This window comes from Delphinus delphis, chromosome 18, assembly GCF_949987515.2.
Source record: "Delphinus delphis chromosome 18, mDelDel1.2, whole genome shotgun sequence".
NCBI lineage: Eukaryota > Metazoa > Chordata > Mammalia > Artiodactyla > Delphinidae > Delphinus > Delphinus delphis.
Window position 1 is genome coordinate 34,357,613 of NC_082700.1, and position 138,494 is coordinate 34,496,106.

At 39.2% G+C, this 138,494-nt stretch overlaps 1 protein-coding gene and 1 pseudogene across 5 annotated transcripts; one reads left to right on the forward strand and one right to left on the reverse strand.

Moving 5' to 3' along the window:
* Positions 1-46,378: 46,378 nt before the first annotated feature.
* Positions 46,379-108,581, reverse strand: LOC132413540 (UDP-N-acetylglucosamine--peptide N-acetylglucosaminyltransferase 110 kDa subunit pseudogene; annotated as a pseudogene).
* Positions 108,582-108,743: 162 nt separating this feature from the next.
* On the forward strand, positions 108,744-121,487 carry LOC132413603 (centrosomal protein of 78 kDa-like). 5 transcript variants are annotated; one of them, XM_069540037.1, is made up of 7 exons: positions 108,744-109,202; positions 111,150-111,211; positions 112,322-112,493; positions 115,873-116,081; positions 120,147-120,318; positions 120,641-120,688; positions 121,220-121,487. In XM_069540037.1, exons 5-7 carry the CDS (start codon positions 120,166-120,168, stop codon positions 121,469-121,471), a joined length of 453 nt encoding a protein of 150 aa, XP_069396138.1. In that variant the 5' UTR covers positions 108,744-109,202; positions 111,150-111,211; positions 112,322-112,493; positions 115,873-116,081; positions 120,147-120,165; the 3' UTR covers positions 121,472-121,487. The 5 variants fall into 5 exon arrangements, 4 of the variants coding, with proteins under 4 accessions (XP_069396138.1, XP_069396137.1, XP_069396139.1 ...); XM_069540036.1 differs by lacking the exon at positions 111,150-111,211; XR_011246256.1 differs by lacking the exons at positions 111,150-111,211; positions 120,641-120,688.
* The last annotated feature ends 17,007 nt before the right edge of the window (positions 121,488-138,494 follow it).

Consider the following 138,494-nt stretch of genomic DNA (forward strand, 5'->3'; position numbering starts at 1 on the left):
AAAGACATGACACCATATTCAGTTTAAAGTCAGTGACTTGTAAGAAAGGCAAAGCAAAGACAGTCTGATTAAGGCCGTTGCATTGTTCTGGCAATTTTTAGGTCTCACCCATTTCTGTGGCCTTTTTAGAACCTAAGCTTATAGGGCACAGAGAACTTCATCTTGACGTAGGACTGAGCAAATGCACGGAGCGTTTCTCAATAAGTAGGCATTAAATTCTAAGTCCAGAAGGGGCCTTGAGATGCCCTGTCTTTACTCCTTGGTAGAACTGTTTTAACCAGCCCCTGAAAACAGATTTTTTTCTTTAAATCTCAAAATTCAGAGATTCCACAATCAGAACTTACTTCTCATATTCCCTTGTGGTCTGCTGTGGGCATCTGTCGAATGGTGTGAACTCTGCGTGGGGAGCCTGGCCTACCCTCCAGGCCCACGGTTTGGGCTGCTGTGGTGCCATGCTGTGCTCAGGGGCCTTCTTCTTTGGAGGTCTGAGCTCCAGTGAGCCTTGGTCATGTTCTTTTATGGACCCTTGGGTGCTTGACCACTCTGACCCTCAGTCTCATTTGCAGGTTCTGGGGAGGATTAAATGAGCTCATGTGACATCCAGGTGACTGAGGCAGTGTAGGCTCAGGATGAATCTTTGCTTCGTATTCATTAGCTGCGGAAAAGACGATGACCCTAGGGATGAGCAACGTGGACTCCAGCTTGGTGCCTCTCCAACGTTAATGTGGGTATGCCTCTCTTGTGGATCTTGTTAAATGCAGGCTGGTATTCAGTAGTTCTGGGTGGGGCCTGGATTCTGTGCTTCTAACAAGTTCCTAGGTGACGGTGACGCTGAGGGCAAGGGTCCAGCACCTGCGTTTTTCCCTTTCCGGAAGAGCAGGACGTCTGCCCCCCCCCCCCCCACCGCCCTGGGAGGAGAAAACATCCACAACGTGACTACTAGGAGCCAGCTTCCCTCACAGGCAAGGGACCTGTACCTCTGCTCCCAACCATTTTGTCTGAGGCGCAGCAAGCCAAAACACTGAAATGCTGAGGTTTGCAGCAAAGAGGAGGTTTATTCACAGGGCAGCCAAGCGAGGACGTTACGTGAGAATAGGTCTCAAATCCGCCTCCCCAAAGGCAAGGGGCTTGGGGTATCTGTGGGATAAAGGATAAAGAAGCAGGGCAGTATGAGCCATGGGGAGCATGAGGAAAGGTGATTGGAAAAAGGTGTGCTCATCATTGTTCTGAGATGGCGTAACTAGGCTACAGGGCTCAGCACATTCTCAGGCTGGAGTTTTCGGCCCTCTGACGGCAGGAGGTCAAAAGGCACTTGCCCAGGTGGAAGATCGGTGGTCCTGTCCACTCTAAACCAGCTCAGCCTAACTAGGCACAGCTGATTCCAAGTTCCTGGACAATCCCGGGGCAAACATCTTATTTCTTATGCTACATGCTACTTAGAGGACGTGCAAGCGTTCAAGCTACCTTGATGAGTGAAGACAGAATGTGACTAATCATGACACATGGTTTCACCTCCAGGCGAGCAGAAGACAGCTGTAGGCTGAGTCTGGCTCCTGGCACCTGGAATTGGAGGCAGGTGGTTTAAAAACGGGCTCTCCCACCCTCTGTGTGATCTTAGGTAGGTAGACTATTGAACCTTCCTGTGCCTGTTTCTCCACCAGCAGCATGGGGACACTCAGAGTCCCTCTCTTGGGGGCTGTTATGGGGGTTCAGTGAGATATAGATGCATGCACAGACACATGGGAAACACCCAGTGTGTGTTACCTTGGTGCTTATTTTTATTAAGACACCAGTATTGTTAGAAGATTTCTGGTTTGGACAACAAATTAGATAGGTGGTCATTGCTATAGATTATGCAACAGCAATTCACATTACCATTTGCAAAAAAGTAGTTGGTTGTCCAATGGGGATTATAAACATCCATTTACCATGAGCTACTGAACAGATAGTTTACACAGTAACTACTTCAAGTACTATTTAGAATCAATTCTCTTTGTTTTCTTAAGCAATGGTTAACCCCCAATTTCGTGAATCCTACCAAGTAAGTCACTTGAAAATCATCTAGAGCAATCTATTTCACTTAGCAAGCCTAAAGCTATAGTTCAACAATTTTATTTACTGTTCTATGACAAAAATTACTCTGAACAGCTATCCCCTGGATAAGTAATCAGCTAAAGCTAGTTTGACTGACTAAATCGATTTACTGAGTTAATAAGCCAGTTGTTTTACAATAGGTCTAATGCATATTTCTCATCCATTCTGCATTAAACTATTTCCCATGCCTAAAATGTCTTTTTCCCCATTCATAGATATCCAAATTCCTACTTCTGTGCTGTGGGGCTTGGCTGAACTACACCTGCCTTTAGTGAAACTTTTCTCCCCTGCACAATTGGAGATAATTTTAGTCTCCTCATGACTCCCATGGGGTTACCTCTGTTGTGACACTTGACTGTTTGGTGGCATATTTTATTTTATTTTATTTTATTTTATTTTAAAAAGCCTTCCGTTACTCCATGCATGTCAAACGGTCAATGCTTTCTCTTCATAAACCTGCATAACAATTTTCTGAACTCTTCTGCTCTGGGCAAGATTCATCAATACACCAGGCAAACATAGTGAAAGAGGAGACAGTACTTGTGTTGTATTCAATTGGGCCTTGATACCTAAGTGTGACTCTTAACCAAGGATTATGCAGTAGTTAAGGACACAAATTAAAGTTGTTTAGGGTGTGTCCTAAAGTCTCAGTGGCAGAATTTAAATCTCTACTCTGGAAATTGTAAACCTGAGACAAACTACTTCCCTAAACGTCATTTCCTACATCTGAGAAAGATAATAGTATCTACCTTGTAGTAGACTGAATAATACCATTGCCCCCAAATATCCACATTCTACTCTCCAGAACCTGTGAATGTCACCTTAACTGGCAGAAGGGACTTTGCCAATGGGATGAAAGTAAAGGTTCTGAGATGGGGAGATTCTCCTGGACTACCTGGACGGGCCCAAATATAACCACTGGTGTTCTTGTAAGAGAGAGGCAGAGGGAAGTTTTACTCCAAAGAGAATGTGATGATGAAGTTGGGGTTAGATTGATGTGGCCAGAAGTCAAGGAATGCTAGCAAGGAAACAGATTCTTGCTTAGAGCCTCTAGAAGGAGGATGGATGGCCCTGTCAACTCCTGGTTTCAGCCCAGGGAAACTGGTTTTGGACGTCTGTCTTCCAGAACCATAAGAAAATAAGTGTGTTTTGTTTGAAGCAAGCACATTTGTAGTAATTTGTTACAGCAGCCATAGGGAACTAATGCGTACCTCATAGGAACTATTTCTCCAATTAAAATGTGTGACTGGAAACACACTTAGTGGCATGTGTGACACACAGTAGTTATGCTACCATAGGTCGTTCTTGGAAACTGAAGCCTTGGTTTTGAGAGATCATCAAAACCAGTTCAATGGTTGCCATGTTTCTCCTTGTTCATCCTGGTGACAAACCTGGTAGAGAGAGCTCCATCCTTTCCCACAGGACCCCACCCCTAGTACTTAGAGGGAAGCGGTTATGTCTCACTTAAGGCATCTTTTTCTTTTCCTTTCTACTTTTTTCTTCATTAATCTTCATCCAACTGGCCTTTCTAAATTTTACAGAAAACAAAACCATTTCTCAGTGGATTCAGATACTACCCGCAAGTTAATATTCCAACCAAGTTCTTGTTCTTCCGAGTCTCATCACCAGAAATTTGTGAGCCTAACTCTTCTCTAGTTTCTAGGATCACTCATTTTCTCATTTCTCCCTTCTCCTTTTAGTTCAGAGTCTTGTCAATTTAGTCCCTTCCCTAACCACAACTTATAATAAGGTGACACAGCAAAGTGATGAAAGTCTAGATGGTCTGGTTTTAATCCTGGGTTTTTGCCACCTACTTACTGTGTGGCATTAGGCAAGCTATTCAACGTCTCTGGACCTCAGTTTCCCCCAAAAAAGTGACTATTGTGAATATTCCCTACCTATAGGGTTGCCATTATGAGGAATAAGTGAGTTAATATTTGGTAAGCCCTTAGAATAGTACTAGTTATAGTCTAAGCACTACAGTTGTGCTTGTTAATAATAATAAATGAAATTCCAAGCGTATAACTTACCCAACTTTTTGTCATAACTTTGAAGTGTCGGTCTATCTGTTGGCCAACGTTGCAGGTAAATGAGTCAAGGCATGGCCTGAGGCATTGCTACCACTGGGTGGTGTGTTCCCAGAACTTGGAACAGTGGTGTGAAATGGATAGTGGTTCTACCTGGAGACAGGGCAGACTGGAAAATGACAGCCTGGGAAGGAGGTGTGATGTCCATAGCTTTGTTGTCAGAGCTGCTGCCTGCTGAAGCACCGATACCGACCTAAGCTGTAAATGGGGGGCTGGGGAAAACAGGAACAGGATGGAAGATGACAGCTTGGGAAGGAGGTGTGGTGTCCATAGGTTCGGGGTCAGACGTGCTGCCTGCTGAAGCAGCGATGACACCCGAAGCTGTAAATGGGAGGCTGGGGACAAGAGGAGCAGAATGGAAAGGGAAAATGGGCAGAATGGAAAAAGATAGCCTGGGAAGGATGTGTGGTGTCCATAGCTTCGGGGTGAGATGTGCTGCCTGCCTGATCTGAGAAAAGAGAGTGAAAGTGAGAGAGCTTCTCTCTAGCTTCTAACTCTTCTCGAGGTCTAGCATGAACTGGACACTGGACGGCTCAGCCTGGGTCTTGACATTCCATTGTACGTGTCACAGAGCAAGGGCGGGCGGGTCAAGGGATGGGCTGGGGGCCCCACGCAAGCCCAGCCCCTGGAGAAACCCGGCCCAAGGGCAAAGAGCCTGACTCCTTCTGGACTTTCTATCGGCTGGGACTTCTCGCTGTGGGTGGCAGGTGTTTGGCACCGGATGGGCCACCATGCGGAGACTGTTGGTGACTGTGGAAGCCTTCTCCTCCAGAGCTCACCCTGCCTGGGCACCGGCTCTGCAGGCCCCTCAGCCCTGGATATGTATCGGCCAGCCCTTCCCCACAACGGGTCCCAGAGGCCAGAGCCTACTCAGAGGTGAGTGCAGAAGGCACCCAGAGCTTGCCAGGCTGTGGCCCGCCTCCTCCGTGGACCTCTCCAGCTTGTGTGCGAGCCGTGGAGACAGGAGCACCTTCTCCTTGGCTGCTGAGCTGCCAACATCACCATGAGCCAGGCAGTGAAGGTTTCTGAGCAGGAGATGCAGAGCCCTGACCCGACTGGATGCTGCACCCCACGAGGTCCCTTCCTGGCAGATAGGTTCTTTCTTCACTTCTTTTTTGAAATTTGGTAAAACAACATTTAAACCTTGGCCTGTCCTTCAGGATATACAGATGGTAGTGGCTTAGCCGGGATTTGAACCAAGCCTATGTGATTCCAGAGCTCGTGCTCTGGACTGTGGTGCCTCCTTATCATATATGCTTCATGTGATACTTTTTCTTTTTTTCTTGAAGTCCTTATGATACTTAGCCCTAAGTGCCATACCTGTAATGAACACATACACTGTCCTGCAGGAGGTGTTCATTTGTTCAACGCGTGAATTGGTCATCCACCACACTGGGTTTTAATCTCAGAAGATAGGTCAGGGACCACCAGTTGTCAGCATAGCACCATCCCACATTTCTAACTGAGGCTTGCAGCCTAGATTTTTCCCTTTGGTCTAGTTTGAAGGATCCAGGTATGTAAAGCTTATATTCTAGATAAATCATGGGCTGTCCTGAAAGGAATTCATCAATGAATTATTCTGTATGGATTAGAAGCCAGTTTCTCTGGCCTTCGTGGAGTATATCCAGTAAGGCATCTCATTCATGTCTAGAAAGCAAGTATATCATTTATTGCAACTTCAGCATGGAGCGATGTATTGGTTTAAAATAAAGTACGATCAACAGAATTTGGTCATTGTGAGTATGCCTGCTGGGTCCACTCTTTACTACACACACATGTGTAACTCTAAAGCTTATTAGGCCCCAGAGAGGAGACATACTCTTGTGTGTCTAGGACAAGGGAAACATGTGTTGCTATTCAGGAGCTGGAAGCTATATCATGACAGGAAAGAATTGAAAAATCCTGGTTTTGGTCTACACATCACTTGACCTTGTTCAAATCTTGTTTCTTTGGCTTGCTTCATTGGTGTGTTTTCTCTCTCCTGGGACTGACATTGTGTGTTATATATCAGGCATGTAACATGTAGAAGTTTCAGAACCCAGAATCATATAGATCAGTTAAAATTTATATATTTAAAATAACACTGGGCATAATTCATATATTCCAAAATTAGTTTGACCCTCTGCTCATGAGATTCTTTTTATGGTATCTCAAAGCAAATTTGGACTTCCATCCCCAATAAACTTTGAGGTTGGAGGACACAAAAGCTATTGCTCAGACCTAAATTCTGTCTGAAAAAAAAGGGTAAATATTATAAGCCCTTTCTAACCTCTCCAAGAGCAGAAATGATTTACAGCTATGGCATTGAACCATAATTTCTTGATCTCATTTGAGAAGAGTTCAGTAAGAAACAGTATCTTGATTTTTGTTTGTTTGTTCCCTGTTTTCTTGTCTTGCTTACCAACAATCCACTGTAATACATGAGTGAGTATCACAGCAGGCTGAGTGTTCCCTGGATCTCATTAAATGAACTTTTTTCCTAAAATGAATTTTGTCTCCTTGTTTTCAGCCCCTCTTCTTTCCTCTGCCCTTTTCTATAACTAGAGCTCAGCAAAAGCTGACTGGCTTTATGCAGACCCTACTTAGGGTAATCTTTTCTTCATTATTTTATTCATGGCCCCTCCATTTCATTGTTTGCCTTGTCGAAATGTGTTGAAATCTTTCTGTGGTTGATGACTTCCAAAATGTCTTGGCTTTTATTGGTTGATAGCTTTTCGTATTTCTACAGTTTTATTTAAATATGGTTTCAGGAGGACCAGAAAGTAAATATATTTCCTAGTCTGCCATCTTGAGAAGAAAATCCCTGTTGATTTTAGCATCCAGTGTTCCCATGGGAAAAAACACAACCTTGGCATTAATAGAGGTAACACTCAAGATTTCAGCTTTTCTTGAGCAATCACTAAGCATTTAATATGTGCTCATTTCTAATGGGAAAATAATAACTATCTCATGGCGTTGATTTGAGGATTAAATTAGATAATGGACATGAAAATACTTTGTAAGTTTTAAAAATCTATAAAAATGTTTTTGTTATTATTTGATTTGTTGCTATTTCAACTTTAGCTGACAGTTGTTTATGACCTTGCTTATGTGAGAAAATGCCTTCTGGTTTATTGTTTTGAAAGCCAGATTATACTTTTCAGTAGCTCAATGGAAATGACATCATTTGTGAGGATTAAGGGTGAAGGCATAAATGTTTCTTGACACCTATCACTTTACAATGTTTTCAGGAACTAACTGACTCATGTATTCCTCTTCCAAATTTTGCTGAGGACCTCCTACCAGCCAGATGCCTTCCATCAGGTGTTGGAAAGCATTTTCTGGATTTTAGATATCTTAGGCTCTGTGGGCCATATACGGTTTCTGTAACTTCTCCTCCTCTTTCTTCTTCAACAAACTTTCTGAACGTGAGAACCATTATTAGCTCTCAGTCACACAGTTCCAGGCTGAGAGCCTGATTTGATTTGTGGCCAGTATTTGCCGATCCCTACTCTGCGTCCTCACTGAGGAGGGGGACGATGTTTGAGTAATCACTTATTTGAATCAACTGTTAATCTTCTGGGGCTTATCCTTATTCTCCTGCAGTCCCTAATGAACATGGCATCCAGAGAGATCCTGTTAAAACATAAGTCAGATCATATCACTGAAGTCTCTTCAATGGCTTCTTCACAGGAAAAGCAAAGTCCTCAAAGTGCCTCCACAGCCCTAGAAATCTGGCCCTCTGTTTCCTTTCTGACTGTTTCCTTCTCCTCTCTGCTTTGCTCCCTCTGTTTCCCACACACTGACATCCTTTCTGCTCCTTGGATACTCCAAACCCACTCTTGCCTCATTGCCTTTCCATCTGACTGTTCCCTCTGCCTGTACTATTTACTTCCCAGATATGCACCTTGCTCCCTCTCACAACCTTAGGTTCCCTCTTAAATTTTATCTTCCCCAGAAAGCCTTCAGTGATCACTTAGTTTCAGATCGCAGCCTCCTCCTACCAGGTAACAATCTCCATCTCCCTTCCTTGCTTGCTGTTTTTCTCCAGCACTTACCTGATATACTAGTTATTCTACCCATTTATTCAATTTTTATTTATGTATTTATACCTATGATTTTATATTTGCTTCTTTACTTTTGTCTCTCCCCTCAGCTCGAGAGAGGCTATATTCATCTGTGTTAATCACTGCTGTGTTTCTTGAACATGCCTATAAAACATACTGAAGAAGGGTGCCTGAAATTTGGTAAGGGATCAATCAATTTTCTTGGCTGAATGAAGAAATATGTTCATAAATTAATGAACAAATCTCTGGGGTTTCTGAATTAAGGACTAATGGGAAGAGGAAGGCAAATGGTTGGGACAGGGTACTGCAAGAAATAGTATTTGGAGTACTCTGATAGCTATCCTAATAGATAACATTTTGTTCATATAAATAGTTTTAATGAGAGAGCTGGGAACTAGGGACACACAGCATCAAGGTTTTTATAATGCATTCTGTAGAGTTCTTTTTAAGTGTATACAAATATCATTGAAAATATATGCATGCATGTAAACCTCTGTTACTTTATTTAGTGCTTTACAAGAGCCCCTCAAGGAAGGGGTAGTAGCAACTATCAGTGTCCTTCCTTTATGATGAGCTTAATTTATTCAAAGTTACATCGTAATTTATTTGTAACTGTGAAACTAGACTTAGTTATTTAGTAGACCCTCCCTAGAAACCTATGACATTAATAAAACCAACAGAAATGTGTTCAGTTTCCAATGATACACACACTACAGACTCAGTTATGTGTCACCCATTTTAATGAAGGGAAGAAGTGATTTAACAAATACAGAGCAAACAGAATATGAAGTTTTGTCCTCCATTAATATTAGTAATGGATAAAGTGGGCTCCAACGCCTTCAAGGTAGCTTGAGAATATCACCTCTGTGTCATGGGCAGGGGGATCCTCTGCCAGGATGTCTTTCTCTGTCACTGAGAAAAATTTCCATAATATATAATGATACTTACTGAAACAGATATGGGGCATTTGGGTAATTCGGAATCCGTTAGCATATTTTTCCGGAAGCCTTGACTACAAAATGAAGATAGTAGATTTGGACACTTTCAGCTATGAGGAAGTTGTTTGGGTATTCATCTTTATGCCAAATGAAGTAAGCTTATTTCATCTCTGCAGCTTCCCATATACCATTTTCCCACCTCTGTTTGTGTTTGGAAAGACATTTAGAAATTAAAACTCAAGTTGAAAAGTGAGTGACGTGCTTCCCTGGTGGCCCAGTGGTTGACAGTCCGCCTGCCGATGCAGGGGACATGGGTTCGAGCCCCGGTCCGGGAAGATCCCACATGCCGCGGAGCGGCTAGGCCCGTGAGGTATGGCCACTGAGCCTGTGCGTCCAGAGCCTGTGCTCCGCAACGGGAGAGGCCCCAACAGTGAGAGGCCCACATACCGCAAAAAAAAAAAAAGAAAAAAAAGTGTGTGACAACTTAAATGATATATGGAATATTTTGCTGACCTACAAGTACATGCAGAATTAAATATGACCCTGTTGAAATGTTAATTTTATTTTAATGTGTATATTGAGGTGGAGTCTTAAAGGTGCCAGAAAACAAGCATTCACCCATCCTGTTTGGAACTGCAGCACACAGGCACCTTCAGTTACCAATTCTGTTCATTCCACAGAATCATCTTGAGAAAACATACTGTTTTTTTTATGTACCTGGTATATATCTTAATTAGTTTGAAGAATTTCCCAAATATCTGTTAATATGTAGTTCTCCAATTCCAATCTTGTCACGTCCTGTACCGGTGACACAGTACATAGGAGTTTTATTTCTCTTTCTTTCTCTGGGTTGTTCAGAACCCAACGAAAGAACAATGGAATGGCATCAAAGAAATCAGGGTTCTTGACTGAGATTTACCATAAAATAGTAGTGTCCTCTTGGGAAAATTATAGTTATTCTAGGCCCCTTTCCTTTTCTTTACTTTGACAGAGCTGCACTAGATGACCCCAAGTAACATTGCACTCTTTGCAGTAGTAGCTTAGATGTTATTGGTTTTCTGAAACAAATGAAGACAATGACACAGGAAACTGTGCAACATCTCTGTAACTATGTTTTCTTAGAGTTGCCTCCATTTTGCAGATGATAAGATGGCTGAGCACAGAAGTAGATGTTTTGACCAGAGGTCCCAGAGTAGATGGAACTGAACCACAAGTTTCCTTCTTTCCTGAAGCTCACTTAGCCAAAACATAGGCTTCTGAATATTAAGCTGTAAAGCATATTATCAGTATGCTTTAAAAGAAGCGGTTCTTCTAGGATTTCTAATTAATAGCAGGAAGTTTTGAAATTCTTAAAAGATCATCTAATTTTGTGAGATTTACAGCTCTATTTTCCTGTCAAGCAAGTTCTATTAGTGCCAGATAATCATCTGAGCTTCTGGATGCTTCTCTGGACCTCTTGAATTTTTCTTCTTGCTATCTGAAATTCATGCCAGATAAGCCTTTTTGTAGAGAGTATGTACAGACTTGTCCATTTTCATATAAGAAAGTGATGCAGTGAGTCAGGTCGGGGGTTAAGCCCTCATTCTCAGAGTGGTATTGAGCTCCTGGTGAAATATAATCATCATTTCCTCAGAATAGAAAAACAGTTATCTCAAGTTTTTAATGCCATTAACTATTTATACATTTATGTATAATACATATATTTATTGTACCTACGAGGTGTGTTCTCTTTGGGAAGTACAAAGCTATTTGAGACATAGGTTGTTCATTTTATTGTTTTCCCACAAATACCGTGACCCTTTGAGCAGGAAGGTCTATATTTTACTAACATCTAGAACAAGCAGCTAACACGGTGTCTAAGATGTAGTCAATGAATATGAAATAGATAAATGAACACATTTTTAAGGAAGGGCCAGGACATGAACAAATAGAAAATTTTCATTTTCAGTCACAAAGCCACAACAGATATAAAAATGATACAGACAACAAGTGCTACAGTCATTCAGAGAAAGCATAGAATTGATACAACAAGGATCTCCTCTATGGCACAGGGAACTATACTCAATATTTTGTAATAACTTATAAGGGAAAAGAATCTGAAAACGGAATCACTGTGCTATACACCTGAAACTGACACGACATTGTAAATCAACTATACTTCAATTAAAAAACAAACAAACAGACAACAACAACCAAAAAAAACCAAAGAGGTCATAGAAGTTCTTACGGGATTCCAGAAGAGAAGAGAAGCCAAATGAGGATGGGAGAGAAGGCTTTTGAATCAGTTCAGAGGAAAAGTCACAGAGGAACTAGTGTTTGATCTGAATTTGAGATTAAGATTAAGATGAATTAATCTTAATTAATTAAGATTGCAACACAGGGATATTACAGATGAACGTAATCACATAAACTTACTATACTGAAACTTGCAGAGGTTATGAGTGTTGTTCAAGATCCCAAAGCAAGTGCATTGTGGAATCAGAATTTTAAGTGAGGCCTAATGAACTAAAAACAAACAAACGCAGAAACAAGCCCTTCCTGTGACACCACGTTGCCTTTGAAGTCGTTTTTCTGGTGGGTTGGTAGAAACTGGTTCCAGGGTTTCTTGCAGGAATGACTAGTTCTGTCCCCCCATGGCCCATGAGCCCCGGGTTGATCCTCAGAGTCTCCTTTAGAATGGACTTGCTAAAATGCAGACATGCAAGTATTCATGACGCCTGTGTCCGATCATTTCTCCTGCCATTGCCTACTTCACTTCTGGATTATATGAACAATTCACTGTCTTCATTTATGTTTTTCTCTCCTCCAAGAATTCCTTTCTCCCTATGGGGCACCTGGGAAACCCACTTCATTTTTCAAAACTCAATTTACATATTATGTCTTTTGTGCAGTCTTCTTTTTAGTGCTGTGATCACACGCTCCTTTTTGCTACCTTGCACTTCTGCATGCCTGATTGTTGCACTCACTACACTGTATTGGGTTTTTTTGTTATTTTCTTGCGGTACGCGAGACCTTTAAACCTTTATCAAGCCTTTAAACTTCCTTGAACCCATAGATATATAAATAATTGCATAACTATCCTCCCTCTATACAATTCTAAGATGATCATATCAAAGTATGGTCGTTAATTGTTTATTTTGATTTTTTGTTTTTGCGGTACGCAGGCCTCTCACTGTTGTGGCCTCTCCCGTTGCGGAGCACAGGCTCCGGACGCGCAGGCCCAGCGGCCATGGCTCACAGGCCCACCCGCTCCGCGGCATGTGGGATCTTCCCGGACCGGGGCACGAACCCGTGTTCCCTGCATCGGCAGGCGGACTCTCAACCACTGCGCCACCAGGGAAGCCCGCTACACTGTATTGTGATTGTATTTTTAACATATCTCTGTGTTCTCCTGGGCAACATTCCTTGGGGCCAGGGACTACTTTTTTTCATCTATTGATGTTGGTTAGCATGTTACTTGTTGTGAAGTAGTTAGTTATAAAAATGAGATTTGAATAAATTAAAAATTGTCATGTACATATTACTTATTAGCACTTTACAGATATAACAGGAAAAAGTATTAATGTTGGTGCTGAAAGTTCACTTTTAGTAAATGGTGGTGGTACTTGACTCTACTTATAATATTTTTCCCACTATTTTATATCTTTTTACCTGATAGCTCTTCTTTATTTCCACCTATGTTTCTTTATTACGAAACCAAGAAAAACAGGTATGAGGGTAGGGCTAGGCCATACATGGCTGAAATAGTAAAGAAATTGTGTGGGGTTTTCGTGAGAAAATCCAGAAGCACACAGGTCTGCATGTTCCCTTTGAGGCATGTGGAAGGGTCTGTTTCTGATTTCTTTTACATTGTCAATGTGGATGATCATTTTTTACTGCTGGGGTGGTGGTGGTGGGGAGTGACAGAATGTTCCTTTCCTGCTCCTGATGTTTCAGTCCTGTCAAGAGAGCTCTTAGGTTCTTTTCAGCCCTGCTTCTTTACTGACTCTGCCCTAGGGTGATCAAGTGACTTATATAGAAAGCTTGAAAAGAATTAAGTGAGCATTCTTGCCTTGACTAATTCTGTCCTCTTCCTTGAGAGTGTGAGTGAGTGTCTTCTGTTTCTCTCATTCTGTGTATTACTAGTTAGTAAATCTGCCCAATTCTGGGGTTCCGTTATGTGATCATCTTATTGAAACTGGATTCTCAAGCCAGGGCTATCAACAGTAACAGGAATATTCGGCCCTCCATCTTTTCGCTTTTATCTTATTTCCTAATTTATTCCAAACCAAATGGAATTAAGGCATTGTACTTCCTGGAAGGTAATTAAAAGACCCTAACACTTGGTGCATTACCTGGGAACACTGAGAAATAAAAAGAAAAGAACGGACATTTTAGAGAGCAAAATGTCCATGTGGAAGATACTTTGTTACTGCCAAGGAAGTTAGTCTAGTGCCTTGGTTTTTAATGTATGGTGGGATGTTGAGACCTTTGACTGTTTGAAAATATTTAGGTTTGTGCAGTAAACTGCTGAAGCCTAGAAAAGGTTTAAGGCATGCTGTATAAGTGTCCCGTGCTTGCTGGGTGACTAATAAACTTGGAGGCTTAACACAATAGAAATGTACTATCTCACAGTTGTAGAGGCCAGAAGTGTGATATCAAGGTGTCAGCAAGGCTGCCCTCCCTACAGATGCTCTAGGGGAGATTCTATCCCTTGCCTCTTTCAACTTCTGGTGGTTGCCATCTTACTTGGCTTCAGGCCACATCACTCAGTTCTTGTCTCTGTCTTCACATCACCCCCTTTCTGTGTCTGTATCTTCTCTTTTGTCTGTCTCAAATGTCCCTCTGCCCTTCTTGTATAATAAGGACAATTGTCATTCTATTTAGGACCCATCCAGATAATATAGGATGGAAATCCCATCTCAAGATCCTTAATGACATTTGCAAAACTTTTTTTTTCAAATGAGGTAACAGTCAAGGATTAGGACATGGATATATCCTTTTGGGGGCCACCATCCAACCCACTATACCAGCCGTAAGATACTTTGATTTTGGCTGATGGCTGCAGCTTATGGTGTGGGAGACTGGCTGTTTCTTTCGAGCCACTTAAGTAAAGGTCTGACATAAAGAAAAAGGGCATTAGGGAGTTCCAGGTGACTGAGCAATACCTGGAGCAGAATGAATAAAGCACGTGGAGGGTCTTCAGTATACAGAGACCATTACCTGGCACTTGACTTGAAAGTGTGCAAGAGTTTACAGGGCAGGAAAGTCTCAGGCAGCCGTCCACCTTGCCTTACTCTTCAGGTACAATTTTTCCCAAGCAGGCTTGACTGAGACAAAGACTCAATTGTAAGGAAAACATGTTTCGTAGAACTTGTTGGCATTGACACATATGGTCTGCCATAGGCTGAAGTGACTCCCTTTATATGTGGACCCAAGCTGACACTGGTTTTGTCAATTATGTTGGGGAAAGAAATGTTCTCTTAAAGGCAGCCGCCTTTGGTCTATGCAGTTCCATAGCAGGAGGCAGTGAAATTGGCCATGGCTGCCTAGGACTGTCAAATCTATGCATCACAACTGGAGGTATAATGTCACTTCACAGAACCCGTAATCAGTTCAGTACTGCAGTGTGAACCACAAGGTCATCAAAGAGGAAGGATAACTCAAGAGTCCATGTGTGACAGATGCTCAGGGCTGTGCACTGCACATGGCAAATTAATAGTGACAAATCAACGTCAGTCTTCAAAGATTCCTCCTGGTTCGAAGTTCGCAGGTCAGAAATTTCAAATAAATGGCATAGACTAATGGACATCCTAGTGAGGCTAAAACGAAAGAGACTTTATCTTTCTCTCAAATGCCATTGAGTTTCTGCTTTGTTCTTTGGTCAAATTCTGTACTGGATTCTGGGAACAAAAATGTGCCTAGTTTCTCTCTTCTAGGAGTGGGGGATTGATTGGCTTGCTTTTGAGATTGTTTTTAAATTTTGGGGATAGTGCTGTAAAATCAAATTGTATCTTAGTAACTCTTTGGACTCTTTAAAAGCATGGCTCATGAGAGACTTGATAAACTGATAAAACAGCCAAGGCCCTGAGAGACCCACACCTGTGTCAGTGACAGAAGTCCAAGCTACAGATACTGAAGGAGGCCTCATCCCATTCAGGCAATGAAAGCCCTGACACTGAGAATGAACCAAATGTACATTTGGGAGGATGGTTTATGGACATTTAGGACTTTGGATTTTTAACCCACAGTAACAAGGAAACTTGATTTCAAAATTGGGCTTTAATACTTTGGGACCTTAATTCATAAGAGCATTTAATGTGTGCCCTTTTAATTTCTCTGTGAAGAATTTGATACTGGCACAGGTGTACTTTCACGTTTGCAACATTTCTATGATTTCTGAATTGTATTACTGGATGCTTTTATGTATTTAATCTTAGTTCTCACTTAACCTCATGAACTTTCTATGGTTAGCTGTGCTGTGGATGGCTGATAGAATAAAAAGTTGTTTCTGATCGTTGGATATGAGTAGCCCTGGAGTTATTTTAAGTTAAGGCAATTTCTCACCCATATCAGAGACTTCTGGGATGAAACTCTAAGTTGTCCACCAGCAGTTCCCAGAGGCCACTCAAATGAGTAGCCCCATAACAGTGTGAGCAGGACTGTCCTGATAAAGGTTTTTTCTTTTTCCTGAAGGGAGAGCCACATTCCGTTAATTACAGGCTTAAAGGCATATTTGAGTGGGTTAAGAGATTGAAAAAAAACAGGGAAGCATTAGTGACAATTTCCCTTCTCATTCCTAATGGTACCAGCATGTGAAGGGAATTTGAGTAGTATAACTTTTAACCTCCCTGCTCTTATATTCACTGACACTGGCTAGGTGAGGTGACCTACTTGACTGGCAAAGTTGGGAAGAATAACTGGCTATGCTTTGCTAAGCTCTTCTTTCCTTCATCTTGGGAGTGACTCTGGTGATAGAGAGACAAAAGTTCTCTGCTCCACTGTGGACATGCCCCTTTCACATGGGTTTGCCTGGCACCAACTTGCTGCAATAAAGTGGGTAAGTCTGGATAATTCTAGAATTCAGTTGACAGACTCACTTGGCTGTCTCCTGAAGCCCCACTTTCCAACATGGGCTCTAACAGTAAAAAGTGACATAATGTGTGGGCTCCAGTGCAAAATGAAAATATAGTGCCTCTTTTTCAAACTGCAAAGAAAAGGTGTTGTTGAAAGTATTTGCACCGGGGTGCATAGTGTCCTCCCCAAATTCATGTTTACCTGGAACCTGTGAATGTGCACACGTAAATTCTTTTTTCAGATAGAATCGAGATAAGATGACATCATACTAGATTAGGGTGAGCCCTAAATGGGTTCTATGTGTTGTTCTCTCTTCTCTTTTTCTTATATGTCATCTTTTTCAGCAGAAGTGTTTGGCTAATATTGGGAAGTAACACGAGTAAGAAAGGATATGATAAGATTCCTTGGACATTCTTCTTTCTTAAAAAACAAACTGCTTTCTTTCTGTGTTAGAAGTAAGTTCAGATTCAAATGGAAAACATGGCCTCCCGGAGCTCTTAACACCTTCACTTAGTCTTGGATGTGACCAGTAGCACAGAATTCTGGTGGAACTCAGTAAGACTCCAAATGGGTACCAAATAAGCATGTCATGGAAAGCACACCATAAGCAGGGTGAAAACTAGATGTGAATGGGGCAGCAGGAATGGTGGCAGACACACATATTGCACATGCCTCCTCTGCTCATGCGTATATTTTATTGTCCCATAAAGTTTACTTACAAACGTAAGTTCAAAGATAAAATCATTAAGAATTTCAAGACAGCAATAGCAGAGCATGAAACCAAGCAAGCGTGGGGCCCTTCTGAGCATGGTTCATGCGGGACTTGATCAACTGGTAAAAGAGCCAAGGCTCTGAGATACCCACACCATGTCAGTGACAGAAGTCCAAGCTACAGATATTGAAGCAGCCCTCAATGCCACTCAGGCACTGAAAGGCCTGTCACTGAAAATGAACCAAAATGTACATTTAGGAGGATAATTTATGGACTTTTAGGACTTTGGGTTTTTAACCCACAATAACAAGAAAACTTCATTTCAAAAGAAAGTGTGAGGTCTTCAAGTTTGCTTTGGTTGTTGAGGGTCCTTTGTGGTTACATATCAATTTTGAAGTCGTTTCTTCTATTTGTGCCAAAATAGGGGATTTTGATAGGCATTGCATTAAATCTGTAGGTAGCTTTGTGTAATATGGACATTTTAACAATAGTTCATGAATGTGGGATGTCTTTCCATTTATTTATGTTTTCCTTAATTTCTTTCAATAATGCTGTAGTTTTCAGTGTACAAGTCTTTCATGTCTTTGGTTAAGTTTATTCCTAAGTATTTTATTCTTTTTGATGCTATTGTAAATGGAATTGTTCTCCTAATTTCTTTTTGGGATTGTTCATTGTTAATGTGCGGAAATGCAAGTGATGCATATATGTTGATTTCATATTCTGCAAACAAACTTTGCTAAGTTGTTTTATTAGTTCTAATAAATTTTTTGTGAAATGTTTAGCATTTTCTACATCTTTTTCAATAGTTTCCCTTTCAGCCTAAGTGTATCCTTAAATCTAGGGGACATTTTGACCTCCATCTTAGGCTTTCATCTTAATTCTCAACTTCTTCAGAGTCTTAGCTGGTTAGTGCTTAGTGTTCTCCTTATTGTTTGCCACTTTGGAGAATCCAACAAAATGTTGTACTCAAGGTGAGACCTATTTTCTCTTCCACCTCTGAACCTGAATATCACTTATTACTTACTTCATTCTCTTAGAACTTAGCATTCGAAGTTTAAATGGTGATCTTTCTTAAAGGAGGTCAATATGCTCACCGAATTCAAGACCTCTGGTGAGTTGTGTCAAGTGTGTAGGAATCATATTAACTTTTTGGCTGTTAGCCCCCCTGGAAACATTTCTAAAGTGGGGTTTGAACTTGATATTCAGGTTTATTGGACACCGCATTAAAGAGTTTAACAGAGTAAGAGTAGGCTGGTCATTCCTAAAGCAGACTTTATCCAAGGGTGACCTTGTAGCCACCTGCATCAGGCTCATCCTCGTTGAGTCATTGAGTGCCCTCAACCCCCCTAAACTGTAAACTCCTTATAGACAAGAATTATGTTTTATAGCTCTTGTTCCCCTTCCCTATACCTAAACATGCCTGGAATAGAAGGTGCCTCTATGAACAGGTGTTGCTTTATTTTAAACTACATTTAGTACATGTATATGTTCATTTCCCTCTGGGAAAGGAGGCTACATTCCACAGGATTCAAATATCAAGCCTTTAAACTTCCTTGAACCCATAGATATATAAATAATTGCATAACTATCCTCCCTCTATACAATTCTAAGATGATCATATCAAAGTATGGTCATTAATTTTTTTTGTTGTTTTTTTGTTTTTGCGGTACGCGGGCCTCTCACTGTTGTGGCCTCTCCCATTGCGGAGCACAGGCTCCGGACGTGCAGGCTCAGCGGCCATGGCTCACGGGCCCAGCTGCTCCACGGCATGTGGGATCTTCCCGGACCGGGGCACAAACCCGTGTCCCCTGCATCGGCAGGCGGACTCTCAACTACAGCGCCACCAGGGAAGCCCCCATTAATTGTTTTCAATTGCAAACAGATAATAAGCAAAGTGAAAGGAAGTTTTTCCACCAAAGTAAAGGCCAAAGTTCAAAAAGTCAAATTAATATTGGATTTGTTACTATTCTAAATAGTAAAGAACACTGACAAGAAATATCACAGTACTGGTTGCTATTATCATCTTTTCATTTTCCATTACAGTTGTTTATATTATCTTCATGGGATATCACTGAAGTTATCAAGGTTTCTTAATTGTCAAATTAAAAAACAAAATCCCTTGAAATACCAATACAAAGAAAAATGAGTCAGAACATGAAAAAATGTTTTAGACAAGTTGACAACATATATTCGTTGCTCATTTCCCTTTCAGAGAGAAGTTCCATCTTATTCACACCCACATGTACAATAGACTGAATAAAATACAACCCCATCACTCAATGGTGATAAAAAAAGGAAAGACAAGCTGGTTCCAGAAAATTCCCCTATTTATTCCTAGTATCTGGTTGCATCTGGCAAAAAAGAGCATTTTGAAATATTCTCTAAATTTTTGTATTTTATTTTATAATAATTTGCTTATTTATCTCAATGTAAATATTAAAAACACATGAGAAATATTTTAACATTTGGCATTTGACTATTTCTATCTATTTCCTTAATGTTTTCTTTGTGTCCTATGATGATCTTTTGGAATAGACAGCACATACCACTCTCATACTCCCCAGAGTCTACAGCACCATACACATGCAAAATAGCTTGTGGGGATGTGTTAACATACACTTGGTTGAGGCAGGAAGGCTGTAGAGTACATAGTTTTTACACCTCAACATTTTAAGTGTTTTTGGAAAGTAACCCTAGTTTGAGTGCAAGTTCCATCGATTTATCAAATGCATTTCAGGTATACCTAGGTATGTCCAGTAAAATGGTAAGGCTATATTACTGGGAGACTATTTACATGAGCAAGTGAAAAGACATCGTGAAAAAATATATTATAACCAAGAGTCAGATATAATATGTCAATCAAATAGAATGTAGATCCCAGAAACATATCCACACATATAAGGACAATTGATTATTCAGCAGAGTTGCAAAGCCAATTTCGAGGAGAAAGGATAGTCTTCTTGACAAATGGTGCCGGAAGCATATAGCACACGGATATCGTGCATAGATAGCCATATGCAAAAGTATGACCTTTGATCCCTACTTCACACCATATAAAGAATTAACTAAATGTAGATCAAAACATAACTCTAAAACGTGGACAAAATCTTTTTGACCTTGGGTTAAGCAAAGATTTCCTAGAGATGACACCAAAAACAAGATCCATAAAAGAAAAAAAAGTGAAAAATTGGGTTTCATCTTTGGAAGCCATTATTAATAAAAGAAAAGCCACAGCTTGGAAGAAAATATTTACAAATTATATACCTGAAAAGACTTGTGTCTCTAACATGTATAGAACTCTCAAAACTCAGTAATTAGAAAAAATTTTTTAAATTAAGAATATGGGTAAAAATATTTTAAAAGAGAATCCTGCCAAGGAGGTGTACGGATGCAGATAAGCACATGAAGTTGCTCAATGTAATCAATTATTAGCTAAATGAAAATGAAAGCCCCAGGAGATATCACTACACACGTATTGAATGGCTAAAATTAGAAAAGTCCAACCACACCAAGTATTGGTGAGGCAGTGTAGGAACTGCAAGTCTTTTACACTGCTAGTGGGAAGGAAAATGGTGCAGTCACTTCAGTCAACAGTTTGGCTGTTTCCTTATAAGTTGAACATACACCTACCATATGATCCAGCATTTCTGCACCTAGATATTTATGCAAGAAAAATGAAAGCATATGTTCATACAAAGACTTGTACATGGATCATCACAGCATCTTTATTTTTAATAGACAGAATTGTAACAACCTCGAGCACCCATCAACAGACAAATGAATAAACCTACTGTGGTATACTCATACAGTGAAACACTACTCAGCAAAGCAAAGTGATAAACTATTGATACCCACAAAAATATGAATTACTCTCAAAATAATTACATTGTGTGAAAGAAGCCAGATAAAAGAGTCCTCACTGTGTGAATCCATTTATATAAATTTCTAGAAAGATGCAAACACATGTCTAACGATAGAAAGCCTATCAGTGGTCACTTGGAGATGTGGAGGGGTGGAATTTGAGGGAAAAAAGGGGCTTTATGAATGAGGCATAGAAACACTTGCAAGTGAGGATATGTTCCTTTTCTTGATTGTGTTGGCAGGTCCATGGGTATATGCATATTTCAGAACTTAAATTGTGTTCTTTAAGGATGTGCAGTGTACTGTGTGTCCATTCTGTTTAACAGAGCCATTAAAAAAAGCCTAAGAACAGATGGTTGTCTCAACAAATAAATGTAGCAAAGAACAGAAAAGTCAAGTACAGTATGATCTCTGTCAGTTGAATTTTCCTATAGTTTATTTCCCTCAAAAAATATATCTGAGTCCTTAAAAGAGATGGGACTCTTAATAAAAGGTAAAAAAAAAACCTGGCAAAGCCATCAGCAGGGTGAGCTCCAGCTACTTTTCAATTGTGGGACACTAGGTGCACGGTGCAGACATGCTAGGATGTTTGTTCTTCCTGCCCAATATTTTAGAGAGGATATTAAACACCCCCGTTAAATGCCTGCAAGTGATGGCCAGAGTGGAGTTTGGAGAATGATGTCTGTGATCTTTAATATGGTTGTGCCTTTGTAAAGAGTCTCACTCAGAATTTCCAGGGTAATTTTGGAGTCAACTTTTTTTTGTTTTTTGGATGATATATATTGTTTAACTCACCTCAAGAATATATCCACGTAGACTTGAAGTTAGGGACCAGCTGGTGTAAATTTGTGTGGTTATCTCCTGACCTAACCTTTTAGCTTCTTTTTGTTCCTTGATTGTAGTTAAGCTTCATCTTGCCTCAGGGCCTTTGTATTTGCTGTTCCCATGTTCTGGAAATATTATTTCCAGAAAAATTGTCCATAAATTATTCCTTTCTATTCTTTGACACTCATCTCTTAAAGATATTTTTTTCCTTGATTGTCCTACCAGCCTAACTTAGTCCCAATTTATCAGATTACCTTACTTCTTTCACAGAATAATAATAAAAACAAATATTATCTTTGGTGTCTCTTTGTATTTAGATCAACTTTTTCCCAAAGAACACAAGCCCCACAGTGACAGAGGTTGTTACCTTTCTTATCCCTTATTCTGGGTCTTAGAACTGTGTCTGGCATGTAGTAATAACTCAAGGTCTGTTGACTATGTAAAGAATATGTGAGTAGATGAACAGATTTGGAGTTATTTGAGGTCGCTGTTAATGATGGCTGGTGTTGGTGATTAAATTAAAATTGTAGGTTTTCGAGTTGGAAGTGATCTTACTGAGTCTCACAGCTACGGCAAATCTCTCCCTACTGTAGCATCCCTGACAGATGATCAAGTCTGAGCTTGAATAACTGTATATGAAAGACCCTAACCAGGGCAACCTCGTAGCTTTCTTCAAGCAGATCAGAACCTTCCTTGGGAGTTTGCTCCCTACTATTCAGCTGTAGTTAGGAGGAAACGGTTTGATTTACCCAGAAGCATCTTCTCTCAGTCTCCTTGTTCTAGTTTCTAGAGAATAGACAGGACAGAGTTTCCTCTAAATTACATCCTTTTGGGTTTGCATTCCTGCTTGTAACAAAATAAGCACCATGCTATGGCAAAATTCCCCTTGTCTGCCACTTGTTAATACATTCCTGCTTGTAACAAAATAAGCACCATGCTATGGCAAAATTCCCCTTGTCTGCCACTTGTTACTACATTCCTTGTTAGTGTTTAGAAATAATTTGTCTTAATGTTCCACATTATAATTGATGGAGTACAGAAATCAAAGCGATCTGAGGGTTATGTCAGAAGCAATCAGACAGATATATTTTTTTTAACATCTTCATTGGGGTATAATTGCTTTACAATGGTGTGTTAGTTTCTGCTTTATAACAAAGTGAATCAGTCATACATATACATATGTTGCCATATGTCTTCCCTCTTGCGTCTCCCTCCCTCCCACCCTCCCTATCCCACCCCTCCAGGCTGTCACAAAGCACCGAGCCAATATCCCTGTGCCATGCGGCTGCTTCCCACTAGCTATCTACCCTACTACGTTTGTTAGTGTGTATATGCCCATGACTCTCCCTCGCCCTGTCACAGCTCACCCTTCCCCCTCCCCATAACCTCAAGTCCGTTCTCTAGGAGGTTTGTGTCTTTATTCCTGCCTTACCCCTAGGTTCTTCATGACATTTTTTTTCCCTTAAATTCCATATATATGTGTTAGCATACAGTATTTGTCTTTTTCTTTCTGACTTACTTCACTCTGTATGACAGACTCTAGGTCTATCCACCTCATTACAAATAGCTCAATTTCATTTCTTTTTATGGCTGAGTAATATTCCATTGTATATATGTGCCACATCTTCTTTATCCATTCATCCAAAACAACTTAGGTTGTTTCCATCTCCGGGCTATTGTAAATAGAGCTGCAATGAACATTTTGGTACATGACTCTTTTTGAATTTTGGTTTTCTCAGGGCATATGCCCAGTAGTGGGATTGCTGGGTCATATGGTAGTTCTATTTGTAGTTTTTTAAGGAACCTCCATACTGTTCTCCATAGTGGCTGAACCAATTCACATTCCCACCAGCAGTGCAAGAGTGTTCCCTTTTTTCCACACCCTCTCCAGCATTTATTGTTTCTAGATTTTTTGATGATGGCCATTCTGACTGGTGTGAGATGATATCTCATTGTAGTTTTGATTTGCATTTCTCTAATGATTAATGATGTTGAGCATTCTTTCATGTGTTTGTTGGCAGTCTGTATATCTTCTTTGGAGAAATGTCTATTTAGGTCTTCTGCCCATTTTTGGATTGGGTTGTTTGTTTTTTTGTTATTGAGCTGCATGAGCTGCTTGTAAATTTTGGAGATTAATCCTTTGTCGGTTGCTTCATTTGCAAATATTTTCTCCCATTCCAGACAGATATTTTAACTTACCCTTTTAATGTATTTAATGCTGACAGTGTGAAGAATTGAGCAGTATAGTCACCGCATTATTGCCATTGCTGAAAAAAATGTATTTATGGTGAAATTTATGGTAATTTTGAAAGCATTAGCTGATGGGGGAATTGTCAGCTACATCTTAGAGCTCTGAGCATTTCTCAAAAAGTTGTGATACGAAACACCTCTGACTTTTCTTGTATTTCTGTTATGTTCAACTACTTCACAAAAAGCATTCTTCATATTCCTGAAATAATGATGGGCTTAGTTGAGATTCTTTTGGGTCCTAACGGACCAACATGTGTGCATAATAGTGTCGAGTTACACAGAGCCTGGATGTTTGGCTCCAGACTGAAAGCCTCATGGAGTCGTTTTCTCACATCTGTTCACCAATGTGTATGAATGGAGAAAGCCAAAGTTCTGGTTTGTTTGATCAAGGGGAGCCACACTCCTTTTACTTATGCTGAGACAAACAAGTAAAGAGGTGTAAAATATCTGAAAAGTGTCTCTTAAGGCTTGGTAGAACGCTTAAGTAGGATGTAGAGAATATACAACAGAAAGAAAAGCAAGTGAGTTCTGCTGGCAAACTTTTTCAAGGACAGCTAACAAAATAATAATAGTAGTAACAACAATAGTAAGATTGATTTTAAAAGACTTAAGAGTGGCGTGGATTCCTAACCACTCTACATGCATTAACTCCACGCCACAGCTCTGTAAAATGGGTGAGGTTATTAAGCCCTTGTTTTTCAAAGAGGAAGTGAAACACAAAGAAGTACCACTCCTGAAATCCCACCACTAATATGTAGTGGAGCTGGGGAAAAAAGATCCAGGCAAATTAATTTCACAGTTAGTGCTCTTAACCAGTAGGTTATGTCCCACAGGTAATATTTGCACATTTTGAAATCACTTTACAAATACTATTTTTACCCCTAAAGTACACAGGGAATACCCAGGGAAATTGGCATTATATTTATTTTTATTTCTTTGCCAATAATCTGTTAACTTTGGCAGTTCAGTATTCTTCCGCAACTTCTTAAAAATTCAGCCTACAATCCAAGAAAATAAGAGCTAGTGAAAATAAATGCCTTGTAAATCCAGTTCAAGAGAGCAACTAAAAACTAAGGTCCCCTGGATGTAAAAGAGAATGCAAAAGAAAAGGAGACAAGAAGCCCAAACCTTATGATTAAGCTCCACGTTGTTAGGTAAAGGGGAATTTAATTAATGCTTCTTTAATACCTTGTGCATGGAGGCATGGCTCTACAGAAGCCAAGGAGTCTCCCTTTCATCACTGACTCATGGTATGCTTCTGGCAGGGTCACTTCCTTCTTTGAGCCTCAAAGCTTTTCATCAAGACAGTGAGGGAAATGGAACAAGGTTAGCTCTCACAAGCCAGCTCTCATGTTCTCTCATGTTACCTGTGAGTCTAGGTAAGTGCCGAATGTCTTTAACATGACAGATTATATTTTTTCTTAACCATTTCTCTTCTCCTGATTTTTACGTGATTTGAACTTTATTTAAACAGTAAAACGAGCCCTGACTCTACTGGCTGGAGCTAGACAAGGGATATGGATTTAGTGGGATGAGAAGATAAAGAACACCAGGGAGTAAATCAAATGTTTTACACCTGTGCTTAGCTAATTGTTACTCAGATAATTCAGACAATCTTACAGCACCTGAACCCTGAAATGCCTTAGTTCTGTTTAAGAAAAAGTAACTCTTCAAGTAACTGAACTCTGAGAATCATGTAAATCATAAAGAAAAAGAAGAAATCTTATTTTTTGAATTAGTTGATTTCATATATACTGTTTCACTTTCATGATATTAACTAGCTATCTTTCCATTTTATGTTTGAGGAAAGTAAGGCTTTAAAAATCTCAGTAATTTTCTCAAGGTCACTTGTTAAGGATGTGGTAGGCAGCATAATGGCTCCTAAAAATGCCCTCACCCTAATCCCTAGAACCTATTAATATGTTACCTTACATGGTAAAGAGGACTTTGCAGATATGACTGAAGTTACAGACCCTGAGATAGAAAGATTATCCTGGATTACCTCATGGAACAAATCTAATTGCATGAGTCCTTAAAAGCAGAAAACCATTTCCAACTGTAGAAAGAGAAAGAGAGAGATGTCCTAATAGAAGCAGAATCAGAGAGATGAACATTTTGGGTTTTTTAGGTGGAGAAAGGGGACTCTGAGTCAAGGACTACAAGTGACCACTGGAAGCAGATAAAGTCCAGGGAACAGAAACATCCCTAAGAGCCTCCAGAAAAGAATGTAGCTCTGCCAATACTTTTTTTTTTCTTTTTTAACCATCTTTATAGGAGTATAATTGCTTTACAGTGGTGTGTTAGTTTCTGCTTCATAACAAAGTGAATCAGCTATACATATACATATATCTCCATATCCCCTCCCTCTTGCGTCTCCCTACCACCCTTCCTTCCCTATCCCACCCCTCTAGGTGGACACAAAGCAGAGCTGATCTCCCTGTGCTTTGCGGCTGCCTCCCACTAGTTATCTGTTTTACATTTGGTAGTGTATATATGTCCATGCCACTCTCTCACTTCATCCCAGATTACCCTTCCCCTTCCCTGTGTCCTCAAGTCCACTCTCTATGGCTGCGTCTTTATTCCTGCCCTGCCCCTAGGTTCTTCATAACCATTTTTTCTTTTCTTTTTTTTAGATTCCATATATATGTGTTAGCATATTGTATTTGTTTTTCCCTTTCTGACTTACTTCACTCTGTATGACAGTCTCTAGGTCAATCCACCTCACTACAAATAACTCAATTTCATTTCTTTTTATGGCTGAGTAATATTTCATTGTATATACGTGCCACATTTTTTTTTTTCCTGCAGTACACGGGCTACTCACTGTTGTGGCCTCTCCCGTTGCGGAGCACAGGCTCCGGACGCGCAGGCTCAGCAGCCATGGCTTACAGGCCCAGCCGCTCTGCGGCATGTGGGACCTTCCCGGACCGGGGCACGACTCGTGTCCCTTGCATCAGCAGGCAGACTCCCAACCACTGCACCACCAGGGAAGCCCTGTGCCACATCTTTATCCATTCATCTGTCGATCCTGCCAACACTTTTACTTTACTCAATTGAGACCAATGTCAGACTTGTAAGGTAATAACATTACATTGTTTTGAGTCACTAATTTTTTTGTAATTTGTATGAAAGCAATAAAAAACAAATACAGAGGTCCTACAACAGCCAGGCTATATATTTATACTTAAGTATTTCTGAAATGAATTTACCTTGTGATTGACAGCAGCAGCAGCTTCCGAGGGATCCCACCACACACCTGAGGCAAAAGCAGCCTAATACAAAGCAGTGACAGCATCAGGTCACTGCCCCACACTTGGGGTAGAGGGGGACTTGATCTACTGTAGCAGCAGCATAGCCTGAATGGGAACCCATCCTCCTGTGGCACTAGTCCCATCAACATTAGTCTAATCTGCTAGCATCTGCTGTGCCAACAGGCCCAACATATACAAACCCTCCAACTCAGTAGCATTAAGTGAGCCAGGCTCAGTGTTTCCTGAAACTCATATCCAATGGCACTGGAAAGCCCAGATATCACCTACTGTTATGAAAACATAAAAAAACAATAACAGAAGACTGGGAACTTCAGAAAGAAAAGGGGAACAATGGAATGGGTGAAAACAAATGGGGTAAATGTCAGAGACTATCATTAGCCTCATGAGTTTCTTGATGGTCAAAGCAAAAATGATGACACCATCTGATGTGGTTCTCAATGCAGAGAAAGGAAATACTACAGAAAATCATACTTTAAAACTGGGGAATATTAAGAGACCTAAATGGAAGTAAAATTTTGAAACTTCACTTGAAGTAATAAAACACTGATTCCAGTAGGCTATGATAAGTTACATATGTATACTGTAATGCCAAAAACAACCACTAAGAAAACTATACAAACAGTATACACAAATGATTATAAATAAATTAAATTAAAATGGACTTATTAAAAAATGTTTAAGTAACCTACATGAAGGCAAAATAAGAGAAACACAGGATTGAGAAACTAAGGTAAAAGACAAAACAAAAAATAAAATGGTAGACCTAATCTAACATAGCAATAATTACATTAACTGTAAATGATCTAAATAACCAAGTCAAAGACAGAGATTGGAAGAGTAGATGAAAAATCAGAAGCATGATCCAACTATATACTGTCTATAAGAAGCTTACTTTAAACATCATGATATAGGTAGTTCAGAATAAAAGGATGAAAATGATATATCCTGTGAACGTTTATCAGAAAAAGCAGGAATGGCTATATTAATATCAGATAAAGTAGATTTCAGAGCAAAGGAAATTATTAGGGGCAAAGAGGATCATTACATAAAGATAACAGGAATAATCCACCTAGATGACCTAGTGATACTAAATGTGTGTGCACCAAACAACAGAACTTCAAAATACATGAAGCAAACACTGAAAAAGGTAAAAGGAGAAAATTTTAAATCCACAATTATTATTTGAGACTTCAACACAGCAATTTATAGAACTACCAGAGAGAAAAATCAGCAAGGATGTGGAAGAACTGAAAACATCATCAATCAACAGGATATAACTGACATTTAAAGAACACACTCAATAAGAGCAGAATACATATTCAAGTGTCCATGGAACATTCACTCATATACCATATACTGGGTGATAAAAAAACATTAGCAGATTTAAAAGAATTAAAATCATAGAGAGTATGTTCTCTAGCCATAATGGAATCAGACTAGAAATCAATAACAAAGACAACAGGAAAATCTTCAATCACATGAAAACTAAACATCACAATTCCAAATAACTCATGGGTAAAAAAGACAGCATCAAGGAAAAAATTTTAAATTCAGAGAATAAAAGAATGCAGATATAACAGATCAAAGTTTGTGGAATGAAGTGAAAGCAATGTTGAAAGGGAAGTTTATAGCACTAAATTGGGAAAGAAAATATTTCAAAGCAATAATCTAATTTTCTATATTAAAATAGTAAAAAAGGAAGAGGAAAAAACACTAAACAAGCAGAAAGAAGGAAATAATAAAGATGAAACAGAAATCCATGAAACTGAAAATGGAGGGGGAATCAATGAAACAAAAGGCTGGTTCTTTGAAATAAACAATCTAATCAATAAAGATCTAGCAAGACTGATAAAGATAAAAAGAGAGATGGCACAAATCACAGATATCAGAAATGCAACCAGGGATACCATGACATATCCTGCAGGTTAATAAGGAACAAGTTATTATGAAAAAGTCTACACTATAAATTCAAAAATGTAGATGAAATGGACCAATGCTTCTACACCCAAAACTACCAAAACTCAGCCAAGATGAAATAGATAATCTCAATTTTCCTGTAACCATTAGAAACATTGATTTTTCATTTAAAAACTCCCAAAAGAAATATTCAGGCTTAGATGTTTCACTTTTACCCAAGACTTAAAGAATTAACACCAATTTTACATGACTTGATAAGAAATAGAAGTAGAGGGAACAGTTCCTAATTAATTTTATGAAGCCAGTATTACCTTGATACCAAAACCAGACAGGGATAGTATAGAAAGAAGAAAACTACAGACCAATATGTTTTATGAAATTGGCTGTAAAAATCCTCAGTCATATATTAGCAAATTAAATCCAGAAATATATAAAAAGAATAATATACCATGACCAAGTGGTATTTATTCCAGTTATGCAAAGTTGGTTAAATATTTGAAAATCAAACAATGTAATCCACAATATCCAATAGATTAAGGGGGAAAAGTCATGTGATCCTATCCATTAATTCAGAGAAAGCATTTGACAAAATCCAATCCCATTCATGATTTTAAAAAAAGAAGGAAAAAAAAACTTCAAGCAAACTAGGAATAGAAAAGGAACATACTGAAACTCATAAAGAGGATCTACAAACAACCTATACCGACATTATATTTAACTGTGAAAGACTGAATGCTTTCTCTGTAAGATCAGAAACAAGGCACTGATATCTTCTCTCACCACTTTTATTAAATATATTACTGGAGGTTCTAGTAAGAAAATAAAGCAAAAATAAATAAATACATAAATTTAAAAGTTAAATTTTTAAAAAGTTTATTTAAAAGATAAAAGGACTATTCCTACTATGTTGAATAGGAAGGAACATATCCTACTGAATGTTGAATAGTAATATATCCTATTATATTGACTAAGGAAAAGTAAAACTGTCTGTATCTGAAGATGAGATGATAATCTAAATGGAGAAAATACCAAGGAATCCACAAAAAGCTTGAGAAATAATATTAGTTTGTAAATGTTTTAGAGTACAAGGTCAACACAATTTTATCAAATTATATATTAATAACAAATGTGTAGAAGCTTAAATAAAAATATGTGATGCCATTTACAACTGACCTAAATAAATACTTAAATATAAGCCCAATAAGACATTTATAGGACCTCTATACTGAAAATTACAAAATGCTGATGAAGAAAAATTTAAAAGTCCCAAACAAATAGGGAGACATACTTTGTTCATGTATTAGAAAACACAACATAATAAAGATGTCAATTCTCCCCAAGAGGCTTAACACAATTACTCTTAAAATGTCCTTAAGGTTTTTGTGGATATAGACAAGCTTATTCTAAGATTTATATGGTAAGAAGAGGCTGAAGAATAGCTAAAACAATTTGTAAAGGAAGATTAAAATGGGAGGAATTAATCTACCCAATTTCAAGATTTTGCAGTAATGATGGAGGGTAGATACATAGATCAATGGAATAGAATAGACAACCCAGAAATAGACTGACATAAATACATTTAACTTGCTTTTGACAGCAGTGCAAAAGCTATCAAGGAAAAATAGACTTTTCAAAAAATGGTACTGAAACAGTTGGACATCCCTCGACAAAAACAAACAAAAAATGAACCTTAACCTAAACCTCCACACCTTACACAAAAATTAAATCAAAGTGGATCATAATCTTAAATGTAAAAGCAGGACATTTTTAGAAAAAAAAATAGGAGAAAATCTTTGACATCTAGAACTAGGTGAATAATTCTTAGACTTGACACCAAAAGTATGATCAATAAAAGCAAAAACTGATAAATTGGATCTCATCAAAATGAGTTAAAAATGCTTCATAGAAGATCCTTTTAAGTGGGTGAAAACTCAAATTACACAGTGGGAAAACATATTTGAAAATCCCATATAAGACAAATGACTTGTATCTATAATATACAAAGAACTCTCCAAACAACTTAAAAAAATCCAACTAGAAAATAGGCAGAAGACAGGAACAAACATTTCATGGAAGAGAATATACACATGGCAAAGAAGCACATGAAAACATGCTCAACATCATTAGCCATTAGGGAAATGCAAATTAAGACCATAATGAGATATCAGAGAATAACTAAAATTAAAGTATAGTGACAACATCAAATGCTCGCGAGTACGTAGAAAAATTATATCACGTAACTGGTGGGAAAATAAAATGGTTTATCCACTCTGAGAAACAGCTTGACAGTCTCTTTTAATCCTAAAAGTAGATTCACCCTACAACGCAGTAATTGTACTCTTGAGCATTTATCCAAAAGAAACAAAAACTTAATTAAGTTCCCACAGAAACTTACACACAAATGTTCATAGCAGTTTTATTTATAATAGCCAAAAACTGGCAACTACCCAAATGTCTTTCAATGGATGAATGTTGAAACAAGTTGTGATAAAATCTTATGATAGAATACTACCGAGCAACAAAAAGGAACAAATTATTAATATATGCAAAAATTGAAATGAACTTCAAGGGAATGATGCCGAGGGAAAAATTTTAAAAAGCCAATCTCCGAAGATTAAGTAATTCATGATTATGTTTACATATTATTCTTAAAATAACAAAACGGTGGAAATGGAGAACAGATTAGAAGTTGCCAAGGGTTAGAGATGGGGGTAGAAGGTACAGCAGGGGAACTTTGTGAGGTTTTTGTGGTCCCAGTACAAATAATACAGCAATCTTGGTTTTAATCCCTAAAGATTTTTAAAAGCAATTCCTAATAAGAGATGTCCAGATATTTAGCAATGGCAGCAGATTAGAGGTATAGCTCCCCAACATGACAACTTCAAAACAGATGGTACTAATTCAATGCATATGTTAATTTTTAAAAGGCCAGTCACAATACTTAAATGGTATATATCTTAATGATATTATTCTAAGGATCCAGCTATACCAGATGGACTAGCAGGATTTCTGTACATTCAATCTTATTTAAGACAGTAAATCTTATAAGACAGTTAAAAAAAGAAAAAGAAAAAAACAAACCAACTACAGGTGGATATTCTCATAGGAAGATGAGGTGAAAATATGTAGCAGTGGTTCAAAAGCTTAAGCAGTGGCACCTAAATTTGGCTGCACATTAGAATCATCTGAGGCACTTTTTAAAAACCCTCACACTGACGGTTGGTCATCCTAGACTGATAAAATCATTTTAAATCTCCTCAGACGATGCCAATGTCTAGCCAGAACTGAGAACCAGCCGACTAAGCAGAAGGGGATGTTTCTACGAAGATTTCTTAACATTAAGTCCTTTCACCCAATCAGATTCACCTCCCCGCAACTGGGTAAAGAACGCTAGATGTTGTCCATACTTGCTTAGCTTTAATTAGCACTTGTGACTTGCCCAAAACCTAGATCATGTTTCCCCTAAATTTCATGTTATTCCCTACGTTTTTCAAACCCAGGGCTAAGGGGTTTGCCAGGATGAGATTTTAAGTGCTCACAGAGGGGAAGTCCCTGGCAAACCAGGACAGCCGTCACTCTACATCGAAATGTAAAGCATCCTAAATAACCCTGCCACTGCTCCCAGATCCTAGTCTGTGCCAACCAGTGGAGAAAAGGCATTCTCCATTACTACCACGGCAAATGCTGCTGTACTTGCCTTGGCTGGTCCCTATCTTTTCCAGGCGCCACTCCCCTTCACCTGCTGGTGGACGCTTTGGCCAGCTGACAATGCAGATATTTTCAAACTTTAACGTGAATAAAAATCACCTGGAGGGCCTGTTACAACAGAGATCACTGAGCCCCACCAGAGTTGCTGATTCCATAGGGCTGGGACAGGGCCCTAAAACTTGAATATCTGACACATTATCAGGGGACGCTGGTAAAGCTGGTCAGGTTGTTACCGAATGCAGGTTCCTGTGTCTGAAGCACAGTGAGGCCAAACAAACTTAAAGGTTGGAGTCTGGAGCAGAGAAAGGTTTATTGCAGGATCAAGCAAGGAGAGGGATGGCCCGTGTTCCAAAAAACCCTGAAATCTCCAAAGGATTTCAGCAAAGCATTTTTAAAGGCCAGGTGAGGGAGGGACATCCCAGGGAATGTGATCAGCTTGTGCACAATCCTATGATTGGTTGATGTTGAGGCCACAGGGCAGGTAACATTATCCATCCTTAGGTGCCAGAAGGTCTGGGAGCTACATGCTCATGATCATCAAGGAGTTAATTTCCTCCATTGGGGGGTGGTTTTTAGCATCTGAAAACTCAAGAAATATGCCTGAGATACTATTATCTGAGTACTTCAGAGAGGAACTACAGCAGAGGATATGGAGGATGGGTCTGTCCTAGGAAGGCCCCATAAGGTACTGCTTGGTTACAAGGTGACCATACTTTGAGAACCACTGCTCTAGTGGCTTGGAATGTTAAGAAAGTAATGGAAGAATCCCTTCCCAAATCTAGATTCTAGTATCGCCAGCTATTTTGGTGGGGGGAAGGGTAAGTTTTTTCCTTTCTTGGACTTCTTGTTCATTTATATCAAAGCCTATTTGAGGCAGTGCGCTCGGCGGTCCTGCAGATCTGTCTTTTGCTTCAACAGTGTTTGGAATGAACAGACCCAGGGACGCTCCTTGCTCCAGCCCCCGACCACCCTCCAACATTTTTCCTATCGCAACCTTTGGAATCATCCACTCAGCGATCCTCAGCCTCCAGGACAGGCCAACACCATTTTTTTGAGCTTAGCTCCTTATCACTGATCAACCACGAGTTCCCAGGTTCGTCAGAATTATTCCATCGAGGTGGAGGCGGCCGTCCACCGCCTATTCAACATGAACCTGTGGACACTTACCTCTCTCTGAACTTCTATTTCGACAGCAACAATGGGACTCTGGACAGTGTGGGCCACATTTTTCGCCAACTGGCTGAGGAGAAGTGTGAGGGTGCCCAGCTTCTTTTGAAGATGCAAAACCAGTGCTGCGGCCGTGCCCTCTTCCAGGATGTGCGGAAGCCTTCTCAAGATGAGTGGGATAAAACCCAGGATGCTGTGGAAGCCACCATTCTTAGGGAGAAGAACCTGAACCAGGCACTATCGGACCTGCGCGCCCTGGGCTCTGCCTGCGCAGGCTCCCACCTCTGTGACTTCCTGGAGAGCCGCTTCATGGAGGAGCAGGTGAAACTCATCAAGAAGATGGGCGACCACATAACCAACCTCCGCAGGCTGGTGGGTCCACAGGCTGTGCTGGGCGAGTATCTCTCTGAAAGGCTAACCCTCGAGCACAAACAGGAGTCTCTGAAGTCCAGCGGCCTCTGAGAAGCCCCTCTGGCGTCAGAGCTTCTGCCTGAAGCACCGCTCTGCAGCCACTAGGCAGCTTTGTAACTGCCCTGGAGCCCTCTACCAAGCCTTGGACCAAATGGAAACAATAACGCTTTTTGCAGAAGAAAAACGAAAAGCCTATTTGAAACACCAACAGAATAAAGAGAAAAGATATATATATATATATATATATATTCATCATGTTCTTTTAACATATGAATTGCCCCACTTTATCTGTGTGAAATAAGTTTGTTTCCGTTATTGGGCTTGTTCTCAAGCTTTGCTGCTCGTTTGAATTACCTGAAGAGCTTTTAAGAAAAACATTGGCGTCTGGATCCCAGCCCCAGAAATTTTGATTCAGTAGGTCTAGGGAGGAGCCTGGGCACGGGGAGGTCTCAGAGTTCCCCAGGTGATTCTAATGTGCAGCAACTTTGTGAACCACCTCTTGGCTTCAATCCAGCTAATGATCAGATATTAAATCTCAGACACATGGGCTAGTGCGTGAGCTCTGTTGCTAGGTGTATTCCATTTTCTTCCTCCTGGAAGATTCGTGCCAGGGAAAATGATTGATAGTTGTGTTACTTCTCTGAAATTGATTGAAATTTCCAATTAGCGTGAACAGGGGAGGGTGAATGGGTGAATGCAATAAGGTGTATCATTTACGTATTGCCCTATATGTATGGCTAGAAGCTTTTGCAACTGAGGTCTGCCCTACTTTTCATGCTAATGGTAATGCTTGTCCTCCTAATGCAGCTGTAAACTTTATAAGCCCATAGGTAGACAGCATCACAAAATATTTACCCCTCCCCACTAGCCCACTCTCAAGCTTCACTCTGCTTCCCCAATACACAAATGTACATCAATCCACTTGAGACCAATATCAACATATTGACCTTCAATTCTTCTACTTTGCAGCTTCCCTCTTATCAGGAGATGTCAGCATTTAGTGCAAGGACAAATGCTTACCTCTTGGTGAGTAACGTAGACAATGCCTCCAAGAGACAAATAGCCCTTAGGGAGTGGGAAAAAGTCTTTCAAAAAGGTTGATGCCCAGAGGAGGCATTTTCAGTCATCTCAGCTTAGAGGTCAAATATCCAAAATAAAAAAGGTTAAAAAGAAGAAGAAGAAGAAGAAAGCAAGGAAGAAAAGAAACAATTTTCTTATCTCATAGTAATAAGGCAGTTTTCCTTAAAAAAAAAAAAAGACTTAAGCCTTAAATTCTCTTTCCTAATCAAAATGTGCTTTTCCATCTTTAGACTATTCCTCTTATATCCTGTATTATTCATGATGTTTAATTCTTGAAATAGCACATGGCTGAAAACAGAAGCTAACCTCTTGTCCACTATGAATTAAATCTTCTTTTCCTAGGACCCGTCTACAATGTACAATTTGGGGTTTGCCAACATAATCATTTTCTCTGAAATAAGTTACAGCATTTTGCCTTTTCACTACATATAGTTATGCAATATATTGTTAACACAACATAGTTAATATAGTAAATACAACTATAACACACATGATATGATGCCACTTTGGTGATTTTCTTCATCCATGTAACTCTGAAATTTGACAGTATAGTTTTCATATTCTAATGAGCTGAGTATTACCTTTGCAAGGATAGAAAAATAAAATAAATTCATAATATTCTTGTGTGGTTTGCCCCTGGGGTGGATTACCATAATGGGGGGATATTTGAGCCTTTCCCCAAGTCATTAAAAAACCTCCAGCGAGCAGTCCCTTGTCCTCTCCAGGGAGTGGGGGGAAAGGATCTTTAATCATAATAATCCTGGGAGATTTCCTGAGAAATCTTGGAAATAAGACATCTGCTTCTGTGCCTTGTTGTTTTGCAGAATAGCAATGGTTGCTTTAGCAGCTTCTATTGCCATATGTGTACAATAAGTAAATGAACATAAAATTGAATGAACGCATAAAAGAAGGATAAACCCACCCAGCTTAACAAATCCACTCTCTCACCTGCTGTGCCCTGAAACATGAAAGAAAGAATCACGGGATCATAAGGATTAATAAAATAACAGTCTCTGTTAACAATATTGACAGGAGGTATAAGGATAATTTGTCTGATGTGGGACAAACAGCTTAACTGCTTAATTTTTTTTTTTTAAGGGCAAATCATTCATTTATTGTTTAAAGATTGCAAGACAACATCTGAATTTCTGTAGCACAATTTAAATGTTTTACTTTTTTGATAAAGCAGAGTATAATAGAAAAAACAATTAGTTTCCAGTAATATCTATATCTCTATTCAGAATTAAGTCTTCCACAGACATGTAACCTGGAAACAAAAGACTGTTACAATAAGCAAAGCTTCAACAGAGCAGCTACTTTTTGGGCCAGGGAAAGGTTCATCCCTATAGGAGGATGATGTGCTATGTAAAATGGCTGCAAGGTCACAGCCTTGAGGGCATTGGAAGTCTATTATCCTATTCCACATTAAGTAGTTTGGTGAACTTCAAACGTCCGTTCATCTGCAACCAAGCTGGCAACTTTTAACTGATATTTCAAGCAGGTAAAAAATAAATTAAAAGAAATCCCTACACTGATGTTCCTTGATTTACACTGTAAAATGGTTCATTAACATGTAATTCTGGCTAAGAATTACATTTGAGACTCCTTGCTCAGATTTTGGTTAACAGTACAAATCTTTCAGAAATTCAAGTTCTTATTAATCAATAATTTTCAGCTAGGATACATTCAGGCATCAGCTGCAACTACAGAATAGGTGCACTGCCTCAGCGCTTTGGAAAGACATAACCTAGAACACTACTAGCAGACAAAATACCTGTTACTAGACAGCATATGTGCAGTAGAGCAAGACAAAAACATATATTCATATGTGCTGCGGAACAGCCGGAGAAAGAGGATTTCACCGCCCAGGACCAGAAGGGAAGGGGTAAGGAACTGAAGTAGCACCGACGATTGGGGTCAGAAGGACGAAGACAACTGATGGTTGCAAGGCAAATTTTATTGCGCTGCAGTTGCAGATTATATAGACTAGAAAAGGGAAGGTTGCCAGACGGTGGTTTACATTATGTACAGACTGTCTCGGCTCAGGGTTAACTTCCCTGGGAGAAAACCCATAAAGCCAGAATCATCAAAAATAACCTACACGTGCAGGGGGGAGACAGCTTTGCTTATCTCAGTTTACGTTCTTTCTGATCTCTGGGCCCTGGTGATTTATTTCCCATGGAATGGAACAAGAAGGGGAACAAGTAGGGACAGTCCCTTCGAGCAGGCAGTGAGCGGCAGCATGCCTGGCACGTCCATAGCCTGCTCTCATGGCTGACTGCTTCCCACAGGTCCCCCTTTTTTATTTTTTAATTTTTGCTGCAAAATTATTCCATGAAGCTTAGTGCCGAGAGTAGTATATTGTTGCATGAGGATACGAAACAGACATGAGAAGATTATTATCAATAATAGGCAAATTATGGCCAGGGTAATAAATCCTGACAACCTTCCAGTAATCCAAGACTGAGGGTTTAACCACTTTAAATGATCCAGTAAAGTTTGAATTACATATTCTGGTGAAATATCATGAAGATGTGCATTTTGTATAACCTGAATTTCAGCATTTAACTTCTTAAGATCAAGACTAATATTATTATCTGACCAAACACTCAGCAGATGCATTTTTACTTTTTCCCATTCCCAAATACAGTCATTGTACTTTTTAGGAGTAACACAAATCCATGTATACTTTGCATGACAAGCTAAACGCATCCTCAATTTTAATGCTGCCATCTGATCTCCAATCCCCATAACTGCATTTTTAAATTCATCTAACTTGTTATTAATCTGTAAATCTATGTGACTTTGTAAAGATAAAGCAAGACTGGTATTCTGAGATAATTGATTAGCAAAGTGAGCATGATTAATACTCTGTGAAAGAGCAAGACCGGCAGTAGCTGCGGTAGCAGACAGAGCAGCCAAGGCAAGTAAACTTACTATTAGCCACCCAATAAAGCATCTCCTTCTCTGCAAGGCTTTAGAGAGTTCCATCCATGCCTGTACTCCAGTATCTTCATACCAAGGTTCTCTCAGATGTACAGGCACCATAACATATATGGGTTGCTTTAGTATAAGCACAGATTGCGTTCCTGCAGAAGGGAACACACAACTACTAAAAATACAATTAACACAGCTAGTATTATATCCTCCTTTGGAAGAACTACCAATGTTAATAGAACCAATCAAAAGTGTATATGGAGGAGCAACACAAGTTATAACAGGTGTATTGGAATAAATTAGAGCTAGTTTCCTTATATCCCAGTTCTTTTGAAATATGATTGATAAACCTATCTATGAAGGGAATAGAAGAGATAAGAATTGACCCCTTGGTATAATCTATAGTACACCATATTTGGTTATTATTCCAAGATGCATTGCAACGTTCAAAACTGGATCCAGGAAAATTAATGGTCATAAAAGGAGGAAATTGATTTTTTGATTTTCTGTTAAGAATAGTAACCTTATGTCCAGCTATAAGTATCCCTTGTCCTCCAAGTAAACACTTCATACAGAAATAATTTCCTGAATCTTCACCTGTAACCTTGGCTATAGTAATAGTGGAATCCCTAAGTGGTGAGGCGTATGAGATTCGACCTCTAATATTAATAGGTTGCCCATTTTATACCAAATGATGATATCGTTAAGATCCTCTCGTCGGTTGGTAGCCGGGCATGTAAGAGTAATGTTGGTTCCTGTAAAACGAAGGATGCCTGGAGAGTCTGACAAACTAATTGATTGATCCGTTCCCTCATAAACATCTGTATGCTCATAACTAATAGCCTTTACACATCCAGTTTCCAGATTCAATGGGCTAAGACAGACAGGATGGGTACTAAACCAGTTAGTATAATTTACAGACATATTGATTTGTTTTATATTCCCAATAAGAGGCCCATAAACAGTATCATTGTAAAATACAGGAAACTCTGCTTCAGACCAAGATATGGGTTGTAATAGTGGAGGATCAGGTACATAGGCCCAGTAAGTTGCTGCATTAACAGAGGGAACACATGAAATGGTTGCCAACATAGCCAAAAATAAAGTTACAGGTGTAACAGGATTATTCTGTTGTTTCACTAACTCTTGAGCTCGTGAAACCAATTGTTTAATTTGTCCCCAAGTTGGAACATCACTCCTTTGAGTCGTCCTGGCAAGTGGTCTCCTCTTCTTCTTTTTCTGAATCAACAGTGTCAAATTTTCGGGAGACATGCAGAGCTTCTTCATCTTCTGAACTAGTTGTGGGCTGTGGCGAGCCATCTATTTGCTTGACTAAGCACTCAGAAAGCCAGCGACGTCCAGGCGCTGATCTGGGAAAGATACACACGTGACCACGGCCCCAAATCAACACAGGATCAGGACCATGCCAAGTGCTGGTTAACGGATCTTTCCAGAGGAGCTCCGGAGATTGAGAGGCCAATCTTGGCTCAGCCATCAACCTCTCCCCTGCAGACCGGCCAAATTTATCAACAGTGTGAAAATTTAAAATAAACAAAGCATGATTTATAAGGTTATGTGGTGTTGTTCTGTATAATTCGCCCTTTTTTATTTTTTCAATAGTTAGCTTTCAAGATCTATTTGCACGTTCTATAATACCTTGTCCTTGAGGGTTATATGGAATGCCTGTAATATGGGTAATTTGTAATGAATTACAAAATGTTGCAAAAGCAGCACTAGTGTAAGTGGGCCCGTTATCTGTTTTAATAATTTTGGGAAGGTTCGTGAAAGCAAAACAGTGTAATAAATGAGTGATAACATGTTTAGTAGCTTCTCCGGTCTGTGCTGTAGCACAGAGGAAACCAGGATAAGTATCAATAGTGACATGAACAAACTGTAATTTCCCAAAAGACGGGATATGAGTAACATCCATTTGCCATAAATGACTAGGTAATAATCCACGAGGATTAACACCATAATGTGGAACAGGAAGGTGACGTAAGCATTGCTTAACAATTTGTCGGGCAGCTTCACGAGTAAGGGAAAATTGTTTGCGTAATGTAGCCGCCGACTGATGGTGTAAAGCATGCGATTGTTGTGCTGCTTGTGAAGCAGTTTGATCATAACTTACCATAATATGAGGGTGTCCAGGACATGCACCATGAGTATCAACAGTATGAAGATAATGAATGCAATACATTAGCCATTCTTGACAGCATGACGAACAGAAAGTAGGAGTACGGTAAATTGGGATATGTCCTGCTTTAGGGAAAAGAGATTGAGGAGGAGGAGTAACTTCAACTCTATTCTTGGGAGGAAAGTGCACAGGATAAAGGTCACGTTTAGATGGAGTTAAAACATCTGCTGTCACATTAAGTTTAGTCAATGGACCAGGCAAGTTAGAATGAGCACGGATATACAGACCTGCAACAGGACCATCGTGGGAACGAATAAGCTGTTGAAGCAAACAAAAAGAGGATGATAATTCAGGGTCATTAGTATGTCCTATGGTCGCAGTCTCCAGAAGAAATAATAAGCTAATAAGATATTTACTATCAGAAAACAAATTAAAAGATATAGAAGGCAAATGTTTAAAAGCCATAATGACAGCATACAGTTCAACACGTTGAGCTGAAGTCAAGGAAGTTTGTCTAATGAGTTTTGTTCCGTCGTCAATGATTACAGTATCCACTCCTGAAGAACAACCGTCTGTAAAAACCAAAGGTACATGAGGAATAGGCTGTTGCCTAATTATAGAAGGAAAGATATGAGTTAAGTTTGCTGAATTGGATCAATTTATCAGCAGGGTAATGGCATTCCAAGGTATCTGAAAATCCTGCAAGAGCAAGACCCCATTAATTACTATGTTGAAAAAGCCAATTTTGTTGACTAACTGAATAAGGGATAATAATTTGAGAAGGTTCTGTATTTATAAGTTGTAAGCATCTAGTTCTACCTTGCATTATTAAATTACTAATAAGTTCATAATAAGGGTTAATAACTTTAGAGGGTGTAGATTTCATATGAATCTATTCAATAATTCCAACAGTTTGCCATAAGACGGCAGTAGGCACATAAGGAGTTGGACAAATTATTAAGAAAATTGGAAGGTGAGTATGAACTCTAGTTAATTGTGTAGAACTGACAGATCTATTGACTATTTGTAAAGCTTGAAATCCTTCTGGAGTCATAGAGCGTGAAGAAGAAGGATCTGAGTCACCTTTAAGAATATCCAACAAAGGCTGTAATTGAGCAGTAGTAAGTTTTAAGGAAGCCCTTAGCCAATTAATATCTCCAAGTAATTTTTGAAAATCATTTCATGTTTTCAAATTATCAACTCAAATTTGCAGTTTTTGAGGCCTAATAGTAGTGTTATCAATATATTTTCCCAAATATAAAAATGGAGATTGTCTTTGACTTTTGAGGCAATGACCAAGCCAAATGATCGTAAGGATTGTTGTAAAAATTGAAAAGCAGTCTCTAATAAAGAAATATTATTAGTGGCTAAAAGTATATCATCCATATAATGTATGAGCTATAACGTTGGCAACCTTTTTCTCACAGGAGTCAAGGCCTGAGCCACATATTTTTGGCATAATGTAGGACTATTTGCCATGCCCTGAGGCTATATTTTCCATTGACATCTCCTCATGGGTTCCTTAAAATATAAGGAAGGCAAGCTAAAAGCAAAATGTTTTCTATCTTCAGGAAACAAAGGAATAGTGAAAAAACAATCTTTTAAATCTATAACTAAAACATGATAATTGTGTAGTATGGCTGTTGGAGAGGGTAGGCCTGGTTGCAGAGCTCCCATTATTAGCATAGTTTTATTAACAGCTCTTAGATCCTGTAATAACCTATATTTTCCAGATTTTTTCTTGATAATAGAAATAGGAGTATTCCAAGGACTATTGGAAATTTCTAAATGCCCTAATTGTTCCAGTACTAATTGTTCTGCAGCTTCTAATTTCTCCGTTGTGAGGGGCCATTGGTCCACCCACACAGGGTCATCAGTCAGCCAAGTAATTGGATCAGCAGTGAGTGGAGGAGAATCCAAGGCCCCTAAGAAAAACCTAAAGCTTGTCTATCATTTTTTATTTTCACATCAGTAGGATAGACAGTTCCTTGTTGATTTGTTCCCAGCCCTTTTGTGGGAAGAAATCCTTGATTCAACATCATATTAGAGACTTGAGAATTTGGACTATAAAGTAATACTCCCATTTCTTTTAATATATCTCGGCCCCAGAGGTTTAAAGTCAGCTCAGGCAAAACATAAGGCTGGAAGTATCCTGAATGGCCCTCACTATCTTGCCATAATAATAACTGACTACTTTGCACAGGAGAAGAACTTTGTCCTATTCCTTGAAGTTATGTAATAGTAGGACTAATGGGCCAATGTTTAGGCCAGTGTATCTGTGCATAACAGAGACATCAGCTCCAGTGTCTAACAAACCTGAAAAAACCTTTCCATTAATGGTTAATTTCATTTCTGGACGTTCTTTCCCTATCTTCTGAATCCAGTAGGCAGCATTAGATGATCCAAAAGCCTCTGTTTCTCTCTTTTGATGTTGTAAAATTTGTCCACGAGGTACAAAGGGCAAAAGTAGCAATTGTGCAATTTTATCGTCAGGAGAAATAGTTATTATATTTTTAATAGTTTGTGCCATGATTTTTATTTCTCCTTCGTAGCCAGAATCTATGACTCCTGGCATAATAGTTAAACCTTTCATGGTGACACTACTTGTTCCCAATAACAGTCCCATCAAACCCTTGGGTAAAGGTCCATAGATGCCCGTAGAGAGGGCCTCAGGACCCATTTCAGGAGTTAATACATATCGGGTGGAGGTACTGAGGTCCAGTCCTGCGCTTCCTGGTGTTACTCTGGAGAGCGAGGATATTGTATGTTTTTGTTTCTGGTTAATGTCTGATTTATAATTTGAGAAGGATACACAGACATTGGCCCTATTGTTTGTTGGGGCCGGGGAAGGCCCCGGCAGGAGTTTTCCGACAGTGGTGTCCCATCCTTGTTGGCCACTGAGCGACAATCTCGTGCCCAATGTTTTCCCCTATTGCATCTAGGGCATAAACCAGGGATTTTCTGACCATCTGGAGATTTTTGAGTAGGGAAGGAAGGACTAGGTTTAGAACTAAAAGATCTACATTCTCTAGCAAAATGACCTGCCTTTCTGCATTTAAAACAAGTCTTTGTTTTCTTTTGATTGTTTTTAAACCCCACTTTAGTTAATGCTGCAGCCATAGCAGCACCCTGTATATAAGCAGGCCCAATGTCTGCACAAAGGCGAATATAATCCTCCAATGTTCCCCGTTTTCTCCAAGGTCGAATCGCAGCCTGACATGCATTATTAGCGTTTGCAAAAGTTAGTTGCTTAACTACAATTGTACCAGTGAGTCCATCCACAATGAGTCTCCCCACCGCCTGTAACAATCTATCTACAAAATCAGCATATGGTTCATTAGGTCCCTAATTTTTGAAAGATCCTCAGTTGTGTGTGTATAAGGTAATTTCCTCCAGGCTTCTAATGCTAAATGATGTATTTGAGGATAAGCAACAAAGGGATAAGTTAATTGATCTTGTAAAGAAATACATTGTCCTTCCCCAATCAGCATATTATAATCAACTGGAAAATTATGGGCCACATTCTTTTCTGCTTGTTCAACAGCCCGTTCATAAAAATCAAACTTCCATATTAAATAATCTCCACCATTTAAACAAACTCGTGCTATAGATTTCCAATCAGCGGGGGGAAGAGCTTCTCCTGCAATAGCTTCTCCTGTCAACCATAGCAGTAGTAAAAGGAGCAGTGGGCCCATATTGAGCACAGGCAGATTTTAAATCTTTCAAAACTTTAAAAGGAAGAGCCCGATGCTCCCTAATAGCTTGTTGAGGATTATTAGGATCAGGTCTTTCTATGACAGGACAACAGAAAATAGGATCTTCTCCTCGTTTTATTGCTCCTTGTACAGCACGCTGCAAGGGACTGAGCATTTTTACAGATGTAGATTTTTGAGGAAGACAGTCCTTACTAATTTGAAGCTTTTTCACTGACTTATTTATCATAGCCATTAGAAAATGTTCCTCTTCGGGCTTCCCTGGTGGTGTAGTGGTTGAGAGTCCGCCTGCCGATGCAGGGGACACGGGTTCGTGCCCCGGTCTGGGAAGATCCCACATGCCGCTCATCTGAAATATTTAAATTAATTAGCTCTTTCAGTTTATGAAGTGGCAACGCAGTAGCTGATAATAGTCTTTTCTTCTGTCAGAGGCTTATGTTTTTCTGACTTTACATTCAAATCAACACTATCATGAGAAGAATCTAAACATTCTTTTATCAGATTCCACACACTAAATGTAACAACAGGAGTATGAGTAGGCCCTCGAGACTCATAATAATTTTTTAAATCTCCAACTTTCTGCCAGATTTCTATGTCAACAGAGCCGCCATCGGGAAACCAGGGAGATACATCACGGATATGCTGCAAAAACTCAGTCAGCTGTGAGGTAGAAACTTTATTACCCCGAGCTTTAAGCATCGAAAGTAAAACCTGAGCAAATAATTCACACTCCTTTGAGCCCTTTTGCCCCATCTTATTTTACTTCTGACTATTGCCTTATGCCTCTATTAGTTTCACTTTTATTCGTGGCCACACATATTTTGCATAAGGGTTCTCTTACTTGCATTTTCTTTTTCTTTTAATTGCCTTCACGCTTCAGGTCCCTGTTCGGGCGCCACTTGCCGCGGACTAGCCGGAGAAAGAGGATTTCACCGCCCAGGGCCAGAAGGGATGGGGTAAGGAACTGAAGTAGCACCGACGATTGGGGTCAGAAGGACCAAGACAACTGATGGCTGCAAGGCAAATTTTATTGCGCTACAGTTGCAGATTATATAGACTAGAAAAGGGAAGGTTGCCAGACGGTGGTTTACATTATGTAAAGACTGTCTCGGCTCAGGGTTAACTTCCCTGGGAGAAAACCCATAAAGCCAGAATCATCAAAAATAACCTGCACGTGCAGGGGGGAAACAGCTTTGCTTGTCTCATTTTACATTCTTTCTGATTTCTGGGCCCTGGTGATTTATCTCCCATGGAATGGAACAAGGAGGAGAACAAGTAGGGACAGTCCCTTCGAGCAGGGAGCGGCGGCATGCCTGGCATGTCTGTAGCCTGCTCTCAAGGCTGACTGCTTCCCACACATATGTTGGCTTGTTTAAGCCTCAAGCCCTCGATCCTTTGTGGAAATACAATAATTTCTTTCCTATGGTTTTCAATACCAAAAACTCAACTTCCAGAAGGGCTAAAGTCTAATTTGTACTCTAAACCAAGTAGCAGTGCAGTTCACTACTACTGAGGCTGAATCCATAAAGACTTCAAGACCACGTCCAGAAGACAAGTTTTAATATATAATACCCTAGAATATCTGAAACATAATTATCATATACATAGCTGGTCCTTCAGAGCTTTTTACCTATAACGTTTTTTGATGAAAGTTATTTAATGTACTGGAGATAACTGTGACTTACTGATCAAATATTTGAATACTTATACTTACCTGGGATTTCATTTCTGCTGAAAGAAAAAGGAAGAACAGGACTCAAAAAAAAAAGCAAACTTTAGAAATGAAAGTAAAAATCTTATCACACACTATCACTTTTGGAAGCAGCATAGAGGGGCAGTCAATGGTAAAACACTGGTGAAATAGGTCAAAACTCTAGGCCAAAAATCCATTATTATTATCATCAGTGACAGTACCACAACTGTGCCCTTCATAATTAATAATCACTCCTAAGAATCTTCATTTGGCACCAGATGATGCGGTTAAGAGAAACACTCTGGGAGGTTTTGAATCAGACTTGGTTTTTTGTTAGCCAAGTTACAGGAGAATTTTTAAAGTGGGGGGAAGGGAAGAAGGAAACGGACCAGAAAAAGAATTTAAGCCATCATCTATAAACCAACAAAGCACTGATAGTTCCAAACATTATATCAGACACTAAAATGAGTGATATAGGCTCAAGTGGTTTATAAAACCTATAAAAAGACTACACCAGCAAAGTCCCCATTTATCTGTAGGGTTCAGAAACTAAAACAAGGAATATTTTAGCTTAAAACCTTATCTCAAGAGAATCATATACACTTCACATGAACAAAAATACCTGAAACCAAACATTTTTAAAAGCTCCAATACCTAAAATATAAAGAAAAAAAATTATTCAGAAGACTCAATCAATCCATGATAATCACAAAACGGCTGGGCAATCTCTATCTCGCTTCCACACTAACTATCCATCCCATGGAAGACCAAGGGAGATCAGACCTTCCAGACTTACCTTCCAGACCTTCCAGACACCTGGCTGCTGCAAAATTCTATGGAGACTCCTTGTGGAACAGCAGTTTCCCATCTCTTGTGTCTCTCCCTATCATGATCATGCAGGAAGCAAGTCTGGCTGTGCTATTTCTTATCATTGTCATCCATCTTCAACATGGTATTGTACAGATAAGGAGAAAGTAATTCCCTTTCCCCCAGAAGGTTGAGGCTCAGGTACAGGGGTAATTCTCTTGTACATACAGTCATTATTTAGGCCGACTCAGTGACTTCAACAGGCTTAATCATGTGATCAGGTTTGTTGCCAACTGCATAATGTTCCCACATCTGTAGATAGAGCCTCTCTAGTTCCATTGTGTATTGTTTGGTGTTGAACAGAGGGCTAGATGTTCTCTGCTTCCAGACTTTGCCACGAATTTTCTTCAGGTATTCTAGATCAGTTCGCAGTTTCACAGCTATGTCTTCGTATTCTTGTCTATTTTTAGCAATAAGCTCAAGACAACCTAAACAAGTAAGCTGGGAAGCTGCAACTCAGGAAGCAAGAGTCTCTCCTGGCATAGTCACCATGGGTGTCCCTGCCCAAAGGACATCCATCCCTGTGGTGTGTCCATTACAGAGTGGAGTGTCCAAGCAGACATCAGCCAGCTGACCTCTCCGAACATGTTCCTCTTTAAGAGCAACAGGTGAAAAAATGATACGGTTCTGGGGGAAGGCCCATATTTTGTGCATACTGTTGAATATTAGGTTCTCCTACTGCTGGAAAACGCAACAGCCACAGTACACTATTGGGAACACCCTTCAGAATATTTGCCCACATCTGCAAAGTAGATGGGTCAATTTTATATAACTGATTAGTTACAGTACACAATGGCATCTTCCGGTAACCCATACTGAGAACGTGTGGTTACAATAATGGTATGGGGAACCTCCTCTCCAGTGGCAGCCTTATTGTTGATCAAGGTAGTTGCCAGCCCATTGCTAATACTGAATCCATTAATTGCTATCTGAATTTGTCCTCTGTTAATCATTTCAATAACTGCTTCTGCAATAGTATTCATTGGAATGACAGGCATATTAAGAGCTGTATTACTGCTATCGGTGTTGTGTCCTCCATCAGGACATTTCATCTTGACAATTTTCACATCTGGTAGACTATCAAGAAATGCTTTGAGGTCGATGTCATTCAGCACAATCCGATTGTCATAAATGTGCCCATTGGACTTAAAATCGATGACTGCTTTCTTCTTCAGGTGAGGGAACATATTAGCATGATCACCAATAAAGAAAGTATGGGGCATATAAGCCAGTTTCTCAGAATACTCCTCAGCAACTTCAGCAGGTGAAGTTTCCTGATCAGTGATGATATAATCCATGAAAAGCATGCCACTAGTCCCAGGGTACCCCAGCCACATTGCCTGAATAGGAGCTAGCCTGAGAGCAAAGAGTTCATTTCGAGCACCCTTGGTATAACCATTCATATTTACAAGGATGTGTATACCATATTGATGGATGCGATCAGCTGCTTTTCCATTGCATGGAATCTGAGAAAGATCAATGAAATGATTGGCTTCTGCCATCACTTTCACTCGGAAGTTTGTGCCATCATCTGGGCTCAGGGCATAACAGAATACCTCAAATTTATCAGGATTGTGCATGCCTGGAATAGACTGCATAAGATGAGAAGTAGGATGATTCCCAAAGTCAGAACTCACGTATCCTACACGCAGTCGACCATCACTGAGCTTCAAGTCTTTTGCATGTTCGTACGGTGGTTTATGAAGGACATTTATGTTATCCAAGCAGAGGTTCCCATGCCTCTCAGCAATAGCCTTCCTGACGCCATGAGAAAGAGGATACAGCATACTATGATGAGGCTGCACAGAAGGCAACCTATTCTTCTCTAACTGGTCAGCCACAATGCTGACCAACTTCTTCATTCGCTCATCATAGTCTGTCCAATCAGAGACAATCTGCAGGCAATGAGCCAAATGACAATAAGTGTCAGGAAAATCAGGTTTAAGCTTCAGAGCAGTGCGATAAGAAGCAATTGCTTCTGGAATATTCCCTGAATCCTTGTGAATGGAAGCCAGATTGCTGTGGGCATCCGCAAATGCAGGGTTAATCTGAATGGCACGAGTATAACACTGCAAGGCTCCCTGAACATCCTGCATTCTCCTTCAGAGTGTTTCCCATATTAGAGTAGGCATCAGCAAAGGTAGGACTGATTCGAATAGCCTCCTTATAATGCATCAGAGTTTCCTGCAGTTTTCCCTGATGCTGCAATACACTTGCTAAATTTGAATGGGCAGCAGCAAACTCTGGGAAGACTTCTAATGCTTTACAATACAAGCGAACTGCCTCTTCAATGTTTCCCTGTTCTCGTTTGAAATTGGCTAGGTTATTCAGAGAGTCTGCATGGGTGGGACACAGCCGGAGAGCTGTATTATAACAACCTTCTGCTTCGGCAACACTGCCCCTCTCTTTGAGAGCGTTAGCTAGGTTGCAGTAAGCATCAGGGAAATGTGGTTGCAATTCAATAGCTCGCCTGTAGGTGTCTATTGCCAGATCTATCAGGCCTTGCTCATAGTATACACAAGCCAGGTTGGCATGTACCATTGCATGATTTGGACTCAAGCTTAGGGCACAAAGGTAAGCTGCCACAGCTCTGTCACAAATCCATGCCTCTTTCAAGACATTTCCTAAATTGATATAAGCATCCAGAAAATTGGGGTCAAGGGTGACAGCCTTTTCAAAGTAATGAATTGCAAGCCAAATCTCCCCTTGTGCATTGAAAACACAGCCAAGATTACTCCAAGCTACCACAAAGTTCGGTTGCATCTCAATTGCTTTCAAATAATATGCCTTGGCTTCTTCCAAGCCACCCAGGGCTTTAAGCAGGTTCCCCAAGTCACTGTGAACACGGTACAAATCAGGATTGTACTGAAGGGCAGAGACGTAAGCTTGTACTGCCCCTTCCATGTCACCTGCTGCCACCAAAGCAGCTGCCAGGTTAATATAACCATCGATGAAATCTGGTCTGAGATGCAATGCATACCGGTAATGCTCAATTGCTTCCTGCAACTGCCCTGTTTCCTTGTACACATTCCCCAAATTCGAATAGGCTTCTGCCAGAATAGGGTTCTGTTTAATTGCCAGAGTACTAAAGTGGGCAGATCTGTCCAGCCTTCGACACTGGAAGTGTATAGATTAAAGTAATAAAAGTACACCAGTGTTGTCTGGCTCTTGTCTCCAGAGCTGCATGCAGTGTCTCTCAGCTGCCTCAAAATCTCCTGCCTGATATTCTCGATGTGCCAACTCAGCTAACCCTTGGAAGGAAAGCATACGTTTCGTTGGTTCTGTGCTGTCGGCCACGTTGCCCACGGAAGACGCCATCTGGAGCTTCTGGAGAGAGAGCGAAAAGGGGGTAATTGAGTCCCGCTGCCGCCACTACTGGCAAGAATGTTTCTAGAAGTAGCAAATACGAGGGCAGCAGCCATACCACTGCTTTGGCAGGCTTAAGCGACGGCAACAGTTACAGGCACCGAACCTTAGGAACTCTGGTTGGCCATCTACCTCTCACGGTCTTGAAATCTTAATTCTTAACCCTGCCCTCTTCCACCACTTTTCTCCTACTCAGGGAATAAAAATTACCTATACATTTGCCTTAGAAGAAATCAAAAGTCAGTAGTCCACTTTTTAAAATTTTGTTTTCTGTCCAGTTGGAAATGAAATACATGATTGAATTTTCTTCATCATTCATATAGTCAATGTGGAAAACATTAGGGCCATGAATTTCAATACGGTAAGATCAGAAAATTTTCAATTGGCCTTCCCAAACCACTAATAAGTAACCAATGTTGTATATAATGTTAAAATCTTAGAGACTGAGTTTGATATTTAAAAAGTTCTGAAAACATTAGCTAATTTTTCCTCATCATATTTCTCATGCCTCAAACCTGAGTATTACTTTTTTAAAAATAAATATTTATTTTTATTTTGGCTGTGTTCGGTCTTCAATGTTGTGTGCAGGCTTTCTCTAGTTGTGGCGAGCGGGGGCTACTCTTTGTTGCGGTGCCTGGGCTTCTCATCACAGTAGCTTCTATTGTTGTTCCACAACTCTATGGGTTCCTTTTTAGGTCCTACGAAGAAGCCTAGAAATTAGTTCATGTAATTATAGGTTTTTGCAAAATTGTCAAAAGTGAGATATTTTAACTTCCATCAGGGAAGACCAGCATCTCTTTCTTTGCCAATTTTCCTTCCATCATATTCTGCTACATTGGATCATATTGGAATGGCCACCGGCTTTTTTGAAATCTGGCTAAGGATATATATATATATATATATATATATATATATATATATATATATATATATATATATATATATATATATATATATATATACTTTTGCGTTCCGCGGGCCTCTCACAGTTGTGGCCTCTCCCGTTGCGGAGTACAGGCTCTGGACACGCAGGCTCAGCGGCCATGGCTCACGGACCTAGCCGCTCCATGGCATGTGGGATCCTCCCAGACCGGGGCATGAACCCGTGTCCCTTGCATCAGCAGGCAGACTCTCAAACACTGTACCACCAGAGAAGCCCTAAGGAGATGTTTTAAGTGAGGCTATTATGTGATTTTCAGACACCACCATATGTAATTGACTATATACTATCCCATTACAGGAATAACTTCCAGTACTCCTACTGACTACTCTACTGACTTAACTAGCACAAGACACAGAAGCATAAGGACAAAAACCACCTTACAATATAGCCATGTCTTGCACTTCACAGCTCTCAAAGCATGTGCGTTTGAAGAAGAAAAAAAGAACTGAAAAGTATAAAACCATAAGCTATTCTGTGGAAAATTATTTCAGTCATCAGGCATGTGAAAGATAAGTCAAAGATTCAGTTCTCATCAATGCTTAGTCAAAACGGAAATTTTCTTCTCTCAAGAATATACTCCAGGGTCTTCCCTGATGGCTCAGTGGTTAAGAAGCCACCTACCAATACAGTGGACACGGGTTCGAGTCCTGGTCCGGGAAGATCCCACATGCCGCGGAGCAACTAAGCCTGTGCGCCACAACTACGGAGCCTGTGTTCTAGAGCCCGTGAGCCACACCTACTGAGCCTGCAAGCCACAACTACTGAAGCCTGCGTGCCTAGACCCCGTGCTCTGCAACAAGAGAAGCCACCGCAATGAGAAACCTGCGCACCACAACAAAGAGTAGCCCCCACTTGCTGCAACTAGAGAAAGCCTGTGCACAGCAACAAAGACCCAACACAGCCAAGAAGAAAGAAAGAAAAGAAAGAAAGAAAGAAAGAAAGAAAGAAAGAAAGAAAGAAAGAAAGAAAGAAAGAAAGAAAGAAGGAAAGAAAGAAGGAAAGAAAGAAAGAAAAAGAAAGAAAGAAAGAAAGAAAATATTCCATCAATAATGTGTGTAATGGAATGGTGTGAATGAGTATTTTATCAGAATTCCTGTTATGCACAAACCTATAGCAGTACTGAAATCAGTAATGCATTTATAATAGTAAATATTTATGAGGAAGTAATCTATAGAGGTTTTCTTAAAGTTAACAATGAAAATTAATGTGACATTATCAATAATAAATTGTGAAGCTGAAATAAACTTTTCTAAACTATTAATAACTAAAAGCAAATTCTAATCAACCATGTTAAAAGAAATCTATGTCTATAAACTACAAAGTTTATTTCTTAAAATTTTATTTCTAAAATAGATAAACTGTCATATGAGGAGGCAGTTAAAGAATATATAGATAAAAGAGTGGGGGAAAAGTTTTATAGAGACACACCTGGCAGTAGTTAATTTTTAAATGTCATTTTTCTAGATTTTGTGACACCTATAGTATTGATATTTGAAAGCATTTAAAAAATTGTAATTTGAAGATTTGCTACTTCCAGGTAGAATAAAATATTTTGAAGCAAAACAACATTTCCACTGAGAAAAACAAAAAAAAAGCCAAATAAAATAGCCAGCATTCAATCAAAAAGTTCTAGACATACCAAGAGATAGAATCATATGACTAAAATTCTAAGAAAAGAACAGATAATACAAAAATATTTATATAAGATATTGTGTATCTTTATCAGGAAAAGTCTTTATCAATAAAATACTTTAAAATCATCAGAATATTATATTTTATTTATTTGTATATTTTATTTATATATAGATATTTATATATTTATATAAAGAACTTAAAGATAAAGCCCTAGTTAAGGCAGTGACAATAGCAGTAGCAGTGGGAGTGAAAAGAAATGGTTATATTCAAGCATATTTTGTCAGTAAAAGTCCAAGATCAGATGTCTGACTGCATACATGGGATGGATAGACGGAGTGGGAAAAATCAAAGTTAACTATAGAGGTTCTAGTGAAGATGGGGTTGCCATCACCCAACCCAAGGGGTTGCGATCATCCCCAAGGTCTAGGAGGCTCAAAGGGAAGGTTATGGTCAGCAGAAAAGTTAATTGGTGGGAAAATAAAACTCCCAGTCTCTCCATCTCCTTATACCAGTTTTTTTTTAACATCTTTATTGGAGTAGAATTGCTTTACAATGGTGTGTTTCTGCTTTATAACAAAGTAAATCAGTTATACATATACATATGTCCCCATATCTCTCCCCTCTTGCATCTCCCTCCCTCCCACCCTCCCTATCCCACCCCTCTAGGTGGTCACAAAGCACCAAGCTGATCTCCCTGTGCTATGCGGCTGCTTCCCTCTAGCTATCTATTCCTTATACCAGTTTTGTTTTTCTGCTCATATACGTAGCAGCATTTCATTCAAGGGGAAAGTCATTGATCTGACTGGTCAAATTAAACAACATAGTTCAAGGCACATTTACAGTGGTTACTTCCTCCACAATTTAGAAAGTCACGTTCACAATTTCCCTCTTCCTACACCGTGGAACACATTGGTCATTCCTCCAAAGTTTCCACTCCATAGAGTGGACTAGAGAGGACGTTAGCTCAGAACTGAGAGCTTGGCATGAGATGGTGTCAGCCCCACGCAGAGCTCTGGCATAAGTTATAACCCAACCCAGCTCTACAGAGAGCTCTGCATGGAATCTTGGGAGTAAACTCAGCCATAATAATGTGATTCTGTTTTTCATTTGGTTTTCTTCCTTGCTTAACTTTCCTTGGCCACTCTGACAAACAAACTTTCAGGCATTCCTGGGCCACTCACTAACTTTATTCCATTTAATGTCATTCAGATTCCCAAGAAAATTAGTAACAATAAGGAGGGAAATTTGGAACATGGTGAGTTTTAGATGCCTGAAATATATAGGTAATTGAATCCAGTTAAGTAGCAAATTATCTGGATCTCAAATATGTCAGTAGAATAGCAGACTAAGCTCAATTTAATGTACTCTTACTGGAGACACATGTAAATTCTGGGTCAATTTTGAAAAAATTAAAAGCACATAGCTGAGATTAAAATAAAGAAAGGAACACTGCATGTTTCAGAAAGTAACAGAGAAATTAAATCCAGAGAAATAAGAGCAGACTGATGTCTATGGGTTCTGTTCCTTAGTATAGGCCTTATGTAAATAGGGGCTGGAGCTAGAAATCTAACATTACCTTGAGGCCAGGAATTTAGACTCAGGATGGAACAATATTGAGAAGTTAGTACAGATATCCTACAGAAATTTCTTGAGGAACTTCTTAGTCCATTAAGAGGGCCAAGGGAGGTGGTGAGGAAGATTGGTATCTCTTGAAAACCTTCAGGTACAGAAAACATCAACACCTCTGAAAAGTAGGCCTGTCCTTCCCAGAGTTGTGATGGCCAGGTTGTCACTAACCTGTAAGGCCCTGTATGAATCAGAAACTGCAAGGAGAATAATTCAAAGAAAAACAGATGCAGGATGGGTGTGGCAATAAATCCTAGGACCCTACCAAAAACAAAATTAAAACCACTCTAAAGGGAAATTTTAACAAACCACAGCAGATAGTATCCTAACCAGAATAGAATAATAATTCTGAGGAAGTTACTTTAGTTATTTAAGTAATATTCAATGCATTTCCATGGCCAGGCCCTTTTGAAGAATTCTAAAACATATACAAACAATTCATTTACATCTTATATCCCACCATCCAGAGCAAAATTCACTTAAGAACTGTACTGGTGGAAATTGGGCAGCACTATGGAGACAATAAAAAGGTGTTTATCATCAAAAAACGTGAAGGTAAGAAAGATAATGTCTAATTTTTAATTATCCTGTGGTTTATTGAAATCTTTTGGAAACCCAAAATAGAGAAAACCTAGGAGGAAATGAAGATTTAAATAGTTAGAGATTTATCAACTCATCTACAAAAGCTTTATTAATCTCTTCTTTTAATAACATTCCTGAGAGGTATAAATGTGTCCAGTGATAGGGTTGAATAAGCCTGAGAGAATTTCAATTGTTTACTATTCTAGGTCAGCTATTAAGACCTTTCAGGAGCATCTTTATTTTCATGGCATCATCCAACAAAAAGCAGGATATTTTACAGAAAGTCCTGGTCCACTTTTTGGCTTGCTTTTGTGTTTATGTTTTTGTTTTTTTCACATTGGGCGGTACATTAGGCTACCTATTGCATACTCCCTCATTCATGCATGCATTTATTCAAACAATATTTACTGAGTTGAGACATTTAATTAACACTCAATAAATGATGTTTAGATGAATGAATGCGCTTTTTATCAAAGTAAGTGTAAGTACTGAGAAAAATTACAGAATGTATGATCCCGGCCCCGCAAAAGCTTATAACTGTGTTGAGGATATAACATACGTTGTTGAAATAACTAATATATCATATTGGCCAGTTTCTAAGTTCAAAAATGAGTTTTTATAAATAATCAGAGCCTAAGGAAGACAAAGAAGGGACAGTTCATTATGGGTTGAATCTATCAATAAATGTACATTTCAGATGAGATTTGAGATTGACCTTAAAGAAAGAAGAGGACTTAGATATATGAACAGAGAACAAAAAAGGCATGGTGATAGCATGTGCATAGATAGTGTGGCCAATATTTATGTTCTTCATTAAGTATAGTCAGAGATAACCCAAATGTAACTGTTCCCATGGGTCCATTCTCAGTATCCAAACAAAACGGCAAATCCTATCTTAGTAAAAATAATGAAAAACAGTCTTTAACAAAGAGATTGTGAAGGAAAGGGGGAGAGAAAGGCTTGCATCCCACACCACACAACAAAACTTATTTAATTATTTATTTAATTTTCTCCCTCTGAAAATTTCCTCTCCCTCTCTCTGTACGTCTCTCTTCTCCCACATCTGGCCACACTCTACCAGCCATCTTTCCAGATCTTTCCAGAACTCTCCATCCTAGTTTTATTATACCACAATTTAAACATCTCACAGGTCTCCAGGATGCATCCCATCACTTATTCCACAAAGACAAACAAAGGACACTTCTCAGGATCACGTTTCTTTGAAGGAAGAGGTCATGAGGAGTGATTATAAATAATATAAGGTGGAGAACAGTGACTTAAAATACCATTTTTCCTCTTAGAATGTGAAGACAGGGAACTTTGGAAAACTAGAAAATCTAGAAAGGATTCATTGATAATTATTTATTTTCAATGAATAAAATAAAATGTAATAATATGGCTAAACTCTGACAGATTAACTTTTTCAAAAGTTGATTTCACACACCTTCACTACTGGGATGTTTGATAAACACAACCTTCCTTCTTTACTTTCTTCTTTCTTTGCAGATATACTGGCACCAAACTTTCAAATAATAAGAACCTTCCCATAAGTCCCTTGCCAGGCAAGATTAAGGTATAACAATCCAAACAAATTTTTGAAGAAGATAACTGGCTGAAAGCACAGGAAAAGAGCTGGGTTTCTCTTATTCAACAGTCACATAATGAGTAATGTGGGAATTGGTTTAAAATGTCTCTCTCCATGAGGGGCTAAGGTTAAGATTAGAACTTCTGAGGCCAGAAGAGCAAAATAACTACAACAATCCACATATTTTCAAGAGCCGCCCTTTGGATGTGAGGGATTAATTTTTCCCACTATTTTTTCAGCAACACAACTGGTGTCTTTATTAAATGACATAAGAGAATACAGTGTGGCCAAGAAGGCTTAGATTTCCTTAGCCCCAAGTCAGATATTCTCAAGTGACTGTCCACACAAATTAAAAAGAGAGATTTACAAGAGGAAACTGGATACAATTGAGTGTACTTTTATTTCAACCCTTTACCTGAATTTTTTGTTTTGTTTTCAATTCTCCACTGAAGTGCCTACATTAATATATTTTTAAGAACATTTCCTTAAGTTGAAGTATTCATTCAGTATATTCATTTACTATAATTTAGAAAAGCCAAATGACTTAGGCAAATTCATTTCTACGTTGCCACAGCAGTGTATTGTGAACTAAATGACACCTGGCAGTTCTTTACTCAGATACTAACTCAATTAGAAGGCAGAACAAGGATACTTACCCATTCAGGGAAGGAAAGGTCACTTAGCCTCTGTAGCTGTCTTAGGTCTCTTATCATCACAGTAATAAACTGAAGACTAAAAACTGTATAATCATCTCAATAGATGCAGAAAAAGCTTTTGAAAAAAAATTCAATATCCATTCATGGTAAAAACTCTCCAGAAAGTGGGCACAGAGGGAACATACCTCAACATAATAAAGGCCATATATGACAAGCCCATAGCTAACATACTCAATGGTGAAAAGCTGAAAGCATTTCCCCTAAGATCAGGAACAAGACAAGGACGCCCACTCTCACCACTTTTATTCAACGTAGTTTTGGAAGTCCTAGCCACAGCAATCAGACAAGAAAAAGCAAATAAATAAAAGGACTCCAAAATGGAAAGGAAAAAGTAAAACTCTCACTGTTTGCAGATGTCATGATACATAGAAAATCTGAAAGACACCAACAAAAAACTATTAGAGCTCAAAAATGAACTTGGTAAATTTGCAGGATACAAAATTTATATATAGAAATCTATTGTATTTCTATACACTAACAGTTAACTACCAGAAAGAGAAATTAAGGAAACAATCCCATTTAAAATCGCATAAAAAAGAATAAAATACCTAAGAATAAACCTGCCTAAGGAGGTAAAAGACCTGTACCCAGGAAACTATACGACACTGATAAAAGAAATTAAAGATGACACAAACAGCTGGAAAGGTATACCATGGTCACGGATTGGAAGAATTAATATTGTTAAAATGACCATCATACCCAAGGAAATCTACGGATTCAATGCAGTCTATACCAACATATCAAGGGCATTTTCCACAGACCTAGAACAAATAATTTTAAAGTTTGTATGGAAACACAAAAGATCCTGAATAGCTAAAACAATCTTGAGAAAGAAGAACACAACTGGAGGAATCATGCTCCCTGGCTTCAGACTGTGCTACAAAACTACAGTAATCAAAACAGTATGGTATTGGCACAAAAACATCAATCACTGGAACAGAATAGAGAGCCCAGAAAGAAACCTATGCACTTATGGTCAATGAATCTATGACAAAGGAGGCAAGAATATGCAATGGAGAAAAGTCTGGGCTTCCTTAGGGATGGTTTCATCAATTAATTTGTTTTCTTAAATGGCCCATACTTTTTCATGTCTTTGTATACCTTGTGATATTTTTGGTTGAAAATTTGGCTTTCAAATATTATAATGTGGTGTCTATGGAAATCAAATTCTCCCACTTTCCCAGGGTTTTCTGGGCTTTTGATTGTTGAAGGCTGTAGTAGTCTGTTTGTTTAGGGACCTTTCCAAACTATTTTTGCAATGACTGTATTCCTTATCGTATGTAGGCACTGAAGTCTCTGTTCCTTTAGTTCATGTTTAGCTAATGTTTTGACAGAGATTTCCTTGAATTCCTGCACCTAAAACAAACAAAAACAAATATACACAAGCACATCCACATGCACACTCAAAACCACACACCTCTCCCCAGTGTGCAGATTGCTGGATCACTCCTTCAAGATTTAGCTGACCTGAATTGAGTTCAGGGCTCAGCCCATGGTAAAAACTTAGAGACTCCTCTGGTGTTTTCAGAACATGCATCTTATCTTGAGTATGCATGTGGCCTTCTTAATTTCTCTGGACACGTGTACTTTTTGAATGTTCTTATTTCCCAAAGAATCTCCCCCAACTTTTGCTCCTGCATCTTATGTGGTCTATTGTATTTCAATGCACAGTCTTCTGCCCCAGCCATCTGTGCTTTGTTAGTTCACCTTGCACTTTTTTTGAGCAATGACCACTGCTTTTCCAGACTGTGTTCCAAGTTAGCTAAGACAGAGATAAGCACCTTGTGTCAGTCCTTCAGGTAGCTCCCAGACAGGTTAGAACAGATACACATAATAATCTGAGTGTACAGTCTCTTCTGCTCCCTCCTGAAGCAGGATTGAGGGTCCCATACTAGGAATGGTCTGCTGCTACTTTAAGACTATCACTGCATTAAGACTCCACCACTTTAAGACCATCACTACACTAACAGTGGATGGGGCAAGGGCAAGTAAAAATGCCACAGAGCTTTCCTGCCATTTTCAAATTGCCTCTTCCCTGGTTCAGTATGTGTTTGGTTGCTGTAAATCTTTGGCTGATTTCAGGACTAAGAGAAACTCAAATAACCCCACAACAAGAAACAGTATAATCAAACTCTCAGAAGCCAAAAGACAGAGAAAGAATCTTTTCTCCCAAAGGAGAAAGAAAAAAGAAATTTGTTACAAAGTAGGGATCCTCAAAAAGATTAATAGCTAATTTCCTATCTGAAACCACGGAAGCAAGAGGCCAGACATATTTAAAGTGCTGAAAGAAAAAACTGTCCACCAAGAATTCTATATTTGGCCAAACTGGTTTCAAAACTTAGGGAGAAATTAATACATTCCCAGATGAACAAAGGCTGAGGGCGTTTGTTTTACAACTTCCTACCACTGCCCTATGAGAAATGCTAAACTGAACCTTCAGGTTGAAATGAAAGGACACTAGACAGCAACTCGAAGCTGTATAAAGAAATAGAAATCTCCAGTAAAGATAAATACATGGGCAAATACTAAAGCCAGTATTGTGTTATTGGCTTGTAACTCTACTTTTTATTTCTTACATGATTGAAAAAACAAATGCATAAAATAATCATAAATCCATGTTATTGGGCTCACAAAGTATAAAGGTGTAATTTGTGACAACAATAATGTAAAGAGGAGGAATGGAACTGTAGAGGAACAGAGTTTCTGTGTGCTACTGAAGTTGGTTTCAATTCAAATTATATTGTTTTAACTTTAGAATGGTAAATGTAATCTTCTTGATAACCACAAAGAAAATATCAATAGACTATAAGCAAAAAGAAATGAAAAGGGAATCAAGAGTTCACTACAAGAAAATCGGCTAAGCACAGAAGAAGTCAGTAATGCAGTAAATGAGGGGCAAGAAATGCATAAGACATACAGAAAACAAGCAGGAAACAGACAGAATTAAGTTCTTCCTCATCAGTAATTTTTGAAAAAGTAAGTGGATTAAGCTCTCCAATAAAAAGATAAACATTGGCAGAATGGAGTTTAAAAAGAACCATAATCCAAGTATATGCTGTCCGCAAAAAACTCACTTGATTTCAAAAGACACAAGTTGGTTGAAAGTTAAAGCATAGAATAAAATATCCCATGCAAATAGTTAAAAAAAAAAAAAAGAAAGAAAGAGAGAGAGAGAAAAAGAAAGGAAGGAAGGAAGGAAGGAAGGAAGGAAGATAGATCTGGGATGGCTACTTTAATATCACACAAAATAAACTTGAAATCAAAAACTATCACAAGAGGAAAAGAAGGCCACTATATGTTGATAACAAGTTCAATCTATCAAGAAGATATAACAACTATAAACATATATGTACCAAACAACCCTGAAATATGTGAAGCAAACATGACAGAATTGAAGGAAGAAACAGATAGTTCTAAAATAACAGTTGGAGATCAATACCTTGCTTTCAATAATGGATAACACATCTAGACAGAAGATCAGTAGAGAGGTAGGGGGACTGAATAACACATTTAACCAACTAAACCTAACAGCCATATATAGATCACTCCACTCAACAACAGCAGAATACACATTTTTCTCAAGTACACATGGAACATTCTCCAGGGAAGACCATAAGTTAGGCCACGATACAAGTACCAATACATTTTTAAGAAATTGAAATCATACAAAGTATCTTCTTTAGCCACAGTGAAATGAAGGTAGAAATCAGTAACAGAACCATTGGTAGCCATTTCCCATCATGCCTGCCACACATGATATAAAGCAAAGAAGGGAAAAACATATTTTACCATTTAGAAAAGTGGGAAAGAGGACATACCACTAACACAGAGTATGTGCTGTTTCCCGTTGTCAGGGGTAGAAATAAATTAGCATCATTTATTCATTAGTGCATTAATTTCTTGGTCAATCATTGGGCAGCCAGTGTTTCTGCCTGATGGGAAGATTTCCTATACTCATGTTGAGTGGAGCCAACCTTGAAAGGGACATTTAAAAGGATTATACTGTGATGGGTTTCGCAGTATCCTTCCTCCTATGCCAGTATTTAGGCTGGGGTATTTCCATGGAGTGTGTACAATCATAGGCCCCAGGTCACCAGAATTTAGTTTTATTCCTTTTGTTAATACATTCCCTCAGTACTTTGTCTTTTGTATCCTTTTGCATTTACTTCATTCTTTATTATCACTGCAAAACAACTTTGTTTCCTGTTCAGTTGCCAAAAAGTGGATATCAATATCTCCTGAGTTTTACACCTCACAGATCAGTTTTACATATCAGGGACAGAGACAGCAACTATTTCCAATGACTTTGAGACATACTTTGAACATGTGATTAACATGTGGAGTGTTGAAATGTGTGTCGAGCTCATTATACTTGCTCTAAAGATTTAAAAATCTTTATCTTTGAATAGTTTTCCTGTGCTGTCCCTTTGTGTCAGACTGTTAATGTGCAGTCTGGCACCTTCAAATAATGTGGCTTTGTAACCAATTATTTACATGTTGTTTTATCCACAGAGAATCTTTTTTTTAAAATAAATTTATTTATTATTTATTTTTGGCTGTGTTGGGTCTTTGTTGCTGCACATGGGCTTTCTCTAGTTGGGGCGAGCAGGGGCTACTCTTCGTTGTGGTGTGCGGGCTCCTCATTGCTGTGGCTTCTCTTGTTGTGGAGCATGGGCTCTAGGCGCTGGGGCTTCAGTAGTTGTGACACGTGGGCTTCAGTAGTTGTGGCTCATGGGCCCTAGAGCACAGACTCAGTAGTTGTGGCACACGGGCTTAGTTGCTCCGTGGCATGTGGGATCTTCCCGGACCAGGGCTCAAATCCACGTCCCCTGCACTGACAGGTGGATTCCCAACCACTGTGCCACCAGGGAACTCCCCACACAGAGAATCTTAAGGTCAAAACATATAACTCGATTAATTACACTTCCTCCTGTTCACATTTCCCTCATCTTTTCTTCATCTTCTGTCTATGTTTCCTTGGCCCTGTTTATATTAAGTGCTTTTGCCATTATATTTGATTGTCTGTATTCCAGTGAGTTACCACACTGCTTTATGAGACACGGTAGGATATAAATGCATCTAAGTAATATATGTGTGTGTGTGTGTGTGTGTGTGTGTGTGTGTAGTTTGCTTGACTGCAGTGTTTTTTGTTTTCTGTACTGAATTCATTAGCATGGGTTGGTATAAAATTTAGCATAGGTCGATATGTAATTTGTAAACTAATAAAGTCTTAAAAGTGAGGAATTAAGTCTTTTAAATTTAATTATTTATTGCAAAGAGCAGAATAGCATACATAAACAGGTGCCTAATGAAAACTTGTATTCTAATTTAGAACTCTCACGAACACCTTTTTTTTGGTTCTTCTAATGGTATGATAGTAGGCCATTTGATTATTTTTATTTTTATGGCTTTAACTGTAGAACAATGAAATATTCGTAAATTTTAAAAAGTATTTTTCTTTATTCGATGCGGGTGGGATACTGGAGAAATGAAAGGTCAAACACCTATTGAGGAATCCATACTTGTCTATATATTGTGTACTTTTATTTCAATAACTGATTTAAAATTCCTAAAAGGATGCTATAATAAGTTATTATGCCATTTTACAGACTGAATTAAGTGAATTTTAGGGAGGTATGAAACTTGCCTAAGGCTATCGAGCTGCCAAGCGGTAGAAGTGAGAATTAAATCCAGGTATACCTATCGCCAAAGTTTCTGCTCATTTCTTTACATCATCCACTTTTAATAGCCAATGCTTTCCTGCTTACAAATATGACTGAGGTTTCCAGACAGTCAACATTGCTTTTTAATCAGATAGAAAAATTACTGTTGATTCTCTAAAGACATATTCCTTTTCCATTAAGTGACTTTAGTTGTCCAAATAATACTTCCAGACAGTAGTAATCATACAGTTGGAGGCTAAGAACAGAACCCAGGGATGTGTCTAGCAGTCAATAAAGACCAACTGGGCTCACTGATGATATTTACGGTCATTTCCTCTAGACTAACATAATCTTATTAATAAGAACCTAATAATTCACAGTACTGCCCTTGCCTGATTGTTTGTTCTTCTCCCTCTATCACTCTCTCTTTCCCCATATTATTATTTTTTTGGACAATTTTTGCTGAATTAAATTCAGGGATTAATATTCAGGAGTACTAGTCACAAAAGCAGAGAATCTTAGCTCACACCAAAGGAAGAAAATAGAGAAAAAGTATAAACTATATGAATACACACACATACACACATGTACCAACTATACGTTGCACTTCTCTAAAATCTATTCGGTATCTGCACATTTATTGTATATTAGCAGTAAGACTAGAAATGAGCGTAATGCTCTATTTACAAGATACAGAAAACAAACCCAAATATGGAAATTACTAGCAATGAGAATGGGGAAGAAAGACTACAACAGGAATCTAGATGATATTTTTGTTTCCTAGCTATGATGCCAAATATTGAACTTTCAACTTGAGACAAGGAGGTCATAAAAAGTTGTATTAGTTTCCTAGAGCTGCCATGACAAAGTACCAGATACTGAAGAGGTTAAACAACAGAAATTTACTCACTCACAGGTCTAGAGGCTAGAAATCTGAGATAAGGTGTCAACAGGATTGATTTCTTCCGAGGTATCTCTTCTTGGTTTGTAGAAGCCATGTTTTCCTTTTGTCTTCACATGATCTTCTCTCTGTGCATGTCTGTGTCCTAATATTTTCTTTTTATAAGGACGCCAGTCATATTGGATTAGAGTCCACTCATTTGACCTCATTTGACCTCAATTACCTATTTAAGGGCCTTATCTCCAAATACAGTCATATTACGAGATATTGGGGGTTAAGACTTCCACATATTAACTTGAGCAGGACACAATTCAGCTGATAATAGAAGATAAGAGTAATTTAAGTAAGTAACTACTGTTTACAGTGAGTTGCTTAAGGATATGAATTTACTCAAGAAAAACTAGAAGAAATTACATAACACTGTACGTTATACAAAGATATTAAATAAATCATCATAATATCCTGTGAGATGGGCATCAAATTAGACTAAGCGAGATTAAGCAACTTATCCAGAATAGTATAGTTGGTACTTTCCAGAATTTAAACCAGACATTTTCCCAGTTCCATTCTACATTGTAACTTCATTATTTGAAATGCATTTTGAGTCTTCATTTTGCTTAGTTTCTTAAGTTATATGGGGATAGAATGGAGTTGGATATTTTCAGTGACATTCACACATGGGAAAGGAAATTGAGTCCAGAAGCTTCAGCAATGTTTCCATGGAGAACGCTAACAACAGAACCAGAAACATCGTTATCCTTTTGGTTCAGTGATCTTTCCTAAAGCACTACAAGAATCAATTTTAAGAAGCCCAATGTTTTCTAAACTTTCACCAATGGGCTCTGTAGGGTCCTCTAACAATATCTAAGAGACTAACTAGTTTCACATTCCAAGCCACTTAAGACAAGGAGTTCTGATTGTTCTCTGTGAGGAAATCAAGTGACAATCATAGCTGGTAATTTAGCATAGTTTCTTCAGGGCCCAGGCAAAACCTAATACACAGTAATAATCATTGTTAACTGCATCTTTGACAAGGATTAATGAAGTATCAAAGAGGTCTATAAATTGGGAGAAATTATGATCAAAGAGAAACATAGACCACAGATATTTAATTAATGCTCAATTATTTATGAGTTTAACTTTGGTTAACCTAATTTTCCTTCTTCTAGACAATTTCCAATTCATCTCTGCAAAGAGACCAGAATAACCACCTTCCAATACAAGATTTTATTGTGTTCCTTTAATTAAAAGCATACAGTGACTTCTACATTCACTCCACAAAGTTTTGCTATGAGAGAAAAGGAGCCATTATATTTTGTCTTGAATTAGATCTGCCACCATACTTGACTTAGCTCATCTTACTGGAAGCACGTTGAGGGCAGATCCTACAGTCTTGTCTTATTACATCCTCTACAGAATAAAACCAAGGGAATCACACATAGTTACAGCTGGAAAAACACTTGTTCTGGGTTGATATTTTCAGCCTTTACCACCAAGACTTTATCACCAAGACCTATCTTTAGAGTCTCTAAACAGAAGACCTTCTTGCCTTCCATTTTCACATTGACTAGGAATGTAAAGGGAAGAACTGAGAAGTAGCCATACTCTGCTAGCTGCCAGCCCACATAACCCATCTACGGAGATACTGTTTCTTTCAAAAGATATAAACCTAAGAGGAAGTCCTAGAGTTTGTAACAATTGTGCATAATAAAATTCCATGAAAACCTAGAAATCCAGATGCAGATCAGTAATATATTGGTTAAATAAGCTGTTATGTTCATGTAATGGACAAGTGTACAGACATTAAGAAGAACGAGATACTCTTTTGTATGAGATTCTCTTTTCATTGAACTCATCAGTGCTGCAAAAACAATGTTACATAATACTTTTTCTTTAAGATTATATCAGGCATCTTCATCTTGTCCTGCATTTATTGCCAGTGTTACTAAAGTTTATCATTTACCTCTTTCTTTTTTAGACATATAATTTCTTCTTATTTTGGAAGCATTCATCAATCCCTATTTTACTCTTTCTTTTAAATTACTAATGAATATTGAATTTTATAAAATATCTTTTGGGGTATATTTCAAGTGATTGTATAGTTTTGCTTTCCTTGGACCTTGTTATATGGTAAATTATATTTTGTTATTTTATATTATGCTATTTATTATATATTGTATTATGTTTACTAATTATATTTATTATATTATAATTACATTATAATTAAGGTAGCATTTTGTTTTAGATAGACAAAACAACCAGTGGAATAGGAAGCATCTTAAAACTAGATGCAAGAGCATAAGGGAATTGAGATTAAAATAAAATTCACATTTTGGATCAGTAGCAAAAATTATTCAACCAAAGTGGGAAAATATGGCTATCATTACTAAATTCTAGATACAGAAATTAGTTAAAAGTTTAAAAATAATGAAACTGTAAAAGTATCAGAAACCTGGTAGACTTGAAATAAAGTATTCATGAGGAACACCTTTCTAAGATACAAAGAAAAAAGGATACATTTAATTATATAAGAATTAAAATTTTCCTCATGCACTACAAAGGTGAGAAAACAAGCAAAAGAAATTGGGAAATATATTTAGAAATGGATATGCTTTCTTTACAACTTTTGAGAGAAGCACATGTTTCTTTTTCGTTTAACCTGCTATGTGGGTATTAATCTATAATGTAAGTGCATGGTTCCTTTCCTTTAACGTGTAATGTGAGATTTAATCTATATGGTAAGTGCATGCTTCCTTTCATCTGTAATGTGAGTGTCAACATGTGGCACTGTTTCCAAGCACAGACTTTGGATGTTCCTGTACTGGTCCCATCACTGACCATCCACAAAAACTTACAAATGTTGCTTTACTTTCCTGGGGGTTAGAGTCTTAGATAAGAAATGGAAGCAAAACAGAAGTTTTCCCCAGGGATGATAGAAGGTTTAAAGGAGTAAATATGTAAGTGACTTAGCACAGTGCCTAGTACAAGAGAGATCAATATAAGTATTTATCAATTTTTTAAAGAGACAGATGAAAGAAAGAAAATGTGGTGTTTGCAATCTATTGATATATATTCTTGACATTAAACTACCTTTTCATTCATTGGATGACCTAACTTGCTCATGCTTTTTCTTACTCTAGTGAACTTGAGTAGCTAATATCATAGTTTAAAATTTTTGCTTTTATATTTACAAGTAAATTTGACCTGTAAATTTCTTTTTCCTTAGAGTCTTAATCTATTTTCAGTATTAGGATTATATAGACTTCATAAGATGAATAAAGGAGCATTCTTCCTTTGCTACTCTCTAGAAGTTTTTCTTTGTTAATATTGATGTTATCTGTTTAATAGAAGTTTGATAGAATTCACCTCCCAAATGATCTGGGTGGGTCTGTTATTTTCTTGGTAAAGGATTGTAAACTATTGACTTAATTCCTTTACTGGTGAAAGAACTCCAGCTATAAATTTCCTCTTGTGTCAGTTTTGGTAAACTTTAGGAGCTAGGAAATTGTCCACTTTACATAAATGTTCAAATTTACTGGCATTTCATATATTCTCTGCTATAACGTCCTGATTCTTTCTGTATATTTAATATTTAAAGTATAAATATACTTATGTTTTTGTTTTACTTAATCAAAGTGTGCTTTTTAAATATTTTCACAGAATATTCTTTTGACTTACTAAATCACCTCAATTTTATACTTTTTTCTGTTTTATTAAGTTCTGCTCATATCTTTATTATCTATTTTTTCTATGTTCTCAGGATTTATTGTTTTGCTCTTCTGCGTACCACAAAAAAAAAAAAAAAATGAATGAGTCAAGTTTCATCTAGGATACGTTAGTATTTGACTTCAGTTTCTGATTTGGAAAGTGAGCAAGCCAAAATTATCTTCCACTGACAACCAAAGGAGACAAACAGAAGAAGAGCTGACATGCTATTCTGGATAACAAGGAAAATATGTAATAACTCTCTCCATTTTCTCAAACACATCCTGTCTTATTCTTCCACTTCTAAAGGGTGGGATTCATTGAAAGTAAACAGCAAAGGGCTTCCCTAGTGGCGCAGTGGTTGAGAGTCCACCTGCCAATGCAGGGGACACAGGTTCGTGCCCTGGTCCGGGAAGATTCCACATGCCACGGAGCGGCTGGGCCCGTGAGCCATGGCTGCTGAGCCTGCGCGTCCGCGGCCTGTGCTCCGCAATGGGAGAGGCCATGACACTGACAGACCCGCGTACTGCAAAAAAAAAAGTAAAGAGCAAAGAAAAGCAGTGTGAGGAAGCCCCCAATAAAGCCAGGCTCGCCCCTCAAGGCACACACATAATTCGTGTTAAGGTTAATAGGAGTCAACTGCACGTCGACAAAGAGAAGAGACGCAAGCAGGGAAACCAAGTATCTGGTAATAGGCTTTGAGACTGAATTCTGGGCCTCCTTTGCACAGCTAGTAGATATTCCGGTTGACATTTACATCAAAAATTTAGTGTCGGGCTTCCCTGGTGGCGCAGTAGTTGAGAGTCTGTCTGCCAATGCAGGGGAAACGGGTTCGCGCCCCGGTCCGGGAGGATCCCACATGCCGCGGAGCGGCTGGGCCCGTGAGCCATGGCCGCTGAGCCTGCGCGTCCGAAGCCTGTGCTCCTTAATGGGAGCGGCCACAACAGTGAGAGGCCGGCGTAACGCAAAATAAATAAATAAATAAATAAATAAAATATAAATAAATAAAAATTTACTGTCTACCCTCTTTGATATTGTGCTGCCTCAGGCTCCCCAGGTGACAGTCCAATCATAGAGCTGGAGCAGCAAAAAGGACACATGAGTTAAGGGGAAAAAATATTAAAAGGGGGAAGAATTAGGAACCTGGATTTACAAAGAATCTGTATTTACAGTCATCCCCCGCACATTTACCCATCCTACTGTGAACGTAGATCGTATCATCACAGCAACAGTGTCATAACAACTAGAAATTGAAGATTAAATTTGCACGGTGCCCGAGAGTGTCCCTGCTGTGGGGCTGAGGGAAGGAAGAAAAAGATGAAGGGGAATCGGCTGCTCCCAACCTAGCAAGACGGCTGTGGAGGGAATTCAAATTCCACAGGACAAGCGCTGTGGAAGCACAGAACTGAGCAAGTACCTCTGCCTGAGGGAAGATTGATGGTTTCAGAGGAAGGGAGGTGGGACGGGTCAGGACAGGGGGAGACAAAGGAATGGCAGCTGGCAGAGAGCTGTCTCTGCCAAGGCACGGGGGACACCAGCAAGTTCTCTGCAGCACCTGGGGTGCTGGGTGCCTGGCTGGGGACAGGACTGCAGACCGCAGAGGGCCCTGCGGACACGCTCTCCTGGGAACTGGATCGATCGGATCCTGGAGGAGCAAGGAGCAATCAGGTCTGCACGATAAGGAGTTGTGCGTTTTAGAAAAAGCACTAGGACATAGAGGCTGGAGGGTGGGGACACTGGGGGAGAGGCCTGCTAGAAAGCTCCTAGAAAGAACTTTCTAGGTCAACAGAATTAGGGCTCGTGACCAAGACAGGGACACTGGGGAGTTTCAAGCTTGGGCAGTAAATGCAAATGCCAATAGGGACCCAACGGTCATATAAATGAGTATAACAGGCCCAACATGACAGACTCAGCACAAACTCCCTACATTACCTGTTAACTGTGAGGGCCCGTTCTTTACTTCAACAGAGAAACAGTCTCCCTTTTCCTTGAAACACACGGCCCTCCCAGTCTGTTTCTCCCACTTTCAGAGACACGGGGATTATGAAATAAGACATCTGGATTTAAATCATCTTCCCATGTTCCAGTAAGGGCTCAAATTGTGTGTTTTAAACCCTGTGAGCCACGCCGAGCACTGCCGTGGGCTGTGCTGGGCCACTGCTCCCAGGCGTTATCACTAAATCCCAGAGCAAGGGCAGCACCTGTGGCCTGAATGAGTTGGGGGGCAGGGAGAAGGTGCCAGGCTGACAGAGCGCTGGCAGGGGGCTGGGAGGGTGTGGAAGCAGCGGGTAATCCTGAGACTGCAAAGCTTCCAGGACAGAGTCTGAGCAGCGCTCCCCAGGGAGTCTATCAGGGAAGCTGATAAGGATGGTTGTGACTGGAAAAGTGGTGCCACAGTCAGTCCTAGAAATTTAGGAAATCCTGAACTAACAGGGCTACACGGGTTTCTTGACTCAACTTCCTAGAGCGTCTCAAGAGCTCCGGTGAATCATGAACTCCCAAGAGGATAATTCATACAGGAACAGAGTTTTCCCCAAATGCTTGTGGCTGAAAAACCCACTGCATCTCTGGGATGAGTATTCTAGAATGCCCACTGAGAAACCCCGGGACTCCCCAAGGTACCAGAGGGGTGTGTGTGAGGGGAAAGGCACCACCTCAGCGCGAAACAGCATCTCACAAAGGTGGTGAGGGTTAGGAGGGCGCAAGAAAACCGCAGGCAGTTGGCAAGCGATGACAAGACGCTCGTTTCAGTGGTGTCTGCTCCAAAAGACAAACCAGAAACAACAAGGGCGCGAAGAGTTTATCCTGTGGTGAGAGAAGCCCACAAAAGAGTCACTAGGCCTCTCCTGACTGCCTAACTTTTAAATAAAAAATTAACTCTAAATTTGCACATGATTAGGAAAACTAGAGTAAAAATATAAAGATCTATTCCCTTCCATAGAGGTGGTTGCCATTAACAGCCTTTTGTGCATTTTCAGGATCAGATACACAAATATGTATACGTGTATATATGCGTGTTTCCATATGTACATATATACATATATAGTATTTACAAATACAAACACTGTGGGTTTCTAACTGGAATAATAGACATGTCCTTTTCTACACCTGCTCTTTTTCCTTTTGACCTGATGACGTATCATGTCATCCTCCCAGTTTGCTCACAGACCTTCCCCGTTCTCCACACACACGTTACTCCATACCATGGATGGATCCTAATTTCCTTCATCAGACCCCTCCTGAAAGACATCCGGGTTGTCTCTAGATTTTCCCCATTACATAAGTATCCCTCATTGGACTTGCGGGTGCCTGATTTTATGCACAATTCTGTGCAAGGCAGAGTACTGGCAGAGGGCAGGTGCCTAGAAGTAAAAGTCTTTGGACAAAGAGCAAGAGAGTTTTGAACTTTGATGGACGCTGCAAACCTCGCTCCAAAATTGAACACATTTATTACACTTAACATAGGCAAAGTGTGCTTGTTCCCTCGTCTACACCAGATGTTATCAGTCTTTAGAATTTCTGCCCATCAGAGGGGAAGAAAATCCCATGGTTTTAATCTGCATTTCCTAAAGAAGTTGGTCTCTCTTCATTTGTCTAGTAGCCAGCTGTGCTTCTTCTGAGTTGTTTGCTCATACAGGTAGAAACCAGCCCCTGCCTTTTTAAAATTTGGTTATCCTTTTTCATTTATTTGTGGGTTCTTCTCTATATCAACAGTAACCTTTATATGTTAATATACTACCAAATTTTTGTGTCTGTCATTTTGTTTTGTTTACGTCTTGAACTGTAGAAAAGTTTTAAATTTTCATGTAATTAAATATCTTTTACTTTATGGCTTCTGAGTTTTATGGCTTACTTAGGAAGGCTTCTGTACTCCCTACACTTACACCGAAATTCTCTCCTGTATTTTATATTTGCTTCTTGCAGTTAGGTGCATTTGCACCTTTTCGACTGACTAGAATTTATGTATGCTGTGATGCAAATATCTAATTTCTGTTTAAATGAATTATCAATGCTTCAATCAGTCAATTAGACAAAAAGTCAAGTTAGACTTTAAAATTGTCTAAGTTAAAATACAATTCTCAAGTAAACACAGATCACTTTCTGGACTTTTCCACCGATCTGTCTTTCCCTCTGCCAGTGGCTTTATATGTTAATAGATCATATGTTAACATTATATTTTATTAATGTTAACATATATGTTTAAAATGATTCATCTATCCTTTTGCACTAACTTTTTCAGGTGAACACTGAACTGACTTCTAGATATTTACTAATTTTTGTGACTATTGCAAATGGGATCTTTCCTTGTTTTTTAGTGTTATTTCTGGAGAATGGGAAAGTAACTGACTTTTACATATTAAGAAACAACTGATCACAATTCTGAACGTGATCCTTTCTAGTTTTTCCACCGATTCCTGCATTTGGAAAAAAACAGTCATTATCATCTGTGATAATGGAACCGGCCCTCCCCCCGACTCTCCCCATGTCCTTTTCCTGCCTGATCCCACTTCCCCGCTGCACCTGACCCTAACCTGTCTGCGCTGCTGTAAAACACTGTCACAGGGTTGTGATGCCAAAAAAATGTATTCATATCTGTAAAGCGCCAAGGGCTCTGCCTACTTGACTTTGGGGTTGTCACTAGACACATCACATGCTTCCCTCTCTTTCCTAAGGCCTGGACCCCACAAGAAAGGGAGAAAAGGTGACCTCATATCTGGATATGGATTTTGTCACTTCATGAGCTTTATCATATTAAAATTAATATCTAATACATATTAAAAACTATGTGTCAGGAACATCCTAGGTGCGTTCCATAAGAACCACCATAACATAACATTACATAACATAACATCCATAACAAATAATATTAACAGCTAACCGTTAAGGAAATAATTAACCGTTAAGGAATAACCATTAAGGCTGTTTTAATTTTAGCACACCGGATATATAAGGGGTATAAGTTCTAGTAACATTAAAAAAAAGAAAGAGTTACCAATTCTAATTGTAGCTTTTCCTTTTCAACCACTTCCCAAAATTATAGTTCTCTTTTTCTGTCTAGCAGCTTTGCATGGTTCCTTCACCGATGGAGAAGTTATCCACTGGTACTGAGAAAGCAATGATAAATATGCCATTTACGTTACAGGTAATTTAGGAGGGTTTGATCTTCATTGGAAATTAAGATATTTTAAGTTAATAAAAGGTCTTCAATCTGCATTTCTGGGAAGCTAAATTAAAGCATCACACAACATTTTCAAAACCAGAAAAGCCATTTCATTTGACTAAAAACTTAGTTTTAAGATGGCAGAAAGTACCTTGATAATTTTCTTTTAAGAAGGAAAGAAAAACAAGCCATTAAAGAGAAATTCTTCCAAGAGAATTAAAACATATTATATACCTCTGACTTGGCACTCCTTCCATTCTGGAGACCTTTTTTGATAACTGTTTTCATCACAGAATGATTTAAAGTAAAATAAATTGAAATTAGAGTAATTATTTCCCAATGAGTGGCTACTGCCATTTAAAACCAAAAGCCAACTAATTATTGCTCTTCCCATAAAATTAAATATGAAATCTACATTATGTAATTATACACTTATCTCCCCCTTTGTGTATTCTAATTTCTTCCTCAGAAACCTAAGATGCCATCTTGCAGACTGCCTCCAGTGGCTACTATTTTGGCAGCAGCAAAGGTCAACTTTAAACATTTTGCATCTAAAGTGGCTTTAGATACCTTTGGATAGAAAGTACAGTCTGAGCACTGTCCAGACACTTAGATACCTAAAGGGCATCTAAGATAACAAACCAAAGTCCTGATATTCCCTCAAAAGCTGCTCCTCCCATCAGCCCCCTTTTTCTAAGTGATACCACCCAGTTGCACACATAATCATCAATGACTTGTCTCCTTGTTACTATTCCCTTCATACCCCACATCTAATCTATCGGCAAGCCTTGTTAGCTACACCCTCAAAACACAACCTGAATTCAACCACTTTTCACTTGCTGCAAAGTTCCAACCTAACCTAGGCCATAAACATCTCTTATTTGGACTCCTGTGATAGTCTCCTAACTGGTCTCCCTGTTTGTCTTCTTTATTCCCCCAAGTCTATTCTCTATACAAGGTCATCTTATTCAGATACTATTTGGATCATGCCTTTTTCCACTTCAAAACCTTCTACTCATATAGAATAATCCACACCTTTACTCTGGCCTTCAAGACTTGACAAGAGCAGACCCCTGGCTAGCTCCTTGACCTCATGTCATACCACATCTTCTTCACTCAGTACTCTGGCCATGTTGGCCTCCTTGCTTTTCCTTAAATACTCCACCCACCTACCTGCCTGCATACTCATTGCCTCCTTGCTTTTCCTTAAATACTCCACCCACCTATATGCCTGCATATTCATGGACTCCTTGTCCTGGAATGTGCTTACACCAGATCTTCCATGGCTTGCTCCTCTCTTCATTCAGGTCTCCGTTCAAATGCCACTTCTCCAGTGAAGCTGTTCCCTAACAAACCTATCCAATGGAGTCCTACCTGCCCCCGCTCACTCTCCTTACATTACGATATTTTTGCACTTCCTACTATCTAAAATTATATGACTTATCTGTTTACTCATTTCTATCTGAACTACTTCACTAGAATGTAAGCTCCACGAGGGCAAGACTTTTGTCTGTCTGGTTCACTGCTTTATCCCTAGTGCCTAAACCCGTATCTGGCACACAGAAGATATTAAAAAAATTACTTGTGAATCTGACAAATGAATAAAGTACTCCTTGCAAGAATTCAGAGGTTGCACAAGAAAGAAATAATGCTCTTGGTGGAAGCAGGTTTAGTATCTAGGTTCACCTCTATTCAGAGTAGGGATAAAAACAATTTGCAAGTATAATTCACTTTAATTAGTAAATTACCTGCTAAAAACATAAGTGCAACACTAGAAAAGTACAGATGACTCTTGAACAACATGGGTTTAAACCTCGCAGGTCCACTGACATACGGGTATTTTTCAATAAATATGTACTACCATGCTACACGATCCAAGGTTGGTTGAATCCACAGATGTGGAACCACTGACTATAAACTTATACCCAGATTTTCAACTGCATAGGGGTCAGCACCGCTAACCCCACGTTGTTTAAGGGTCAACTGTATACGATGAGGAAAGTTAAACACATTAAGTTTTAAAAACTGTCAATACATGAACAAATTCTTTTTGTTTTGTTATGTGTTAATCAATTTTTAAAAAGTGACCAAATACCAACAAGTGGATATTTTCTTACATCCAGAAAGAGCAGCGTTCTGTTGGTTTCAAGGGCCTTTAGTAAAGCCTTTGCTCCTTCACTGGTGAGGCCACACTGCTGCAGGTCAAGTGTTTTGATGAAAGACAAAAGGTCACTTGCTAACTCTACAGATTTAACACATAGACAACTCTCATTTTCTCACGTGTCGAAGAGTCCTGCCCAAGACAAGTCACGGCAGGTTTGTAATTTTGGGTATGGAAAAACAAAAGAAAGGTATACGCACACACATAATGCATAATCCAATTTAAAAACCTCTTCTTGTGCAATGATGTGCAATGATAACCCTTGCTTTAGTACCAATAAATCATCCAACATATTTTACAATTACAGAACTGAAGAATAACTGTATATATAACCTGTGAGCAAAAAGCATCACAAAATGAATCTCAGTTCATAATTAGCAAGGGTGGCAGTGGCATGTAAACCTCACAAGCAAAACCTGGTGGAGCTCAGAAATGCAATGCATTCTTTTGATCATGATCTTCAGCTCCAAATCACACTTGAAACTAGTTAAAAGGGGAAAACAAAATAGAAGAAATGTAATAACTGTTAGTTTTAGAGCAAAAAAGACAAGTCTAAGAGGATACAAATAATAACAAATTTAAACAATGTGTGAATAGAGAATACATACTAATAACAAATTCAAAAAATGTGTGAATAGAGAATACATACTAAAAACTTATCATGAAAGTATGATGGTCAAGAACTCTCTCCATAAAAAGTCAGACAAAACCCAGAAAAACTGATCATGAATTCCAGTAGTTCTGGGGCTGAACAACCTACTCATTTAAACAAAAGGGATCATCACCAAAGCACAGGTATTAAAAAATATTACATGAAAGGAAACTATCATGAGTCATTTATTTAAGTGTTGAGTGGACCATCACATTAAAATAACTGGAGTCTTTCAACACCCCATAACATACAGAAATAGCAAGTCAGACATATGGATCTGACAGGATATGATACAACCCCTACAAACTCTCACTACAGAAGAATGGATACACGGTGTAATTAACCAACTAGCCAAATACAAGCAGCCAGTAAACCTCACCAGGAAATCAAATGAATACAAAATAAAACAAAATGTGGCTATTCTCCTATCAGATTAAGCCAAGATTCTGTAAGAAAAGCCTTTAAATAATGTCTATACCCTTTTGATCCAACAACTCTCTTTCTAAGAATTTAACCAAAAGAAATAGTCAGAGATATAGGTAGGGATATATAGCAGAGTACAATTTGTAACTGAAAAACTGGACAAAGCTTATATACAAGAAAAGATAAGCTATGTGCACTGTGGCATATTCATATAATGGAATACTGAACAATCACAAAAAATGATGCAGGAGATGCAAATTTACTGACTTGCTAAAATGCTCATACTAAATTAACTGAAAAATGTTATAAAGTTTGGAGTAATCCTACTTGCATAGAAAATGGAGAGGTACTCATTTTTGTAGTTTTACATTTTTTTACAAGTGCTACAAGCCAGTGTTTGTGAGAGGCAGGCTTCACATCCACTGTTGGGGTGTACTACAGATTGGCATAGCATTTCTGGATGGTAATTTGGCCATGTGTATCAAAAGTCTTAAAAATATGTCACACTCAGGTCATTCCACTTCTAGTTCCTTATTCTACAGAAGTAATCCCGATGGACACAGAGATGTATATACAACGTATTCACAATGTTTCTGACAGGGAAAAACAAACTGTCTAAATCTAATGGCAAAGAATTGATTAAACTATGGGACATCAATATGATGCTATACTACATGATACATCATTAAATGAAAAGAGCAGGAATATGAAATAGCAAGTATACTACAATTTTATTTTTGTTATCCCTAAGTGTACAAAATATATTCATAGAAAAAAAAGACTGAAAGTATATACACCAAAATGAACAGTGATTATGTCTGGGTATTAAGATTATAGGTAATTGTTCTCTTGTAACTCTGCATTTTCTACAATGAATATATGCAACTCATAGAGAAAGTTTACAAGCAAAATAAAACCTATCAGAAAAATGAGGCTTTAAAAAAAATTCCTATCACAACAGTATCAAGCCAAAAGCTAAGCATGTATCTTATTAAAAATTCAATATTTTCAATTTTAGAATTTACTTACACAAATCCCCACTAAGAGATTCTGCAAAAGCACTTGCACCCAGTTCACCAATGAGCATGTCGCAGTTCAGAGTGATGCATCTCAAACCAGCCATACAGTCAAGATCAGGTCTCCTGGAACGAAGACTCTCAGCCCAGGTTTCTTCGTGCCTTCTGGTAGTCTGATACTTCAAAGATTTAATGGGACAAAATTAAGATGCTTCAATAAGGAAACAGGGTGTGCCTACTGAGTATGGCTTATTATGTCAGAGATTTACACACACACGTATCAAGCATATGTGCCAGGAGAATCAAGCTGAGAAATTAAACAGTCAGTTCTGCTTTACGAGTCCAGTGACCCACATTCTAGTCCGTCAGTGATTAGATTTCAGCCACTGGATGACCTGTTTTTGAACAGTTATGTAAAGTTGGACAACTCAATTACAGTCTATGAATTATTTTCCTGATCTTCTAAGTCAGGGAATTGGTTCTAAATTCTATCATTGCTGAGGCTCTAAATGTCATCATTCTGTCCTCCACTGGTCTCCAAACACCTGACTGGGCAACCCATAAGAAAACTTTTTAATATGCATCTTATTTATTAACAAATTATATACACGAAGTTCTATACATATAATGTATGTACATTATAAACAAACAGATATTTTAAAAATGATACAAAGGCAAATACGTTCTAATATTTTCTTTTCCTAAATCTAAGGCATTATTTTATTATTATTATTTTTTTTAAATATTTATTTGGCTGTGCCGGATCTTTACTTGCGGCATGCCGGATCTTTTAGTTGTGGCATGCGGGCTCTTAGTTACGGCATGCATGTGGGATCTAGTTCCTTGAGCAGGGATCGAACCCGGGCCCCCTACATTGGGAGCGCAGAGCCTTAACTGTTGGACCGCCAGGGAAGTCCAAGGCATTATTTTAAAAACTATTAACAAAATAGATCTCACATGTTACCTAAGGTATGCACACAAACTTTAGAGGCCTGGACTATGCAGAGCCAGTTTGATGTGCCTTGGGAAAATAATGGTTTGACATTTAACCACAAGTACTGTCTTAAAGACATTCAATTCTTTATATTCATAAAATAAATTATGGTAATAGGGAACACTGACTTTAAATGAAAAAAGTCTCATTACATTCTTGAAAAAATAAAAGACTCAAAGTGCCTTTGACACTCTAAAACGAAAATCATTAGTGTCATTTTTCTATTAACAATAACTTATAAAAGCTGCAAGCAGAAATAACAGCAATCACTTACACAGTGCTTATTATGTGCCAGGCACTATTTATACAAATTAGTTCATTTAAACCTCATAATGAGGCACAGAGGTTAAGTGATTTGTCCATGGTCACTAGCTATGAAATGAGAGAAAGGGAATTTGAACCTAGGCCATTTGGCTTCGGCACCCAAGTTCTTGACTTTTTCAACCGCAGGGGTCAATGCACTTGCCCTGTATAGGCTCAAAGAATTTTTCAATTTTTAAAATCTATTTAAACATTTCCAGCTTTGCAGGCTACACAGTTTCTGTTGCAACTACTCAACCCCACTGGCGTAGGGTGAAAGTAGCCATAGCTACCATGTAAACAATGGGTGCGACTATGTTCCAAAAAAACTTTCTAAACAATGGGTGCGACTATGTTCCAAAAAAACTTTCTTTACCGGGCGACAGGCTGGATCTGGCCCACCAGCCATAGTTTACCTATCCCTGATCTGCACCATCAAACTATTAAAAAGGCTTCATGTCAAATTATTAAATAACTTTAGGCCTAAATACAGTCATTATAACCACTGTAAAGTTGGTAAGGCATTATTTTAAAAACTGTATTTACAAATTGCTGGTGTAGTGATTTTATTAGTTTATAAACTACAGCAGCTAATAAACACTTGATTCATTTAAGTCTTGAAGACTATAATGGCATAGTTTTTTGATAGTATCACAATCAATGTTTTCAGTAACTAAAACTACATAAAATATTATTATGTATTATATATTAAATCTCTTATTTCTAAAAATAAGTGGACTATCTTTACTAAATGGTAGAATCCCAAACTGAAAACTGGTCATATTCTTTCAACAAAACGAAATCTGCATTCACAGGTATCAAAAGACAAAAATTAACTGCCATTTGTACCAATATATTAATGTGCTTCAATCACATATGTTTTCATGAAAGTTCAAACATAAAAAAATCACCTTTAAGATCTTGGCCATGTGATCTGCTCCCTGCCATGTCAGATTACACCCCGTGAAGTTTACTGTCTTAAGAGTGATAGAGTTCTTTACACCTTGACAAATAACAGAAACACACACACACACACACACACACACACACACACACACACACACAATAAGATGAAGAGCCTATACATTTGTCAATCTTGACTTATTTGCTTTTCTTGAGTCAATTGGAGGTTTATAGCCACATTCTTAAAATCATTAACTACAATCTTCCCAAACAGGTAATTGACGAACAGATGCATTCTAAAACTTGTCAGTAACAAAGTGTTATTCCAGTTAACAGCAGCAGTTTAATTCTATTTAGATACTAAAACTGAATACACTGAATACTGCAAACTTTATTCCCAACCACTCAGTAAAATACTACATACCTTTTCAGACATAGGAAAAAAAAGAAAAACCTAAAAATCTTAAGACTCTTCCTATTTTCATTTCCAATGATACATGCCAATCTTGATGATCAATCATCGAATTAAATGTCAACTATAAACCCAGTATTTTATTAGCTGCTATGCAGTATACTAGAGCAATAGAAGAGAGAGAACTTCAAACCCTCTGTTTCCTCAAATAGAAGGCAGGCTTCCTGACCCCTCCAGACCACTACTGGACACAGGGAACACACACTAATATTTCAGGACCCCAACTTACAGTCACCTGGTTTGTGATTACTTCCATGACACCCCCCCACTAACACCACTGAGTTTGCTGCTCTTACGGGACATGACATATATTTCCTATTTTAACACATACCACAGTTTATTATAATTATGACTGCAGATACATGTTCTAACAATTTAAAGATCATCATGACTTTTTTGCTCTTTATATCTTGCTATTTCTCTTCCCATAATTTTCTTGAAGAGAAACATTAAAATACAGACAAACACAAAAAACAGAAAATATACAAAATGTGTGGTTTGTGGCTTAACACAAACTTAAGTAAAATTAGTTCTGACAGTATCCAGCATGACAAACTTCCATGGTACAAATGAAAATGGTCCAAGGTTTGAGCAGGCACAGGAGACAACCCAGGCATGAACACCACCAAGATAAGGTAGACAGGAAGTAACACGGTGTGTAGGAAATCACGAGACCAGTCTGATGGGAAGAGACTTAAACAAGACTGAAACTCACTTTCTAAACCTCCATCTCCAAGTGGACAACTCGCAAGACACACGTGCACCAAAGTGGCCGATTTATTCAATCCATTTAATGGGGAGGAACAGTTTAAAATTTTATTGGTTTACTTTGCCCCAAAAGCAGCTATCAAATGTTGGCAGGACACAATGAAGGCTTACCTTTGTTAACATAGTTAAGTCTCTCTCTCACACAACTACCCCACTTAGCTCCAGGTTCCTTAGCGCACACGACGCACTTACACAGCATTTAAGAGCTTTACACAACTAGAAGGTCACATCTTTATTTCTAATCGCAGGAACACGACTTCTGTAAACTTTATTTCTGTCACAACCTAAACCAAAATTATTGTAAAATGAGTGATTTAAACCATATATTTTATCATCATTAAAAAACATCTAAAGGGCTTCCCTGGTGGCGCAGTGGTTGAGAGTCCGCCTGCCGACGCAGGGGACACGGGATCGTGCCCCGGTTCGGGAGGATCCCACAAGCCGCAGAGCGGCTGGACCCGTGAGCCATGGCCGCTGAGCCTGTGCGTTCGGAGCCTGTGCTCCGCGTTAGGAGAGGCCACAGCAGTGAAAGGTCTGCATACCGCAAAAAAACAAAAAAAAACCAAAAAAAAAGCATCTAAATAAAAAACAAAGCATCTATTCTGTGCTAAGGATTAGAAACGACTCCTGCCCTTAAAGCCTTCATTAAGGAGGGAGAGGTATAAACTCAAAATTTCAATCAGATGAGATAAAGAACCATAACTTTTATGCACAGAGGTTCCTATGGAGGCAAAAAGTTATATCTAAGTGACGGCTTCACGATAACCCTGAAGTACAATCTAGAAAGATGAGAGTATGCAGAGTTGGAGTACAATGTGCATTAACTGCACAGGGAATATCTGTGCAAAGACACTCAAGCCTGACACCTGCTGGGCACATTAAATACTGCAGGTGGGGATGACTAAAGGCCAGGGGTCCAAGTGTGAGAAGAGACAGAAAGGAAAATAGAGATGCTGGCCGAAGCAAGCCTGGGAGAGAGCATGGCTTCTATCCCACAGGTGATGAGGCCTGGGGCTACCACTGGCTGAGTAGGGTGCCTCCGCTGATTAGAAAAAGGCACCCCGCTGCTGAAGGACCGATTAGATAAAGGGAGTGATCACAAAAAGCTCCCCTTCGTCAGGGCCAAAGAGCCCCATGAGGCTTGGCCGAGCACAGTTCAGACTACACGCCTCTGTGCAGAGCACACGCTGGGAGTCTAGTATGCACTAACTCGGTGTGGGCAAGCCATTAGCAGCATTATTTTAAGCGTATGTTTTTACGTTAGAAGATCACTTAAACTGAGTAGGCAGATAAACAGAGGAACGGAGCCCAGGGGCCGTGAAACCACCCAGGAGCTTCTGCCACAGTCCGGGCAAAATGTAATATGGATGAAGAAGCAAATTTAGGAGGAGGCCAAAATCTACAAGTTAGACGCACTGGATAAAAAACATAAAGAAAGTTCAGTGAAGGAACTCTGAAGAGAATGGGCTCAACAATAAATTTTTGTTACATTCAATGTAAAATATGTGGCAAAATTAAGTACCGTGGCCTTTCAGGTCCCTTCCAGCTATAATTTCTTTTGATTTCTAACTTATTACTCTGCTTAAGTAAAGTCCCTTCAGAGGTACAGAACAGTTCCTACACCTAAATGGGATGTAAAGAATAATCTGACTTCTCTTCACCAAGGGGATGAGTTGAACTGTCCTTGCAAAAGAGATAACAGATGGTGTGAACCCCAGATCCTAGAAAAAGGCCAGGCACACGATAAGTATTCAGCTTTTTTAAAACAAATGAACAATCATTTCCTATCCTAAATCTTCACACCTTTCCTCTGCTGGCTCCTTTCTCTCAGCTTATAAACATCCTCAAATATACTCACTTAAGAGAGGCCCACGCACCGCGGTGGAGAGTGGCCCCCACTTGCCGCAACTAGAGAAAGTCCTCACTCAGAAACGAACACCCAACACAGCCATAAATAAATAAATAAAAATTTAAAAAAAAAAAAATATATATATATATATATATATACACTCACTTAAAAAACTCTCAGACCCATGATTCTTTGTATTGTCTTGTGGGTGACCTAAGTATCTCCCATGCCTTCAAACACCTGTCCTCCCAAAAAGCCCAGATCTGAACCTTGGGCCCAGACCCATCTACCAGGCCCCTCTACAGCACTGAAGATCAAGTAAGATCCTCTCCCCATCCCCAATCCCTTCCTACTGTGCTCTGTATCTCACAAAAAGATGCAGCTGTAAACTGTCACCCAAGCTTGCTGCCCTTCCTTTTCTAGCTGGTCACCAGGCCCCACCCACTCTCTCTCGGATCTCCAAAATGCAGTCCAACCTTTTATAACTTAAGTGGGACCTTTACATTTCGATTCACCCTGCACCCAATCAACTGCCTTCCACATGGAGGTCCCAGTGAGCCTCTAAACCAGAAGTCCATCTTATTGTTTATTAGGGTTTCCCACAGCCTTCAGGATAAACATCCAAACTTCTGACAGGACAAACAAGGCCCCTTTATGTTTGTCCCCACTAGGTTTCCAGTATCAACTCTCATTTCTTTCCCAAACCCTGAGCTCCAGTCCTGTACATTATTTTGCCATATTTTCTTATATTTCTCAACCTTTGACACACTGCTCCCTCCTGCCACCCCAGGAGGTTCTACTATCCTTAGAAAGGATGGCACCTCCTCCAAGAAGCCTACCCTGAACTTTCCCTTTTAAGATTCTGTGCTCTGCAAAGGGGAAAGGTGGCGGGGAGGGATAAATTAGGAGTTTGGGATTAACATATACACACGGCTATATATAAAATAGGTAATCAACAAGGACCTACTGCATAGCACAGGGAACTCTACTCCATATCCTATAATAACCTGCACGGGAAAAGAATCTGAAAATGAATGGATATATGTATAACTGAAAAACTTTACTGTACACCTAAAACAAACACAATATTGTAAATCAACTATACTCCAATATAAAATAAAATTAAATTAAAAAACAAAAAGATTCTGTGCTCTGCAGCACTAGAACTCACTTCTTCCAGAGAACTGACTACTGTGCTTGTGTTTACCTGCTGCCCAGTAGAAGGGGAGATTACCTAGGGCAGAAGCATCGTCTCCAGCAGCCCTTGGTTCTGACAACTCATTCAAGTGCCAGGATACTTTACACACATAACCTGCTTAATTAATTGTAAGAACCCTCAGAAAGAGTGGTTTTTAATGTCATTTTACAAGTGTGGGGATTGCAGTTCAAAAGTAACCTGCACAGGCCACAGAGAGCATAAGCCCTGGAATTCAAACCCTAAGCTGCCTTCACACCGGTGTTCTTTCCACTATATGATATGACTATTGAAAAAAAGATTTTTGGGGGCCTCCCTGGTGGCGCAGTGGTTGATAATCTGCCTGACAATGCAGCGGACACGGGTTCGAGCCCTGCTCTGGGAAGATCCCACATGCCGCAAAGCAACTAGGCCCGTGAGCCACAACTACTGAGCCTGCTCGTCTGGAGCCTCTGCTCCACAACAGGAGAGGCCGTGACAGTGAGAGTCCCGCGCACCGCGATGAAGAGTGGCCCCTGCTCTCCGCAACCAGAGAAAGCCCTCGCACAGAAACGAAGACCCAACGCAGCTAAATAAATAAATTAAAACGAATTTATAAAAAAATATATATATATATTTTTTTATTCTGAGACCTGTTTTAATGGATAGGAAATGAAGCTGGGATATATCCATTTCCTAATCGCTTTGGTCTGTACCAGACAAAGTCATTCAACACACCAGGTAACATCTATGCAACCACTAACGATGCTCCAAACTGTGCTAAGTGTTCTACACTGCAGAGTCTACAAGCATTAACAGAGTGAGTCCTTGTAACCGCCACGGAGAGTGGGTCTTGTTAACTCCATGCTACAGATGAGAACACTGAGACCTAGAAGCCTTAAGGCACTCGGCCGGGGTCACCGAGCTGGCAGGAGTCCTAGGCCGCACACCCCGTCTAGTGCACGCACACCCGGGCACTGGGCACCGGTTCTAGTGCCCAGCCTCCACCTTGCACCATCTAAAACCCCGCTTCGCAGCGCCCACACGACAGCCCCTGGAAGCGGGAACTACAAACCTGTCTCGCCCAGCTGTGGCTGGAAGAAGCTCTGGATACAGATCAGGGACAGAGGGTGCTCAAGGGCGGCACCCAGTCCACCCCGTGGAAGCGGTCAGCGTTAAGTCCAGGAGGCCCTCCCGCAGGCAGAGGCACTGAGTCCTGCAGCGCGCACAGGTCCTCACAGCGCGGGAAGAAGTCGGCTGCTGTGTTGCAGCGCAGCTTCACCGAGTGATCACGGCCAGAGCGCGGCTTCGGGGACGCTGGCTGTGGACGCGATGCCCACACCCGCCTGGGGTCCCCGGCTCGCCTCCCAGCCCCTCGGGCGCTCACCTCCCGGCGGCTGCGCCCCCGCAGCGTGCGCAGGACCCGCGTCGCAGCCAGACGACGCAGGGCCACGGGCCCCAGCTAGGCCAGCCCCTCCATGCCGCGCTCCCGCGCCGCCGCCCGCGGCGAATCGCCGGCCCTTGGCGCCAGCCTCATAGCCCTCCGCGCGCGGGGATGCAGTTCAAACCGGCGGCGGCTCCGTCGGGGCGGGGCTCGAGGACGACTGCGCGCTCGCCGTGCGTCCGCACGCAGCCCCGCCTCACATGGGGACGCGGCCTGAGGAGCAGGGGCGGGAGCTTTGAGACTAGGGCAACGCGAAAGGTAGGAGGTGTGGAGAATTTGGGATTTACAAAAAGCGTTTGCTGACTCATCCAGTGAGACATGTTGTATCAACGCATTTTAAAAGTAGTAAGACTCCCAATAAGTGTCTGTGCTCGCCCCTCCCAGGAGAAAGCGTGCACTCCGTGAGGGACACAGGAGAGGCTGAGTGAACGTCTGCCTGTGGTCCCTTCCTGGTGCAAGGGTGTGTGAATTTCTGCGGTGAGCTCTTAAGTTCTGTAGTTTCTGCTGACTTGACACGGTGGTTGGCAAATGGTGACGTATTCCATGCATTCACGACATGATCGTGGTTACTAATAATTACTTTGTTCTCTCTGTGCATGTCTGTGTCCTAATATTTTCTTTTTATAAGAACACCAGTCATATTGGATTAGAGCCCACCCATTTGACCTCATTTGACCTCAGTTACCTATTTAAGGGCCTTATCTCCAAATACAGTCATATTACGAGGTATTGGGGGTTAAGACTTCCACACTAACTTGAGCAGGACACAATTCAGCTGATAATAGAAGGTAAGAGTAATTTAAGCAAGTAACTATTTTTTAAAGTGAGTTGCTTAAAGATACGAATTTACTCAAGAAGAACAAGAAGAAGTTACATAACACTGTATGTTATACAAAGATATTAAATTAATCATCATAACAGCCTGTGAGATGGGCATTAAATTAGACTAAGCAAGATTAAGCAACTTATCCAGAATTGTATAGTTGGTACTTTCCAGAATTTAAACCAGACATTTTCCCAGTTCCATTCTATATTATATCTTCCTTTCATTATTTGAAATGAATTTTGAGTCTTCATTTTGCTTAGTTTCTGAAGTTATATGGGGATAGAATGGAGTTGGATATTTTCAGTGACATTCACACATGGGAAAGGAAATTGAGTCCAGAAGCTTCCGTGATGTTTCCATGGAGAACGCTAACAACAGAACCAGAAACACTGTTATCCTTTTGGTTCAGTCATCTTTCGTAACACACTACAAGAATTAATTTTAAGAAGCCCAATGTTTTCCAAACTTTCACCAATGGGCTCTGTGGGGTCCTTTAATAATATCTAAGAGACTTCTTAATTTCACATTCAAAGCCACTTAAGACCAGGAGTTCTGATTGTTCTTTGTGAGAAAATCAAGTGACAATCATAGCTCGTAATTTAGGATGGTTTCTTCAGGGCCCATGCAAAACCTAATACACAGTAATAATCATTGTTAATTGCATCTTTGACAATGATTAATCGGGTATCAAAGAGGTCTATAAATTGGGAGAAATTATGATCAAAGAGAAACATAGGCCACAGATGCTCAATTATTTATGAGTTTAACTTTGGTTAAGCTAATTTTCCTTCTTCTAGACAATTTCCAATTCATCTCTGCAAAGAGACCAGAATAACCACCTTCCAATACAAGATTTATTGTGTTCCTTTAATTAAGAGCCTAAAGTGACTTCGATATTCACTCCACGAAGTTTTGCTTTGAGAGAAAAGGAGCCATTATATTTTGTCTTGAATTAGATCTGCCACCATACTTGACTTAGCTCATCTTACTGGAAGCACGTTGAGGGCAGATCCTACAGTCTTGTCTTATTACATCCTCTACAGAATAAAACCAAGGGAATCACACATAGTTACAGGTGGAAAAACACTTGTTCTGGGTTGATATTTTTAGCCTTTACCACCAAGGCTTTATCACCAAGACCTATCTTTAGAGTCTCTAAACAGAAGACCTTCTTGCCTTCCGTTTTCACATTGACTAGGAATGTAAAGGGAAGAACTGAGAAGTAGCCATAGTCTGCTAGCAGCCAGCCCACATAACCCATCTACGGAGATACTGTTTCTTTCAAAAGATATAAACCTAAGAGGAAGTCCTAGAGTTTGTAACAATTGTGCATAATAAAATTCCATGAAAACCTAGAAATCCAGATGCAGATGAGTAATATATTGGTTAAATAAGCTGTTATGTTCATGCAATGGACAAGTGTACAGACATTAAGAATGAGATACTCTTTTCTATGAGCTTCTCTTTTCACTGAACTCATCAGTATTGCAAAGACAATGTTACATAATACTTTTTCTTTAAGATTATATCAGGCATGTTCATCTTGTCCTATATTTATTGCCAGTGTTACTAAAGTTTATCATTTACCTCTTTCTCTTTTAGATATATAATTTTGTCTTACTGTGGAAGCATTCATAAATCCCTATTTTACTATTTCATTTAAATTAGAAATGAATATTGAATGTATAAAATACCTTTGGGGGATATTTCAAGTGATTGTATAGTTTTGTTCTCTTTTGACCTTGTTATATGGTAAATTATATTTTGTTATTTTATATTATGCTATTTATTATATATGGTATTATGTTTACTAATTACACTTATTATATTATAATTACATTATAATTAAGGTAGCATTTTGTTTCAGATAGACAAAACAACCAGTGGGATAGGAAACATCTTAAAATTAGATGCAAGAGCATAAGGGATTTGAGATTAAAATAAAATGGACATTTTGGGTCAGTAGCAAAACTTATTCAACAAAAGTGGGAAAATATGGCTATCATTACTAAATTCTAGATACAGCAACTAGTTACAAGTAAAAAGATAATGAAACTGTAAAAGTATCAGAAACCTGGTAGACTTGAAATAAATTATTCATGAGGAACACCTTTCTAAGATTCAACGAAAAATAGGATACATTTAATTATATAAGAATTAAAATTTTCCTCATGGCAGAATGCACTACAAAGGTCAGAAAATAAGCAAAAGAAACTGGGAAATATAGTTAGAAATAGATATGCTTTCTTTACAACTTTTGAGAGAAGCACATGTTTCTTTTTCCTTTAACCTGTTATGTGGGTATTAATCTATAATGTAAGTGCATGGTTCCTTTCCTTTAACGTGTAATGTGAGATTTAATCTATATGGTAAGTGCATGCTTCCTTTCCTTTCATCTGTAATGTGAGTGTCAATATAGGGCACTGTTTCCAAGCAGAGACTTTGGATGTTCCTGTACTGGTCCCATCACTGACCATTCACAGAAACTTGCAAATGTTACTTTACTTTTCTGGGGGTTAGAGTCTTACCTAAGAAATGGAAGGAAAATAGAACCTTCCCCCAGGGATAATAGAAGGTTTAAAGGAATAAATATGTAAGTGACTTAGCACAGTGCCTAGTACAAGAGAGATCAATATAAGTACTTATCAATTTTTTAAAGAGACAGATGAAAGAAAGAAAATGTGGTGTTTTCAATCTATTGATGTATATTCTTGACATTAAACTACCTTTTCATTCATTGGATGACCTAACTTGCTCATGCTTTTTCTTACTCTAGTGAACTTGGGTAGCTAATATTGTAGATCAAAATTTTTGCTTTTATACTTACAAGTAAATTTGACCTGTAAATTTCTTTTTCTTTACAGTCCTAATCTATTTTCAGTATTAGGATTATATAGACTTCATAAGATGAATAAAGGAGCATTCTTCCTTTGCTATTCTCTAGAAGTTTTTCTTTATTAATACTGATGTTATCTGTTTAATAGAAGTTTGATAGAATTCCCCACCCAAACGATCTGGGTGGGTCTGTTATTTTATTGGTGAAAGATTGTAAACTATTGACTTAATTCCTTTACTGGTGAAAGAACTCCAGCTATAATTTCTTGTGTCAGTTTTGGTAAACTCTAGGAGCTAGGAAATTGTCCACTTTACATAAATGTTCAAATTTACTGGCATTTCATATGTTCTCTGTTTTTACTCTCTGCTATAACATTGTCCTGATTCTTTCTGTGTATTATTTACTTTTGTTTTTGTTTTGCTTAATCAAAGTGTGTTTTTAAAATATTTTCAAAGAATATTTTTGATTTACTAAATCACCTCAATTTTATACTTTTTTCTGTTTTATTAAGTTCTGCTCATATCTTTATTATCTGTTTTTCTATGTTCTGAGGGTTTATTGTTTTGCTCTTCTGATGTCAATTAAAACACTTGGTTATTAATTTTAAGAAATCTTTTTAGTTATAAATAGTTGAACTTTTTGAAGATTCCAGCTTAGTTGTAAGTACCTAAGGGTGAGCTCCTCCACATTGTTGCTGGCCTAAGGCTTACTTCACCCTATAGCAATGTATATATTGACATTTTTTCCCCTCGACTTTCTGTGTTTTGCTACTTCTCACTTTTCTTTGGAGAGAAGCCCTTTGAAATACTCTTAACTTATTTTATAGCCACTAAGTCTTTAAAATAATGGGTATTTTTTAAAGATAGATCTACTTATATAATTAGGCAGAAAATCTGATCTGCCATATTTATAAAAACAGCATAATTTCACTCTTCTCCATGATTAATCTGCTGTATTGCATGACCTTCGAGTTTTTAGCTTTATCAATGACATACATGTACTTTAAAAATGTTTTAAAGATCCTACCCAGTCTTTTAAAACACCCTTGTTCCTTGTTTCAGTTCTAGTTTTATGTATATTTTCTGCCTTGCGCCTGAGTATTCCAACATCTGATGGATGGCCTTGGGACTCTAATTCTGGTATTGATTGCTTTTGCTGATTCTCTCCACTTGTAGCTGATTTCTTCATTATTGTGTAAATTTAGATCATGAGCTCATGTTTAGCTAAACTTTATCTGTGGGAAGGCTATAGGCCTGTGTTGAAGGTCTACCTCTCTATAAAGGGTTTAGTTTTGTGTTTGGAATACCACTGATTTGGGAGCATTTTAAGTTGATTTCCTAGCTTCTGTTTGCAAGACCGCACATAAATTTGCAACCCAAACACTGTGAACACAGATCTGGGGTTCAGAATTCTCAAGATTTCCTACCTGTTTCCTACCCAGAGCAGAGGCCAAGAGAATTTGGTCTTAGTCTCCCCTTGCCAGCAGATATTTTTTCTCCTGGCACACCCTTTCACTAAAGGTGAAGCTAGGGATAGATAGGTTTAGTTCTAACTTCGCATCTAGTAGGGATGGAGTCTTACCTCCTGCCTCCCATGTGGTCATGGCCATTTTAACAACAAGTCTCTATGTCAGGTCAGGTGTGTCATTAAACTATGGCCTGTATTCCAAATCCAGACAGATGCCTATTTTTTATGGCCTATGAGCTATGAATAATTTTCACATTTTAACTGGTAACATTTTAAATGGTTACCTAAGTACCTAAATAATATCCTCAATTTTCCCTCTTTGGTCTACAAAGCCTAAAATATTTGCCATTTGGCTCCATAAAAACAGGATTGCCAGCTTCTGTTCTAAGCTATCAAGATCTTCAATCCACTCCTAATATAGCTATAACTCTGACACATGTACCACCCTTCTTTCATGGGTCCTGGAAATTTCTACTGCACAGTTCAAAAATCAACCACGCACTTAAAAATAAGTTGTGTACATTTAACCTAGCATACCTAACCCTTTTCCTTTAGGAGAGTTTTTCAAGTACTCTTGCCCACCGTATTCTTCAGAGCTTCATTAATAATGGCAAAAAATTAAAACAGCTTAACATTCAACAAATGGGAATTGTTCATAACAATTATAGAAGCACATACAGTAGAAAATTATAACCTGTTATTGAAACAGTGAGACATAACTACTTTTATTCTTAGAGAACTATGCTTATTTAGGTCCCTTTTGTTTAAATTAGTATATTTCTGTGTATGTATGTATATAGTCATGAATTTATATACACATACATTATTTGTATGATACATTTATATAAATATATGAAATACATACCTATACACATACCTTTGATTTATATTTGTATACATACACAGGAATATAATTATATATATTATATAGTTATATACATTCAACTGGAAACTGGTAGTATACATATATATGGTGTATAAATGTGTGTATATGTGCATGTGTAGAAAAGCAGGTTGAGAGATATGTAAGCATGAGTTAGACAGGGTTCAAGATTTTAAAAGTAGTTATGTGTAGGTAGTGAGGTTAAGGCCCATTTGATTGAAAATATTGCATATTTTTACATCTTGTTATGATGAACAGATTTCTATGTAAATAAAATTATAAATAGCTATACATACTCATATGTGTAATTAAAATATATAGTTTTATATATGTATTATATTTATATTATATAATACAATTGTCTTATACTAATACATTATATATTGTGTTATATAGAATATATTAACTATAGTGTATTATATCAGATAATAATAATTATATATTTATATATTATGATATAATTGTATAATCAATATTACAGTATATATCATATTAATATTATTAACATATTAACCATATAAATACATTTCATTACTCATATATGTTGTATATAATATATGCTAGGCAAATGTATATATTAATATAATACATAATTGTTATACATTAATATAAATATTAGAATATTACATTTATACATCAATATAATATTTAATATTGGTATGTTTATATTATATTTAATATATACATAGCTAATGCTCTTTTAAGCCGTCTGCTACAAGTAGAATAAGACCAGGACTATGGCCAAAGCAAATTCTAAAAATATTAGGTTACTTATATTCATTTATATGTCATTTTCCTGGAATCTGCATCTGGCTATTAGAGAGCACACACAGCAAAATCAGCAAAACGTGCCCGGGAGGATATAGGATCCTTTATTTATTGGAACCTCAAAGGAAACACAGTGCTATTCAGTCCCCCATCAAAGAGCCAAGAGCAAACCTTGAAGCACCCAATAAAAGCCAATTCAAACAGAAAAGCTTTTCCACTTAAACTGGAAAAAGTTAAGTTTCCAAGAGAACCCCTACATCAACCACCGAAGCTCATTTGGCAGTAAAAACAATAATGTTCACCGAACAACAAGAAACCCAAAACAATAGATGTTTTACCAAAAATAAAAAAAAAGCAGCTAATTAGTGTCTCTCCTGTTTGAAAGAAGGGGGTGGGAAGTGGGCAGAAGACCTGATAGAAAAGGAAAAGGAAAATAAAAGTTTCCAGTTTGACACTCAAGCTGTCTTCTGCATCCATTTCATCAAGACCACCAAGTCAATGTGGAGGCTTTTTCCTCCTTCCCTTTTCTTTTCATGAGACTGATCACAACCAGCACTGCGAATTAAGGAATTAATTCGAATTAAGGAATGCTGTTGCCTGCATGTGTGAATGAGCTGTGAGTAAAGTACTGAAGTAGAGGAGACATAAATGAAAACGTCCTAATGAATGTCCATGTGGCTGAGCAGGAAGGTAACCTGTCATAGATGTGCTAAAGAAGAAGAGTTGGGTTTTATTTTATTTACTTTTCCCTGGACTGCGTTGAATGACTATCATCTACAAGTTCACGCTACTTTTTGCTGAGGATTAATGCACTGGGAGAGCTGAGAGAAAACTGAACAGTAGAGCTGTCTTTTTCTTGACCAGTTCACCTTAGTTTCCCAAACTCTAAGTCTTTCCCTAATTCTTTCTCCTTTTTATGGTAGTAAAATGAACATAACACGAAATTCACCATTTTGATCATTTTACAAATCACTGTACCATTCAGTGGAATTTGTAATTAGTAATGTTGTGCAACTATCACCACTGCCCAGCTGCAAAACGTTTTCATCACCCCAAGAGAAAACGTACACCCATTTTAAGGAGTCATTCCCTATTTCCCTCTGTTCCAAACCCCTGGCAAACACTAATGTATAATATTGTCCATGTGTATGGATTTGCCACTGCTGGACATTTCTTATAAATGGAACCATACAATATGTAGCCTTTCGTGCCTGACTTCTTTCACTTAGTTGCATCCATGATGCAGCATGTATCAGAAATCCATTCATCTTTATGGCTGAATTCCCTGATCCTGTTTTCTTCATACTGTTTGAATACAAACTTAAAAATATGTGGAGAGTGGGGCTTCCCTGGTGGCGCAGTGGTTGAGAGTCCGCCTGCCGATGCAGGGGACACGGGTTCGTGCCCTGGACCGGGAAGATCCCACGTGCCGCGGAGCGGCTGGGCCCGTGAGCCATGGCCGCTGGGCCTGAGCGTCCGGAGCCTGTGCTCCGCAACTGGAGAGGCCACAACAGTGAGAGGCCCGCGTACCACAAAAAAAAAAAAAAAAAAAAAAATATGTTGAGAGTGAAGCTCTGTTTTAATGGCACATCTATGAGGCCAATTTATTTAAAGAAGGTGAAAATGGAAATATTGTGAAATGATAATCGTTGAGAAGCCTCAGGCAATTTGATAATGAAAAGTTTGGGAAATGTTGCAAAAAATTATCTGCTTTATATTAAAAGCCTTTTAAACAAGGATTCAGGAGACTGTCTTTTTCTTGCAGGGAACTTAAATGAGTCAGAAGGAAATAACTGCCCTTTAAAACAGATTTTGAAAGGATTCTATTTATTCTTAAGAGACGAATGGAAGTACAGGTAGTTCACATCCAATATGGACCCCCTAAAAAAAAATACTCCCTCCAAAATTTTGGGGCTTCCCTGGTGGCGCAGTGGTTGACAGTCCACCTGCCGATGCAGGGGATAGGGGTTCGTGCCCTGATCTGGGAGGATCCCACATGCCGCGGAGCAGTTGGGCCTGTGGGCCATGGCCGCTGAACTTGCGCGTCTGCAGCCTGTGCTCTGCAATGGGAGAGGCCGCAACAGTGAGAGGCCCAAGTACTGCAAAAAAAAAAAAAAAAAAAACTCCCTCCAATATGGACTCCCTGTCCAAACACTGTTTATCGTTCTAGCCACCACTATCGAATTATATTTCTTGAGAGTAAGGCAGCTCAATTCATGCATATTTTTAAAATTCATCTATCAAATCCATTAATACAGTATAAACAAGAGATGTTCATGTTTCAGTGCAGTTCAAATACCAGGTATAAAGAATCCCCAGTAAGAAAAAGAATCCTATATCTCTTGCCAGAATGTGGTCAGCTCTGGGGTGCTCTGCTAGCTGAAAGACACTTTCATTGTTAAGAGGATAGAGGCTGTTTAAGAGGGATGAGAGCCAAAAAATTTTGACTACATGTATGTGTTAAGAACAGTGCTAGGTTATCTCATGTTCTATATCAGTCAAGTCTCACCATTTTACATATGTGAAAAGCGAAGTTAAAGGTGTTTTAGTAGGGCTTCCCTGGTGGCGCAGTGGTTAAGGATCCACCTGCCAGTGCAGGGGTCACGCGTTAGAGCCCTGGTCCGGGAAGATCCCACATGCCACGGAGCAACTAAGACCATGCGCCACAACTACTGAGCCTGCACTCTAGAGCCCGTGAACCACAACTACTGAAGCCCACACACCTAGACCCCGCGGTCAGCAACAAAGAGAAGCCACTACAATGAGAAACCCGCGCACTGTAACAAAGAGTAGCCCCGCTCACCACAAATAGAGAAAGCCCGCGCATAGCAAGGAATAGCCAACGCAGCCAAAATTAAATCAATCAATCAATTAAAAAAGTGTTTTACTAACTTACTAAAAGGCACGCAATCAGTAAATGTGAGCAAGAATTCAATCCCAAATCTGTCACACTGAAGTATAAGCTAATACTTGAGATTAATAAAAACAGCACTAAATTAAAAGTTCAGAGATATTTTTTATTTCATACTTTCACTAACGCTCTTTGGAGATAAATCATTTCATTTATATGGGTCTTAGTTTTCACAACTATAATAGTTGGAAGCTTGACTAGATGATCTGTATGTAGTCTTCCAATTCTAAAATGTTCCACTAATTTGGGTTCCTACAATAATTGCCCTTGCAATACATGCATGCTGCCACCAAGTAGCAGTAGAGACTACTAGTTCCTTTTTTATCCCTAGTGGGGAGTGCATTTTGACATCAGACTTATCCGTCAATAGTACAGCCTGTTAATATAACTATAAAATGAGAAAATAATCTGGTATTCTTTCCTGTAAAGCAGAAGCTTTACGTTGTCTGTGAATCATATCAGAATCACCTGTAGGTTTGTTTTGTTGTGGTTTTTTTTTAACATCTTTATTGGAGTATAATTGCTTTACAATAGTGGGTTAGTTTCTGCTTTATAACACCTGTAGGTTTTTAAACATAGAGGAAATCCAGAACCCATTGAATGAGAATCTTCAGAGACAGGTCATGGGCATCTGGATTTTTGGGCTCCCATCATCTGTATATTTTATTTTATTTTATTTTTTGCCTATGTACAATATTTGTCACATCCTCTTGAATCTTTAAAAGTTTCCTTTTGTTTTAAAATTTTAGAATATTCAATAATCTTCACCTACTTTTCATAAGGTGTTATCTGTTATGTTCATTCGATCTTGTGCTTCTCCTGGTTAAGTCTTCTTTTTTTCCTTTTTTTTTTTTTCAGGGCCCTGCCTCATGGCTTGCAGGATCTTAGTTCCCTGACCGGTAATTGGACCCCAGGTCCCCAGCAGTGAAAGCGCCAAGTTCTAACCACTGGACCACCGGGGAATTCCCAAGACTTCTGTTTTAAATGACATTTTTTCCCACTCTTATTCATTCCTGGGATCAGTTTCATGTTTTAACATTAAACCAACCTTGCATTACTAGAATAAAGCTACTTTGATTGTGATATATGATTGTTTTACATATCATGGATACAGTTTGTGCTTCTGTTTACACATTTTGCATGCATGTTCAAAAGAGAAACTGGCCTGTGATTCTATTCTTGTAATATTCTTTTTAGTTTTGATCTAAAGCTTATGTTGGCCTTATAAATATTTTGAGCAATATATAGTTTTCTGTTTCCTGGAAGATTTTTATGTAAGATTACCAATATTTCTCCCCTAAATATTTGGAAGAATTTACTTGGAAAGCCATTTATCCCTGGAAATCATTTTCTGTAAAGTTACTTAATTATACAAACAACTTTTGGAGTAGATATAGGTTTTTTAGATATTTTTTCTTTCTTGGGTTAGTCTTGTTAGCTTGCATTTTTTAAGAATTTGTCATTTTGGATGAATTTTCAAGTTTATAAATATAAAATTATCATAATTTTAACAGCTTTATTGGGATGTAATTTACATACCATAATTTCAACACTTTAATGTATACAATTCAGTGGTTCTCAGTGTAACCACTAAAAGACTTGTGTAACCATCACAACAATCCAATTTTAGATTTCTGTCCCCCCACAAAATACCCATTACACATTAACGAGGTTTTTTCATTCTCCTCAACCCTCTCAGCCCTAGGCAACCACTAATCTACTTCCTGTCTCTACAGATTTGCTATTCTGGTCATTTCATGTAAATGGGACCAAACAATATGTGATCTTTTGTGAGTGGCTGATTTTACTTTACATAATGCTTTCATGGTTCATCTATGTTGTTACATGGATCAATATTTCATTCTATTTTATAGCTGAATGCTATTCTATTGTACGGATATTCCACATTTTGTTTATTCATTTATCCAATTGATATTTGAATTTTTTCCACCTTTTGTTTTTAGAAATATGCTTCTATGAACATTCATGTACAAGCTTTTGTGCAGACATAAGTTTTTATTTCTCTTAGGTATATATTTAGTAGTGGAACTGCTGGGTCATAGGGCAACTCTATGTTTAACACTTGCAGGAACTCTCAAGCTGTTTTGTAAAATGGCCGCACCATTTTACATTCCCACCAGCAATGTATGTGGGTTTCAATCTCTTGTCTTACAGCCTAGCATGTCATCTATGCTGGAAAACGTTTCACATGTAGTTGAGCAGGATGAGTATTTTACTGTTCAGTTGAGTGTTCTGTAGACATTTATTAGGTCTCGTTAATTCGTAGTCTTATCCAAGTCTTCTATATCGTTGTTGATCTTCTGCCTAACTGTTCTATCCATTATTGACCGTGGAGTACTGAAGCCTCTACCTAATGTTGTGCAATTATCTATTTCTTCCTTCAATTCTTCATGGATTTCAGTATTTTCTTCTTCATGTATTTTGGTTTTATCTTATTCAGGGCACACATGTTAAAAATTTTTGTATCTTCCCTTTTTTTTATAATAAAATGTCCCTTTTCATATCTAGTAACTTTTTTGTTTGTTTTAAAGTCTATTTTTTCTGGTATTAGTATAGCCACTTCAGCATGCTTATGGTTGCTATTTGCATGATGTATATTTTTTCATCCTTTTACTTTGTACACATTAGACTTTTGAATCCAAGGAGTGTCTCCTAGAGAAAACATTTTTTAAAACCCAGTTCGACAATATCTGCCTTTTGATTGTATTGTTTAATTCATTTACATTTAGTTTTTATTATTGATATGGTAAGATTTATTTATGTCTATCATTATACCTTTGGTTTTCTACATGTCTCATGTTTTTGTTTTTTTGTTATTGTTGTTGTTCCTCCATTTTCCTTTTTATAGTAAGTAGATCTTTTCTACTGTAACATGTAATTCCTTTAATGATTTTTAACCACATTGTTTGAGTAATGGCTGCACTAGGGCTTATGTAATATACCTTCTCAGAATCTCTTCATATTTTTACTAGCTTAATTCCAGTGAAAAACAGAAACTGCACTTTTATAGAGCTGTATGCCTTCCCCTCTTTTTTGTTTTTATTACATTTATATATGTTACATACTTAAGCTTAGAGAAGAACGTAGAGCAAATAAATATTTTTGAGTTTGTTGGGTTAATCTATTTACCATTTCTGGTTCTCTTCCTTTCTTCCTGCAGATTCAGCTTATGATCTACTGTCATTTTTATTCTAACACAGCTTTTTTTCTCACTGCCTTCTTTGTGCCATATCATCAAATATATGATATTTCTTTATGTTATATACAGAACAATCCAAATATAGTCATATTGCTTATGCACTTTTTAAATTAGCTAAGAGAAGAAAGGAGAAGAAATTTGAAATTACATTATCTTTTATAATTCCCTACACAACTGCTCTAGTCAGCATTCTTTGTTTTGTTTTTATGGCTTGAGTTACTGTCTGCTATCATTTGAAGACCTTCCACTAGTACTGCTTGTGAAGCCCGTCTGCTAACAAAGAATTCACTCAGTTTCTGTTTCTGTGTTATGGTACAGTATTGATGATAAGTTGTGCAGTGGTAGGAAAAACTAAAATGTGATGTACTGTATGATGTATGTTTTATTGAAGTGGCTTGGTCAGATTTTAATGATTTATGATAGAAATCACGTAAAGCAAGCATCACAATTCTCCAGGAATGTTCTGTAGAATGCTAATGTTAATTATGAATATGTGAATCCCAAATCTTTCATTTATATTGACCTTATCTCATTAATTCTTCTCCCAACAATGCCATAACTAGAGTTGAGTTCTAAAATGTACCTTCCTCTTTTCCCATAGAAATTGTCTCACAATTTCAAAAAGTTTTCAAAGGTGAAAAAGTGCACACGACTTTTATCACGTTTGCAAATGCCAATGAAAATGCTAAGGTAACAACTGTCCAAAATGCAATATTCTTCTGTGAGAGCACCCAACTTTAAACAAATACACATATTCTAAATACAGCTTAGATCTGTGACATGTTTTGGCCACTGAAGTATGAGCAGACATGATGGCCTTAAATGAGCAGAAGAGGCCTTAAATGGGCTTGTGCGGCTGGGCTCACCTCTTATGTTTCAGTGAACTTTGTGAGAAGACAGGGCCTGGGAGCTGTGGCCTCACAGTTGGGCTCCAGAGGAAGATGTGTGTGACAGACCTCAAACTGACCCAAAACACGGAGCAAAATCAGCCATCTAGAGGTCTAAAAGAGAGCCACTGCAGCTAGCCCATAGGTACAAGAAAAATAAATTCTTGTTTATGTAACTGAGTTTGGTGTGATTTGTTCCAAAGCATTATCACAGCAAGAGCTGACTAACACAACATCCTCCAAATCATTGTTATGTAAATGGCTGCCACCATGCCTACATGTAAGGCAACTGTGTACTCAAATTGTGAGAATTCTTGAACTCTTGGTGCCTCTCCAACACAAAGTACATGGCTAAATTTCCACAAATAAGTTCACTAATATACCACAAAGATCTCCCTAAACTTTTATTAAATGTAATGCAAAGTTCTTTCTTTTCATTGTCTGCTTCTACATGGTTAAAATGCTTTTTATCAATGTAAAACGGCTCTTGCCGTTTGGCTTCTGTCGTTAGAGTCTTTTGAACTCTTTGGCTTTTCAGCTCCTAGGCTGTAAGATTTGAATCAGCAAATGCCCCAAGGAGAAAACCTGCACCAAATGTCAAGCTTGCGTCTGTGTTTCCCTTTTCTCCAGAATTTGGCCCACATGTCTTGGTGTCTCTCTAACATTCAGATGCCAGTGAACAGAAGTTTTCTCACTCTATCCAGGTTTTCTAAAATTTCTTTAGACTTCACCTGATCTTATGTTATTATTCAACTATCATCTCAATTACCCCTAGGAAGAAAATTTACAATTTTTAGAGAAAATGGAACCCTGGTACACTGTTGGTAGGAATGTAAACTGGTACAGCCACTGTGGCAAACAGTATGCGGGGTTCTCAAAAACTAAAAATAGAACTACCATATGACCTCGCAACTCCACTCCTGGGTATAAATCCAAAAAGAACAAAAACACGTGTTTTCAAAAATATGCATTTGAAAAGATACATGCACCCCAATGTTTGGAGCATTAGTATTTACAATTACCAAGATGTGGAAGCAACCTAAGTGTCATCAAGAGATGAATGGAGGGACGAGGGGAAGATGGAGGAAGAGTAAGACGCGGAGATCACCTTCCTCCCCACAGATACACCAGAAATACATCTACACGTGGAACAACTCCTACAGAACACCTACTGAATGCTAGCAGAAGACCTCAGACCTCTCAAAAGGCAAGAAACTCCCCACGTACCTGGCTAGGGCAAAAGAAAAAAGAATAAACAGAGACAAAAGGATAGGGACGGGACCTGCACCAGTGGGATGGAGCTGGGAAGTAGGAAAGGGTTCCACACACTAGGAAGCCCCTTTGCGGGCGGAGACTGCGGGTGGCGGAGGGAGAAAGCTTCGGAGCTGTGGAGGAGAGCACAGCAACAGGGGTGCGGAGGGCAAAGCAGAGAGATTCCCACACAGAGGATCGGTGCCGACCAGCACTCACCAGCCCGAGAGGCTTGTTTGCTCACCCGCCGGGGCGGGCGGGGCTGGGAGCTGAGGCTCGGGCTTCGGTCGGAGCGCAGGGAGAGGACTGGGGTTGACGGCGTGAACACAGCTTGCAGGGGGTTAGTGCACCACGGCTAGCTGGGAGGGAGTCAGGGGAAAAGTCTGCACCTGCCGAAGAGGCAAGAGACTTTTTCTTCCCTCTTTGTTTCCTGGTGCGCGAGGAGAGGGGATTAAGAGCGTTGCTTAAAGGAGCGCCAGAGACGGGAGCGAGACGTGGCTAAAAGCGCAGACCCCAGAGATGGGCATAAGACGCTAAGGCTGCTGCGGCCGCCACCAAGAAGGCTGTGTGCGAGCACAGGTCACTATCCACACCCCTCTTCCGCGGAGCCTGTGCAGCCCGCCACTGCCAGGGTCCCGGGATCCAGGGAAAACTCCCCTGGGAGAATGCACGGCACGCCTCAGCCTGATGCAACGTCACGCTGGCCTCTGCCACCGTAGACTCGCCCCGCACTCTGTTCCCCTCCCTCCCCCCAGCCTGAGTGAGCCAGAGCCCCCGAATCAGCTGCTCCTTTAACCCTGTCCTGCCTGAGCGAAGAACAGACGCTCTTAGGTGACCTACACGCAGAAGCGGGGCCAAATCCAAAGCTGAGCCCCGGGAGCTGTGAGAACAAAGAGAAAGGGAAATCTCTTCCAGCAGCCTCAGAAGCAGCGGATTAAAGCTCCACAATCAAATTGATGTACCCTGCATCTGTGGAATACCTGAATAGACAACAAATCATCCCAAATTGAGGAGGTGGGCTTCGAGAGCAAGATTTATGATTTTTTCCCCTTTTCCTCTATTTATCAGTGTGTATGTGTATGCTTCTGTGTGAGATTTTCTCTGTATAGCTTTGCTTCCACCATTTGTCCTAGGGTTCGATCCATCCATTTCTTGTTCTTGTTTTTAATTTTTTTCTTAACAATTATTCTTTATTTTAATAACTTTATTATATTTTATCTTATTTTATTTTACTTTATCTTCTTTCTTTCTTTCCTTCCTTCCCTCCTTCCTTCCTTCCTCCCTCCCTCCCTCCCTTCTTTCCTTCTTTCTTTCCTTCTTTCTTTCTACTTCTACTAATTCGTTCTTTCTACTTTTTCTCCCTTTAATACTGAGCAGTGTGGATGAAAGGCTCTTGGTGCTCCAGCCAGGAGTCAGAGCTGTGCCTCTGAGGTGGGAGAGCCAACTTAGGACACTGGTCCACAAGAGACCTCCCAGCTCCACATAATATCAAACAGTGAAAAGCTCCCAGAGATCTCCATCTCAACACAGCACCCAGCTTCACTTAACGACCAGCAAGCTACAGTGCTGGACACCCTATGCCAAACAACTAGCAAGACAGGAACACAACACCACCCATTAGCAGAGAGGCTGCTTAAAATCATAATAAGTCCACAGACACCCCAAAAGACACCACCAGACGTGGACCTGCCCACCAGAAAGACAAGATCCAACCTCATCCACCAGAACACAGGCACTAGTCCCCTCCAACAGGAAGCCTACACAACCCACTGAACCAACCTTAGCCACTGGGGACAGACACCAAAAACAACAGGAACTATGAGCCTGCAGCCTGCAAAAAGGAGACCCCAAACACAGTAAGATAAGCAAAATGAGAAGACAGAAAAACACACAGCAGATGAAAGAACAAGATTAAAAACCCACCAGACCTAACAAATGAAGAGGAAATAGGCAGTCTACCTGAAAAAGAATTCAGAATAATGATAGAAAGATGATCCAAAATCTTGGAAATAGAATAGAGAAAACGCAAGAAACATTTAACATGGACCTAGAAGAACTAAAGATGAAACAAGCAACGATGAACAACACATTAAATGAAATTAAAAATACTCTAGATGGGATCAATAGCAGAATAACTGACACAGAAGAACGGATAAGTGACCTGGAAGATAAAATAGTGGAAATAACTACTGCAGAGCAGAATAAAGGATAAAGAATGAAAATAACTGAGAACAGTCTCAGAGACCTCTGGGACAACATTAAACACACCAACATTCGAATTATAGGGGTTCCAGAAGAAGAAGAGAAAAAGAAAGGGACTGAGAAAATATTTGAAGAGATTATACTTGAAAACTTCCCTAATATGGAAAAGGAAACAGTTAATCAAGTTCAGGAAGCACAGAGAGTCCCATACAGGATAAATCCAAGGAGAAATATACCAAGACACATATTAATCAAACTGTCAAAAATTAAATACAAAGAAAACATATTAAAAGCAGCAAGGGAAAAATAACAAGGCCAGAAGGGACTGTCAGGACATATTTAAAGTGATGAAGGAGAAAAACCTACAACCAAGATTACTCTACCCAGCAAGGATCTCATTCAGATTTGATGGAGAAATTAAAACCTTTACAGACAAGGAAAAGCTGAGAGAGTTCAGCACCACCAAACCAGCTTTACAACAAATGCTAAAGGAATTTCTCTAGGCAAGAAACACAAGAGAAGGAAAAGACCTACAATAACGAACACAAAACAACTAAGAAAATGGGAATAGGAACATACATACTGATAATTACCTTGAATGTAAATGGACTAAATGTTCCCACCAAAAGACACAGATTGGCTGAATGGATACAAAAACAAGACCCATATATATGCTGTCTACAAGAGTCCCACTTCAGACCTAGAGACACATACAGACTGAAAGTGAGGGGATGGAAAAAGATATTCCATGCAAATGGAAACCAAAAGAAAGCGGAGTAGCAATTCTCATATCAGACAAAATAGACTTTAAAATAAAGACTATTAGAAGAGACAAAGAAGGACACTACATAATGATCAAGGGATCGATCCAAGAAGAAGATATAACAATTGTAAATATTTATGCACCCAACATAGGAGCACCTCAATACATAAGGCAAATACTAACAGCCATTAAAGGGGAAATCGACAGTAACACATTCATAGTAGGGGACTTTAACACCCCACTTTCACCCATGGACAGATCATCCAAAATGAAAATAAATAAGGAAACACAAGCTTTAAATGATACATTAAACAAGATGGACTTAAATGGTATTTATAGGACATTCCATACAAAAACAACAGAATACACATTTTTCTCAAGTGCTCATGAAACATTCTCCAGGATAGATCATATCTTGGGTCACAAATCAAGCCTTGGTAAATTTAAGAAAATTGAAATTGTATCAAGTATCTTTTCCGACCACAGCACTATGAGACTAGATATCAATTAAAGGAAAAGATCTGTAAAAAATACCAACACATGGAGGCTAAACAATACACTACTTAATAACGAAGTGATCACTGAAGAAATCAAAGAGGAAGTTAAAAAATACCTAGAAACCAATGACAATGGAGACACAACGACTCAAAACCTATGGGATGCAGCAAAAACAGTTCTAAGAGGGAAGTTTATAGCAATACAATCCTACCATAAGAAACAGGAAACATCTCGAATAAACAACCTAACCTTGTACCTAAAGCAATTAGAGAAAGAAGAACAAAAAAACCCCAAACTTAGAAGGAAAGAAATCATAAAAATCAGATCAGAAATAAATGAAAAATAAATGAAGGAAATGATAGCAAAGATCAATAAAACTAAAAGCTGGTTCTTTGAGAAGATAAACAAAATTGATTAACCAGACCCATCAAGCAAAAGAGGGAGAAGACACAAATCAATAGAATTAGAAATGAAAAAGGAGAAGTAACAACTGATACTGCAGAAATATAAAAGATCATGAGAGATTACTACAAGCAACTCTATGCCAATAACATGGACAGCCTGGAAGAAATGGACAAATTCTTAGAAATGCACAACCTGCCAAGACTGAATCAGGAAGAAATAGAAAATATGAACAGATAAATCACAAGCACTGAAATTAAAACTGTGATTAAAAATCTCCAACAAAAAAATGGCCAGGACCAGATGGCTTCACAGGCGATTTCTACCAAACATTTAGAGAAGAGCTAACACCTATCCTTCTCAAACTCTTCCAAAATATAGCAGAGGGAGGAACACTCCCAAACTCATTCTACGAGGCCACCATCACCCTGATACCAAAATTAGACAAGGATGTCACAAGAAAGAAAACTAAAGGCCAATATCACTGATGAACATAGATGCAAAAATCCTCAACAAAATACTAGCAAACAGAATCCAACAGCACATTTAAAGGATCATACACCATGATCAAGTGGGGTTTATTCCAGGAATGCAAGGATTCTTCAATATATGCAAATCAATCAACGTGATACACCATATTAACAAATTGAAGGAGAAAAACCATATGATCATCTCAATCGATGCAGAGAAAGCATTTGACAAAATTCAACACCCATTTATGATAAAAACATTGCAGAAAGTAGGCTTAGAGGGAACTTGGCTTAATATAATAAAGTCCATATATGACAAACCCACAGCCAACATCGTCCTCAATGGTGAAAGCATTTCCGATCAGGAAGACAAAGTTGCCCACTCTCACCACTCTTATTCAACATAGTTTTGGAAGCTTTAGCCACAGCAATCAGAGAAGAGAAGGAAATAAAAGGAATCCAAATCGGAAAAGAAGAAGTAAAGCTGTCACTCTTTGCAGATGACATGATACTATACATAGAGAATCCTAAAGATGCTACCAGAAAACTACTAGAGTTAATCAATGAATTTGGTAAAGTAGCAGGATACAAAATTAATGCACAGAAATCTCTGGCATTCCTATATACTAATGATGAAAAATCTGAAAGTGAAATCAAGAAAACACTCCCATTTACCACTGCAACAAAAAGAATAAAATATCTAGGAATAAACCTACCTAAGGAGACAAAAGACCTGTATGCAGAAAATTATAAGACACTGATGAAAGAAATTAAAGATGATACAAATAGATGGAGAGATATACCATGTTCTTGGATTGGAAGTATCAACATTGTGAAAATGACTCTACTACCCAAAGCAATCTGCAGATTCAATGCAATCCCTAGCAAACTACCACTGGCATTTTTCACAGAATTAGAGCAAAAAATTTCACAATTTGTATGGAAACACAAAAGACCCCGAATAGCCAAAGCAATCTTGAGAACGAAAAACGGAGCTGGAAGAATCAGGCTCCCTGACTTCAGACTATACTACAATGCTACAGTAATCAAGACAGTATGGTACTGGCACAATAACAGAAAGATAGATCAATGGAATAGGATAGAAAGCCCCGCGATAAACCCACGCACATATGGTCACCTTATCTTTGATAAAGGAGGCAGGAATGTACAGTGGAGAAAGGACAGCCTCTTCAATAAGTGGTGCTGGGAAAACTGGACAGATACATGTAGAAGTATGAGAGTAGATCACTCCCTAACACCATACACAAAAATAAGCTCAAAATGGATTAAAGACCTAAATGTAAGGCCAGAAACTATCAAACTCTTAGAGGAAAATATAGACAGAACACTCTATGACATAAATCACAGCAAGATCCTTTTTGACCCACCTCCTAGAGAAATGGAAATAAAAATAAACAAGTGGGACCTGACAAAACTTCAAAGCTTTTGCACAGCAAAGGAAACCATAAGCAAGACCAAAAGACAACCCTCAGAATGGGAGAAAATATTTGCAAATGAAGCAACCGACAAAGGATTAATCTCCAAAATTTACAAGCAGCTCATGCAGCTCAATAACAAAAAAACAAACAACCCAATCCAAAAATGGGCAGAAGACCTAAATAGACATTTCTCCAAAGAAGATATACAGACTGCCAACAAACACATGAAAGAATGCTCAACATCATTAATCATTAGAGAAATGCAAATCAAAACTACAATGAGATATCATCTCACACCAGTCAGAATGGCCATCATCAAAAAATCTAGAAACAATAAATGCTGGAGAGGGTGTGGAGAAAAGGGAACACTCTTGCACTGCTGGTGGGAATGTGAATTGGTACAGCCACTATGGAGAACAGTATGGAGGTTCCTTAAAAATCTACAAATAGAACTACCATATGACCCAGCAATCCCACTACTGGGCATATAGGCTGAGAAGACCATAATTCAAAAAGAGTCATATACCAAAATGTTCATTGCAGCTCTATTTACAATAGCCCGGAGATGGAAACAACCTAAGTGTCCATCATTGGATGAATGGTTAAAGAAGATGTGGCACATATATACAATGGAATATTACTCAGCCATAATAAGAAACGAAACTGAGCTATTTGTAATGAGGTAGATAGACCTAGAGTCTGTCATACATAGTGAAGTAAGTCAGAAAGTGAAAGACAAATACCATATGCTAACACATATATATGGCATTTAATAAAATAAATGTTATGAAGAACCTAGGGGTAATACAAGAATAAAGACACAGACCTACTAGAGAATGGACTTGAGGATATGGGGAAGGGGAAGGGGAAGCTGTGACAAAGCGAGAGAGAGGCATGAACATATATACACTACCAAACATAAGGTAGATAGCTAGTGGGAAGCAGCCGCATAGCACAGGGAGATCAGCTCGGTGCTTTGTGACCGCCTGGAGGGGTGGGATAGGGAGGGTGGGAGGGAGGGAGACGCAAGAGGGAAGAGATATGGGAACATATGTATATGTATAACTGATTCACTTTGTTATGAAACAGAAACTAACACACCATTGTAAAGCAATTACACTCCAACAAAGATGTAAAAAAAAAGATGAATGGATAAAGAAGATGTGGTACATATAACAAATGGCATACTACTCAGCCTTAAAAAGGAAAGAAATTTTGCTATTTGCAGCAACATAGATGGACTTGGAGGGCATTGTGGTAAGTGAAATAAGTCAAACAAAAACAAACACTGTAGGATATCACCTATATATGGAATCTAAAAAATACAACAATCTACCAAATATAACAAAAAAGAAGGGGAGTCACAGATACAGAGAACAAACTAATGGTTGCCAGTGTGGAGGGGGAGGAGGGGGCAATACAGGGGTGGGGAAGTGAGAGATCTAAACTACTGGGTGTACGATAGCTCAAAGATGTATTGTACAACACGGAATATAGCCAATAGTTTGTAATTACTGTAAATGTAAAGTAACCTCTAAAAAGTATATAAAATTTTTTTAAAACAGAAATCATACTGAAAATTGGAAACAATTTAAATGTCCATCAACAGAAAAATGCACATATAAATTATTGTATTTCCCTACATGGGAATCCTACATAGTGAGGAAAGTACATGAACTAGACAGATCTTTATGTGTCAGCATGGATGAACCTAGCAAAGATAACACTAAAAAAAAGCAAGTAAGAAGAGAAAACATAGTAGAATACTATATGAGGTTTAACAATACTTAAAAATGTAGCCTAAACAGAAAGACATCCATGACAGTGCTGGAGACCAAGTTCAGAAGAGTGGTTACCCAGGGTCAGCTGGGGAGTGGCTGTGATTGGGAAAGTGGTCACACCAGGCTCTTCAACAGGAATGGTAATGTTTCACTTCACACGCTGGCTGGAGGACAGAGGAGTGTCTGTGATGTTATAATGTGAGCACGCTGCATGTAAAAGCCATTGCTGACCACATCTAGGGGATCTGATGCGCGGGAGCTGGTAAGTGGGTGGAGGCATCCAGGTGGTGGTAGAAGAGGAACGTTGTACGCATAACGCCTAAGGCCTGACCAGAGGACGACCACTGTTTTAGAAACTGGACACAAATCCAACTTCTACAGCCAATGTTAAAAGACAATCTGAGGCATATTTAAAATTTTAAGACTTTACGTGAGCAAAAATAGATTTAATTCAGGCACCACGAAAGCAGAAGAGGTGAGGAGCACTCCAGCCACAGGAGCTGCAGAGATGTTTCTTTTAAAAGGGCAAGAAGCAAAGCAAGGAAATGACTGACTTGCTATAGCTTTAAAGCCTAGTTGGTGGTTTGTGACTGGTTGTCCTCAGCGGTTTTCGTCACCCTGAGGCGATGACAGGCTTAGATTTTTGTTGATTTACCTAGGCAACCGCATCACTAGAGCCACTGCAGGCTAACGGCCTCCTTGCAGGGTTAATTTACTAACACAAACTGTCTGAGTCCTTCCTCTTACTCATTCACTTCACTTCCTACGCCTCAGTTTTTCTTCTGTAAAGTGGATATTCAGTAGTAAATTCTCTGTGGAGTTGTCAGTACAAAACAGAGTGATTATTACTAACCACGATCATGTCCTAAATGCACGGAACACGTCACCATTTGCCAACCACCGTGTCAAGTCAGCAGAAACTACAGAAATTAAGAGCTCTCCGCAGAAATTCACACACCCGTGCACCAGGTAAGGGAGCACAGGCAGACGTCCACTCAGACTTTCCTGTGTCCCTCACGGAGTGCACGCTCTCTCCTGGAGGGGCGAGCACAGAGACTTATCGGGAGTTTACTTTTAAAATGCGTTCATATAACCATGTCTCACTTTTGTTTGGATGAGTCAGCAAACGCTTTCTGGAAACGCCATATTCTCCACACCTCCTTCCTTTCGCGCTGCCCTAGTCACAAAGCTCCAGCCCCTACTCCTCAGGCCGCGTCACCATGGGAGACGGGGCTGCGAGCGGACGCACGGCGAACGTGCTGACGTCCTCGAGCCCCGCCCCCACGGCCCCGCCCTCGTGGCTTAAACCCCAGCCCCGCGGCGTGCAGGGCGTTGATGCCGGCGCTAGAACCCGACCAACCGGGGGCTCCAGAGCGCGGCATGGAGGGGCTGGCCTAGCTGAGGCCCGTGACCCGATGTCTTCTGGCTGCGACGCCGGTCCTGCGTACACTGCGGGGCCGCAGCCGCGGGGCGGTGGGCGCCCGAGGGGCCGGGAGGCGAGCCGGGGCCCCCAGGAGGGTGTGAGCATCGTGTCCTCAGCCAGCGTCTCCGAGGCTGCGCTCGGGCCGTAATCATTCGGTGAAGCTGCGCCGGGACAGTGCGGCCGACTTCTCGCGCTCTGAGAATTGTGCGCGCTGCAGGGCTCGGTGCCTCTGCCTGCCGTGCGCGCTTCCCTGCGGAACGCCCTGCTGGAGTTAAGGCCTCCGCGGGGTAGACTGGGTGCCGCTCCTGAGCACCCTCTGCCCCTGATCTGTATCTAGAGCTTCTTCCAGCCACGGCTTGGCGAGACAGGTTTGTATTTCCCGCTTCCGGGTGCTGTCGTGTGGGCGCTGCGAAGCGGGGTTTTAGATGGTACAAGGTGGAGGTTGGGCACTAGAACCGGTGCCCAGTGCCCGGGTATGCGTGCACGAGACAGGACATGCGGCCTAGGACTCCTGCCAGCTCGGTGACCCCGGCCGAGTGCCTTAAGGCTTCAAGGTCTCAGTGTTCTCATCTGTAGCATGGGCTTAACAAGATCCAGTCTCCGTGGCGGTTACAAGGACTCACTCTGTTAATGCTTGTAGACTCTACAATGTAGAACACTTAGCACAGTTTGGAGCATCGTTAATTGTTGCACAGATGTTAACTGGTCTGTTGAAAGACTTTGCCTGGTACAAACCAAAGCGATTAGGAAATGGATATATCCCAGCTTCATTTCCTATCCATTAAAACAGGGCTCAGGAAAAAAAATTTTTATTTCAATAGTCGTATCATACAGTGCAAAGAGCACCGGTGTGAAGGCAGCTTAGGGTTTGAATTCCCGGGCTTATGCTCTCTGTGGCCTGGGCAGGTTTCTTTTGCATTACAATATCCACACTTGTAAAATGACATTAATAACCACTCTTTCTGTGGGTTCTTAGAATTAATTAAGCAGGTTATGTGTGTAAAGTATCCTGGCACTTGAATGAGTTGTCAGAACCAAGGGCTGCTGGAGACGATGCTTCTGCCCTAGGTAATCTTCCTTTCTACTGGGCAGCAAGTAAACACAAGCACAGTAGTCAGTGCTCTGGAAGAAGTGAGTTTTGGTGCTACAGAGCATAGAATCTCTTTTTTCTTTAATTTAATTTATATTTTATATTGGAGTATAGTTGATTTACAATATTGTGTTAGTTTCAGGTGTACAGCAAAGTGATTCACTTATACATATATCCATTCCTTTTCAGATTCTTTTCCCGTACAGTTTGTTACAGGATATGGAGTAGAGTTCCCTGTGCTATGCAGTAGGTCCTTGTTGATTACCAATTTTATATATAGTCGTGTGGATATGTTAATGCCAAACTCCTAATTAATCCCTCCCCCCCATCTTTCCCCTTTGCAGAGCACAGAATCTTGGAAGGGAAAGTTCAGGGTAGGCTCCTTGGAGGAGGTGCCATCCTTTCTAAGGATATGTAGAAGCTCCTGGGGTGGCAGGAGGGAGCAGTGTGTGTCAAAGTTTGAGAAATATAAGAAAATATGGCAAAACTAATGTACAGGACTGGAACTCAGGGTTTGGGAAAGCAATGAAAGTTGATACTGGAAACCTAGTGGGGCCCCACAGAAAGGGGCCTTGTTTGTCCTGTCAGAAGTTTGGATGTTTATCCTGAAGGCTGTGGGAAACACCAAAGAACAGTGAAATGGAATTCTGGTTTAGAGGCTCACTCGGACCTCCATGTGGAAGGCACTTGATTGGGTGCAGTGTGAATTGTAATCTAAGGGTCCCACTTAAGTTATAAATGGTGGGACTGGGTTTTGCAGATCTGAGAGAGAATGGGTGAGGCCTGGTGACCAGTTAAAAAAGGGAGGGCAGCAAGCGTGGGTGACAGTTTACAGCTGCATCTTTTTGTGAGATAAACAGAGCACAGTAGAAAGGGATTGTGTGTGGCGAGAGGATCTTACTTCATCTTCAGTGCTTTAGAGGGGCCTGGTAGAGAGGTCTGGGCCCAAGGTACAGATCTGGGCTTTTTGGGAGGACAGGTGTTTGAAGGCATGGGAGAGACTTAGGTTATCCACAAGAAGATCCAAAGAATCATAGGTCTGAGAGTTTTTTAAGTGGGTATATTTGAGGATGTTTATAAGCTGAGAGAAAGCCAGCAGAGGAAGGGTATGAAGATCTAGGAGAGGAATTGATTGTTCATTTGTTTTCTGAAAGCTGAATGCTTGTCGTGTGCCTGGCCCTTTTCTAGGATCTGGGGTTCACACCATGTGTTATCTCTTCTGCAGGGACAGTTCAACTCATCGCCTGGTGAAGAGAAGTCAGATTATTCTTTGCATCCCATTCAGGTGTAAGAACTGTTCTGTACCTCTGAAGGGACTTTACTTAAGCAGAGTAATAAGTTAGAAATCAAAAGAAATTATAGCTGGAAGGGACCTTAAAGTCCACGGTACTTAATTTTGCCTAATATTTTACATTGAATGTAAGAAAAATTTATTGTAGAGCCCATTCTCTTCAGAGTTCCTTCACTGAACTTTCTTTATGTCTTGCATCCATGGGTCTATCTTGTAAATTTTGGCTTCCTCGTAAATTTGCTTCTTCATCCATATTACATTTTGCCCAGACTATGGCAGAAACTCCTGGGTGGTTTCTTGGCCCCTGGACTCAGTTCCTCTAAGTTCATCTGCCTACTCGGGTTAAGTGATCTTCTACCATAAAAAGATGTGCTTAAAATAATGCTGCTAATGGCTTGCCCACACAGAGTTAGTGCATACTAGCCTCCCAGCGTGTGCTCTGCACAGAGGCGTGTAGTCTGAACTGTGCTTGGCCAAACCTCATGGGGCTCTTTGGCCCTGAGGAAGGGGAGCTTTTTGTGATCACTCCCTTTATCCAATCGGTCCTTCAGCAGTGGGGTGCCTTTTTCTAATCAGTGGAGGCACCCTACTCAGCCAGTGGTAGTCCCAGGACTCATCACCTGTGGGATAGAAGCCATGCTCTCTCCCAGGCTTGCTTCGGCCAGCATCTCTATTTTCCTTTCTGTCTCTTCTCACACTTGGACCCCTGGGCTATAGTCATCCCCACCTGCAGTATTTACAGTGCCCAGCAGGACTCAGGCTTGAGTGTATTTTGACAGATGTTCCCTCTGCAGTTAATGCACCTAGTACTCCAACTCTGCATAGCCTCATCTTTCTAGATTGTACTTCAGGGTTATCATGAAGCCGTCACTTAGACATAAGTTTTTGCCTCCATAGGAACCTCTGTGCATAAAAGTTATGTTTATTTATCTCATGTGATTGAAATTTTGATTTTATACATCTTCCTCCTTAATGAAGGCTTTAAGGGCAGGAGTCGTTTCTAATCCTTAGCACAGAGCAGATGCTTGTTTTTTTTATTTAGATGCTTTTTAATGATGATAAAATGTATGGTTTAAATCACTCACTTTACAATAATTTTGCTTTAGGTTGTGGCAGAAGTAAAGTTTACAGAAGTTGTGTTCCTGCGATAAGAAATACAGATGTGACCTTGCAGTTGTGTAAAGCTCTTAATTGCTGTGTAAGTGCGTCGATGCGCTAAGGAACCTGGAGCTAAATGGGCTAGTTCTGAGAGAGAGAGACTTAACTATGTTAACAAAGGTAAGCCTTCATTGTGTCCTGCCAACCTTTGATAGTTGCTTTTGGGGCAAACTAAACCAATAAAAGTTTAAACTGTTCCTCCCCATTAAAGGGATTGAATAATTGCCTTCTTTGGTGCACCTTGTCTTGTGAATTGTCCACTTGGAGATGGAGGTTTAGAAAGTGAGTTTCAGTCTTGTTTAAGTCTCTTCCCATCATACTGGTCTCGTGATTTCCCACACACCATGTCTGTCTACCTTTTCCTGTCTACCTTTTCTTGGTGGTGTTCATGCGTGGATTGTCTCCTATACCTGCTCAAACCTTGGTCCATTCTCATTTGTACCATGGAAGTTTGTCATGCTGGATACTGTCAGAATTAATCTTACTTAAGTTTGTGTTAAGCCACAAACCATGCGTTTTCTATATTTTCTGTTTTTGTGTGTGTTTATATTTTTATGGTTTCTCTTCAAGAAATATTATGGGAAGGGAAATAGCAAGATATAAAGAGCAAAAAAGTCATCATGATCTTTAAATTGTTAGAACATGTATCTGCAATAATAATTATAATGCACTGTGGTATGTGTTAAAATAGGAAATATATGTAACATCCCATAGGAGCAGCAAATTCAGTGGTGTTAGTGGGAGTGTGTCATGGAAGTAATCACAAAGCAGGTGACTGTTCCTTGGGGTCCTGAAACATTAGCGTGTGTTCTTTGTGTCCAGTAGTGGTCTGGAAGGTTCAGGAAGCCTGCCTTTCAGTTTGAGGGAACAGAGGGTTTGAGGTCCTCTCTCTTCTATTGCTCTAGTATACTGCATAGCAGCTAATAAAATACTGGGTTTATAGTTGACATTTAAGTCGCTGATTGATCATCAAGATTGGCATGTATCATTGGAACTGAAAATCGGAAGAGTCTTATGCTTTTTAGGTTTTCCTTCTTTTTCCTTTGTCTCAAAAGTATGTAGTACTTTACTGAGTGGTTGGCAATAAAGTTTGCAGTATTCAGTGTATTCAGTTTTAGTACCTATATAGAATTAAAGTGTTGCTGTAAACTGGAATAAGGCTTTGTTACTGACAAGTTTTAGAACGCATCAGTTCATCAGTTACCTCTTTGGGAAGATTGTAGTTAATGATTTTAAAAATGTGGCTGTAAACCTCCAATTGACTCAAGAAAAGCAAATAAGTCAAGATTGACAAATGTATAGGCTCTTCATCTTATTGTGTGTGGTTTTTTTATTTTTCCTTTTAGTTATTTGTCAAGGTATAAAGAACTCTGTCACTCTTAAGACAGTAAACTTCACGGGGTATAATCTGACATGGCAGGGAGCAGATCACATGGTCAAGATCTTAAAGGTGATTTTATGTTTAAAGTTTCATGAAAACATGTGTGATTGAAGCACATTAACATATTGATACAGATGGCAGTTAATTTTTGTCTTTTAATACATGTGAGTGCAGCTTTTGTTTTGTTGAAAGAATATTACCAAATGGTAATGTGAATTGCTGTTGCATAAAGTATAGTGTTGAATCCCCAGTATTTGCACTTGAGTTTAACAACTCTGTGGTTTTCTATCTTCTTCCTGAGACACTTAATCTCAGGTTCATCCTCCTCACACAGAGTGGTAAATGAGAGTACGATTAATATCACCATTTACAGAAGTTAGACTGAAATCTCAACCATCCTGAACATAGGAGTGGAAGGGGCCTCTCAGCAGTTCAAAGAGTCATTACGAAGCCAGTCGGTTGAATTCTGTTCACTTTTCTCCATAGCAGAGCCTTGCCCGTCCTTCTTTTGAGCTTATTTATTTTTGTACACAATTCTATATGGATACTGTACATAATACTAAATAGTTGTATTAACTGGGTTTAACTGGTGATGTATTTACATCAAGATCTAACTTCGTTTTGTTGATATCTTTTTAGGGGCTTTGCATTCATCAAAGCTCGTGATGTATGTAATCAGTTGCTGGTGTGTAGCTATCATATTTATGATATATAGGACTTGAATTGGGAAAGGTGGATGGTCATTCTCCTTGCTTTTTAAACTGACAGAGCCTTACAAGAAGCATTTCCCTCTCTGAAATAAATCCATGGAAAATATGTTTGGTCGCTCTCCCAATGCAACTGTGTAGTTGCGTGGATTTGGCACACAACTGGCAGCCTTGTGGTTATGTCTGTAAACAAGGAAGCCTGTTCTCCAGTCTGCAAATCAGCTGTTACCCAGTGAAACGAACTTGACTGCCATTTCTGACCCCTCACATGGAGCTCTCATACTCAAGAACATTCATATGTTTGCAAGAAACATTGTTTGCAGGCTATGTGTACAAATTTCCTGATCTGAAAGCCAATATAAAGCAACATTTCCCACACTTCTGCTCTCTCACCAAGGCCACACACATTCCCTCGCTTATGGCCTCATGGCAAGCTAATACTGTCAGTATCAGATTCTCCTTCCCAGTGGTTCTGGGAGACTGCATAGTTGCTCTGTGAAAGGCACCACTGCTGAGGTTGAGAGAAGAGCATCTTGGGTGTCAGTCCTGCCCTTGCATGCCCAGAGAGAGGGGTGTGCACCTCGTTCTCCTGTTCGGATTTTCCTATGCTGCAGGTTTGCTGCTTGTTGTCAAAATGATGTCCTAGTGACTTGTCTTCTGCGTAGTTACATAACCCCAGCACACTTCTTTATGATCTGTAGACTTTTATGGGGTTGTGGCCAGGTCAGGTTTTAAATGTTGGGAAATGTCCAACTGAACAACATTGCAGTGGCAGTGAAGCTTGATAGAATTGTATTACTGTTACCCTAGTTTTGGCTTCAGGGTGATGAGAAGATGAAATTTTTGATGGGTCAGTTTTAGTTATGTATGTGTATGTGATTTACTTTTTAAAATTCTAACATCTATTATACACAGCTTAGATATGTTGACTTTCTGATTATTCTTCTGATTCTTTATCAGTCCCTTTACTGGTGTATTTTCCTCCAAAAAACTACATTTTCTTCCAGACTGTTTTTGTCTGATAGTGAAAAATAAATTTTTCATTTGCAGTCTAAAGTTGATCTGAGAAAAACTGGTTACCTTGGATCTTCACTTGGCTTTTGTGAAAGAAAATAAAATAATAATAATAATAATTCCCATTACTAATCCTAACCATGTACAACAGAGGTCTGTGCAGTAACATAGCGAAAATAAGTTCCTGTAATTTTACTTAGTCATTGCTTGTTTTAGACTAAGGAGCAGTGAGAGACATTTATAAATAATGATGCCTCAGATCACTTTTGTTAAATGTCCTTTAATATTTGGATATTTGGTATCTGGCTTGTGTTGTCTTTTATACAATCTTGTTTTCTTTCTTTGCACTTTAGTTTAACAACTCTGTGGTTTCCTATCTTCTTCTTGTGACACTCAGGTCCATCAGAATTTCCTGTGACTGTGACAGTAGAGAGTCCTTCCTCCTCAGAAAATGAAGAGGTCAATGAGTCCTCAGAAAGTGTTCAGGAAGAGCCAGAAAAAATCAGTTTGAAACAAGAAGCATTGCCGGGACAAAGTTATCACTTGAAAGCTATAGAGAAGATTATTTTTCAAACGGAAGCCTGATTGCAATACGGCAAAGCTTGTGTGAGGGTTCTGTTTTCTCTTCCCATCTGCATTGTATCCCCTTGAATGGTTCCTTAAGCTTAGACCAGGGTGAATGGTGGACACTTGAACTCTAAGAAATAAAAATCAAAACATGTCATTAGTACTATATTTTCCTTTGCTTAGAACTTTAGTATATTAGATTTAGGGAGAACCTTAGTGATCATACGATAAAGAAATTGAGTTCTGAATGAATGTAGTCAGCTGATTCAGTGCTCTTGTTTTACAGGTGAGAAAATTGGCAGTTCTAGTTGAACTCTCTTTTTACAAGAGGAGAATATGGCCTCATTTTAAATAAAAGTAAAGTTGAAAAAAGTTTTCATGTTGATATTCTCCTTTCCTAAAATAAAAAATATCAAGAAGCTACATTCTGTTACCGAATAAACCTGACCTCTAATGTCATTCCATACTTTTGTTTGTATGGACAGAAAAGAAAAATTGATTTTCATAAGAAATTTTTGCACCTAAAAAATAATATATTTATTTTATTTCAACTTTAATGAAGAGCTGAACATTTCTAGTAAATAAAGGAACACCATTTGTGGGGGACCTTGTCTTTGTGCTACAAAGTGCATGTTTAATTTTTAAAAATTATTTAATATGATTTTCTTTTCGTATGAAACATGAAACTTGACCAGTTTCAGAACTAATTATCCCATTATTGTAGGACTATGGCAATTAACTCTTTGATTTTCAAAAGTTAGATTTTTATTTTTTTAAGTAAAATTAATGATAATATAGAGAAATTTTAAGAAACAAACTTAGAAAATTATGAAATGTTAGAGTAGGAGAAATCTATAGTTCATGTAGAGTTACCCTCTTTCATTTTATAAATGAGCACCTACAATTTTTAGCACATAAGTGGTTTATTAGTAAATGGCAGAGTACGACAAGACCCTAGAGCATCTAACCGCCTTCCTTGTCATTTTAGATGTGCTGTATTCATTTCCTTCACGAGTAGACCAGGAGATTGTATTTCTAGTAGTAATGATAGACACTGGGGAAGACCAAGAAGTTTACGCACTGGGACCACAGAATAGCAGATTCAGAATGCACTGAGAACGCTTTCAGCTCTTCTCTGTTTTGACAAGACACTACAAGGATGGTATCAATGTGTTTAAGTATATAAGCCCACAACAATCAAGAGATTTCAACATAGTTTTGAAAGACGGAAGACAAGTGGAAGAGTGTGAAACTGAAGCAGTAGAACAGAGGAAAAGCATCACCTAGAGTATGCACAGGGACAACCTGCAACTGAGGAGGATTCTGACCCCACCTGAAGAAGTAACCCCATGCTCAGATGCACGTGTAGGAAAGAGGGTGGAGTTAGTTAAAAGTATGACTGAAATAGGGGAAATCATTGAAGGGTTGTGTTTGGAGGAGTGGACTCCCAGCCCCGCCCTCACGCTCCTGAAATGAGATGCTTTCATTTTGAAAACAGTGAAACTGGTGAGAACTAAGGCAGCTAGTGTGAGTTTTTATAACCTAGAAAATTGTGTTTGGGGGGGATCCTATTACAGTTACTCCCCGCTTCTTCCTGCATAAGAAACCAATCAATCGTTGACTTCAGGGAGCTTTCTGCACTCATTCTTTAATAGAAAATAACTGTCATTTGCCTGATAGTTGAGTAAAGCTTACAACATGAGAGAGGGGGAAAAAGTGTGAAAACATATCCTGGTATGACCGGGGACAATTTAGGGAACAAAATAATTTAAGAAAAAACCCTAATTAGTATCCTGAGAGAGGTTTAAAAAGAGCTAGCAAGTATAAAATAAGACTAGGGTGTTAATTAAAAAGAGAATGATCAGAAAGCAAGAGAGGTCTCTTGGAAATGAAAATATGGTTGCTGAAATAACTTCAGTAGGAATTTAAAAAATTTCTCATTATATGAAAAAGAAAGACACAATGGAAAATGTGATAGCAATATGTTAGAGAGGCTGCATCTGGGAGATACAACATGTTACTATTAGAAACTCCAGACCCAGAAAAAAAATGGAGGGAAGCTGTCAAAGGGCAACAAAATTCCCCACAGCTGAAAGTAGACATCAGGCCTCAGATTGAAAATAGTTACTCAAGTTTTGAGCAAGATGAACAAGAATAGACTCATACCTAGGCACCCTTCATTACGAAACTTTAAAATACTGAAAAAATAAATTAACATAGAATAAAATACTGACAGGATACATCCATTCCAGAGAGAAAAGTACTTGTCACCTAAAAAAGAAAGTTAAAATCTGACTTTATCATACTTGTCATCAGCAACATGGATCCTGGAAGGCATTAGAAAGATACCTCCAAAGTTTTTCAGGCACATAATTTTCACCCTAGTGGTTTGTATCCAGCCAAACTATCAGTCATAAGTGGAGGCTGGAGAAGATATTTTGTACACAAAGAAATTTGAAAAATTGACCTCCTGTGCTACATCTTAAGCTATTTATAGAAATAATCCAGCAAAATGAGGCAATAAACCAAGAAGGAAGGTAATAGGGGATTCAGTGCAGAGAGCAGCTAGTCTAGATTGGAGAGGCTTCTATTGATTGTGTGATTGAGAGCTTAGAAACACCTTGAGGCATATTGTACTTACTAGGTATTAGGCACTGTTGGAAGGGAGGAGGGAGAGGAAGAGGAGAAGGAACTTGAACTCCAGAGGAGAAAAGGCTATACTGACATAAACCTGAAGCAAACTAAGCTATGGTTGATTTTTAACCTACCATTGGTGAGCAAGAGAATAATCCACTTAAACTTGACACTATAGATGTTCCCCTTTTCAGCGACACACATGGGTAATGACCACCTATCTAATTTGTTGTCCAAACCAGAACTTGTCCAAACTCCTTACACTTCAATAGTGTAAGGAGGCGCTGTAATGCTGTAACATCAGGACAACAGGTATAAACTGGAACAGCCCAAGGCGGCTTGGGGTATGTGGTCACCCTGCACCCTCCACACCCTGCACCCTGGCACAGTATGGATCGAGGTGTAGTCTATACACAGAGGCACAGTACATCTGCAGTGGGCAATATTAATTTCATTGTAATAATGGCAATACTGTCTTGGTTTGCAGCTTTTATTGTCAACTTGCATGTAATAACAAATAACTAACCTAAACTATACTTAGTATGTATTAGTGTTAACTTGGTATGTACTGAAATGTATTGTGTACTAGTATGTATTTAGTATATATTAGGCTCTAAGTGTTTTTGCATATATTAACTCATTTAATCCTCTGAATAGCCTTATGAGGTTGGTGCTAATATCATTCCCACTTTTGAGAAAAGGAAGCTAAGACAGGGAAGGAACTTGCCCAGGCTGTACCTAATTTAGGGTTGGATTGAGGCTTTGAGTTTAGGCTCTCCGCCTGTTCTCTTAAACCTTACTCCCTACTGACTCTCAAATAACGGTAGACTTAACTGCACACAGAACAGAATATAAATTTCAACTTTGACAACGTAAAAGCTAGGTTTGGAAGGTAGACAGGAGGTAGAAAAAAGGGAAGATGGTATGAATGTCCTCATTTTACAAAGCGTGACGTTGAGAGAGTTTATAGTTGATCAACAATGTAGGTTTTTAAGTATATCACTACAAGTCAAAGAGATCATGAGCAGTGGAATAACTAATGATGACATAACTTTACTGAGCAGTGTGGACATAGGAAAGAGTGTAAAGGAACTAAACCCTTACTTAGTAAAATAGAAAGTGAACAGATAATGCCTCAAATTTAGTGAGAAAATAGTCATGTAAGAGTATTACTTGTAAATGGAGAAGAATTCAAAATAACAATAGTTGGACCTCCCTGGTGTCGCAGTGGTTAATAATCTGCCTGCCAAGGCAGGGGACACGGTTTCGAGCCCTGTTCCGGGATGTGTCCTAGAGGATGAATCTGGGAAGGGCTGAGAATTTAGGGGAGAGAGAGGCTTGTAGTCTGGAGTAGGATGTTGGCTTTTAAGATTTTAGAAGTATTTCATGATTGTAGGTCTGGGGAAATCTAAACTGCTCTTATGTGATTATAATAACCTTTGTCTTTTCTCCTTTCCTCCTCTGGTCCAGGCTTGGGCAGCTGGCCACAATGGCTGGTATAGATCAGTCAGATTTTCATTTACTAGGTCATCCCCAGATGAATTCTACTGTTAGTAGTCCACGTAAAGAAGAAAAGAAGGCACTTGAAGAAGAAAAATCAGAATCAAAACTGGGTGCCCCAGGACAAATGCAAAACATCCAAGTAAGTGGACATAACAGCACTTAATGATTCTAAGAGTGATTAGCAAAAAGGAAATGACCAAGTCAGGGAGAAAACAATAATGATCAGTCTCTAATAGTTCATATGCTCAGGAGCTAGAAGACTCTGGAATCCTTTCCAAATCTGAGATTAGTAAATGTGTGCCCATTTCATGATACTGTATTGTTGTAAATAAGGAGACTGGAAGTTCTTTAGAAAATTTATGAGTTAAAACGAACTATCCTTAATGAAGAAAGAAAACATTAGAGAAAATATTCCAGATTTTAAATTGTATAAATGTCTATTCTATTCATATTTTATCTAGGTTTCTATTTGTATGCAGTCAGCTTACAATGAAGGAACACTAATGAAGGTACACATACTGATATAATTTTTAAAATAAGTAATCCAGACATAGCTAATAGGTAACATATTACAGTGAATCACCTGGTTATGGGAATGGGAGGGAAAACCTGTCAGCTTTTCCTCTAGCCTTGCTTGGAGCCCCCATCAACCAATCTCAGACTGGTCTTGGGAACTGACAGCTTGAGAACACAGTCTGGTCACAAACTATATACTGTTTGCATGTGCCTGGAGGATAGAAAAGAAATTAATTATCTTACAGAATAGGGTTTTATTTTTAGTGAGGGAAAGGAAATGGGTAATAACTACCCCAGTCACCAAAGTCTGAAAATGTAGCGGACATAGCCTTGGATATAGCTAGGTTAAGCTGAGAATCACTTGGCAAGATATAATTAGAAAAAAACTGGCTCTGAAATCTTCTGAATATTGACTGTGTTAATAATAAGATTACAGAGTAACATTGAAGTTTTGAACTCTACTTTTTAATGGTTGGCTTTGTTCATCACTGAATTTTTGTCTTGTCTTTTGTTTTTCCCTCCAGTTTCAGAAAATTACAGGTGATGCTAGGATTCCTTTGCCTCTTGACTCCTTCCGTGTCCCAGTGTCTACTCAGGAGGCCTTAGAAACTTCCAAAGACAACCTGGGGGTCCCAGTCACAGAGCAGCAGCAGGAGTCTTTGAAGATTTCATTGTTAGAACATGTTCTCCTTCAGCAGACATCATTTCTGGAACTGGAAGTCAAAGAAAAGAAGAGGAATTATCTAGAAATAGCAGGTCTTCTTCAGAGAAAATGAGCAAAGCAGGTGAATATACCAAAAAATACTCTGCTAAGAAACAACCTGGGAAGGACCTGCATTCCTGCTCTGACTCACCTGTAAAGCAGAAAAGCAAAGGAATTGGGCAAAATAGTTCTTTGGTTAATAAACCAATTAAAAGTGAGTCTTCGAAAACACACATTTCTGTTAAGAAAGAGAGTAGAATAGTGACTGTTTCATCAAAGACAACTAAAAGTAAACTCAATCTACTAGAACATTCTGAAAGTGATACTCTTGGATCTGATTGTGTATTTCAAGAAAGCATCCATACTCTATCATGCCTAACATAGGTCTAAATCTTTTAAAATTATGTTTTTGCCTTCAAGTTTTAATAAATTACTTATGTTTTTATTATAGCATATGGTGTTTTCAGTTACTTGACTGGAAGCCATTAGAGAAAGATTTATCTATACTTTTTTATTATAATGAAAGTTTTGGTGTACTTTTCCTCATGACACTTTGCACCATTCATTCAGCTAGTATTTACTGAGGGCTTCATATGTACAGTACTTTTCTGGGTGCTATTGCTTTCAGCAGTGAACAAAATAAAGCCTTTACTCTCCTGGAACTAACACTTTGTGGTGGGAGAAAACATAAACAACAAAGCAGGGTAAGGGTAAAAAGAGATGGGAATAATAAATGGAATAGTGTTACCATTTGGTTAAATGTCAAACTATTATAAATCACATGGCCAGAAGACATTGATGTATTTCAATTCACAATAACCAAAGAGCCTCAAACATTTACCAAGGCCCTTAACCGTGTTTATGGATTACAGCAACGCTCTGAGGTAGGGAACTGTTACCATTCCCATTTATAGATGAGGAGTATGAGGAAACATTATGTGAGTTGCCCAGAATTACACAGCTATAAGTAAGTGGGAAGCTGCGATTTGACCCGAACCCATGCTCTTTTTTTTTTAAATGTATGGACTTTATTATGTTTCATTTGTTTCTGATTTATGTGAATTTTTTCTTTAAAGATTTATTCTGATGTCGACCATTTTAAAGTGTTTATTGCATTTGTTACAGTATTGCTTCTGTTTTATATTTTGGTTTTTTGGCCACAAGGCATGTGGGATATTAGCTCCCTGACCAGGGATCGAACCCTCACCCCCTCCATTGGAAGGTAAAGTCTTAACCACTGGGCCACGAGGGAAGTTCCCCTTATGTGACTATTTTTCTGGCAATTTTTTTAAATTTTATTTTTTATTGATGTACAGTTGAATTACAGTGTTGTGTTAATTACTGCTGTATGGGAAAGTGACTCAGTTACACATTTATTTACATCCTTTTTCATATTCTTTTCTGTTACGGTTTATCACAGGATATAGAATATAGTTCCCTGTGCTCTACAGTAGGACCTTTTTGTTTTTTTAAAAATAAATCCACTTTATAAAAATAAATGTATTAATTAATTTATTTATTTATGGCTGCGTTGGGCCTTTGTTGCTGCACGCGGACTTTCTCTAGTTGAGGTGCACGGGCTTCTCATTGTGGTGGCTTCTCTTGTTGCAGAGCACGGGCTCTAGGTGCCTGGACTTCAGTAGTTGTGGCATCAGGCTTAGTTGCTCTCTGGCATGTGGGATCTTCCTACACCAAAGCTTGAACCTGTGTCCCCTGCATTGGCAGGCATATTCTTTTTTTTTTTTTTTTTTGCGGTCTGCGGGCCTCTCACTGCTGTGGCCTCTCCCGTTGCGGAGCACAGGCTCCAGACGCGCAGGCTCAGCGGCCATGGCTCACGGGCCCAGCTGCTCCGCGGCATGTGGGATCTTCCCGGACCAGGGCACGAACCCGTGTCCCCTGCATCGGCAGGCGGACTCTCAACCGCTGCACCACCAGGGAACCCCCGGCAGGCATATTCTTAACCACTGCGCCACCAGGGAAGTCCCATGTAGGACCTTTTTGTTTATCCATCCTGTATATACACCACTTTGCATCTGCTAATCCCAAACTCCCAATCCAACCCTCTCCCACCCCCTCCCCCTTGGCAACCACCAGTCTATTCTCTATGTCCTTGGTTATGTTTCTGTTCACAGATAGGCAGAACCCAGGCTCTTAATTACTTTGTTATCCTGTATCCTTGTTAAGAGAAGAAGGGTTTAAGGAAGGCACCGAGAGAGAAGGCAGTGAGCACTGGAAGTGCAAAACAGTGGGGCTGTCAGAAAGCACACCTGTCTCCTTCCCCCATCGTGAGCCGAATTTTTAAACGGCAGAGTATGTAAGAGTATGTGATGACACATCTCTGGATTAAATTATGTCTCCCTGGTAAAACATGTACAGATAAGTCTTTAGTTCGATCAGAGTGAAAGGTGAGATCAGAGAAAAGCTGGAGTGTCAGATTTCTTTTAGAAGGTCCTACCTGATTTTTACTAAGAGGGCTGCTACAGTACTAGTTAGTTCATTAGTCATGGATTGAGTGTTTGGGGAGTAAAACAATGAGCAAGATGTAGCGTTGGCCCTTTAGCAGTGGGGTGAGAGGGGAAGACGCACAGCAGATGTCTCATCCTGCACGTGACATGCTGTGACGGGCATATTCAGGGCGTTTGGTCAGTGTTTGTAGAAGAAGAGGGGGAGCTGTGAGTCAAAGAAAAATCATCAAAAGAGGCAGTCCCTAAGCTAAGTCTTAAAGGACTCGTGAAAAACTGGTGAGTCAGCCAGTGAAGGGCAAGGACACTCAAGGCAGAGAGGACAGCAGAAGTCCAGAGCCATGAGTGTGCGAGGGGTGTGTTACGGAGCCACAGGCATAGGCTCTGGAGGATCAGTGCAGTGTCCCCAGGCAGTGGCAAGTGCCCCTAACGGAGGCAGCAAGGAGGAGGAGAGCGGGTCTTAATTAACCACCCATGTGCGTGGAGCTGGTTTCCTCAGAAAACAGCTAAGAATGGAAAGGACAAGTTCAGGTGGCATTTTAGGCCACTGACGTCAGTATGGATGAGGAATTTGAAGAAGCCTGGAGACAATTATGCCCCACTCTTCTGAGGAGCAGTGTTTTTTATTTTCAAGTGGGACTTTCACGCTGCCACCTCCTCTCCTGTCCCTACTGAAAGGTTTATAGGCCGGCAGAAGGGAGAACCTGGCTTAAGTAAAGTTAATCAGGTTTCTTTACTGTACAGCTCCTCGGGGCTGCTGTAGGCTAGTGTTCATTCTGGATTGTCACAGCAGGAGTATGGTACACAGCCATCCTCAAAGCTATTTGACTCTAGAGTCCTTTTTTAACAAAAGTGTCTAACAACTGGTTCCACCAAACAGCAATTTGGTTACCTCTAGACCAGGTAATAGCAAGAAGAAAGGGGTCTGAAATAAGGTACAGATGAAGGGAGGAAATAAGTTCTAATTGTATTTAGGAAATTACAAGCAAAACTTGATCTTGGGAAATAAGGAAGAAGTAGGAGGTGGAGGCTGAACCCCCATCTGTGTGACTAAGGTTGGGTAGTGGTATCATTGAGTTTGGAAATAGGGGGTAAAGAACTGAATTGGGGAAAAGACTTTAGTTCTGGACATGTAGAATTTTAAAGCACCTGTAGAATTCAGGAGACAAACTGGTAGATAACTGGACATGCACGTGAAGACATGGAAAGATAAAAATTTGAATGTCATCAGCACATATCAGCAGTCATTAAAATCATGAAAATGGATGAGATTTCAGAGAATTGTGAGTACTGACAACGTTTAAGTAATAAGCAGAGAAAGAATTCTGGGAAGGAGAGAGGTGATAGAGTTTCAAGAAGGAGGAAGTAGATGACAGTGTCATCCTTCAGAGAATGTGAGTGTCCATTGGATTTGGGCAGTTAGGTCCCCAGTGACCTTAGAGCAGTTCAGTGAAGTGGTGGACAAAAAGCCAGATGGCAATAAATTGAGGGTGATGGGCTGCCTGTGGGGGCCAGGCGGGGCTAGTGAAGACAGTGGGAATAGGCTACTCTCAAGGAGTTTGGATGAAAAGAGAAAATAATTAGCAAAAAAGAATTTTTTAGAATGAGAAGGACTTATATTTTATATGTTGAAATGAAGGAACAGATAAAGGAGATCCTGAAGATGTAGATAATAATTTAGAGAATTGGGGAAACATGGACATATGAATAAGAAAAAAACCTTGCACAGTATATAAATATCACTTGTATCCTTCGAGTTGGATGGATACTGGTAAGTTTGGGAGGAAATAAAGGTAAGAAGAGATAGAAGTTAAATGAGTTTATACAGATAGCCTCAGTTTTCTTTGACATAGATTTTTCAGAGACACATATATGCACTTACATAATTACAGTTTTAAAATTCTTTCATAGTTACATGTTTTATTAATCATGTCTGAGAAAAGTCATTGATTTTCATTTTGTACAGCATTATCTTGTAAGGACAAGATACAGTGACAACTTCCAAGCTTTTTGCATATCAAAGCTGAAACGGAAAGTATCTCCATAATTGAATTTTCACTTATTTGTAATAAGTTTATCCTTAGGAGGATACTTTCATAGTGTTTGATCACAGATGAGTTTGGGCATTGCTATCACTCAATAATGTTAAGCATCTGTCAGGTTCTCTCCTCTGCTATATATTAATTTTTTTCTCTGTGAAGCAAATATTTATTGACGGCCTGTGGGAATAAGATACACCTAGGTCCTCTTTCCTTGGTATATTCACAAAAGCCTCTGAAACTAAATTTCCAAGTCAGGCCATACTAAGGCCTGGCATAATAAGTTTTCATCGTTAACAGTTTTTTTGTGTTTGTGGGGTTTTTTTTGTTTTTATTGTTTTGAGGCAAGGATAAGACACTGTCTTAACACAGTAGTTGTCCATTCCTTAATAAGTCAAAGAAGACATTGATGAAGCATGGTATTTTGAATATCCTTTCCACAGAATAGGTAATGGGCCATCCTGAAACTCTGGTGAGATGCTTATCATTTTCAGATTTTGGAGTGGCTGAGAAAACCCTATTACACCTTGAATTATCACTAGAAACATGAATTCAGCCAAATAAAAACAGTGCCTCTGCCTACTGAGGTTGTCAATTTCCATCTCAACAAAAGTGAACATTTCTCCTTTAGTTTAAAGTCAAGAAAATCCCCTCTGTCCAGGATGCAATAATGGGGTGTACGAAGGAGGAAAACTGAAGCTATTCCCTCTTTACACCTGAACAGCGAATTCATTCTGATATCAAATATTTGTTATGATTCTGTTATGACCAGGTGCTTTATTGTTTAGAGATCAAGTTACTGTTCATTCTTGGTAAGTAAGAAAAATCCATGTTTTAGGACTCTGAATAGTAACTTTATATATTTTATATATATATTAAAAATAAATATATATATTATATGTAATATATATTCCACCTATTCAACAAAATTGTAATTTTCATCATCTCTTACGATTGATGAACTGTATTCACTCTTTGGAAAGAGCTTATAGGGAATTAAAGTCTCCATATACTTTTTATATAAGACCATGGAAACCAAATTCTCAACTGGGAGCAAACTTAGGTTTTGCTATGAAGGTTTATGCTTGCCTGGCCTTAGAGTGGTAGGCCAGGAACTCAAGGTAGAGTTTTTTTCTCTAAGTTACTTTCATTGATGCCACCGTGAAAAAATGTGGAGGGAGTATTTTTTGAAAGAGCTTTGTCTCAGTAACCCTTTAAAAATGCTTCAGGGAATGGGGAACTTAACTGTCAAAATGTTCAAGCAACTCTTGTTGATTTAAGTGTAATTGATCAGGAGCAACACAGGAAGGAGCTGGGTACAAAAGACAAAAGACCCGAGGCTATTTCATGTATTGTTTTTGGCTTATTGTACAAAACAGAGAAAGTCTCATACACTCACGCAGCCAAGGTCCCCTACTGTTCTCTCCTTTTAGTAAAAATAAAAGAGAGCTAGTTTCTCAATAGCAGCATTCTATCCTTAAGTGGGTACACAGTGATATTCTAATGGTCTGTGGAGCAGAGAATAATTCCGTGGCAGCTCTGACCTCCAGTCACCGGGTTCTCTGTAACTTAGTCTTTCATGGCCAAGGACTATAATCATTATTTCGATTTATATTGAGCATCTCAAAATTGAAAGCATTCCATGGACAACAAAATAGGAAGTGATTTCATGAAGTGTTTTAGTATGGATAAAATAATAAACTATAAAAATACAAATCATCAGTAAAGCTTTTTCTTTCTGGAGAACTATATTCAGAAATTAATGTAAGCAACTAAGGTGCGCATGTGTGTTTTTTCACCCATGATATTTGTGTGTGTGTGTGTGTGTGTGTGTGTGCATTCCACTGCTACAGGAGACATGAAAAATAATATATTTGCTACTATATGAAGTACTGCTTTCTCCCAAGAACTGTGTGCTCGCATGGTTCGTTCAGGAAGGTGACTGCCCTACCACCATATCGCAGTCATATCTCATTACCTTCGGCAGGAATAATTTACACTTTAACCTTACATGCTGGTGTACTCATCAGAACTTGCTTATTAATAAAACAAGCTGAATTAGCCACTGGAGAATCATATTTGGAAATTCAATGACAATTTTACATTTTTAATAAAGGCTCAGAAATATTATTGCAGAGCAGGTAGTACAGAAAGCTGTGGTCAAATTTGACATTCATTAATAATTGAAGTGTGGAACGTGACAGGTGAAAATTGCTTTCTTTCCTCTAATATTTGGAAGAGTTCTAAAAGGTAAATAAAATGAGATAACAAGACATATCAAGTCTCACTGATTTCATTGATCACCTCCTCCCTACATATCACTCCTTCGCCTACCATGTTTTGAATAATTCAATGCCCATAGTCTTTCCAGTTCAGTGCATTATAAAACACACTCAAGCTGGGTTTCAATCATATTAGACTGAAAGCTGAACTTTTTATGAAGGATTATTTAAAACCAAATGCGTCTTGAGCCCAACAGCCTTTGGAACCAAACAATCCTGGGAGTTCAGTAAGGAAATGTCAACACTGTGGAGAACATTTAGATTCAGAAAATTCAGTAGTCCTATTTGATGTATGTTAACCGTATCAATATTAACAACCTTCTGCTTGATTTCAGCACTGATTTGGGAGCTGAGTTACTACTGGTCTTGTATTTTAACTAGTTGTGAAAGCACTGAGAGAGTTGTTATTGGGTTGAACTTGACCTGCCTCTGGGAATGCTCTCTGTTCTATCCATCTTGAAAAGCTTTATGCAAGTGCATTTCTCTGCCTTCCTTCTTCTCATCTGCACCCCTTGGGAAAACGACAGATGCTCAAATATAGATGTGAACACTGCAGATGCTCTGTTTGGCAATGGTGTCTTTCAGCTTCCCAATAAAAAATTATATTGCTGACCACCCATTTGACTGAAAAGTGACTCATTTTACTGACAGATATCTGGCTTGACATGCCAAAAGAAATAGGTCATTTCAAATTTCCTTTTTAATTTTAAGTCATAGCTTTGTGTTGCAACACTACTTGTTCAAAAGTTAGATCATGAAGGTACCTTCCTATGACCTCCAAATAATCAAAATGTTCTTCAATGGGCTATATAAAAAGCAAGCAGAAAATTCCTAATTATCAATATTTCTCTTGAGTCATATAGTTCTTGTAATTTCAAGGAAGAGAAACTCAAATGTAAAGTGTTACAATAGCCAAGCATAGCAGCACTGTTATCTAACCATTCAGCAATTTTCTCTGCCAAGTCACTCTGAACCTTAGACTACTGAGACTGTGTTTTTAATTAATTTTTAAGGTTCTCCTCTTTTGAGTTAAAAAATGGTCACAATTTTATAAGTAAAATTAAAGAAAAAACACAAAATAGAACATCTGAGATATTTCCATTAGGCATTTTATATATATATATATATATATATATACACACACACACATAATTTTAATATATATACATATACAAATGCACTGGGATAAATCTCCATCTTCTATGTCAGTCGGACATAGTTCCATTTTCTTAGGAATAGGGAACTCCTTTCACAATGGTAGTGAGGAATTTGGCTGGACCATCCTTCTTTTTTTTTTTTTTAACATCTTTATTGGGGTATAATTGCTTTACAATGGTGTGTTAGTTTCTGCTTTATAACAAAGTGAATCAGTTATACATATACATATGTTCCCATATCTCTTCCCTCTTGCGTCTCTCTCCCTCCCACCCTCTCTATCCCACCCCTCCAGGCAGTCACAAAGCACCGAGCCGATATCCCTGTGCCATGCGGCTGCTTCCCACTAGCTATCTACCTTACGTTTGTTAGTGTGTATATGTCCATGACTCTCTCTCGCCCTGTCACAGCTCACCCTTCCCCCTCCTCATATCCTCAAGTCCATTCTCCAGTAGGTCTGTGTCTTTATTCCTGTCTTACCCCTAGGTTCTTCATGACATTTTTTTTTCTCTTAAATTCCATATATATGTGTTAGCATACGGTATTTGTCTTTCTCTTTCTGACTTACTTCACTCTATGACAGACTCTAGGTCTATCCACCTCATTACAAATAGCTCAGTTTCGTTTCCTTTCATGGCTGAATAATATTCCATTGTATGTATGTGCCACATCTTCTTTATCCATTCATCCGATGATGGGCACTTAGGTTGTTTCCATCTCTGGGCTATTGTAAATAGAGCTGCAATGAACATTTTGGTACATGACTCTTTTTGAATTTTGGTCTTTTCAGGGTATATGCCCAGTAGTGGGATTGCTGGGTCATATGGTAGGTCTATTTGTAGTTTTTAAAGGAACCTCCATAGTGGCTGAACCAATTCACATTCCCACCAGCAGTGCAAGAGTGTTCCCTTTTCTCCACACCCTCTCCAGCATTTATTGTTTCTAGATTTTTTGATGATGGCCATTCTGACTGGTGTGAGATGATATCTCATTGTAGTTTTGATTTGCATTTCTCTAATGATTAATGATGTTGAGCATTCTTTCATGTGTTTGTTGGCAGTCTGTATATCTTCTTTGGAGAAATGTCTATTTAGGTCTTCTGCCCATTTTTGGATTGGGTTGTTTGTTTTTTTGTTATTGAGCTGCATGAGCTGCTTGTAAATTTTGGAGATTAATCCTTTGTCGGTTGCTTCATTTGCAAATATTTTCTCCCATTCTGAGGGTTGTCTTTTGGTCTTGTTTATGGTTTCCTTTGCTGTGCAAAAGCTTTGAAGTTTCATTAGGTCCCATTTGTTTATTTTTGTTTTTATTTCCATTGCTCTAGGAGGTGGGTCAGAAGGGATCTTGCTGTGATTTATGTCATAGGGTATTCTGCCTATGTTTTCCTCTAAGAGTTTGATAGTTTCTGGCCTTACATTTAGGTCTTTAATCCATTTTGAGCTTATTTTTGTGTATGGTGTTAGGGAGTGATCTACTCTCATACTTCTATATGTATCTATCCAGTTTTCCCAGCACCACTTATTGAAGAGGCTGTCCTTTCTCCACTGTACATTCCTGCCACCTTTATCAAAGATAAGGTGTCCATATGTGCGTGGGTTTATCTCTGGGCTTTCTACCCTTTTCCATTGATCTATCTTTCTGTTTTTGTGCCAGTACCATACTGTCTTGATTACTGTAGCTTTGTAGTATAGTCTGAAGTCAGGGAGCCTGATTCCTCCAGCTCCTTTCTTCGTTCTCAAGATTGCTTTGGCTATTCAGGGTCTTTTGTGTTTCCATACAAATTGTGAAATTTTTTGCTCTAGTTCTGTGAAAAATGCCAGTGGTTCTTTGATAGGGATTGCATTGAATCTATAGATTGCTTTGGGTAGTAGAGTCATTTTCACAATGTTGATTCTTCCAATCCAAGAACATGGTATATCTCTCCATCTATTTGTATCGTCTTTAATTTCTTTCATCAGTGTTTTATAATTTTCTGTATGCAGGTCTTTTGTCTCCTTAGGTAGGTTTATTCCTAGATATTTTATTTTTTTTTTTGTTGCAGTGGTAAATGGGAGTGTTTTCTTGATTTCACTTTCAGATTTTTCATCATTAGTATATAGGAATGCCAGAGATTTCTGTGCATTAATTTTGTATCCTGCTACTTTACCAAATTCATTGATTAGCTCTAGTAGTTTTCTGGTAGCATCTTTAGGATTCTCTATGTATAGGATCATGTCATCTGCAAACAGTGACAGCTTTACTTCTTCTTTTCCGATTTGGATTCCTTTTATTTCCTTCTCTTCTCTGATTGCTGTGGCTAAAACTTCCAAAACTATGTTGAATAAGAGTGGTGAGAGTGGGCAACTTTGTCTTGTTCCTGATCTTAGTGGAAATGCTTTCAGTTTTTCACCATTGAGGACGGTGTTGGCTGGGGCTTGTCATATATGGCCTTTATTATGTTGAGGAAAGTTCCCTCTATGCCTACTTTCTGCAGGGTTTTTATCATAAATGGGTGTTGAATTTTGTTAAAAGCTTTCTCTGCATCGATTGAGATGATCATATGGTTTTTCTCCTTCAATTTTTTAATATGGTTTATCACATTGATAGATTTGCGTATATTGAAGAATCCTTGCATTCCTGGAATAAACCCCACTTGATCATGGTGTATGATCCTTTTAATGTGCTGTTGGATTCTGTTTGCTAGTATTTTGTTGAGGATTTTTGCATCTATGTTCATCAGTGATATTGGCCTGTAGTTTTCTTTTTTTGTGACATCCTTGTCTGGTTTTGGTATCAAGGTGATGGTGGCCTCGTAGAAGGAGTTTGGGAGTGTTCCTCCCTCTGCTATATTTTGGAAGAGTTTGAGAAGGATAGGTGTTAGCTCTTCTCTAAATGTTTGATAGAATTCCCCTGTGAAGCCATCTGGTCCTGGGCTTTTGTTTGTTGGGAGATTTTTAATCACAGTTTCAATTTCAGTGCTTGTGATTGGTCTGTTCATATTTTCTATTTCTTCCTGATTCAGTCTTGGCAGGTTGTGCATTTCTAAGAATTTGTCCATTTCTTCCAGATTGTCCATTTTATTGGCATAGAGTTGCTTGTAGTAATCTCTCATGATCTTTTGTATTTCTGCAGTGTCAGTTGTTACTTCTCCTTTTTCATTTCTAATTCTATTGATTTGAGTCTTCTCCCTTTTTTTCTTGATGAGTCTGGCTAATGGTTTATCTATTTTGTTTATCTTCTCAAAGAACCAGCTTTTAGTTTTATTGATCTTTGCTATTGTTTCCTTCATTTCTTTTTCATTTATTTCTGATCTGATTTTCATGATTTCTTTCCTTCTGCTAGCTTTGAGGGTTTTTTGTTCTTCTTTCTCTAATTCCTTGAGGTGCAAGGTTAGGTTGTTTATTCTAGATGTTTCCTGCTTCTTAAGGTGGGCTTGTATTGCTATAAACTTCCCCCTTAGAACTGCTTTTGCTGCATCCCATAGGTTTTGAGTCGTTGTGTCTCCATTGTCATCTGTTTCTAGGTATTTTTTTATTTCCTCTTTGATTTCTTCAGTGATCACTTCATTATTAAGTAGTATATTGTTTAGCCTCCATGTGTTTGTATTTTTTACAGATCTTTTCCTGTAATTGATATCTAGTCTCATGGTGTTGTGGTCGGAAAAGATACTTGATACAATTTCAATTTTCTTAAATTTACCAAGGCTTGATTTGTGACCCAAGATATGATCTATCTTGGAGAATGTTCCATGAGCACTTAAGAAAAATGTGTATTCTGTTGTTTTTGGATGGAGTGTCCTATAAATATCAATTAAGTCCATCTTGTTTAATGTATCATTTAAAGCTTGTGTTTCCTTATTTATTTTCATTTTGGATGATCTGTCCATGGGTGAAAGTGGGGTGTTAAAGTCCCCTACTATGAATGTGTTACTGTCGATTTCCCCTTTTATGGCTGTTAGTATTTGCCTTATGTATTGAGGTGCTCCTATGTTGGGTGCATAAATATTTACAATTGTTATATCTTCTTCTTGGATCGATCCCTTGATCATTATGTAGTGTCCTTCTTTGTCTCTTTTAATAGTCCTTATTTTAAAGTCTATTTTGTCTGATATGAGAATTGCTACTGCAGTTTTCTTTTGGTTTCCATTTGCATGGAATATCTTTTTCCATCCCCTTACTTTCAGTCTGTGTGTGTCTCTAGGTCTGAAGTGGGTCTCTTGTAGACAGCATATATAAGGGTCTTGTTTTTGTATCCATTCAGCCAACCTGTGTCTTTTGGTGGGAGCATTTAGTCCATTTACATTTAAGGTAATTATCGATATGTATGTTCCTATTCCCATTTTCTAAATTGTTTTGGGTTCGTTATTATAGGTCTTTTCCTTCTCTTGTGTTTCTTGTCTAGAGAAGTTCCTTTAGCATTTGTTGTAAAGCTGGTTTAGTGGTGCTGAACTCCCTCAGCTTTTGCTTGTCTATAAAGGTTTTAATTTCTCCATCAAATCTGAATGAGATCCTTGCTGGGTAGAGTAGTCTTTTTGCAGGTTTTTCTCCTTCATCACTTTCAGTATGTCCTGCCACTCCCTTCTGGCTTGTAGGGTTTCTGCTGAGAGATCAGCTGTTAACCTTATGGGGATTCCCTTGTGTGTTATTTGTTGTTTTTCCCTTGCTGCTTTTGATATGCTTTCTTTGTATTTAATTTTTGACAGTTTGATTAATATGTGTCTTGGTGTATTTCTCCTTGGATTTATCCTTTATGAGACTCTCTGTGCTTCCTGGACTTGATTAACTATTTCCTTTCCCATATTAGGGAAGTTTCCAACTATAATCTCTTCAAATATTTTCTCAGTCCCTTTCTTTTTCTCTTCTTCTTCTGGAACCCCTATAATTCGAATGTTGGTGCGTTTAATGTTGTCCCAGAGGTCTCTGAGACTGTCCTCAGTTCTTTTCATTCTTTTTTCTTTATTCTGCTCTGCAGTTTTTATTTCCACTATTTTATCTTCCAGGTCACTTATCCGTTCTTTTGCCTCAGTTATTCTGCTATTGATCCCATCTAGAGTACTTTTAGTTTCATTTATTGTGTTGTTCATCGTTGCTTGTTTCATCTTTATTTCTTCTAGGTCCTTGTTAACTGTTTCTTGCATTTTGTTCATTCTAGTTCCAAGATATCGGATCATCCTTACTATCATTATTCTGAATTCTTTTTCAGGTAGACTGCCTATTTCCTCTTCATTTGTTAGGTCTGGTGCATTTTTATCTTGCTCCTTTATCTGCTGAGTGTTTCTCTGTCTTCTCATTTTGCTTATCTTACTGTGTTTGGGGTCTCCTTTTTGCAGGCTGCAGGTTCGTAGTTCCCGCTGTTTTTGATGTCTGTCTCCAGTGGCTAAGGTTGGTTCAGTGGGTTGTGTAGGCTTCCTGGTGGAGGGGACTAGTGCCTGTGTTCTGGTGGATGAGGTTGGATCTTGTCTCTCTAGTGGGCAGGTTCACCTCTGGTGGTGTGTTTTGGGGTGTCTGTGGCCTTATTATGATTTTAAGCAGCCTCTCTGCTAATGGGTGGGGTTGTGTTCCTGTTTTGCTAGTTGTTTGGCATAGGGTGTCCAGCACTGTAGCTTGCTGGTCGTTGAGTGAAGCTGGGTGCTGGTGTTAAGTTGGAGGTCTCTGGGAGATTTTCGCCGTTTGATATTATGTGGAGCTGGGAGGTCTTTTGTTGACCAGTGTCCTGAATTTGGCTCTCCCACCTCAGAGGCACAGCACTGACTCCTGGCTGGAGCACCAAGAGCCTTTCATCCACACGGCTCAGAATAAAAGGGAGAAAAAGTAGAGAGAATTAGTAGAAGTAGGAAGAAAGAAAGAAAGAAAGAAAGGAGGGAAGGAAGGAGGAAGGATGGAAGAAAGAAAGAAAGAAGCAAAGAAGGAAAGAAGGCAAGAAGGAAAGAAAGGAGGGAGGGAGGGAGGAAGGAAGGAAGGAGGGAAGGAAGGAAAGAAGACAGAATGAAAGAAGATACAGTAAAATAAAATAAAGTATAATAAAGTTATTGAATTAAAAAATAATTATTTAGAAAAAAAAAGGGATGGATAGAACCTTAGGACAAATGTTGGAAGCAAAGCTATACAGACAAAATCTTACACAGAAGCATACACATACACCCTCAGAAAAAGAGGTAAAGGGGAAAAAAGTCATAAATCTTTCTCTCAGAGACCACCTCCTCAATTTGGGATGATTCGTTGTCTAAAGGAGGGAAGGAAGGAAGGAAGGAAAGAAAGAAAGAAAGAAAGAAAGAAAGAAAGAAAGAAAGAAAGAAAGAAAGAAAGAAAGAAGGTAAAGTATAATAAAGTTTAAAATTAAAATTAATTATTAAGGAAAAAAATTAAAAAAAAAAACCATGGACGGATAGAACCCTAGGACAAATGGTGGAAGCAAAACTATACAGACAAGATCTCACACAGAAGCATACACACACACATTCACAAAAAGAGGAAAAGGGGAAAAAAGCATAGATCTTGCTCTCGAAGCCCACCTCAATTTGGGATGAATCGTTGTCTATTCATGTATTCCACAGATGCAGGGTACATCAAGTTGATTGTGGAGCTTTAATGCGCTGTTTCTGAGGCTGCTGGGAGAGATTTCCCTTTCTCTTCTTTGTTCTCACAGCTCACAGGGGCTCAGCTTTGGATTTGGCCCTGCCTCCGCATGTAGGTCGCTGGAGGGCGTCTGTTTTTTGCTCAGACAGGACGGGGTTAAAGGAGCAGCTGACTCGGGGACTCTGGCGCACTCAGGCGGGGGGGGGGGGGGGGGGGGGAGTGGCACTGCGTGCGGGGCGGGCCTGCGGCGGCAGAAGCCGGCATGACGTTGCACCAGCCTGAGGCCCGCCGTGCGTTCTCCCGGGGAAGTTGTCCCTGGATCCCTGCAACCTGGCAGTGGCGGGCTGCACAGGCTCCGCGGAAGAAGGGTGTGGATAGTGACCTGTGCTTGCACACAGGCCCCTTAGTGGCGGCAGCAGCAGCCTTAGCCTCTCCCGCCCGTCCCTGGGGTCCGTGCTTGGCTTGCGCCCGTCTCTGGGGTCCGTGCTTTTAGCCGCGGCTCGCGCCCGTCTCTGGAGTTCCTTTAAGCAGCGTTCTTAAACCCCTCTCCTCGCGCACCAGGAAACAAAGAGGGAAGAAAAAGTCTCTTGCCTCTTCAGCAGGTGCAGACTTTTCCCTGGACTCCCTCCCGGCTAGCCGTGGTGCACTAACCCCTTCAGGTTATGTTCAAGCCGCCATCCCCAGTCCTCTCCCTGCGCTCCGACCAAAGCCCGAGCCTCAGCTCGCAGCCCCGCCCGCCCCGGCGGGTGAGCAGACAAGCCTCTCGGGCTGGTGAGTGCTGGTCGGCACCGATCCTCTGTGCGGGAATCTCCCCACTTTGCCTTCCGCACCCCTGTTGCTGTGCACTCCTCCGCGGCTCCGTAGCTCCCCCCTCCGCCTCCCGCAGTCTCCGCCCGCGAAGGGGCTTCCTAGTGTGTGGAAACTTTTCCTCCTTCACAGCTCCCTCCCATTGGTGCAGGTGCCGTCCCTATTCTTTTGTCTCTGTTTTTTCTTTTTTTCTTTTGCCCTACCCAGGTACGTGGGGAGTTTCTTTCCTTTTGGGAGGTCTGAGGTCTTCTGCCAGCGTTCAGTAGGTGTTCTGTAGTTGTTCCACGTGTAGATGTATTTCTGGTGTATCTGTGGGGAGGAAGGTGATGTCCGCGTCTTACTCTTCCACCATCTTCAAGGTTTCCCTGGACCATCCTTCTTGAATATGATTCCATGAAGACACCATTTAAGGTTGTCTGGATCTTGGTTCCTTCTAGCAATCTACTAGTCCAACAGTGTGTAGTTCATCAAATTCAGGTCTTTCTGAAGCCAGGCTAGAAATACAAAGTGAGGTGGATGACTAAGGTAACTGACCAAAAAGGAGGAAAGAAGACGAGCAAAGCAATTTCCCAATTTCATTTTTTCCCATATTCTCTGTGCTTGACAAAGGAAAAAATATTCGGGTCTGAGTTCCTTTCATTATTAGCCATTGTTGGTTCAAAGTCTGAGGGAAAAAAAAAAAGGTAAACACGAAAATATGGAGTCCAGAATTACGTTAGCTCTCTTGCATGCAATATCACAACTTAAAAGGCCTTCCAAAATGGAGGGATAAACTTTAAAAAATATAGACCAATCTTTTCAATCTAAACAAGTAAACACTAAAAACATATTTTAGAAATCCAGCAAACACACTAACCACAGTCAAAACAAAGAAAGGCTTATGGCTTACCAAATGACAGTGGCTGTCTACGAGAGAGAAAGAGAATACTCCAAAATTCTATCTGACCTGGCAGAGCTCAGCACAGCTACTATTCTTCTTTCCTAAAATCAAGGCATAAAGAAATTGAATAAAACTTGCCAAAATGTCACCCGCTGCCTCCAAAAGCAGATTAAAGAAGGGAGTGTCCAGAAATCAGGATGAAGAAAACTACTTAGAGAAGCCACTTTTCTTATCAGTGGACCACCAGGGTTTATCTGGGTAGTAAAATGATAATAGACCTTTCTGTCATCTTCTTTTTATAATTTATACATTTAAATTTCAGTTAACATTTTAAAAATATCCAATCAGAATGACAGGCATTTCCAGAAGTATCCGTTTTTTTAATCCTCACCCTTTTACAAATGTGAAAACTGAGGCTCAGTATAGCTGTCAAGGGATTTTCCTAAATCATTGAAGCTGTAAATTTGGGACCTAAGTCTGAATCAGTTTCTAATTTTATCTTGACTAACTTCTTAAAATTCTGTTTAGGGATATGGGGAGGGGGAAGGGTAGTCTGGGACGAAGTGAGAGAGTGGCATGGACATATATACACTACCAAATGTAAAATAGATAGCTAGTGGGAAGCAGCCAAATAGCACAGGGAGATCAGCTCGGGGCTTTGTGACCACCTAGAGGGGTGGGATAGGGAGGGTGGGAGGGAGACGCAAAAAGGAGGGGATATGGGGATATATATATATGTATAGCTGATGCACTGTTATACAGCAGAGCCTAACACAACATTGTAAAGCAATTATACTGAAATAAAGATGTTAAAAAATATATATAAGAAAGCTATACTATAAAATAGATACAGTGATAATATATCTGAGAGGTGGAATTATGGCTGCTTTTTAATCTATTTTTGGATTATTTGATTA

What these genes read in the sequence shown, in the direction of transcription:
- LOC132413603 (XM_069540037.1), top strand. Translation starts at nt 120,166, where the DNA reads ATGGCTGGTATAGATCAGTCAGATTTTCATTTACTAGGTCATCCCCAG. An exon ending in GACAAATGCAAAACATCCAA is followed by an intron (nt 120,319 to 120,640) that starts GTAAGTGGACAT and finishes TATTTTATCTAG; the next exon opens with GTTTCTATTTGTATGCAGTC. An exon ending in ATGAAGGAACACTAATGAAG is followed by an intron (nt 120,689 to 121,219) that starts GTACACATACTG and finishes TTTTCCCTCCAG; the next exon opens with TTTCAGAAAATTACAGGTGA.